Here is a 120516-nt window from a genome sequence, read left to right as displayed (position 1 = left end):
AATATTATTAACTTTTTATAATTTAATAATATTTTTAACCAATTGTATTTTATTTTAAATTAAAATTACAGCTATTAAAAATTTATTTTAACTACACAGAATTTATTTTAAATTAATTTTAACTAGTAAAATTTTATTTTATATTAATTTAATCATAAAGACATAATTATAATTTAAAATGTTATTTTATTGAAAAAAAAATTATCTAATACTCTAATCAAATTATTCACAAATATACATATAATTTTTTCCAAATTTTTTATTTTTACCTCTATTATTTGAAATAAACAACTATACTTTTCTCTTTATACCTTGATATCCATTTATAGCCTCTCCGTAAAATTCATATTCAAAAGCAAATAAAATATAAACTTCAAAAATAATTAGATATAATGTTAAATAACATTTTATATCGGCATTTGAGTTAAAATGTGATAACTCAAAACTTAAAACATGATTTAATATATAAAAAGTATAACATTTTTAAATTAGAAAAACTATATTTATTTGTATTTTTTTAAGTTTGAGAAACAAATTATAAAAATTTTTGAAACATGATGAAAGTCAATTTTACATTAAAGTTTAAGGAGTAAAATTATGTTTAAACTATTTTTCCATAACTCTCACAATCTTGTCAAAAATTTATATTTTTGTTTCTATTATTGATTCCTATCCATATTAGAGATTACTTTTTATTAATTTTAATTGGAGAAGAAACTTATAACAAATCAAAAAGTTATAAAAGAAAAAATTTAACCAACAAAATAGCAAACCGAAATGGAATTTTCAAACGGTCAAAGAAAATTATGATTTTTTAGACTAATCTTTCTAAAAAAATTTAATATTTGTATTTGTTTTTTTTCCATAGAATATTATTTCAATAATTTCTTTTAAGATTATTTTTATATTTTAACTCATTTTCATGAATGTAATTTTACCATCATAATTATATAAAAATATTTTATTTACTATAATATAATAATTTAGTGTTTACAAAATGAAATATTTTTAAATTTGAAATATGATTACTTTTATTTTGTTTCTATGTGTGGTTTTATTTAAGTAATGCATTACAATTTTTATTAGTGTAATTAAAAATATATTTCATTATAATTAGAGAAATGAAGTAAGAAGACATTTGAAATATTTTTGAAATTAAATATATGTTTTAATTTTTAAAATTTTAAAAAATATTTTTTAACTTTATCAATTTTATTTAATGTTTTCAAAATTAGTGGATGTTTTGGTTATTAAACAAATTTATTTATGTATAATTGTGTAATATTATATTTCCATCATTTTTACTCATTTGTTACTTGGTATTTTGCTTTAAAATTTATATAGTTACCAATTCTTTCTAAATAAGTGACGTCAAATATTTTCATATTTAACAGTATTATATTTTTTATAAAAATTAATTAATATTGAAAAAAAAAACATGTAAGGACACTAAGTATATCCTTTACTCAATGAAATTAAAATATGATAAAAATTATATACTTTGTTGGATATGAACAGATAAATGAAAAGGAGTATGAACATTTTATCCAATAATGAGTATGGAATAATGAAACATATCTCCATCCTATGGTACCCGTGCTTTTTACTCATTATTTACTCACTTTTTTTATTTTTGTAAACATTGCATTGGATTCTACTTTTGTATGGATATAAAATGGAGAATGCAACCAGTGTTCTAAGGATATTGGTTAAGGAATAATAAATATCATCATTTTTACATTGAAAACTGAAATAATTAAATACTGTAATTAAGATAGTATAAATGTAGATAATAAATTTTATAAAGACAAAATACTCTTTTAAATTTTTAGATAATAACTTACTGTTACAAAATAAGAACTTTGAAATTTTTAAGATGTCTACTAAAAAGAACAAAGATTCAATTAAGTCTCAAATTGACACTTTAATTGTTCTTTTCTTTAACATTTTTAAATGTTTAACACTAATTTTTTTGTTGATTTTTCTATTAATTTATACTTTCTTGTTTTTTTTTAGTTTTAGATGTTTAACATTATTTTTTTTGTTGATTTTTCTGTTAATTTAAACCTTATTATATTTAATTTTTAGCAACATTAAAATATAGTTATTTTATTATTTAATTAATTTTTAACTTTTATTTATAAACATTAAATAAAATATTAATACAAATAACACATGGACAAAGGATTAATACAAATAATATGAATAAATTAATATATGATTAAGATGTAAATACTATTTTTGTAAAGTTAAATTATATTTAAATTTGAATGAGCAATATAAAACTTAATATTTTTTTAAATTAAATGTTATAATACAATTTTTTACAATGAATTATATTTGAGATAAGTAAACATATTAACTTTAATCATTACTTTCACGAAAGAATCACATACACATTAAGTTTATTTGAGAAAAGATGTATTATAAATATTAAGATTGAGTTTACTTTAATCATGTCTTTCGCGAAAGAAAGAAAGAAATATATATATATATATATATATATATATATATATATATATATATATATATATATTATTTTCGAATGTAATGAACTTAAGCCAATTTATTATTATAGTAAATGACATGACATTTATAATAAATTATTTGAAATTGTAACTAACGGATCTTGTATTTAATGTTATTCTTTTGCTTTATAATTGCATGCCAGATATTGGTCACTTTAAATTTTAAAATAACTAAAAAACAAGTGATCTTAAAAATTATGCATTTAAGAGGTTACAACTAACCACCCACATCAAGGATCATATGCTCCCATTAAAAAACAAAAACTGATGTGAAAACAAAATAAACAATGGTATAACTAAACCCATAGGTTTTTAAGGAGCATCTAGTCAACACTCTTAAAGTAATTGCTACTAATTTCATATAAGTGAAATAAATAATTTTGTATTTACCAAATTATACATTTTCACATTATTTAAAATGTAGAAATACTTTTGACTTTTGTGGGCTGGGATTGATAAGTTTTATTTCCCTGTATAGTTTTTATCCCAATGAAATTGACATTCATCAAATCTACATATGATAATACACTTTCAATAAAATATCAATAAAATTATAATTGATTTTTCTTTACTCTGCTGTAATCATAATTATTCACTTATCATCTCTAAATAGTCAACATTTGTGACACTATAATATCTCGATGTCTCAATTACACAATATTATATATTTTAATTTTATATTATGGTCTTTTATAAAATAAGGATATATATTGAAAATTTGAAGTATAATATTAAAATGAGATAACAAAATATAAACGGTTATGGTAGGGTAACGCGAAGGCTTCACTAACCTTTTGTTATAGACTGCATAATCAGTTAAGTCTGTTAGGATAGGAAAAAATGAAACAGTATATTTTGTTTTAGATTGGGTAACAGAATCCTCTTCTTTTCTAAAGATCCCTAAATAATCGCTTATTTATTTATTTATTAAAATTAATATATTGACTTTCCTTTAATTAGTCTTTGTTCGACACTAACACTTTTGGACAAAACACGATGTATTTAATAATTTTTAGGTCACTTGGACTAAAGAAAATATTTACCATCCCGGGGTCGAATTTTTTTAATAATCTTAATCATTATAGACCATAAATATAACAACATTACAAATACTGAAACATTATTTCGTACATATATAATAATAATAATAGATAACACTTAGTTTTACTTTATGTTTGATGGAGTACATTTTAAATATATGCCTTCGCTTTTAATTACTTAACTAATTTATAAAACATCACAAGTCTTCTTCAATTATGAGAATACATAAAAAATAAGCAGATCTAGTAAGACCAAAAGAGCTTGAAATATAAAAAATATTGAAATAAACATTACTGATACATTAATTACAATTAAATTAAATCTACTAAATCTAAGAGATTATAATAATACTTTTCAGTCAATGCCTTCAAATGAGTAAAATATTTATTATAACGTGAAAAAAATATGGTTGTACTTGCAAGTATGCTTGGAAATATAAAAAATATTTTTTTTTTCTGGAAAAATAATAACAGCATTGTCAAAGAATGATATAGATCCGACTGGTATCACTATTTTATGATTTTTAAATATTTAGATAAAATATTAATCCCATAAAAATAATTTTAAAAAAATAAAATTAAAACTGAAATGGAACAAAATATTAGGTACACGAGAGAAAAATGGAGTGTGGGAAGGTGTACCGAGGTGACCCGAAGCAACCAAAGCAAAGGCATAAGTATAAAAGGATTGTGAAGCTGCAAAGTGCTCGCTTCGTCTTTCTGTGCTCACTTCGTCTTTCTGTGCTCACTCCCTCACTCAGTGTAACTACTTCTACACCTTGCCATTTTCGATTCACTCGTATTTCTAATATCTTACAATCAATATAAATACACCACAGAGAAAATCAGAAAAGAACAATCAAAACAACCTCTCGCCTCCCTTCAACGCAACGTTTAGGGTTTGCATTGCTATTTTCTGTCGAGGTTGCGGTTAGTTTATCTTGTTACGGACTCCGTGATTGCTGTGGTTTGCATAAGTTTTATTCTTTGCCATCTTGTTATTACTGGAAACGTGTGTTACGTGTGGAGCATTATCTCGCTGGTGCTTGGGTTTAGTGTTGATTTTGCACTGGCTTATTGAAATCTATGCGGTCTTAGTGTGTTTAGGGTTATCCTCGGAGTCTGCATTCGCGTGATGTCGATGTGCTCTGTGAAATTTCTACGCTAGAAAGTTGGTTTTTATGCTTTTTTGTGCTGGGTTGATTTTGTTCCAGTCTGAATGATGTTGTCATTTCTGCAGTCGCAATGGGGCGGAAGATCGTTGAATTTGACCAAGGTTGGAACTATATGCAGAAGGGAATTGACAAGGTGAAGAGAATCCTTGAAAGATTATCAGAAATTTCCTTCAGTGCCGAGGAATACATGCTTCTATACACGTATCCTTTTCTCCTGGGTTCTGTTTTTGTTCCTGACAATGTTCTCGTGGGCTACTCCATCCTCTTTTTAATGCATAGTTTTGAATACCGTGTTTTTTTTCTTAAGATAACCATCACAGAACCATTTATAATATGTGCATTCAGAAGCCGCCGTATGACTTTTCGCAACGGCTCTACAAAAAATACAAGGAGATATTTGATGAATACATTAAAACCACGGTAGGCAATATCCCCTGTTTATATTCTTTTTTGTGTAATTATGTTTTTAGCCATTGAGATTTTGTGTGTAATCTGTTATTTTCCTCTCCCAAAATAAATATCATTTTAATCTTTCCCATTTCAGAAAAGCTATTTTTAGCTTAAACTTTTACATTTGGGAACCAAAAATAAATTTACTACAAAAACATATTTAGCCGTGTTTTTTCACTTCACTTCTTTGGCCTTTTCCTCGGTGTTTGATTTAATTTTGTGATATAGTATATCATATGGAGTTTGATACTTTTTTTTTTTTTAAATCTTTCTTTTTAGGTTTTGCCATCTCTAAGAGAGAAACACGACGAATTCCTGCTGAGGGAACTGATAGAAAGATGGTTAAATCATAAGGTCATGGTTCGGTGGCTCTCACGCTTTTTCGATTATCTTGATCGCTATTTCATTGCTCGACTCTCCCTGCCTGGACTCGAGGAAGTAGGGATCACTTGCTTCCGTGATTCGGTCAGTTATCAATGTTTTTTAACTATCATAGGATGTTATCCATGACTATCTGCTGAAGGGAAACGCTACAGTTCAGTCTGCTCAAATGTGAAATGTAATTTCTTTATATATAGTTGGATTTATACTAGATGTACCTTTATTTTTGTAACAGGTTTATATGGACATTCGAGCCAATGCTACGAAAGTTATGATTGCACTTGTAAGTGTATAGATATTGTGATGCTATACTTAGTTGTTGCTAATGACTTCTGGAATAACCATGGCTGATGTTACAGATTGACAAGGAACGCGAGGGTGAACAAATTGATAGATCATTATTGAAAAATGTTCTTGGTATATTTATTGAGATTGATTTCGGCGAAACAAGTAAATATCAACAGGATTTTGAGGTACATCTGCTTGAGGATACTGCTGATTACTACAAAAGTAAGGCTACAAAGTGGATTGAGATTGATTCCTGTCCAGATTATATGCTTAAGGTAAGTCTGTGTATATTGTGCCTTGAGAGTTGAGATTTTTGTATCATTTTAAATGATACGTTGTAATAACTTTTTCCCTTGTTATTGTACAGGTGGAGGATTGCTTGAGAAGAGAGAGGGATAGAGTGGCTCATTACTTGCACTGTAGCACCGAGCCGAAATTGGTAGAGGTCAGTAAACTACATGTCTCTTCTTTGGTGTTTTTTGGATAATTAAAATCTCTCAATCTTTTTCCTGTTTTGTCTTATATCCATTTATTTGTACTTTTGGCAAATGTATTAAGTTCGTATTGATGATAATTATAAAACTTTGGGTGGGAGTGGGAAACTTATATGCTGATAATGCGCCATTGTAAATAATAGCTGCAAAAATTACGAAGTATTCAAAGCACATTTTATTATGCATGCATATTGCTTATCTAAGTTTGTTCAAGTTTTGATTTCAATATTGTAATTATGAAAACGTGATTAATTTATTCAAAATAATTGTATTCTAATTGAATGTTTTTTCTCTTTACAAAGTCCTCATTTATGTTAAAATTATCTCTTCAATGCTTAAGACATGTGTTACTTTGTGTACTTTTTTCATTTCTATAGAAAGTGCAACACGAGTTGCTAGTGACTCATGCAAATCAATTACTTGAGAAGGAGAACTCTGGCTGCCATGCTCTACTTAAAGATAACAAGGTACTTAATTGTTTTGCATTACTTTGTTTGATGATGTTTTCTCAGTTTATTTTGGTTAAATGTTCTACATCTGAAAGACAAGTTGTTTCTATCACCTAGCCTCTCCACGTGTTGGGTGTTATATGAGTTGGGGTCACTTCATCAAAATTAATGCCCAGCGAGCCACATGATATTTTTAGCAACCAGAACATTGTAAACTACCAATAATATTCCTGAATTGAAATGATATTATACTTTATAAATTACAATAGCCAGACAATCATAATTGCAAAATCAATTATTTAGCAATATTGTCCACATTGCACTTAATCATTTTCATATTTTTCTTAACTGTGTTCCCAATTTGTTTTTTGCCTAGGTGGATGATCTCTCTAGGATGTATAGACTTTACCATGAAATACCTAAAGGCTTAGATCCAGTTGCTAATGTATTTAAGCAGGTTGGTTTCTTTATATGTCGTATTGTGTTGTGACTAAGTTGAGTCTCTTCGGTTTTTAGTACTACCAATGTTGTATCGTGATGATTATCTATTTGCAGCATATTACAGGTGAGGGTACATCATTGATCCAACAAACTGAAGAAGCTGCTAGAAATCAGGTTCAGCATTTGTTGATGTTATTTGCTTCTTTACTCTTTCAGCTGAAAAAATTTTCCAGACTACAAGTGGTTCTGGCATTCAGGACCAAGCAAGTTTCCTCACTGTTGTTGTTATCGAATATATAGTTTTAGTAATAGCTGGAGAGGTTTGAAATTAATCATGTGTAATTGCAGGTGCTAGTCAGAAAATTCATAGAGCTCCATGATAAATATATGGCATATGTTAATGACTGCTTTATGAATCACGCATTGTTCCACAAGGTTTGTTGAGACTATTTAAGAATAACTTACTAAGTTATAGACTGATTTATAGTTATATAATTTTTTATATTTCTCTTTGGCTGATTTTCCAGGCATTAAAGGAAGCATTTGAGATATTCTGCAATAAAACTGTTGCGGGTAGTTCCAGTGCTGAACTGTTAGCTACATTCTGTGACAATATCCTTAAGAAAGGTGGAAGCGAAAAGCTAAGTGATGAAGGAATTGAAGAAACCCTTGAGAAGGTTGTTTTAGGTTTATTCATCAGTTTATGCTTCTCTATGATTGTTACCAAAATTATTTAATTCCTGCAGGTAATCAAGTTGCTCGCATATATCAGTGATAAGGACCTCTTTGCAGAATTTTACAGGCGAGACTTAGTTTCTTTAGTTGCAATATATTGTTCATACATTTTAGGCTCTGCAATTGTGCTAATTCTTTCTGAAGGCATTTTATATTTATAGGAAGAAGCTTGCCCGAAGATTACTTTTTGACAAGAGTGTCAATGACGATCATGAAAAGTGTATTTTGACAAAGTTAAAGCAGCAGTGTGGCGGTCAGTTCACATCAAAGATGGAGGGGATGGTAGTTTGCCTTTGTTTCTAGCATGCTGAGCTCTCTCTCTATTGTGTTTAAACAGGTAGTTTAACAATTTACTCAAAAATATGTGACTTTCAGGTGGTAGATTTGACACTGGCTAGGGATAATCAGATGAAATTTGAGAAATATCTTCAAGATAACTCACATGCAAACCCTGGAATTGACCTGACAGTAACTGTTCTTACTACAGGATGTTGGCCTAGTTATAAGTCTTTTGATCTCAACCTTCCCTCAGAGATGGTAAGGACACGACAGTTGTACAAGTTTCTATGATTGTAGAGAAGCATTCAGAGTCTCTTGGGATTTTATTTTTTATTTTTTGTTTCAGATCAGGTGCTTGGAAGTTTTTAAGGGATTCTATGAAACAAAGACAAAGCACAGAAAACTTAATTGGATTTATTCATTGGGAACATGTCATGTAATTGGCAAGTTTGAAGTGAAAAACATTGAAATAGTTGTGCCAACCTATCTAGTAAATTTCCCTTCGCTCATGATTGTTCCCTTTTTATGTTGAAAATTGTGCCACCGTGGTATTTAAAGATTTGTTTTAAGTGGTATCTGTTTTGCACTACAGGCTGCTGCCCTACTTCTATTTAACAACGCTGATAGGCTGAGCTATTCAGAGATTATGACTCAATTGAACTTGGCCCATGAAGATATTGTTAGATTGCTTCATTCCCTGTCATGTGCAAAATATAAGTTACTTATCAAGGAGCCAGACAATAAAGTTATATCTCAACATGACGTCTTTAAGTTCAACTACAATTTTACGGATAAAATGAGAAGGATCAAGGTCTGCTTACTTGTAGCCATAATAATATTCATCATTTTTTGTGTTAAACCATTGGATTTGGAAGTTTTTCTAGACAATAAATGTGACACTTGTTAATTATAGATCCCTCTACCACCAGCCGATGAAAGGAAAAAGGTAATTGAAGATGTTGACAAAGATAGGCGATATGCCATCGATGCATCAGTTGTGCGTGTTATGAAGAGTAGGAAACTTTTGGGCTATCAACAACTAGTTTCGGAGTGTGTCGAGCAGTTGAGCCGCCTGTTCAAGGTACAAAATGCCAGAATTTTGCTTTTGTCCATGCACAGCTTGTTTTGATGCAGAAAGTATTACACTTGCTATAATAGATTATGTTGGCTTGATGATTTTCTTAACCATTTCAATTGACATTTCTTTTATTTGTAGCCTGATATTAAAGCAATCAAGAAGAGGATCGAAGATCTCATCACTCGGGACTACTTGGAAAGGGACGAAGATAATCCAAACACCTTCAAGTATCTGGCGTGATGGAGGTTACAATTGTATACATAGAGTGACCTGTGTTTATGTTCTGCAAATGATCTCAGGGATTGCCTGGATTTGATTCTTATGGAAGTACAGTTGAAAATACTGAAGTTTAGGAAATGCTGTGTCAATGATTGTAGTCTCGATTACTTGACTCATTGGCACCAGGATCGAGATTTTTTTTTTCGGATAATTTTGACCTTTTAAGAGTTAGTTCAAAATATCATTTTATTTCGGCTATTCCTTCCTGCTCCCTCACAATTACAAACTGTATCCCCACAATACTAAGAAAGGATCCAAACATCCTTCACCACTGACCACACCACTGCTGCAGAGGGAAAAGAGAGAGAGAACACTACAGAAGAAGAAAAGAAAAGAAAAGAAAATACTAAAAAAAACTCATTCTAGAGAGTTTTTTCAGAACATATAAGGAAAACTTTTTTCGGAACATATTTCACGTACCGATTTTCCAGAAAATTCATTCCGGAAGGCGTTTTGTATGTTATGGAAAGTCTTTCTAGAAAATTCCCTTTCAAAATATATTTCATAATTCCAAAATTTCTGTTCCAGAAATTACATTTTTTGGAAATTTCGTTTCAAAAATTTTGTTCAAAACTTGTTCCAAAAAACTTTTGGAATGTATGGTCGGAAGGTAACTTTTTTTAAGGGCAAAATAGTCATTTCAAAAGTGAGCAGGTATGCAAAGAAATTATGAGTGCAGGAAGTAAAAGACATTTTATTTCTGTTATAAAGTGGGTTTATATATTCTTGGTAGGTACGAACAATAGCTTCTTGCACCTCATCAATTTCTACCTGCACCCCATACTTTTAAAATTTCGCTTTTGTCCTTGATTGTTTTATAGTGAAAGTTGGTGAATGCAGAAATTTGTTCTTCAATAAGCTTTGTTGGAAGTATGAAAAGTATCTTTCGTGATGCATAGTAGGTCAAATGTTAAAAATAAGGTTTTTATAAATCGAAATCTGGAAATAGGTTTTCGGAAAATTTGATCCAAAAATAGGTTTCTGGAAAATTTAATTCGGATTAGATGTGAGAAGTGAAAATTAATTTTCTGGATTTCTGTTTTTGAAAGAATAAAATATTATTCTGAGATTAATCCAGAAGTACGTAACCATGAATTTCGAAAAATAGATGTGGTTTTCGGAAAGACCATTCCGGAAAGGTGAGAATTGAGAACTGCAGGTTAATTTCATTCCTTTTTCCGTGTTTGTCGGAGCTGAAACAGAAGGTGAATTATACACTCGAAGTTGGTGGTTTCGAATAGTCTAAAACCTCGGGATCTAAAATCTTAAGCCAAGTTAAGTAACATATTTATTTATACTCTTCAACTACAAACATATTTAAGCTGCCATTAAAGAAGAATAAAATATATTTTCATGCTTAATAATAATTTTAAGAAATAGATGATGGACCTGCACACCCTCGTGTAGTTGGAGGAGCTTAAAGAAATATTTTGACTTTTATTTGATAAAAACTAGCAAACACCAGGGTTACCAGAGACCTAAGTAAATATTAATATTCTTTTCATTCAATTATGCAATTAGCTCATTATAAATTATGAACCTTTATCATTCCATTTTTCGTACACAATAAAATATCATTCACTTATCAAATATTATTTATGGAAATGTCAGGAACTGACGAATTCCTAAACCAACCAGACGGTATAATAATGAAAAAATAATTAGAAAAAAAAAGCTTAAGGCGTTGTTAGAACATTACAAAGTTGATTCCCAGAAGAATTTGAAGGCAAAGTGTGATAATTGTATAGGAATCAATAGGGAGAAGCATATGGGCATCACTCCTGCAATGGGATTGAAGATGGAAAATAGAGTCCCTTGTGTAGGATTTGTCATAGAATAGAGATTCTTCTGTTTCCTTTCTTGGAAGACAAGGAAGAATAGAAAACATTAACCAAGCATTCTTTGTTCTTGTAAAATATTTCAAGAATTTTTTACTTACTACCAGTAAGTGTTTCAATTGTGTATTTTTTTTTTTAATTCTGTAAGTGATAGACAAAACGATAACTTTAGCCTTAGAAAATGAAAGATGACATGAATTAAGAAAAAAAAAATGTATTTTTAAAAATTTGATAACTTTTTAGTTAATTAACATTGTCGAACATACCGTTTCCCTAATTAATATATATATACTGAAAAATTATTTATATTTTAAAATATTAGGTTGTTGAGTAAATAGTTGTAAGAATTATAGACATTTTGTTTTCAGTATAATAAATAAAATAAAGTATTAAAATTTAAATTTTGTTAATAATTTCGATAATTGTTTATATAACAAAAATTAATGTTAACATATAATTGATTTTAACAAATTATTTGCTTTTTTCTCTTTACAAGTTTAAAATTCTTAGTAATGATATATTAACGTTAATTTTATTTTCAATAAACAAATGTACCAATTACTATTAAATGTGTTCGAATAAATTTTTTTATAAATTTTTATAATGCGTTAAAATAAAATATATCTAAACTTATTGAACTGAACTAAATGTATAATATTAGAACTGGTTATGATTCCCCATAGATCAGAGATAGACTTTAAATACAGTATATTAATGAAAACAATTCTTAACATACAAACATGTTCTGTATAATTGAGATAAATCTAAATATATATAAATAAAATTTGTTAATATTTGATATAGTTTAAATATGAAGCATCCATTCACTCTTTTATTGATATTCATTTCTAATAAAAATTAATATAAATATTTATGATATAATCATAATTTAATAATTAGATTGAAATTTTATTATAATTCTGGAATTCATCTGTAATATATTTTAACAACTCTAAATAAATACTGCCACGACTACAAAAACCAAAATACAGCCTTAGTCTTCCACTAAACTATTTTCAATTCTATACTGCATGTAACTTACACACGACGCACCCAATGGCACTCGCCACTACACCAGAAGGGTGAAATATTAAGAGAGGTAGATGAATATAAAGCTATGTACATTATAAGAACAGGTAAGTTAGTCAAGTCAAAATTTAAAATTAAATGCTCAATACTAGCATCTGTTTTTTTTAAAAGAATACAGTAAAACTGACTAAGGGAAAAACAGGGAAAAAGATGAAGAAAAAATTCCACCAAGGCCAGTTACAGATTTGGCGAGCTAAACTGCAGGTCTATCTGCTATTTGCCTCAGTTGCTCAAACCTGCAACCACAAACACTGTTAAGTTGCCACCAAACACTCACAAAGTGCAATGATGGCACAATACAAGCCAAATAAATACCAGCATCATGCAAAGATAACAAAAAACCAGCAAGCAAGTTTTTTTTTATATGGGCAAATGTTAGTTGTTGATTTTTGGTTAATCGATAGAGTTGAACTCACAACCTCTTCTACACTCCCTTCTAAAAGCATTAAACTAACCTTATTTCTCCAAATTGTTAGCAGAGATCAAATTTACGATCTTTCCCTCCCTTACCTTCCATCTAACGGGTAGGCAAGTATAGGATGGGATATATTCCATAATGAGCAGATCCTTTGAGGAAGCCAAGTCTTAAGCTAGGTAATCAATAAATTGAATGACTTGTACAAACTAATCTATAGTTCTGGTAATTAGGTGGTGCGCTACACGTGTGAAACGACTCATAAAAAGTAAAATTTTAAAATTCTAGTGACTATATCCAAAGGTGCAATGTATTTTTTATCCAAGGTGCAGCCGAGTTAAAAAGTAGCAAGATATGCAGAAACCTCCTATTCTCTCACCACCTTATCTTGATTACGATCACTATAATCATCACCACCCTTTGCATCACCATTCTCAATAATCATCACCACCCTTGGCATCACCATTCTCATTGTCATTGCCATCATTTTAAACATTGCTTTAATCATTGTTAACACTCCTACTTCCATCACCTTTATTGTTGTCGCCACCACCCCCATGTACATCATCGTCGCCACAACAACCATCACTTCCATCATTCTTCTCAAAACTTTTGTTAACACTTTCACCATTGTAACTATCATTGTTACCAATATTATAATTTGTCATCATAATATTACCAATACACCGTCACCACTTATAGTGTCGTTACTGTTACTACCACCATCGTTATTACAACAACCACGACCACCACCATATTATTATCATTCCCATTACTACCACTATTATTATTACCATAACCATCAATTATTGTCGCAACCATCTCATTTCTATCATTATCATCACTACAACCATTGTTGTAATTAATTTCACCACCACTACCATTAGCTGCAACTTATTGTTATGTAGTCTTGATCGTGGTAAGCACAAAATTGACTATGATTAATATTTATTTTACTCTTATCCTATCACTTTCTTATCCTGACCATTAAACAAACCCTTAATGTTCATTAAGGAGATTTTACCTTTAAAATAGAGGCTAGTTAAAGAATTTATTTAAAATTTCCATCCTAATCATATCAAAATAGTTAAGCAAAATCCAGGTTTATATAAAAAATGGAACACTTTACATACAAATGTCTTAAGCAGTACACGTCAGCGACAGATCAATTGATCACAATGGAAAAATACCTGAATGTTCTGCATGAATGCAGCAACCAGCTTGCCCTGTCTCTAACTTGAATCTATATAATTTTTATTTACATCCACTGCGTCCCTTCAGGAAAAGAAGAAATGTAATGCAATCAAGTGTTAGGGATGCTTTGGCAATCACTTGGATAACAAACAAAACGAATTTTACAAGACATGGGTATTTGTATACCTCTAAGTTGACAATTCATTAGTAGTAAAATGCCTGCCACTTCAAAAAAAAAATTCTTGCTGTACATCTCTCCTTTTTTATTTTCTGCTTGGTCTCTATCAACAAAATGAGTAAAGAATATTGTTCTACCCCTAATCCCAACATTGTACAAGACAACCTGCATGAGACAAGATTCAAATCAGGAAAATAGTGCCCATTGAGAATTGAAATAAAAAGGACTCATGAACACGAATGTTCTCGTATTAGGAAGAAATGCTCACTTTAGCTTGGCTCTCTTTGACTTTACTTTCCGGGGAGAGATTGGAAAGGGGAAGAAAATGCAGAACCACTAGTAGAAGCATGATTGCAGTAATACAAAATCCACAACTTCCTCTTTCCAGAAGTTACAACTTTACACATGTACAGATTGACAAAATAATAAACCCTCCGGAATGAGAAAAGGACATAAGAGAGCGCAATTAGTTTCAAACTTCTAAATCTATCCATATCCACCTATTATATTATCAACTTATAATCTGGAAGTAGCATCGTTCTACATATCAATGTAGCTCAGAATCTGCATTACAGAACCTTGCTTCTAAGGGCCTCCACGTTGTCTCAAGGATTGCAAAGATTTTGTTTGTAAACAACAGAGCAACCGAATTCCTGACAATAAACTGAGACTTCCATTCCATTTCACTGTCCACGGCAGCCATATCTATAGAGACAGTACTAGCTTCACGTGTTGACAAGATTGAATCGAGAGCCAACTAAATAAACCTTGCCCTTCATAATTTCAGACTGTTTTTTGTCAGAGTGGAGATTTTATACATGACCAAGAAACACATGTTCATATCTGACTAGAATCATCCTCTCAATTAAAGGGATTCTTCAACGATTAATGGCCTCCACAGCAACCCGTACCAAACGAAGTAACCCCTCCACATCTTGAAAGCTAAAATCAAGAGCCTTTTTGATAGAGGAGATACCATCTGTATTCTTGCCCACACCTGGGCTTGAATTAGCTGCTGCAAAAGCATTCCGTGATTTCCTTGATGCTTCCATGGCAAAAGTAACATCCTGAGCCTGCAATTGGTAGATGTTTTTAATTCCACATATCACACAGCCTAAATAAGACACAGACAACATTTTAGCTAGCATTTTAGTTGTTAGTGCGGGCTTCCCGTTAGGCATATCAGAAACCAGGTCAGAAGACCATATATGATCTTATTTATAGCATGCCACAGCAGTCTGAAGTAGGAACAGAATTGGAATCAAATACATTGTATTGATCGCACACTGGATACCAGATTATTTATTAGGATGTCACAATAAAATACGGCCATAAAACCTATAAAAAAAGTCAACAATACCAAAAACTTAGAACAGATTCAGCCTTAAAAGTAAATCTCTGATGTCTCCTTGATGAACTCCTCCCTTCATATTTTAAGAGAGTTACACAACTTCAATTAATTTAATGGGAAAATACTAGGATGCTTTGAATTTGACCAATTTTCTTGTTTGCAGATTTCTTTGGCCATCCTTGTAATTATAGGTTAAGCTACAGTGATTTACTTGTTTTTACTGCACATATAATTGACTTCTATTTGTTAGTCTAGACATTAAAGGCTAAAATAAATGTACAAACATATATGATGTGTATGATTACATTGCTCCTTGTGATAGCTTGAAACAGATTTAAAAGGTATTTTGAGTCAAGTTCAAGGCTTACTGTGATTTATTATGCTGCATTTTTAATACTCTAATTTTATTAAGATTTTAGCACTCTTAAAATTTTGCAGGATGCTAGAATCCTCAATCAGAAAAATTCAATCTCGTAAACTGTCATAGATCCTAACTAGGAACCTTCTTTCAGAGCTCGCGTGAAAGCATTGCCTAATATGACAACCACCAAATTCACATAATCAACCATTCAAACGAATTCAGAATTCAATTATTCTACGTAAAATTTATGTATGCCTTATCCTTGACTATGTTTCCTGTAAGCTGTTTAAGGTAATCAATGTGAGGAAGTGAGAGACTTTTGCCAAGATCATACTTCTGTGAACAAGAACTATATACTCACAAAACCGAGCAATCGCACAAAATTAGGACGATGTCGTGCAGCAATAACATGGTTTCCAGCTACTTGGGGCGAATTGACACTCTTAGATATGGTGACAACCTTGTCAGCAGCTGTTGAGTTGTTGACATTGTCAACATCAGAGGCAGATGACGATGGAGACTCACCTAACAAAAGAAACAAGGTTCAAAACAATAGAGAGATCAGAAATTAATCTACTCAAATGTCATCATTACGATGCCAATGGCTGGCACTCCTGAGAAAGAGAAACAGTAGTTTATTAACAAGATGAAAGGAAAATAAAATTTAAACTTGTCTGTATCCACAAAATTAACCATATCTAACTTCTTCCTATTTTTCTTCTTCTGTTTTCCCTTCTATTTTTCATGGATTAAGGGTGTATTTAGTAAACAAAATAATTATTATCAAAAGTTAAGAACTCATCCCATGATAGCTTATCAGTAAATTTTGACTTTGAAGATTATTGGATAGAGCTTAATTTTACAAGTTTCTCCATGAAACTTGAAAAAAACTAAAAGCAGCTTATAATGCCATAAGCCATCCTCATAAAGTCCAAATAAGATCCATGTAAACTCTACAAAACGTGCCTCCCTACCCCCACCCCGAAATTACAAACCACCAGTCAAATGGATAATGTTCAGATAATCTATTATAATGAATGTGACATGATACTTTACAAAACTATCAGAATATTTTACACTTAATTGCCAAAGCATAAAAACGGAGATGGGATTTGGTATGATATAGGACAAATCCAAAGGAACTGAGGACTTCAGAAAGAAAGAAAATTCCATCATGCGGATACAGTGAAAATCAACTAATAAAATTCATTACCAAGAGGAATCATTTGCAGTGTGTTGTGCAACTCATGCCGATCTCTGCTTGCACTAGAGTGTGAAGAATATACTACCCTCATATATGCTACTTCCATGCATTTGTAGGCTAGTGCAGCTGAAGCCATGTCTTTTGATTTCTCATATTCGTGGGCACAAAACCTATATAAAGAATATATTGGATGACATTATAAAAAATATCAATTATTTAAGGCAATGATATACAACATATAATCAACTGAAAGATATAATCGAGCCAAGTACAGTAATGAGGTTTGAAGGCATGCTTGCAACCTAATAAAACAATAAATAAAGGAAAGAAGATTTCCATGGGTACTTTAAACAAAATATTATATTCAAAACATATATAACCATGATTATAAAGAAAATCATTGACTTACTCGCACAATTTTGCAGTGCTACTATACATTTGTTTTGATTGAATCATCTCACTGTGCTTAGAATTATCACTGTTGCCAGATTCTAACAGAGAGGCTCCGTGAAGAAATTTGAGGGCTGCCTGGAAGTATAGACTAGTGCTCTCACCAGTGGATCCAGAATGCTGTATGATCAAACCCAAAATTAGTAAAATAGGGATCAAGAAGAGCAAAAGCATAATAGTCTAAAAGGGACAGCTAAAAACCTTAAGACGATCAGCCAAATGCTTAAGATCTTTAGCTTCTTTCACAGCATTGTTAGCAGCATGGCTGTAAGAATCCCTTCTAACTGGGCTAGGGGCATCAAGCTCCTTCGACTTGTGACCATTAAGTACAGGATTTCTCGAACCAGTTTGCTGATTTCCATTTTGATGGTCAGTCTTTTTCGATTGCCTTTTTGGTAACTTTGACACATCATCAACTTTGGAAGGGTCAGCTTCGACATCACCATTTCCTTTATGTAAACCAACTGGTCGTGGGAATCGGCCCAATGTCTCAACTTGAGATCCTTCAGATGGCAATGATGACAACAACTTTCCTTTTCCATGTACTTCTTGATCAGTTCTTTCCAACAGAGACCTCTTTGTGGATCTATCAGAGTCTGGCAACTGAGTCTGCGGGGGAGCATGAAATGCATCCTGTTTGCAAAGGGCATCCACACTAACATCTTGAAAGTCATGACCTCGATTTAAGTGATTCTCTTTTTTCCTAGCCTCATTTTTCTCTGTGTAATCTTTCTTGACAGCATGTATATTCTCACTTTGGTCAGGCTTGATCCCAAACTTCTCCTGCAACTTATTTTTTCCATCCTTATGCTTTGCCTCACCTAGAGGAGACTGATTTTTCAGTTGACTTGAAGAACTAGCATTCTTGACCTTATCTGCATGGGATTCTGACTTACAGCCGTCATTGTTGTCCTCCAAACCTGATTCTATGCCATTCTTCCTTGTATGAGACATATTAGCATGATAAACATCGGTTTTGTCTTCACCTGGATGTTTATGCTCTTTGCCTGCATAGGTCCCATCTGGGACTATGGTGTCAACACCACCATTGGTACAATAGCTGGCTGTTTCAGCTTTAAGCTTTGTATCGGACACGTAATTAACACCCTTGTCCTGAAAATCTGGCCTGTTGGCAATGGTGAAAGATTTATCCTTCTTGGCCGTTCCGGATCGATCACTCCCACCATCATCATCACGATTTGAGCATCTTCTTGGACTATCCATAGCAGCAACATCACGTGAATCATCTTTCCCAATAATTTCCTTGTTTGAAAGCTTATCAGCATTTAAAACTCGAATGGGTGATGAAGACACTGATTCCACAGGTGAGCCCTTCACTTCCTGGAAGCTGGCTTTGGTTTTGTGAGAGCCAGAAACCTTAGAAGAGCTTGAAGTGGCAGCAACAGAAACCTGTAAAGACCCCAAGTCCCTTTTTGAACAGTCCATGCCATCTAAGCTCCGTTGTGACAGACTGCTCTCAGGGTTTTGCCTGAATTTCTGGTTCTTTGCATGACTAACTTTTTTGTCAGTCCTACCACTACCTTTACTGGTACTTGATTCTTTGCCTCCGGATTTTGAACTTTTTGCCTTCTTTTCCTTCCTTGAATCACTGAAATCATGCTCAGAAGTTTTGCTCTCCTGTATGCGAGGATTACCTGGGCTGTAAGTTATAGCATCCTGATATCCCTTAAGTTTTCTTTTTTTCACACTACCAATTGAATCACAATTCCCCAGATCCAGAGATCCCTCATCCAACGAACCCTGACCTTTATCTCTTGTGTTTTCAGCAGAAACTGGAATCCTGTCTTTTCTTGATTTGGAGTCCCTTGAAGAAGAGTGGGCTTTCTGTCTTGGTCGATCTTTGGCAACTGAAGTAGTTGGAAAAGTGCTAGTTGAACTTTGAACACCCACCTTCCTAGTAGTCCCACTCTGTTCTACCCAGTCTTCATTGGTAGAATGAGCCTTGTCAGTCTTAGATTTCTTGGATGGCCTAGGAAAATCTTGATCATGATCCCTCCTGCTTTTGACCTTCATATTCTTCGTATCACCTGAGAACAAAATTACAGAAATGAAGATAACAGAGAAATTTAACAGGTCTTTGAACATCAACACTTTAGTTAATACTGGTCAGACAAACAAAATGAATGTGCAGTTCAAGTTACCCCTATCAGAACTGTGTTCCTGCGTCCTGTGCTTATTTTTGTGTTTCTCTGATGGAACATCAGCCTCACTCATGACAGGAGATTTCACATCATTTAAACTCCTACTTTTCACCGCTGACAAGTTTTTCTTCGTAGGATATGAGGATTGAGAAAAGTCTTTATTTGTAGAATTTGGTATCTCCTTCACAAACTTTTTCTTCCCCCCAGGCACCGCATGCACATCATTATTTAGCTGGTGCTGGTTAGGAGGTTGGGATGTTGCCATGGCTCCTCCCACCATAACACTGCCAGAGGCATTTTGCAGGTTGCTTTGACCATCAAAAGGAGGCCCTTGGTATAATGCAATAAGTGCTTTAGTGGTTTCATCCTCACTAAAGCTACACCGATTCATGTCCGGCCTGCATAATTATGCATGCAATGTTAATTATCCATTATGACCATGTAAGCAGTTTCCATATAGGTTAACAAGCAATTTGGTTTCCCTAATACATTTTTTTCTGGATGGAGATGTTGGTTGTGCAAATACATGGTAGGGGAGGATAGGTGGCCTGATGGGGTATCAAACCTCCAAAATTCAAGACCACACCCCAACGTAAGTGCAGGGCTAGTTCCAACTGACAAACTCGTTAATATTAGGCCCTATTTGGAGAAACTTAAAATGAATGAAAGTTCTACACGAGTTAAAATCAACTTATGCCCTTCAGCTTTTGGGAGTTAGTTAAGAGAGTTTCTATAATAGCTAATGTTCATAAGCTGATATTCACTTGTGAGTATTTTACCTTCCTATTTTATTCTCCTATAAGTGCTAGTGGATAAGTTTGCCCATACAAGGCATTAATACTTTGATTATGGACAATAAAAGATTTAGCTACTGAACAGAACTTACAGCCAATTAAGCATACTACATAGCCACTTTTCGGGTAGGTTATCAGGATTTGTTCCAACAGGAAGAAGACGCCATTTATGACACCTGTCACATTGCACCCAATTATCTTCCATCTCAACAGGAGGTATCATTACAGGAATCCCTTTACCATTCTCAGCGTCAGTACCATTCGCATTTCCAGTGCACCAAATATTTGTGGCTGATTTAGGGTATATTTCAGCTGTTAACAGCTTATCAACTTTCTTAGCACCTGGTCTCTCCTTTGCTCCAAAACTAGTTGTAGGTGCACTCCTCTCAACCACCTCAGGTTCCTTCACTTTTTCTTCAAATGGGGTCTCTAGCACATCGATTCTGTCCTCCTCTTCTTCCAATTCTCCAAAGAAATCTCTGTATGTATCTCGAGTCTTTCCAAGACTCTTTTGTGCTCTAACATCTTCAGTCTCATTTTTTGATGCAGAACTATCATCAGAACTCCTTTTTGTTTTAGGAGCCGAAGAGGATCCAATCTTCAAGTTTTCTTTTTCCCTTTCCATAACCACGGTGTCATGACTTCCCTTTGCCTTCTTCTTACCAACCAGAACGGGATGTTCTGTCACGAGAGGTATTGCCATACTGTCTTGTTCACATAGGCTACCCCTCTGATTAGCCTTCTTAGGAGGCTCTTCAGTGTTTGATGCTGTCCTAACTTTGGAAACGTTAGATTCAGCCATTATTGAGTGGCAATTATTATCTCCTTGAGAATTTTCTTTCACTATATAGTCATCAAAAGGAACCTTATCTCCCACAACTTTTCTTCTTGAGCTTCCCTTTGTCCGTTCAGAAAAACCATTCACCTCAGTAGATGTTGGCTCCAGCCCTTCCTTTTGACCCTGGCCAGAGAAGGTTTTCTCCCTCACCACAACTTTGTGGGTTTCCTTCAAAGAATCACACGGCCCATCATCAGCCTTAACCAAGTCATCACCGAAAGAATATGAACTGGATAAAAGTGGAAGCTTCATAGTATTTGAAACTAGCTCCTCCATAGTTGATGCATCTGTACTTTGTTCCTTTCTTGACAACACTCCAGCATCAATCCGACCATTCTTCTTTGTAGAACCCTTGACTTCCATTGAGGATTCACAGCCCTCCAGAGATTTCATTTTCCTCCCACTCCCCCGTGACAATTTTCTATCTCCTTTCACATTATTAGATTCATTTAGTGACATGTCAAAACTTTCTGCATCATCCAGATGAACAAGACCAGGGATGCTATCTCTGGCACGCATTTCCTTTATAGTTAATTCAATGATACTTTCAGAAAGTGGTGACAATGGCTGAGGGAGGTCTGTCATGATCTGTTCCAAGACAATGTAAAATATTCAACTAAACTCATCAAGATCAATATGAATATAATAATGGATAATCAAAATGCCAAAAGATAATTCACCTGAAGGATAATGGTTGGAGATTCAAAAGGAGCTTCTTGAGGACCACGAGAAATCCCCTCACTTTCTGAGGGGCTGTCATCTAGCGATGATGATGGTGACACATCCAGACCAATTTCACTGTATATTGCAGCATTTTTCCGTGTTGATAAATTATCTGGACCCATTTTGATTCGAACCTTCAGTGTCTTCTGGTCCGATGTGCTAGTAAATTTCTTGTTTAGAGACTCGTGCTTAGAAGTGGATGTATCAACATTAGTGGTTACCAAGTACTTTTCTTGATGGGTTCCATCTTCTAGATAGAGACCCTTGTTTGAAGCCATCCTCGAAGAGTTACCAGAACCTGGGCCAAGTCTTGATGACTGAGTTCCAGTGGAACATTGTACAGCGTCACTCTGCCCACCCTGCAAGGTACAATGTTAATTTGAAATAAGTTGAAAGTGATAAATATACAAAGGTAAGTCATAAAACCTCAAATACAGTAATCAATTTAGTTAAAAATAAATGTATCACAGTCACATAATGATATGCCCCATGTAGTGTAAGAAATTTACCTCTGGCAGCAAATTATTCGGGGATTTTGGCGTATTTTGACTATGATTTTTTTGTGGAGTTCTTGGATGAGACCAGACAGGAGATCGCTGATAGGTGGGCAAAAATGATCCATAACCACCATATTTTGCCCCTGAAATGATCAATTATTTCTCAATATTATCCGGTAACTATTTAACGTTTAATCCTACATTAGATGAGTCTTGATTCTAACAAGACTTACCCAGACTCTCAGCAGACAGCCCACCCTCAAAATCCTTCTGAAAGTGTCCCAGAACATCTTGAATTTTTTCATCCTTTGAGAAAGAAAATTTGAAATGTAAAAATTCAATAAAGAAAGAACAGTTACCAAAACAGGAACAGAACTAAATCTAACTGAAAAAATCCAATAGATGTAGACATATTCCTGACATGGAAACACAGCAATTTATGAAAACAATGGAAAAATTCTAAATGTGCCAAGTAGCCATCTCACAGTTGCTTCAATTTCCAAACTATGTTCCTTCGATACACAACTTCCATTTTACGAGTTTTATGATCGAGAAACGGTAAAACACATAGTTCATGTTATCTTGTGGTTATGAATGACAATATAGACAAACGACTAGCCGGTCTTTGGCACGTAGTGGATGACACTATATAGAAGTCTATCCAAGGGTAAAGGGCACTCCTAAACTATAAACATCAATTTACAAACAAAAGCACATAAATATCTCAACATTTAATTCTTCATGAAAGGAAAAGGGCCATAAATCAAACAAAAAGCCAAAAAAAAGGGAAAGAAATCCTTCATATCACCAATCTAATTCAAACAATATTTCCACAGGCAGATCGAGCAGATTGTTAAAAAAAATTCCTCAACAACCCAATGCATCAAGTTGACATCACAAAGACCACAAAAATTCAACATTCCCAATAACACTCTCTATGCTAACCACATGTCAAGCCTATTCAACTCACAGCAAAGCACAATTCAGCAGTGCACACCCCCAACTAAACAACTTAAGCCAACCGCAGAAACAAAATTCAGGTCACGGATCTAACAAGGTAAAACAAGTGAACAGCAATAACTCATTACTTTAAAACCTACAAACTATACATGGAATACCAGAGCAAGCAAAATCAAGTTAAAGGAGCCTTACAATGTAAGAGAGGGCAACATCGGGATCAACGGTGGCATCATAATCCTCGTGGTTCTGAAAGGAGCACGCCTCACCCTCTTCGAGCTCAGACTCCACCATCTCTCTCCTCCCAGCACCCAACCCTAACCCTAACCCTAAACCCAGCCCCTTTATAGCATCCCTACCTCCTGCAGAAATCATCCAAAAAAATACCAAAAAATACAAAAATCAAACCTTTCAACTTAAACCTCCGCATTGAGAACCCTCCGTCCCAATCAAAATCCCACTTCCTCCTCGATCCATTCCTTGGAATCAAAATCCCACCCAAACGAATCGCCCCCGCAGGTAATTGACCAATTCTACACGATCGCGGGCTCGCGTAGAAATCACAGCCTCAAAATTTCACAAAAATTATTGCAAAATTGTTAGCACAACCTGCGACAATCGAAAAACCAATAAACCCGTGTTCGATTATTTGAAACGTTGAATCTTAGCTGGGATCGATCAACACAGAGTTTCTCTCTCTCTCTCTCCCTCTCACCGTGTCTCTGTTTTTGGTGAATACAGCAGCCGCGTTTTTTTTTTCTTATTTTTCTTATTTTTCCTAAATTCTTTATTTATTTTCGTTATAAACAATATTTTAATCCCACGGTGTGAGAGAGAGAGAAACTAGTTGATAAGGAAAAAAAATTAATAAAGTGCGAAAGAAACCATTTTACCCCTTCACTCCCTCGTTTTTATATTTCCCCTTCAAACCCTCCAACTCTGTCCCAAAAACTATCACTACTTACAAACCCAAACACTTTGCCCGGCGCGTGCTCCTACTTCCCCTTTTTATTTTCATTCTTTTTACTTAGATAAACACATTTTTAAGGATAAATATCCCATTTTTAAGTGGGATATTTATAAAAATGACATACTTAGAGTTTGAATTCGAATTTATAAAATAAATTAAATTAACTTCACACGATTTTGCATAATCATATTTTATATTAGATTCTATCTAAAAAATAAAATTGTGATCTTTGACCGTGGTGGACAGTTCAGACAATGAAGATTCCATTATTTTATTGTCAAATATTCCACATTCTAGCGTCTACTTTTCAAAATTTTACTACCCTGTTATATTAATGATCTCATGTGTTTTCTCTTTAAAGGACATTAATGCGAATTTTGGCGGCGTAAACAGAAATAAGCGAGTTTACGAATGAACGAAAACAAAACAAAAAAACACATTTTTACTGTTGTGGAAATGGTATCTCTAAAAATGATGAAGACGCCAAAGGCATAGATTTGGTGATGCTTTGGTTCGTTAATTTCGTGAAGTGTGGCATAGGTTTGAGAAGAACCATAAATGAGACTAACAAGGAAAAAGGATAAAGACATGTGATGCCAAATTGCCAAGATTAAATTGCTCAAAAATGTTGGGTCTCTTCCCAGTAATTTTTCTCTTTTTCCGAATGTTCCCAAAGTCTTTCAGAATCTGTTTCACAAGCTGCATAAACTTGTTCTTACATTTAAGTTTCCACTTTTGCAACAGAATCATTCATTTACTAGTGGTTTGGTTTTAATTTTTATTCCCTCCACCCTATTTACCAGTTATGACAAGATACACTTGAAAGTTACTCAAGACCAATATGTTTTCTTAATTGGAAATCTGTTTGCTCTCATTCATGAAGATAACAAAATCAAATTGTTTCTATGTATCCATAATAAATCTTATATCATTTAGGAGTCGAGATAAATAGAAATAAAACAGTTTAAATATTTTTTCTTTTGTCATCCTTAACGTCTTTTGAATTGGAACAGGAATGTTATTTTGCTGTATTTAATTTTCGTTAATTTTTTTACTATGTATTTTTAAAATATTGACTCTGATATTTTAAAATAAATTAACACAAAAAAAATATAGCAGAAAATCTTGGCTAATTTATTATATATGCGTTGTGCATATCACACGTCAAGCAACACATTCATCTAACAGTTTTTAATTATTGTTTTCTGCTAAAAAAAAACTAACTGTTCGAGTTTGTCCGTAGTTGAAGAAAGCTTCAGCTTGTAAGTTTAAGGGCAAAGAAAAGACATGGACAGAGTATGGTTTAACTGCCCAACTTCTTAACAACTTTTGAAAACATAGTCATTGGTTCAATAAAGAAAACTTTCCATTAATGTGTTTGTGTTTAAGTTCAATAATTAATTAGTAACTTGAGTTTTCTAATAAAGTTCAATAATTAGTAAATATAATAGGAATGATAAATATTTCAACTAAGCTAAATCGGGTTGGTTAAACTTACTTAAAGTACTTCTACATAGATTAATAAAAAAAAAACAAAATATTTCACAATTTGATTTTTTTTTTCTTTTTGCATAATTTTCAAAATTATTTGTAAAAATCAGACTTGTGATCTCGTTTAAAACTTATGAAAATACAGACTTTATGATTAAAAGAACAACAGTTATTTTTATTTGTAAATTTTACTATTTTTCATATACTTTTATTAATAGCATTACAATATATTTAATTTTTATTAATATATTCTTGATTTTAAAAAATCAACGTAATTTTTTTATGCAATTATTATGTTTAAAAAATATGAATTTATATGTGGTAACGCTGTTTAGAACTGAAGAAGAAAAACGTAATAGATGTCATGTCTCTTCATGTTTATAAACGAACCTAACACTGATCTAACATAAAAAAATATATTAATTTAAAAAAAACATATAAAACCACATTAACTATAAATAAATAAATAAATGAAATATTAAATTACTGCTATAAATACAGGAAAAAAAATGCTATTAAATTTTTATGAACTTCTAAGTGATTTTGTATTTCTTATATCAATATTTTGTTTTCTAGTTATTTTAGTAGATAGTTTGTTGTTTGTGATTGTAGTGAAAATCCCAATGCCACCACTTGGGCACTGAAAGTTCTCCATGTGTTGCTCAGATAAAATAATATTATCTCAAATTCATTAAACTAACATCAATAAATGTTCATCAGTTGCAGAGCCTCATGCAAATCAGTGGTGGAGATCTTCATAGAGTTTAGAGAGAAAACGTGTATTTCAAAGTATACCTTATAAAATTCCGGTTTAATTATAAATTTCCATATTTATTTGTATTTCAGTTTTCCAATATAAAGACATAATTTTATTCTTGCACTTAAATTATTTTTGTAAAAAAAAACACAAAAGCTGAACAGATTAAAACGATATTTTTAGACATCAAGCAAAGATAAGATCGTTTTAACACGTTTAAATTCATAAACAGTAACTGTCATATATGTCATTACGTGGTGTCATTACGTAGTTTTTTTAGTTTTTTTTATTTTTTTTTAATTTTTATTTTAGTTTTTAAAATATCCACGTGTCAACCCAGCTGCGTATTACGTGTCAAAGTCAATGTTCTATATCCAATTTGGTTTTTATATTTGTTATTTTTGTTCAATTTAGTCCCAACTTGTTTTAAAATTGACCAATTTTGTCCTTATTGAATATGTGACAAAATTTAATTTTTATATAAAAAATGTAATATATAAATTTTAATATATTATATAAAAATATTTAATAAAAATATGAATTTTAATATACAAATTAAATTTGATTTTAATTTGGAAATGAACAAAATTGGTTTATGTTAACAAAAATTAAAACTAAATTGAAAAAAATAACAAATATAGAAATCAAATTGAATATAGAACATTGACATTGACATATGACATGCTGGATTGACATGTAGACATTTAAAAAAAATTAAAAATTAAAAAAAAATCACGAAATAACATGTTATAATTACTGTTTATGACCGTTAATGATTTAAATAGTGTTAAAAAAAATATCAGTTAAATAAAATTGACAAAAATTAATATTTATTTGAACACAAAAACAAAATGAAAACCTATTTAACAAAACTTAACAAAAATTAGGACAAAAAATATTTTAACATTAATGTTATACAGATTTTTATATGAAAGTAAAAGCAAAAGTAAAATAAATTTAGAAATATCTGATGTCATAAAATTTATAAAAGTTAAATAAAAATTTGGCATCACTATAAGAATATAGATAAGCTAAAAGAGAGAAAAAAATAGAAAGATAAAAATAGTAAGAACAGAGGAATAAAGATGTTAGCCACATTGACCACATGATGAAAAAAAAAAAGAAAAGAAAAAAAAAAGGGAGAAGGGAAAGTATGTATGTATGACGTGAATGAAGAAACATTTAATGGTTGATTGATGTCATGGTTTTGACAATTGTTGGGCCCATTAAGGTGAAAGTGATGGAAACCATATCCATCATTCCATTCAATGACATATGGTGAGAATATGCCATCATCCATCCCATGTTATGCTACAATACAAATTCAGTAAACGGTCATAAATGGATAACCATTACCAAAAACCCACACTTTTATGTCACACGTGCATCTCAATACCCACCATATACCACACAATTTTCTTTCATGCTATAAAACCAATCATTAATTAACTAACACTCTCTCTTTTTCACACATTAAATCTCATTCAATACGATAAACTCTGCAATTTTATTACATTGATTTTTTAATGTAAAACACTTTTAATATAATAGCGAAACTTATGGCTATATTTTATTTTGTTTGTTTTTAAATGTCATTTAAAATATTATTTTATTTCAATAAAATATTATATTTTGTTTTTTTATTCTAAATCATGATAAACTAATTAATATGAAGTAAAAGGTAAGGGTTTAAGAACATCTTCACATGAGTTGCTTAAAAATATTACTTAAAGATGAAACTATCATAACATGTTCCACACTTATAGGTAGAGAGATGTTTACATAAAATCTTTATTAAAATTTAAGAGGAACTAGTGCTCCAAGCCATACAATTAATTCTCACTGACTCAGACTTCGAAGATGGAAACAAATATTTTAATAACATGACAATTAAATAAGTAATGTAAAAGAAGTCTAATAGTTAAAAATTATTGATTTTTTTTTAAATATCAACATATAAATTTATTTCAATTAGTTAAACAAACAAACTAATTACAAATATTGAAATATTTGTATTTATTGAAAAAAATTTTGAATTCTTAAAATAATTAGACATATAATATTTACATATGAAATTTAAACTGAAACTGAAATAATTTTAAAAGTCAAATAATCATTTTTTATAAAATTTTCTTGTAGAAAATACAATAAAATAATTTTTGTATAACAATTAAATAATCAAGAATAATAAACAACTATATTTATTAAATAAAAATTAAATGATTAAATTCACTATAAATATTAAATATTTATAGTTTTTGAAGAAGAATTAAATACTTAAATTAATACGAAATATTAAAATTTTAGTTCAATCTAAAATACTTATAAAAATGATAAATATCTAAAAATAAATTTAAAGAAAACAAGTTAAAAGTCAGTTACAGAAAAAACGACCTCATGCATAAAAATTGTAAACATACCAAGAAAATCAGTGAGAAATTGGTTTGGAATAGATAGTATAGTTAAACAAAAGATAGATACTTCAGTTTAATAAATAAAAAGAGAGATACGTTATTTCACTAAATAAAAATAGAAATAGTATCTTCCAAAAATATTTCTATAAATTATATTGAAGTTATAAAATTTGTGTACACAAAAATATTTTTTATTAGTTTTTATAAAACTATAACTATATATTAGGAACATTTGTCAGTTTCAATTAAAATAAAAAGTAAAATTATAATAAGACATGCATTAAAATAGTTATAAGAAATTGTATTTTTCATATTTATTATAATTACACAATAAAAATACTTTCAATTTTATGGATAGTTTTCTGATAATGAAAATAAAAAAGTTGGTTAATAAATACAATAATACCAAAAACAAAATTCAATCATATTTTTTATTATTATATACTAATGGAAAAATAAAATAAAATATATTTAAAAAGTAAAACTGAATTATATATAATATATCAGAATAGGAAGAAAAAATGAGGAGTTGGACAACAGAGGGACATTGTAGGGTCTGGCTAAGGGTGTAACAAAACAAAAAGAGAAAGTGAGTATGTGAATGATGGAAACCAATAGAAGAAGGAGCATTTGAATAAACTTATATTGTTAAATTAAAACATATATGATGTATCATCTTTATTTAAAAAATGATAGAGGAATGAGCTAGGTACATGTGGGTCACTGGTCTGTGCTTCAAAGTCTAATAGCCAGCTAATATACAGATAATAATACTCTGTACCCTTCACTGGAACCCTAATCAATGTTACTAATATAAAAAAGAAAACCAATGAACACTTTGTATTATAGTTCCTAAAACAGCAGCAGAAACAACATGGTAACCAAAATCATCTGCCTTCAAACTGATCTCTCAGTTGCTCGTACTTCTTAAGCTCAGCTATTGAGAGGGAAGGTGACAACTCTTCCAAGACCTGAACCAATTCATGGATAAGTTGGTAACTCTACAAGTGTTGAGATTTGAACCACAAATAACCAGATTTTTCAACACAATAGAAAGTTACCTCGACAAAGTCATCATACTGAACAACAACAGAATCTGCTTCATTATCTTTGCTGGAAGACTCTGGATTTGCACTCAAAACCTAAGAAAACAATGAAATTGAGTACCCTTCTTCTAATCAATCACATGATAGTTTATGCCTAGTCTTGTAGAGGTTTTTGAAATGTTAATGCTGGCATTTTGTTTGTGACAGTAAATACAGGCTGCAATTTCCTCTATAAATGGATACTACTCCACTATAATCTCAGAATCCTTAATGATCTAGTGTTCAAGCAAATTTCATGCAATGTAATAGCAGGTCCTGTGATCCTGGTCAAACTTACTTTACGTTTTGCAGCATGGAACCAAGCGTCTGCACACAACGCATACATGTCTGCACCAGTGAAGTTTGGTGGACATTTTTTTGCAACAGAGTAAAGTGAGACATCTTCATGCAATTTGAACTTTCGGGTAAGAGCTTTCAGCACCCTAGAAAAGATGGGATCAGAGGTTCACAATAGCATGTATGAGATATTTCACAAGATCAGAGAGCAGGAAAAGTACGCCAATTACCGTTCCCTGTAAGATGCATCAGAGTTAACTCCAACATACAATAGTTTATCAAATCGACCAGGGCGCAGAAGGGCTGGGTCTATCAAATCTGGTCTATTACTTGCACCTATAATAAACAGATCCTATTAAGAGTCCAGGAAAGAGACACATTTGTTAGAGTAGAATATGATAATATATTTGCCTAAGAATAAATATTCAAACAGATAAAAAGACCTGTGTTGAATCACTTAAGCCGTCAATCTCTGCAAGCATCTAATAAATAACAAGGGAATGTATTACATTAGGAAACCCAGGTAAGAAAACTGCAAACATCATTGTCTTGCTCAGAATAGGAAACCACCTGAGAAACCACTCTGTCCATAACACCCCCAGAATCTCCAGAAGCACCCCGAGCTGGTGCAAGTGAATCAAGCTCATCAAAGAAGATGACACATGGACGTGCCGATCTGGCCTGTGAATTATTTTGAACTTCAATTTATCAAATTCTGTTCAGAGAACCGTCTGGTTGACATTAAAGAGACACAGTATACTTACTCGGACACAATTCAAATTGAGAAACTATTTTTGATAAACTACCCTGAAATACTACTATACCTTCTGGAAAATGTCTCGAACATTCTTTTCAGACTCTCCAATGTACATGTTGATCAGTTCAGGACCTTTCACACTAAGAAAATTTAAGGAACATTCTGTAGCAACAGCTTTTGCCAATAATGTCTGTTGTTAGATAAAAGAGCAAGGCAGTGGTGTCAAAAATCTTTCGTAACTAAAATGAAAAGAATTGAAGTAAAAAATTGCCATTTACAAGTACATTACAACTTACTTTGCCAGTTCCAGGGGGACCGTACAAAAGAACACCGGATCGCTTGCGTAATCCAGATGAAAATAGATCTTTATGCAAGAGAGGTAACTACAACACGAAATACGGAATGAATTAGACATTAGCGAAAATCCCAGCTAAAATCAACTTAATGACCTAAATCTTTGGAGAAGCTAGACGAGAGAGCTTAAAAGTAGAGGTGAACAAGTTGATTTTAACTTGTAGGAGAGGTTTTATTCATTTTACCACTAAAAGTTCTTCTTGAGATGTTTATCCAGACTGACTCATTAAAGAGGGAAATTGTACCTTCAAATATGGGAAAGTAACAAGCAATATAGTTATATCATACAAGAAGCCCACCTGAACAGTGTCCAGAATTGATTTTTTGACATCTTCAAGCCCACCAACATCTTCCCATTTCACGTTTGGAACCTGCGAAAGAAAAATCCACACTTCAAAATTTCTGTGCATTGAGGAACATTTTTTCCCCAGAACACATGTTTTCCAAGATATACATTTGTTGGCATCAGTACAACAGAAAATTGTTTTGCTTAAATGCAGACAAGAAAACCATCATGAAGCCTAATCACTAAATTTACCTTTGGAGTACCCAATGCTGACGCATTTCTTTTCTTTGATCGCTCCAAAGCATTCAACAAGTCTTCTTTCCCAGGAATCTGATGTGAAACTTTCCCGTGACTGGTGTCTTCTGCCATCTTGGAATTAAAAAAACTATCTACATCATCAGACTCGTCTTTCTCTACTTTAGCATTATTTCTCGGAAATAAGTTGGCACCAGCATCAGCAATTAAAGCACGAATATCCCTGGGCATGTAACCAGATGTCTGTCCAACTATTTCTTTTACTAAAGCTTCTGAATCAGTCTGCAAGAGGCCACAATGTAATCAGTCAATTCTAACACGCCTAGGTAATGATTTAATCAGGGATTCAGGAGCACAAATTATAGCATTTCTTAATAATTTGAACAAATTTGGATGTATAATCTACATTATTATACAAAGCATGTTCTAACATTTGGTATCTCCGTTTTTTCACTTTCCTTGATATTTTTGGCTGAGAATTGAGAAGTAAATCAGAATTTCAAATTGATCCCATGGCACCACCTTTCTCCCATTCTCAACTTTAAAGGAAGTTCTTTACTGATATTGTTTTCTTTTACAATTAAGTTTTAAGTCAGTTTTTTTTTGTGTTCTAAAATTTATTGAGAGAAATGTCATGACTAGTTTGGTTACTAACTGGTCAATTAATTAACCCAACAAATGACAAAACTTAATATCGAGTTTCTATAAGACCTTTTCCATCAAATTCTCAAATCTAACAATGAAATGACAATGTATATTCTCAATATATGTTGTTTAAAGTCAAAAGTAACACACAGATGTTGTCGTTTAGCTTACGAACTTGATGGCATGTAAATAAAGAATTTGATCTAAGGTTTGTTCTAAAGAAAAAAGAATCAGAAGTAGACACAAACACAACATGAAGCTCCGTTCCAAAAACCCTTACATTAGAGAAGAGTTCAGAAAAACTTTGCAATGACTGCAATAGCATTTCAGCTCTTTGCTCTTCAGTCAAAGGCCCCATGCTTATTTCATGGCTAAAACAGCGTCTGATAGTTGATGGAAGACCTTCTGAACTGTCAGCAGCAGCAATCAATAGGACCTGGTGTTCACTTGCCTTTTCAGCACTCGTCTCCACCTTCACCAACATGCTGTAAAAGTAAATTTCTTTGAAATTCAAGATTCTAGTAAAAAGTAAAAGACAACTTTGGTTTCTGAGGTTTTTTCTGGTCCTGATTCGGATTTACCCTATGACAGCTAATTGATAATAGATGTAAGAAAGCTGTAATATAAGACAACATGTTTGGTATCACTTATTTTTCAGGAAATTATTGCTTTTCTTTGTCACAAGCTCCATAAGAGAGCTGAAAAAAAAAGTGATTATTTCTCCATTTCTTTCGATGTTAACTTGATTTACTTTTTCATCTGACTGGCAATAAAATAAGACACAGTATATGCCATGTACAGGAAAATTGATTGACAGAAAAGGTTGAAGTCCAAAGAACAATGATAGCAACAACAAAGTTCAAAGTTAGATCTTACAGATTCAACGTTTGATTTCCCCAGGGAATTACTATCACGTTGTTCACTGACAGGCTCAGTGAATTTCCTAATAACTGAAGCAACTTCAGACGTATTTCCTCTTTGATCATGTGGTGAACCCTCGGGTGATTGTGATTCTCGAAATACATCAAAATGACGAAGAAGAAGTATTGCTGGCGAGTATCTGTAATATTATCATCCGGTAAGACTAGAAGCTTAGAGAGACATCATATCCAAAAACAGTAAACTTCTCAGTGCCTAACATGATCGGTTATAAGGGGAGTGGTGGCCAAAGGAAAGCTTTATCTAATAACTGTTAGGTAGGGAGAAAAACCACTACGAAGAAAAAAGCAGGTTAATAAATTAATGGAACCGTGTCTTCCTGTCCCCATGGAAAAGTATGCAATTTTATCAACACCAAAACAAAAATAAGCAGGACCAAAGTTTCTTCCGCAATATGTTTTGTTATCATTGCTAGTATTCAAAATATAACCTTCGAGCTGTCTTGAAAGCTTGTGCTAGAGCAACAGATGTTCTATCAGACACCATAAGATCATGACAGTTATATTCCACCACATGCAGGCCAAGTCGACGAGCAACATATCTAACAACAGTCCTTTTCCCACAACCTGCATAATTACGTTATTTAGGAAAAACAACATGCATGGCCGATGCATTCCAAAACTACCATTTGACAATTTAAATGAACAAAAATTGAGGATGTCAAATGATGATCCAAAACACAATAATTTGAAGTATCAATAAGAAAATTACTTATTCCTTACAGAACAAAGCATCGGAACATAGGACATACCTGCCAAACCATACAATAGAACAGACACCCTAAACTTGGAAGAAAGCACTGATGGACAGAAAGTTGGTGTGAGTATCGAAGCCAAGATGTTCACAGTGTCCCCTCGCAAAGGCACCGGTCCTTCAGGTCCACCAATTAACAAATCTGGAGGGAGTGCGGATGGAGAACTCCCTACCAGCACAAGAGCAGTTAAGGTGTTATTGACACGAAAAAACTGTTCATCTGATGGTTCCATACCAACAACCTGAAGACACGAGTTACACTCTAGCAACCAACCCGACATGTTTCTCAAGGTTTAACAAAAGCATGGGAGAGTTCACAGTACCTTGAAACAGATAAGGTTGTCATTTTGATCTAATGATCTTTGGTTACAAGGAACGCAAATAGTGGAATTGCAATTCCAACTTATGCTAATCCCAAAAACATCTCCCTTGGACAAGTACCTATCGACTTCAAAGTACTTTTGCAATGACAAGTCGATCATGTCTTGCCGCAGTTCTGACTCAAAAGGTGAACTTGCTCTAATAGATTCAAGAATGCCACATTTTGGTATCTTCACAAAAGAAACCCTCAGAAGGGAGGCAAATTTTGGAGGCAGAGCAAGTGGTTCCAATTCTACGTTGATGACAGAATCCACAGTTCCTTTAGCAGCATCCTCATCACCCCTTTTATCTCGAGGTCCGAAATAAGAAGCCAAAGCCTCTTGCCCGTGGTAAAGAATGGATTTTAAGCACGCCACGTGCAAGTTAAGGTTAAAGGCTAAAAGTGGCGATACATAGGCTATTTGATCATCTAACACAGAACCATTGAAAGGGAAATGACAAGAAGGAAAAAGAATCATTATTCGAGAAGAAGAAGAAGAAAATAAAGAACTAGAAGACGGAGAGTCTGTGTTAGCCGTGGTGCCTGGTGTGTCCAAAGCAACAGCCACTGCAATTTTCTGAGTGTTGGTGTCAACATTCTTGACAAGAACCTGATAAAAATTGAAACTTAATAATATAGTATTGAAACAAAGGGAAATTGAGTTAAAGGGGTTTGAATTACCGGTGAGCCTGAAGTGATGGAGAGGGTTTTGAGAAGAGGGGTGGAGAGGGCAAGCAGGGAAGAGTGGTCGACGGAGAGATTCGTGAGGTCGGAGAACCGGAGGATTCCGACAGGAAAACTGAAGAAGGAGGGAGAAGAATCATGGTCGAAGAGATTGGTGGTTGGAGCAGTTGAATTGATGACATGTTTGGTGGAACACAGTATCAGAGGCTTTCTTCTTTCCACCATTTTCATTCAAAAACCTTTACTTCTCGTTCATGTCTTTCAATCTAAAACCAAATATTTGTGATATAACTATAGGCCATAATATAACAAGTTACAGGTATTAAATTGAGCACGGAATCAGAACTTCTATGATTTTTCTTTTTCAATCTTACAATTCAATAGCTAGAATGACAGCAAAAATCAGAGAAATAAATCTGGCTAAAGATTCTAATTTCCAAGTACAATTTTAAAATGTTAAGAAACCATTTTTAGCACTTCTTTCAGAAAAAAAAAAATCAATATCCATACTGTTATCTATATTTATATACCATTAATAAAAGAGATTATTTATTTAGTATACACTATTTTTAAAAATTTAAATAATTACTTATAATAAAATATTATTTTTCAATTTTATTCTTTTAATAATTACTTTTTTTAATTTAAATAGTTATTTATAATAAAAAATTAGTTACACAATAAAAAACATCTTTAATAAAATTATAAAATATATTTATTTTTATAGTTTCTTTTTTATCAAGACTTAATTTCTTAAGTCTTATGTGATATAGATCATAATATATTTATTTTTATAATTACATAATATCACATAATAAGACTTTACAGAAACTCCAATTTTGTACACACACAAGGTTAACAAGCTAAAGTGCTGGGCCCGTATGACAGTCCACAAACAACAAATGGTGTCTGTTCAGGCCCAGCCCAATCTTCATAATTTGGGCTTTACATATGGTATTTATATATACTCATAACCAAAAACATATCTAGGGTTTTGTTCTCCCCGTTGCAGCATCAGAGAAGGGGAAACATGGTTTCGCTGAAACTGCAGAAGCGGCTTGCAGCCAGTGTGCTGAAGTGCGGAAGAGGAAAGGTGTGGCTTGACCCCAATGAAGTCAACGAAATCTCCATGGCCAATTCTCGTAACTACGCTCACCCTTTCTTTCTATCAGCATCATATCTCTTTTCCTTGAATTTATCAGTATAATTGTCTTTATTTAATATTATTTTTTTCTTCTTACCTAAGCGTTGAAAATATAGGACTTTTTATTCGATCCGATGTTTACTGTTGTTTGCTGCATTAGTTTTTTCTTAACATTAGACTCTGTGCAATTTTCTATATGTAATCGGTATTTGAACTGTTCTTAAGTTAAATACTACGTTTGAAAGGGGATTTGTACATATGAGCATTTGCTAAGATATTTTCAAGCTCCTTAAGGTGTTTAATCGTGTAGGCTGAATCAAATGTTTTGTAATATGAATACATAATTTTTACTTAATACAGTAGGTTTCACTTTGCAGGGCAAAACATAAGGAAGTTGGTAAAGGATGGGTTTATCATTAGGAAGCCAACCAAGATTCACTCCCGATCACGTGCTCGTAGGATGAAGGAGGCGAAGAGGAAGGGTCGTCATTCTGGATATGGTAATTATTCCCGATAACTTGCTTAATGTAAAATAAAATTACAAACGAACTAGAATTAACAACTACATACAGAAGAAGAAAACTAGAAGATAAAATGAATTAAACTTTGTTCTGTTATTGAAATTAGTCTATGCATGAACTGATTGTTATAAGGTTTTCTTCCGAAAGATGATTTTAATTTATGAGTTAACTAGTTTTAACTTGTATGGGAAGTAACATTTGTTTACAAGGGTTTATTGAAAAATTTATCTATACAAAACGAAATTACAGACTGTTAGACATGTTTTATATAGGATTTATGGTTATGGTCTTATTGTCACTGGACATTCGACAAGATTTTCTAAGTTTGTAATTAAGGAATAACGCATTTGCTTATTATTTTGTGAAAGAAAGTCAGATTCTTATTTTGTGCTAATTATTGTTGGGTGGCATAGAAGGAGTTACTCTTTTGTCCTCTGGAGAGGGGGTTGGAAGGGTGTTAGTGGCTTCCTATAATGTTTTGTGAATACTATTAGGTAAGCGTAAGGGTACAAGGGAAGCTAGGCTTCCCACCAAGATACTCTGGATGAGAAGGATGCGTGTGCTCAGACGGTTGCTTCGCAAGTACAGGGAGTCAAAGAAAATTGACAAACACATGTACCATGATATGTACATGAAGGTGAAAGGTAATGTTTTCAAAAACAAGAGGGTCTTGATGGAAAGCATTCACAAGTCTAAGGCTGAGAAGGCAAGAGAGAAGACTTTGTCTGATCAGTTTGAGGCTAAGCGTGCAAAGAACAAGGCTAGCAGGGAACGGAAAATTGCACGGAGGGAGGAACGCTTAGCCCAAGTGAGTTTCATTGTCTTGGAATATATGTACTTGTGTTTTTATTAATATTTGCTGCACTATGAGTGTGTTCACTGAAGTTGGAAATGAAGATTTTTACATTTTTTTTTTTGTATTGTTAAATGTTTAGGGTCCCGTTGATAAGGCACCAACAGCACCCAGTGCCCCAGCACCCCAACCTGCACAGTGAGTCTTACTATTTTTGCTTATTATGCCATATATATAGTTTTTGGTTCTTTATGAACTTTGGCTTATTTGTATATCTTTTACGCAGAGCGCCAAAGAAATCCAAGAAATGAGTATTTTTGATGAATGTTTGATGGTGCCTGAAAATCTGTCTACAAAAGTAGTTACGAGGAGTATGTTTTTGTTGGTTCTAGTCTTTTTTTTTGTAAGTTTTGCATTGTACGAGAAAACATTTTATCTTGTATACTTTAAACTATATATTGTCAGTGTTTACTGTTTTTCGTATTAAGATTAACTAGTTTTGGAAGTTGTTGTGTTATTCTTCTACTCGCAATATAACTGCTATAGTGTGCTTAAAAAAACTTCAACCAATTCCGAATTTCATATTATTCGTGAAGTTTTGAAGTACTATTTTTATTTATCTTGTCTCGTATAGTAGACGTTTTGATATAATAATCAGTAACAGATTATAAAGTGCAGTTTTCAATTTGATTTATATTTATTTCATTCTACTTTTAGTTATTATTGAATTTGCGATCTCAATGTGGCGAAGGAGAATGTTTGTGCTGAGCGAAACTGTGTTTATGTTCTCTGAAGTTTGAAACAAATTTTGATAAAATTTATAATCAATAGTAGTATTAATGTTAGAGTAGAACTCAATATAAAATAGCTTTATAAAAATAAGTACACAAATACAACATATATTTGTTTCTGTTAGTTCATTTATAATCATAATTAAAACAAATTCTAACATATTTTGTGGGAAGGTTTTTATTGAATTGTCTCGGTATATACAACTAAACATGTATTATTTTTGATGATTTGAAACACTTGGAAGAATAAAAAGAAATATTGATTACTTCATAATTGGAATTAAACGGGTTGGACGGTATGTTGGTAAATTAACCCTGTGATTGAAATTGAGGCTGAAACCAAGAACAATCTGTAACAGCCTCAAATTTATGAATTTACGAATTATAAATTGTATGGGAAATTTTTATAAGAAACCAATGGTTTAAAATAAAATAAAAAGCAATTACAATGTTTTTAATATAAGTAAACTTTATAAACCAACGGATAGAATTAATTAAGAATGTGTTTGGTAAATCTCAAAACTAAAACATATTTAACTATTTTATTAATAGAAGTAAACTTTTTAAACCAATTTTAACCCATTCGGATAGAATTAATTAAATTATTTTTTAGTGCATATCATCCAACTTATTTCACTTCGATCTTTTTATTAATATTTGCAAGAGTGAAAAAATTGAATTTTGTATTTAATATTTGTTTTCAGAAACATTTACACAGTTGAAGTACTAATTTTTTATATTTGAAAATATTATCGAAACGAAAAAACAAAACTTATATAAATTATACATGTCAAAATACTAAACGATTTAACATAAAATCAATTCAAATTTAATATATTTCAAAAATCGAATCAACAAGATTATGCATTATTTGGTTTGGGCCATTCAGAATAAGAAGAAAAATTTAGAAGCTAAATTCTTGTCATTATATGGTGCTACGAATAAGAAGAAATTGTCACATATCACTATGTACACTACATTTTTTTTCAATCCCATAAAAATAATGCACATTCAATGACACAGAACAAGAAAACAGAAGAAACTCTCAGATTGGAAAGGTTTTTGAACTTACTATGACATGACACGAAAAGAAGACATGAAGGATTTAGTAGTGGCACTGTGACTTTATTGTGCATGTATGAGAAAAATAAAGTACACATGTGGACAGACCCCAGCTTTCGATAATTATTTCAACCCTTGTATACATATACAAACTTGCATCATTCTATGTCAAATTTGAGGAAAAATTGCGGCCCCTGAACACAGGCAATCGAAAAGGGTATGCATCAATCCCTGAACTCAACGAAGAATATTACCTACCTTTTTTTGAGAGAGAAATCAGAACCAACTAGTTCTGTATATGAAAAGGGGATCCAAGAGGGAGCTTTCACTGACGATCTTACCCAGATAACAACCACTAGCTTATGTGAACGAAGAGGAAGGTTTTTTGGAGAGTAAAGCTTCAAGTGAAGAATGATCAGTCAAGGGGGGGCTACAGGTGAAGTTTTGGCAAACAAGAGCTACAACCTTGTTGACGTCATAGTTATTTTTCGCCATGAGAGAGACATTACTGTTATTTATTTCCCAAAATTCCATCTCTTCTTTATTGTTGGGGTCTATATGAATAACCTGCGATCAACACCAATGTTATATTGACTACAATCAGAACGAGATGTAAAGATATAAGGAGTAACTGTACTTACTGTTCTGTTGGGGTCATATAATGCATGAGCTGCAGCAAGCATATTTTCAAATTCCTCAGACGTTCTTCCACCAACCACGACCACTTGTTTCCGAGAAGGTACGCGCAACATGTCTGCTGCACAACACATTAGAGGCACTGCCATAGCCATATCTTTCAATCTTTTCTCAAAAACTGCCTGCATTACCATTTGAAGAGAATTCTAGTCAGTTGCAACTGACCCAATGATCTAGAAACAGACCTCAAATAACCCCATCCAACCATTGTTAGCACATATATGAGAAGAAGCGACTTTTAGGAGGAAAAGGGTGGGGGGTGTTACGCACCAATAGATGTTCTGCATTTCGCTTATAATTCTCAGCCTTACTTCCAGAAACCATGGAAGCCAATCTTATAAGGTTTATAGCAGAAACCGAGTTTCCAGACGGTTCTGCCCCATCATGATCTTCCTTCACGCGGAGGAGAACTGAAGGATCTTCTCCTGTATTATTGAAATATCCACCTCCAGCCTTATCAAGAAACAAAGCATCCTACAAGCAACAAATATCATTAGCAATTCAATGCCTGGTATACAAGAAATAAAATTTCTATGGCGTCCAGACAATCAATATTTACCTGGGTTTCCTGCAATTCAATGGCCCATAGAAGCCAGCTAATTCCACCACCAAACTCATACAGATCCAGCAATCCTGAAATCAGAAAGGCATAGTCATCCAAGAAACCAGGAGCTTTAGATGGAGAACGTCTGAAACTATGGTATAGCCTGCGAGTCTCCACATCATAAAGATGCTTCCTAATAAAAAATGCTGCTTTTTCTGCAATGTTCATGTACTCCTTTGGCTGAAATATACATAATCAAAAGGAGGAGAAAGTTAAAAACAAAAGGAAAAATCAAGTTGGCTACATGTGTTCCTCCAACAACTTTACCCACTATTCCTTCATAACTTAAACAGTCAATGTCCTCTAATTCAAACTACTCATTATACAAGCATTAATTGTGCTCAACAGTTTAAAACTGTATATCTATATGATAATTTACAGATATCTTCCACAGACATCATAATATGAAGTAGGAGTGTTTCTCATCTTTTTAAATATTGGTAGCCATTCATCATCATCAATGCTATATTAGTACGAGGGAAACTTACTTCAGTGCCAACAACAGGAAAGTAGAATTTGGTCCCTTCCGCTTCGCCCTTGAGAATCTTAGAAGCCCTAGCAAAAGAAGAGATTGCCAATCCATTCCAAGATACAATAACCTAAGAGCATAAGAACCCTTGAGAGTTCACATAAACGTTGAAGTATATATCATCATAGGTGAATACTAAATAAATCAATACGATTATTCAAGGGAAATACCTTGTCATCCAAATGTGGCTTTGGACGCCTTGACCTTGCTTCAAACAACTTACGCCTACATTCCCCCAGAATTTCTTGATATGTCTGAACTGACATGCCATATTTTGGTGCCAGTTCTGAAGGTTCCTTTCTCTCAATTAGGACATTCTTTTCTTTGAATTCATTGTGAGGATCACTCATTTCAGACAGGTCACAGTTACCCGATTGTTTTATGTAATAGTGCTCCTCAAAAAGAGCAGCATGCTCTCCAAGTATGTCTTGAACCTACATACAACAAAACAAGTCGGAAGTCACCTCCAAAAATAATACACCAACCAATCATTAATTACAACAATTTTACTACAAAATGTCACGACCCCCGTAGATAGGATCGAGAATTACTCGAGGAAATCAGGACACTGATGTCTGATACCTAATTATTCTCAACTAGAAATATTCTATTTTTATTTGGATGTCCAATATAAAAATCTACAAGAATAAAAAACAATAAAGAAAATATTATCCACAGTTGTGCAATAAATATCAAGGAGAACCACTCAATGAAAAAAAAAAAGATATTAAACATATGTCAAAATTTAAAGGAATACCAACTCATGAGTTTAAACAAATATTTCCTGAACGACTTTTGTAATTAGAATGTCCTTATCAAATTATCAGTTAATGATTAACACATTTTACTCTTGAAAAATAGTTATTAATCCACACGATTGAACAACCAGTTGTGCATGATGTTTCAGAAACATTGAAAGTTTTTTATCCTTTTCCTTATTATGGTGAAGAAAACACTAACGACTTGGGGCGAATCTTAGGCAAAACTAGAAATAAAGTAAGTCTGTTTTTGGCTGTAGTTTTTCTGAGTAAATTTCTTTAGAAAATGTCATAAAAGAGAGGAGCTTTCTTAAGCATGTGAGGGTGGCGGGTGGAGGGAGCCTCACTTACCGAGAGGGATGAATTTGAGTAGTAGTTAGGGAAGGATGAAATCTGCTTATCTTAGCAAATTATCAGTTAATGATGAACACATTTTGCTCTTCAAAAATACAGTTACTAATTCACCCAACATAAATAAATTATTTAAATTGACTCCTTAAAGATTTTCATCTGACTGTCACATCAGTGGGTTGTTGTGTCCTGTCAGCAACTTGAAGGCCATGTCAAGTCCTTTTATGTCAGCCGAGCACAGATAGTTCTGAATGGTTTTGAAAGGCCAGATGCTGGATTTGGACCAAAAGAGGGCGCCATGATTTGGAAGGTTTATGAGAGAAAGCAAAACCAAAGTTTAGTGTTTTGCAATTTGACAGAACTAGTTATACATAATATAGATTCCAAGATAGGAAGGGGACATAGGGATGAGTGGTGAGAGGATAGTTGGCTATAGTTATTACTCTTCAGACATGATATTGGACAAACATTTTCTTCTCTGAGGAGCACATTCCACTACTTCTGTCTATTACTTCTCTTTCACATGGATTTAATTAGTGGTTAATACAATCAGTTTTCTGCATACTCAATTATGGTTCCTAACCTAAATAGACCCAACTAAAAGATATAAAGTTTTTAATGACTTGATCGAACCAATTTATTTTTGGGGTACCAAAATAAAAGACTTGTATATTTTTCAGGAACCTACAATGTAGTTATTCCTAAAGAAATAAAAGGAAAGTCCAATGGATGAAAGACCTCTTTGCTTTCCCATATGTAAAAGGCTCCTTCCTTTTTTCTTGCAGCTCCTTCAGTCTCTGCACTGTCAGCATCCTCTGCTGAAAAGATTTCACCCTCTGGACCAATCATATCTCTCTTTAAATAGTCAAGGATATCCCGTGATATATATGAATAGAAGGTATCTTTAGTGATAGAAAACGCATCTAGATAAACATTAGCAAGCTGCCCTTGATCATATAGCATCTTCTCAAAATGTGGAACTGCAAAGATATGAACAGCTCAACAATATAATCATAAGATTTCAAATCAAGGAGCATTGAATATAAAAGCACATCCTAATTAAAATGGCCCAATCAAATTGCACAGGAATAGCTCATATATACATGTAAAATATTTACTCAAAGTCTAAGGTAAACTTACCGTGCCAGCACTCATCCACGCTGTATCTGTGAAAGCCCCCTCCAACATGATCATGAATCCCGCCTTTTGCCATGCATTGCAAGCTAAACAAAACCATTTTCTGACTTCCATTAGCTCCATCCAATTTTCCCGTCTCCTCCAACTTTTTGGAGTGATAAAGCATCAAGTTTATCTCAACTGGTCTAGGAAACTTTGGTGCAGATCCAAACCCACCAAACTTTGAATCGTAGGACCCAGAGAGCTATAAAGAAACAGTAGATTGAATGATATTTAACATTTGAAACATTCAGCATAAATTAAGGATTTAAAACAAAACATCCAACAAATGCATGCAGATATAAGATCACTCTCACATTATTAAAAAACAAGAGAATAATATCTTTGATCTACGTCGTTACAATATAAAAATCTTACTATTCCGTTTGCTATCAGCCTCAAAATTTTGGGAGTAAGAAAGAAAAGAAGATTGCCATGTTTTTAATAATTTCTACATTTTCATACAGAAATAGCACAGAGGACAGCAATACTGTGTATAAGGAAGCTCTATTTTCTTTTCCCATTTTCCTTTTCCCCCCTTTAAACATGTCTAAGAAATGGAGGGGAAGGTTTCCTGATAAAATTGAAATGGTATACAAAAGCATATGCTCAAAGCCTCACCTGCTCTGAGCACAGGCGTAATGCATCAGCCGGAACCCCATCAGGCAGTTTCTCAGTATCTGCACTAGCAGACATTGCCTCAGAAAGCTGTTCAATTGCAAATGCTCCACTCTTAATCAGCATATCCCTCTTACTATCCCAAGCCTGTTTTACCTTTCTGGAGAAAGCGAACAGAAGAGAGTATACAAATAAGAGCCTCAAAAACCAGAATAGAAATTTTAAACAATTGACCTGAAGTTTTATACACAAACATTTTTTAATGCCATCCGTCAAATTTACTCAGAGAAGTGCCCAAGCAGGTTGACAATTCTAGTTAACATTTGCAATGTCTCTCACCTTAGTATAGTCTTAAATCCAGGTCGGCCGTACTTATCATCAGGGGGGAAGTAAGTTCCACCCATTAAAGGCTTCAAGTCCGGCGAAAGAAAGACACTCAGGGGCCAACCTCCTCCACCATACAAAGCCTGCACATACGTCATGTATACCTAAAGACGAAGACAAAAATATCCTTTAGTAAGCCCTGTTACCTGGTGAAAACCTCAAATTCCAAAGGAAATTTGGATAATTCCTAAACACCATTCTGGATATAATATCCTCTTAGGTACTCTTAGCTGCCATGCTTCAAAATATATAAATTAAATGAAAAGTTAACGTATCAATATTATATACCTTATCAACATCTGGTCGTTCCTCTCGATCCACCTGCAGTATTCACACATTAAAGTAAGACAGAACAAAACATAACTTCTTGCGAAGCAACATAGAGTAAAAACAGAGAGAACCTTTCGACAAACTAAAACTCAAACTAAAATAAAAGGAAAAATTAAACGACCTTAATGCTAACAAACCAATCGTTCAACAACTTGGCAACCGCTGCGTCTTCGAAAGACTCGACCTCCATAACGTGACACCTTACAAATAAACACTTCAGATTCCGAAAACGTCCAAACATGAGATTAAGGACAGCAATCGTGATTCACACACACGCGCGCGCGCGTACATACCAGTGACAAGTGCTGTAGCCAACTTCGAACAGAATCGCCGTCAAAAACACCACAGGCAAAGCTTGGCAGTCAATTACGCAAACGAAATTGGCAAAAGGAAAAACATAATACAGAAAGGGAGAGAATTACTGGACAAGAAGATAGGCACGTCGCGGGTGCGCGCTTCGGCGAAGGCTTCTTCGCCCCACGGATACCAATCAACCTTGAACGGGGAATTGCAGATAAATAAGTAAATAATTGTAATTATATAATAATGGAAGAAGCGAAGCAATTTTGCGTTGGAAACTCACAGGGTTGTGTGCGTGTTGGAGAAGGTAAGGGCTCTGTTCGGAAGCGAGTCGGTTTGTGTGGTTGTGGAGGGAATGAGAGGAAGCCATGGGGATGAGGTTGAGAGTGAGAGGTTTTGGTGAGAGTGAGAAAAGGAATTTGAAATTTGAAGAGGGGAAGGGTTGGTGAGAGAGAAGACGTGGTAGGAGGAGAAGAGAGGGAGAAGAGGAATGGGTGATGCGGTGAAGCATAGAAAAGATTGTGGGGAGTGAGAATGAATGCTATGTATGAATGAAGGAAAGAACGAGAGTAGTGTAGCGAGTAATACTGGGAAATGGAAACTGCGTATTGTAGAGGGACTAGGAGGTGAGTTGCCACGTGTAGCTCTTCCCTCATCAACACTTGCACCTGATTTTTTTGGTCCACATGCTTCGCGGTTATAAACTGGGAATTATATTCAAGAGTAGTTAGATAGATCTTCTAATGTTTTGTAATTATTAGTTACTTATACTTTTACCGACTCCATTACAATGATACAAAAAATGCAGCGTCAACAAAGTATAATTAAAATTTAACTAATACGCTGCCTTGTAAAAATCAATGTCTTATGTGTAACCCAAATGATCATGAATATTTACGATGTGTTTGTTTTTCTGATTGATGGTTCACTTGTATGTTTGTTTTTAGTGAGGAGAGCAGAAATGGAAGGAAAGAGAAACGTCGATAATTTGTTTTGATTCTCCAATGAAATAAGAAAAAAAAAAAACAGAAGTACACATATAATGTTTTTTTCTACAGACAAACTACAATAAATAAATAAAGATATATATATATATATAACGTTAATTATATATAATATAATTAATATGATATAGTAAAATAATAAAATAGTAATTAAAAATAATATATATAAATTAAATGTTAATAAAAAAATAAAAAATATTATTACTATTATTGATAATAAAATTATAATTTATAATAATAATAAAAATAATTAATTTATCTACTAAAAATATCATTTTTGTAATAGATTATTATATTTATCATTTGCAAATTTTTCCTTTATTTGTAACTTTCTTTTCTATAATAAAAAAAATCACTTTTAATTCTCTTCTCCTTGGTTTTATCATTTTTCACTTTCTGAAATCCTCACTGTTTCCTTTACCGAAACAAGTTCTTCATTTTCCACCCACGATAAAAAGAAACATATTATTCCAAATAAAATAAAATAAAAACTAATGATTTCCAAGTAGTGATTAGCGCCAAAAAGGCTGTCGTAAAACTTAAATAGCCACGAAGCTCGATCAGAAATTAATACTACTTTTTTATTTTATTTTATATCAGAAATGGAACCCTAAAAAACCGTGTTGTTTTTCAAGGCCGCTTCAACTTGAAGAGATATATATTTTGGCTACTTCCAAGTTTCACCTGTACGTGAGAGAAGGAAACACAAAATGCAAGAATTAACTGCACCATTTTACATTATGAAACAGATCTTTACTCATAACTATAGGATTAGATGTCCGTAAAAACCTATATAAGTAAATGTTACATGTAAAAGTGCTCCCTACACATTGAATCAATTTGATACTTCTACACCAACTTAGGATGATGACATATTCAGGGGAACAGCAATACGATAGATCGTCCATTGTGAAGTACTACAGCAAAAATTTTCAAATAACTTGGGCAAGATCTACTGCATATCAGCCAGCCGTAGCTCCTACAGATTCAGCAAGTTCTTCCAGAAGTTCCTTTTGCTCCATTGTAGCGCAAGACTGCAAGAAGAAAGAGTTTAAACAAAGCAGAGCAATGATATATGCAAAGCAATTTTATTCACCAAATCATATTAACTCATTAATGGCAAAGTGCGTAGCGTGGCATATCATTTGCATGTAGGTAAACAGTGCAATTTTTTTATGAGTCTACTGTTTATCCTTCTTTACGGTTTGTCAATTATGTTCTCACTATTTTTTATTCTTTCAAAGGTCCAAGCAGAGTGCAGGCCCATGGGTGAGTTGCTTGCCTTTTTTTTTGCTGCAGTTTCCATTCACTTGCAGTGTTTGAAGGTCTAAACAAGTTATTTTTTGGTTAACGTGACTGTGTGAATTTCGGTCAGAGAATCAATGTCGTTCAACAGCATCCACCATCCAGCCATATCCAACCCAAGAGTTTCAATGATTTTGGGGGGTCTCTGAAGCCTTTCAAATTTTCTTGTTGCAAGTCCTTGATTACCAGACCCATTTTCATCTTAATACAAACCTGCGTAATCTAATCATACCAAGAGGAGGAATACTAATAACATACTCTCGGTCTGTCACACTCTTTTGAATACAATTTCTATTATTAGTTGAAATCTATCGAAAATTAAACAATTTTATGGGTCCTAGTTTTTATTTAATGAGTTCTCCTCTGGTAGTTTCAAATGAATTTTAACCATTAATAGGAAGTGTGTTGCTATATCTCCCCTGGTACCTAAGCAAGTACAAGCCACCTCAACAAAGTGCACACGTGTCCGTAAATTAACATACACTACTTTCTAAGCATATTTTCTACACACAGCCAATACACTGGGAAACACAAGAAAAAGTCCATTCCATGTGTTATGTAATATACCTGAACAGCATCTTCTATGTCACCATCAAGAAAAGAGGTAAGCTCATAGTTTGTCTTCAATCTGTGGTCAGTAACCCTGTTGTCCTGATAGGAAAAATTTAAGTGTAAAAAATTGGCACTAAGCAACCTTAGTTTCCTAAAGACAAAATGAAAATTTAACAACACATAGCTATATTCTGTCAAGAAATGCATAATTCTAGTTCGCTGAATCTTATTCACTTCACTAAATGGATATGATGACTATCAAAGATCTTCAAAAATAACTTATTGTTTATTATGTCACGTTTCTCACATGTCTTCTATTTTTCTAACAAAAACTATCAGCATTGTTCAACTAACAATTTATAAAGGGAAAAATTGCCATGAATAAAATTATAAGGAATAGAAATTCATTAAATTTCGGAAGGGGATTGGAGAGACTAATAAGTGAGTGTAGCTATGTTAAAATATATTTAGACCGCAAAATAGAGTACCTTATAATTGTATGTCCGAATTTTTTCTGCTCGTGCACCTGTACCGACCTGTAATTGGAGATAGCGAGGCAAAAAAATTTAACTCAACCACAGTTTGCTCACCCGTGTAGCAAGTAAACCATATAAAATTTAATTCAATCAATATCCCACTTGGATTTAAAATATCAGCACAAGAAGGAGCATACCTGTGATTTCCTTTGATTTCGTAATGACTCTTGTTGTTCCCTTACCTTGATCTCATATCTGTTAAAGGGTATTGTATCATTTTACATGTAACATGCCAAAACAACAGGCTAAAGAGAACACTTGTAAAAATTACACTAGTCAACTCGAGTATTTGGTCAGTTTTTGGCTTCTTGATAATAATATCCTTTAGTTCCTCAAGAATAATTGAACAGAAAGATTGAGATATTTTATCATGTGAACATGTATATAAGAGGAAAAGGGGAATAAAGGTGGAAGACATTTCAGAGATAAACACGACTCTATTCTAAAACCAGACTTCTGAAGTTGGCAAGAAATCAAAAAGCTACATAACAATGTCGTTGCTTACAGTTTTGCTCGGAGCAACTGAAATGCACGATTCTTGTTTTTAAGCTGTGTTCTTTCTTCAGTACAAAAGATGCGGATTCCCGTTGGTTTATGGACGAGATCAATGGCTGTTTCAACCTTATTTACATTCTGACCTGCAACATATCTTTGCATGAGAATTCATGGAGGACTTTATTTCTTGCTCCAAGGAATATAAAGATTGATTACTTCACTAAAAAGGTCTAATGGTCCTAGATATTTACCTCCAGCACCCCCAGAACGTGCAGTTGTCAGTTCAATATCTTTGGGGTCAATTACGACTTCAACTTCATCAGCCTAAGTAGATATTCCAGGTCAATAGATTTAGATATTGTTTTTAAATCTTAAGGGAAGGCATGCATATACTTACTGAATTAGAACGCTAAAAATTAACCTGATTCAAGAACATGAGAATTTAGAGATAAAAAAATTCTGTAGAGCATCAACCTCTAATTACAAAATTAAAGATACTATCAACAATATAGGTAATAAATTCAGACAACACTAAATCTATCTCTATATCTATATTTATATCTATATCTATATCTATACCTATACCTATACCTATACCTATACCTATACCTATACCTATACACACACTTTAGACCTAATCTCGATCCTTATGATTAAGATAGACCGCTATACAGAAGTAATAACTTTTGGAATAAAATGTCAAATTAGAAATAGTCCAAATGCAAAAGACTTTAGACAATTTTTTATTGCTTTCCAACCTATACTTTAGTATCATGAATAATTGATTGCCAAAAGCCATAAATATGTACTCCACCTCTGGCATGATAGCCACTGTTGCAGTAGAAGTGTGTACCCGGCCCTGTGCTTCTGTTAGAGGAACACGTTGAACTCGATGGACGCCAGATTCATATTTCAATTTACTGTAAACACGATTTCCTTTTATCTCCATTACATAAGTTTTGTATCCTCCTTTTTCTGCCTAAAAAAGATCACAAAAAAAATTATACAAATTGCATAAGCAATGAGAAAGTGTTTCTGTTTGAGTTTTTATGAGGAATACCGCAGAGCTTGAGACGAGAGAATACTTCCAAGAATTCCTTTCACTATATCTTTCATACATTCGGACCTGATTCAACACAAAACATCATCAGAATATGCTTATAATTGAACTTCACGTTGATGGTTCCTTCATTTGAACCACAATAATAAAAAAGTCGCAGTGCCAGTTAAACAATTCATAAATTGTCCAATAATAGATTTGTCATTTGTTACATGTGTGAGCACTTTAAGCATTCCACATGGATTAAACTCGGAAAGGACAAATGTAACCATGTACCTACAAGATCACCAGCCCATATTCCAGCCTCGTCACCACCAGTGCCTGCTCTTACTGCAGAAGTGAATGAAGATAAAAAATCCTTAGAGCTAGAAAAGTACATGAAGAAAACAATGTATTGATATGTTAAGCTTCGCTATCCAGAATTGTGGAGTGCAACTTCAGTGTACATGATGGAAGAAGCCAAAATTAGGCACTATGTTATGCATATAAATCATTCAGAAAGATATAAATTATCTTTACGTCCTTGGCACATGTCTCTCCCATGATGCATGAAACACTCAACTAAGCGATAAAGTAAAATCATTGAGCTACAACAATATAAAGAAAGGGAGTATGTACCTTCAATCATTATGTTTCTAGCATCCAGAGGATCACTGGGAAGCAGTAACACCTATCATTATGTAGGAAAAAATTAAGAGGTTTCAAAATACCAAAAGTGAAGAAGTAGAAAGAGAAGTTCAAAAACTCAAGATAGCCAATGGCAAAAGTGGTTACAAATAATGAAAAATATTAAGAAGAGGAGATTCCTATCAATGTTTTGAAAATCAAGGAATCAAACTCATGAGTCACGATACCCAGTAACAAAAGATGAGTACACAGTATGGGAGTGATGAAAGCAAGTCACAATTACTGTCATTGTTTTGAAATTCCTACTAATTCAACGTTTTGGATTGATGATTGTTACCGCATTGGAATTGAACTAGAAGAAGCAAACAAAAACAAACTTTCAAGTGAAAATACTGTATCCCCCAAGACAATACATTACTAGAAGAAAATCTCACGATGAACATATAAAACAGACTTAGAATTTAGTAATTCAGACTTTGGACACTAAAACACAAGTCAAAAGCACGACAGAATATGACTTGAAAAAAGCTGCAGCTTGCAATGCAATTACAATGTTAAAAACAAAACAAACCTTAAGCTGGTCCTCAAGCTCAGCGAGTTGCTTGGACAACGAGTCGATTTCATAAGATATCATCTCCACCATATCCTCGTCATTTCCACCGTCCTTCGCTAAAGCTAAACAACAATAGTTCAAAAGAAAACAAAAATCGATATCATTCAGCCTTCAACTTCGAGTACCTAACCAAAGAGAGAAAAGTTCAGCAAACCTTTGGTTTCTTCTAGAAGCTTCTCACAGTCCTTAAATTTCCTATAGACGGAAACAACCTGCACAACAATTAACATTACACAGTTTCGTCAACACGTAAGGTTTAATTTCCATGCATATGTGTAAATAGTAATATAAATTGTACCACCTCATCAAGTTCCGACACTGATTGTGCTAGCTTCTGATACTCCTTTGGATCAGACACAATGTCTGGATCAGCAAGCTTGACCTGCAATTTCATCTATGCCATCAAGTCCATCACAGAAAATGGAAGCATAATAGCGCGTAGTGTCAGTCATACATACCGATAATTCTTTCCAGGTTTTCTCAGCAGAATCCAACTTCGTTATCAGATACGGTTCCTGCAGTTCAACGGTAATAAGAAAAAAAAAATACATATTCAATTCGACAAGTTGTTGTATTTCAATTATTTTAGCGACTTACCGCCATGCAAACGATTCTTGGATGTGTGAGTTTGGTAGCGACGCGGCTGAATGCTGAACGGCGTCGCATAGGGAGTAGGTCGCGGCGCGTGACGCATATTCGAGCTGTGAAACTCGCCGTTAAGCTATTCATGGCCACAGAGTGACTGGATAGAGAAGGGAAGGGCGCGTACATTAGTGCAGAGTGGTTATTGGCGTTGGTGTTTGGATGAGATGAGGCACTGATTCTGTTGGGTTCTTTTTGTTGGGCTCTGTAATCAAATTTATCAGGCCTAAAATGGATTGGGTTTAGCATTTGGTATATTGGCAGAAGAGTTTCTTCCTGCACCCCATTATTTTCTTCCTGCACCCCAATTTTTGCAAGGGTAAACCCAGATATTAAAAGCGGATAAACATATTAATTCACTTGTATCTTTTTTGGGTTAAATATGTTTTTAGTTTTTCAAAGTTCGGTGAAATTTAAAATTAGTCGCTCTTTAAAAATTTTGACCAATTTAGTCATTCACTTTTAAAAATGTACGAGTTTTGTCTTTTTAACCAAATTTTTTAAAGTTTATCTGACATTTTAAGCATATCTCATGATAGTATTTGAATTGTTTATACCATTTGATATATTTTCGTTCCAATGTTAACTCAAGTATTATCATAAAATGCATTTAAAATGTCAAATAAACTTAATAAAATTTGGTAAGAAAAACTAAATCCACGCATTTCTAATAATGAATGACTAAAGTTTCAAAATTCACTGAAACTTGTATTTTACGAGGAAAAAACATATTAACCCTATTTTTTCTGTATTTTATGTTCACCTAGTTAATTATTATCTTTTATGATAAAATGAACAACCATGTTACTTGTATTTTTTGGGGCTATTCCAATAAAAATATAATTAATTGAAATAAGACAGGTAACTAAACATTGTTTCCAGACTGAGAAACATAAGTGATTACTTATTTCATCAAGGATAAGGAGTCAAATACCTAAATTAACTTTGAACAAAACCCGACAAGTTTAATAATATTTTTAAATATGTCTCAAATTAGAAGGACATTAGAAGCTTCTCAATGAATTCAAATAGATGTTGGCATATTATACTATATGAATTTATAGGTTTTTTTTATGCAATTGATCCTATTTTGGGATGTTTAAACCCTAAACTATGGTTAACTTCTTTGAAACTAATTATTAGGTTACATTAGTTTTTGTTTGGTTTGCTTTTTTTACGGGTTAATGTTTTGTCATTACGTTTTCCCCTTCCCTTTTCAATTAAATGCTAAGTTTCTAATGATAGTGTTTTTATATATTGACTTTCCCATATACTCTTGACTTTAAGTTTGCCTTTGAAATGACTAAAAAAAGGTAGTTTTGTAGTGAAATTGTTATTATTAAAAAATCACTAATACTTTTAAATATCAGATATTTGAGTTGATGATGTTTTACTGATTCTGTTGCTATGATTCTCATTACTAAAGTGATGAGATTGCGAAAAAAAAAATGCCTAAAGAAACATGTATTTATTAATGTTTATTCTTCTAATTTATGTTATACTTTTTTGAGAATGATGACACTGATGTTAATGATTAATTAAATAATTGATGGAGGATCCGATTTGGTAAATTAGTTGAATGTTTAATTAGTCCCGTTGCGCATGCTTATATTACAATAATGATGTCGACTTCTTTATATTTGATTTTACAAAAAAAAAAAATATTTCACACTGATATTTTGCTATGTAGTTTTATTTCGATTTTAGTTTAAAATTGTTTTTTATTTTGAATTTATATTTTAAACAACATTACATAAAGGTGTTTTATATCAGAAAGCATAGCGATAAAAAACTTGAAAACATAAGCAATACTATTTTTCTTTTTTCTAGATAAATCATCTAAACTTTAATCTTTTAGTTAATTTGACATGATAAAATTCCAACAATAAATATATTGTCCCGTTTGAGTAAGAATTATGCAGTTAAATTATATAATTTTAAATTTTGATATAATGAATAAATTATAAAATAGAATAGAAAATTAAATAGTGATATATCCTAACTAAAAACGTTAAGAAAAAAAAGCATACAAAATTGCAACTACTCACCACTATATAAACTACTTATGCAATGATAATTAACATTAATTATGTTAACAATATTTTAGTTAAATTAGGTAACAGCAAACTTTACTATTTGCGTGTAGAATAAACTATATTTATTTTAAAATTTTAAATTAAAATATATGATATTATATAGGTTTAATTATATTTTGAGTGTATGATAAATTTAAGATTTTTTAATGAAATTTTATTAAATTTGTGTGGTCTATTGAATTCTCAAACTTAAAAAAAAAATGATATTATGTAAGTTTAATTATTTTTTGAGTATTTGATAAATTTAAGAATTTTTAATTGAGTTATATTAAATTTGTGTGGTTTATTGAGTTCTCAAACTTTAAAAAAATATGATATTATATAAGTTTAATTATGTTTTGAGTATTTGATAAATTTGAGAATTTTTAATTAAGTTCTATTAAATTTTTGTGATCTACTGAGTCCTCAAACTTTTAAAAAACGCGATATTATATAAGTTTAATTATGTTTTGAGAATTTGATAAATTTGAGAATTTTTAATTGAGTTCTATTAAATTTGTGTGGTCTATTAAGCCCTCAGACTTTTAAAACTTTTTAAGAGTTTGCGGTTAGATTTTATGGTTAATTGTTAGTTGTTGATGGATAGTTAAACTCATTTTGTAAGGGGTACCCATGCAAAGGGTATGAATTTTTATATGCATGAGAGTGAAGTAGGTGAAATATAATCCCAACAATATTATTTCATATCATATCTCATTTTTTTTTTCATCGTCTAAGCATTTTAACTACCAAAGTTCATATTTGCTTGTTTAAGCACACATTTATTTTATTGCATATAATCTCAAATTGTGGATTTATTCTTAAGCTAAAGTAGTTATTAATTGCACAATTATTTGATATTACACCAGTCTTTGGGGAAACGAAATCCTAGTCTTATCGATCACTACTTCCACGACTTGGTATGTTTGATGTTTGTCAGAGTTTTAACAACCCATGGGGGATGAGTACGGGTACTAGTATGTCAACGAGGCGAGTATGAATATCATAGTATCCATACTTGTTGATACCCGTACCCGATATACTCTTATTTAAATTTAAAGAAATTAAAAACAAAACATACTAAATATTAACACATTGATCTTGAATGGTTATTTGATATTAATTGGATTTAAAATACAATCTTTCTTTGTCTTGTTTGTAATCTTTTATTCAACATATTTAGATGAGTTATTTGAAATTTGTTTGAAAATTTATTAATGTCATGTATTGTATTTCATTTGAATTTATGGTTAAAATATACTCTTTTTGTAAATACTTGCGAGTACCCATGGATAGTCGTGAACATTAAAAAATATGCGAGTACTCATACCCGAATATGGGGATAGGTATGTGGCAGATATTTATTCAGTGGGTAAGGTACAAGAGAACAATTATCCGTACTCTAACTGCCCCATTGACATCCTTACTCGTGAGCCAACTCAATTCACCACGAATTCGAGTCAGACCGAGTTGAAAAATAAATAAAAAAAATTAGGCAAAAATGGACAGAAAACCCTTAACTCATGGATTATGGAGAATCGAGTCACGTTTGACTCACTTAATCCACAACCCACTTATTTTTTTAAAAACTTTTTTTGTTCTGAACATGAAAAAAAACTTTGATTTCATTCTATTTATCCGCGTTTTTTTATATCTTAGATCCTTCAAATATCTAAAAAATGACAAAATTATTTTTATCTTACAAATTTAAATATTTAAAAATATTTTTTATTTTTTAATAAATTAGTAAGTTAACCTACATAATCTACCAATTTCTAACGAATTAAATTAAATTATGAAATTTATCAAAAAAATGATACAAATTAAACTAAATCAGTTTAACTTAACTTGTGAACTGATCCTTATGAATCGGGTTGACTCACATCTTATATTATACCTTATATCGGTCGGATGAGTTTGAGCCTTCTGATAAGTTATTATAATGTATATGTTAATATTTTTGTTTACATATTGTACAGCAACCAGAAGGAAAGTTAAACGTATGTGAAGTATTTTGATTGTTCAGAGAGGCAAACGGAGGGTAGTGAGCTAATAATGGAAGCAAAAGGTGAATGGTAGAAGGTTACCTGCATATATGGAATGTGAAGTGTGTGTCCCCACTCCTCACAACTCTTGATTAAAAGGGTAGGCTCCAATACTGCTACTGCTCCTGCACATCATCATGTCTTCATCCTCTTTCCACACTCCACTCATGTCTAATCATACATACCCCTCTTTCAATATATTTTTTTGTTTTTTATCACTTTTTCCACTCATCTCTAACAATTTAATCTATGCATTTCTGCAGAGACAACCAAGTTTTTTATCCTCGTATCTTACAAAACTGACATATTCAGCTTGTTAGATCTATCTTAACACCACAGTTATAATCAATATTAATGTATAATTCTTTTTATTTAAGAGTATATTATAAGTTCAAACCACAATTCAGTTGTTATATGATTTATTTAGTTTTTATCATAAAACAATTGATGTTACATGTAATAATTTCTTTCTCAGACTGTGTTCATTTGGAGAAGAATAATTGAGAGAAAGTGAATAGATGGGTTTGAATTGATTTAAGAGTAAATTTTGTGTTGTTTTTTTTAAGGGATTTAAAAGTGACAGTGAGTAAATTTAGAAGTAATTTTTGTAAAAATTTGTGAAAGATTTGATTGATGTGATATATTAAAAAATATGCTTTAATAAAAGTAATAATGAGATTATCATTTTGTCCTTAGTTTAATAAGTATTATAAATTAATCTTTGTGTGAGTAAATTTATTTTCATATTTTTTTAAACACTACAAATGAAAATAAATAAATAAAATTTATACACAAAAAAAAAAATCAAAAACTGTTACGAAACCAAACAGGATTGGATCTGCATTATGTGGATCGAATCCTCAAAACTGCCTATCTAATCCATGCTAACGTGATCGAATCTCAACATCCCGTATCCGATCCATGCACATGAGAGAGAGGAGAGGATAAATTTATAATAGCGCAACTCAATCCTATCAAATCAGTTCATAATAGAGGAGATTGCTAACTAATCCTCTGAATCCCTCTATTCATCGTTATGTCATCTGCATAAAATCTCGTAAACGAATATCATATTAACTCTAATTTTTATCTTCGCAAATATACTCTCCTTAAAATGAACACAACATCAATAATTATTTTACTTGAAATCCTACTTGAATTCTCACCACATGCAACACAGCTCCAACTTTCTATGAATCAAATGAGTCTCACGAACTCATTGTTTAATTTTTCTCCACTTAATATTTTTGAAAAACCAATCCATTATGTTACATTTCGTATGTTTTCTAAACTATTTTATTAATTAAACAAGAGGACAAATTATAATATGGAAAACATAAGTAAAGGTACTTTTAAGTTTGGGAAAGGAAGAAGAAAAAGGTTTAGTTTGACAGGAGTGAGGAGTAATTTTATTGTTGGAGAAATCCAAAGACAGATGGATACGGGGTTTCCTATGTCTCACGTCTCGGTACAGGAATCAAATCAAATATGCGTAAATCATCAAATATCTCTTTTCATTAAATTAAATTTTCAGTAGAGGGAGAAAAAACTAAAAACAAATTATACTTTTTTTTAATTCATTTCACAAAAAGATAAAAAACCACTACATCATAATTGTGCTTTGCAGTGACGGAGCTTCTTGGGGCTAAGAGATGTCATGGTCCCCAAATTTTGAAATTATGTGTATTGTAATAATATGAAATCTAAAGTAATAAAGGAAAATGTAAAAATCGGATGTTTTAATTTCTCCTACTTACAACGTTTGTCTTCACCTTATTAAATTAAATCAGATGGATTTTCATTCTTTTACATATATATATATATAATTGTTTATAATTATAATTATCATTCAATTTTATATTATTTTGACTTTTCTAATATTATTCTTCAAGATCTACCACCAATACTTTGAAACTAACTATGAAGGTTCCATACACCATTGTCCACTTGATCGGTGGATTTTTTCGAGTTTATTGAGTATAAATAATTTTGTATTCACTTTTATTTATTTTTCAGGGGTGTAAGAAAAGTATTATTTTCATAAAAAGATAAAAATGTGAATATTTATTGCTTTCAATGTAATATTTATTACTTTTAAATATTCATAGATAAAATTTGTGACAAATAATAAGTACTCATAGGTATTTATTTCATGCGGGTAGTGTGGATAGCAAGTATTTTAATACATATTTATAAATGGGTTGAATATATATGTGATACTACTGGTACATGTGGATTTTCGTTACTTGTAAAAAATTAAAATTAAAATTATATTTTATTAAGTTAAATTAATTATAATTAAAATTAAAATTAAAATTTAATTTATATTATATTTTTTATTTAAAAATTTTATAATATATATTTTTTTTTCTAAATATTCATAAATATGCAAGTATTCATGAATATCCGTGGATTTTAAAAAGTTTTAAGATATTTTTTAAATGTATATTAGTCCATTAAAAGAACGGATGGATAACAGATAAACATCTTTTACTACAAGTCAGGTAACAAATAAACACTATTATTATCTTATCTCACTGTTGTTATACCTAAATATAGCCCTAAAGGATTAAATATGTTTTTGGTTTCTCAAGTTTCAGTGAAATTTGGAATTAGTACCTTTTCAAAACTTTTGACCAATTTAGTATTTTTAACTAAATTTTGTTAAGTTTATCTGATGTTTCAAGCGCATTTCATGATAGTATTTGAATTGTTTACACTATTTGACACATTTCCGCTTTAATGCTAACTCAAATATTATTATAAAAATGCGTTTAAAATGTCAAATCTTAACAAAATTTGATAAGAAGGATTAAATTCACGCATTTATATAAATGAGTGACTGAATTGATATAAAATTTTGAAAAATAACTAATTTTAAAATTCACTAAAATTTGAGAGAAAAAAAAAAACATATTTAGCCCGAAGAAAAACATATTTAGCCCATCCCTAAATGTGTTCCCTCAAAATAATACAAAATGTAATAACCTTCTCGGTCACGTATTAAAATACCTAAAAATCAAACTTTCTTTAAAAAATAAAAATGAAATGATCAAATCCAGACTGATCCCTAACACCGGTTCTTTCAATTTGCCATTAATTAGTTTTCAAAATTGTTAAAATTAAACACAAGCATACTATTCATGTAACACCTGAAACAGTTCCAACGAAGGAAACCGTGTCCTAATATTACAAAACAAATTAATAAAATATCATAAATTTAATATATTATTTTCTTCTGCTGATTACCACATGGAATGTATTCAGACATTGGACAAAATAAATGGATGGTTTCATGATGGCCACCAGATGTACGCAGCCAAAGATCATGATTCATCCAACACTTGTCGCTTCATATATATTTTTATTCAAACAACTTTTCAATAACTCTTCTTTTCATATATTTTTTTTAAACATATTCCACAATAAACCTTAAATAACTTTAATATTTTTAATGTGCTAAATCATTTTTCATTGATGATATAATAAATATTTTAATAAAGCTATTTTATTTTTTAGTACGATCTTCAATTGTTATTGCATTTAATAAGCTAGCTCCAATCATACACGTCTATTCACGTCAAATAACTATTCCTTTGCCTCCGAGTTAATCTTAATATATCGGACTTTTGATAAAAGAATTTTCTTCTACGAATTCTTATATACTTAATATATTTTCTTTTTGTGAATCGTGAGTCATAGATAAAGTTGTATGTACTACGAATTACACTTTATCTAATATCATTTTAAAAATAGTCTTTACTCACGATTCTACTTTCAAATTTGAATCTTAATATTAACTATATTTATAAATTAACAGTAAAATAATTTTGTTAATACAGTAGTATTAGATAAAAAAAGAAAAAAAAACTATAGATGCTAAGAAAATATTTTTAATGTATTTTTTTGTACTAATTTAATTGATCGAAAATTACTACCTTCATTCCTTTTTGTTTTTATTTAGTTATCGGTAAGACAATATTAATAACGGTTTTCTTATTATTTAGTTAATAGTTTATTGTGAAGTATATAATAAATAAAATCATATAATTACTTTATCACGATAAAAAACAATTAAAATGGGGATAGAATTTGTGTGGATTTTTCGTTCTTATTTCATGAGTTTCATTTGTTATTTTTTTTTGTTTTTAAAAAATTATAAACGAAAATAAAAATATATTAAAAGAAGGACAATTATATTTTGACTATTAAATCTTGACAACTTTATCTTATAACATGATGTATAATTTCTAAGTGGTTTTGAAATATTGAGAATGAGAAAATAAAAAAAATGAAAAAATACTTAGAAGATATCAGCTAAGGTGTAAGAGAAAATTGTCAAAATTTAATAGTTAAAATATATTTTCGATAAAAGAAATGTGTTAAAAGATTACATTACATTGATCAGTGTACTATAGTTAGCTACTACCAGGTATCGCATTATAACATGCAATCCTACTCAACCTTTTAATCCAACTTTAGCAAGCTTTACACATAATATACTTGGTTATTCTATGCCATTCTTTACGTGAATATCTTTAGCTACTATGTCATCATCATCACAATTCATAAAAGCATGTCACACTTGTGGATTCCTGCAATTTTCTTAAGCCAAAAACCATGTAAAGAAAAGCGAAGACCACTTATACCTTTCACCGAAAAGTGCAAGCACACTGCGTTTACCTTCATTTAAGATTATAAAGTATGTTTCCAAGTCATATTCTCCATCCTTTAGGCCTGCATGGCTTCATGTGACTTACACTTCACTTCAACTTTCTGCTCTCACACAAGATGAAATTAAGAGCCTCATGAAGTGGTCCTAACTCAACAAACACTCTGTCTCACCACACAGTTTCACTTCCTTTCTTTCGCTTCATCACTATTCCAAGAGTATCCCTCATGGGAGTGGTAACTGTTGCTGAATTGAAGCCCAGCATTTCAGGAAAAAGGACCTTTCGTCCAAGCTCAAGCATAAGACATGCCACCGAATGGTAATGTTTTAATTCACACCATGTTTTTGCTGCATCAGTGTTGATTGCAACCGTACATGCTCTAGCATTTAGATTCATTAATGAGGGCCTTCTGCATAATTCAGTGTCTCTTTCAAGTGGTTTCGAGTTCAACGATGAAAGTAGGTTCAGATGGAAAAAGTAGCTGATGCAAGTTTCAATCTTGTAAAATTTTCTTATCTAACAAAGTCACGGGGTTGTCCAAATTTATGGTAGAAAACAACACTTCTTGGATATGGTGGAATGGGTTAAAACATTGGTAGATAAAGATGTAACATTGACCATGATGTAGTGTTTCACCCACCTGACAGCGGTATGGCGCTGCATGGTGAATATTCAGATCTCATCTGCTGTCACCAATGTGAACGACAATTAATTTTGTCTGTCAATTATTCTCGTGCTTTTGTTATCTTTAGGCCCTAAGATGATGTAATTGGAGCTCACCGACTATGGGAAAAATGAAAACCCTTTTGGCTGCACATAGATCAGGACAGGTGTTAACATCACAAGCCCGTGGCTCCAAAATTGAGTTTCTACTTCTTATCTTAGATGTGTTCAATGATTTGCATTCATGGGTTCCACTACAGTGACACAACCATTTAACTCTTAAATATCAATTTGACTTTAAACTCTTGTAAACATGCTGTGTCTGCAGTGGTGTGTCTATTTATAGTCTTGCACAAATTCTGTATTTATTGAGTTGGGGCCATTCACGCCTAAAACTTTGACATTGGAAGATTAAGTTGTCTCTTGGGTTGTAGAGAGCACATGGCTTGAGTTCCAATTGTTACATTAAATTGCAAACAAACATTCTGGTGGAGGTTATTTCATGGTCTTTCATAATTTAACTTTGGTAATGTGTATGTATGCCTGCAGCTGCAGCTGTAGTTTTTGCTTTATGTTGAATTTTCCAGGTTCTATGTTATGTAGTGATTCAGCCAGATTTGATTTTTATAGGCCAATATCTGACGTCTCTAGTGATCTCACCATCGAAGTAGGAGCATCAGCTTTCGCACTTCACAAGGTAAAGAAAACTATCTGCTATTCTGATAAGAGGTTTAGTATTCTTCATGGTCTTCTTTGGTTGAGAATCTTAAGAGTTCATGAATGTTTGACAATTTTATGGGTTGATTATTACTTTTATTTTCATTTTGCTATCAAACATACATAACCAATCTCATGTTCGAATGTTTTTAATGTATGCATTGTAAGCATCATGCCCAACCTTAGTGCACTAGCACACTACGGCTGGTAAGTGGTAACAGAATCATGAACATAATGCTGCATGGATTTGTTGGGCTGATATGGTATGGTTTCTTCATTGTCTCTTTGCATGACTTAGTCTAAAAAGAGAAGAAGAAAAAGAAAGAAAAATAACAAAAGTGTAATTTTTCTGTACCATGAGAAACAGAAGAATTAAGATTTTCCGTTCCACTGTGTACTGAGTGTACCAACTTTTCCACTAGTTTCCTCTTGTTTCTCGAAGTGGAAGAATTCGGAAGCTGCTGTTAGAAGCAAAAGATTCAAAAGTTTTACGCATAAGTCTCCCAAGTGTGCCAGGTGGAGCAGAGGCATTTGAGCTAGCTGCCAAATTTTGCTATGGAATCAATGTTGAGTTCACTCTCTCAAATGTTGCCTTGCTACGTTGCACGGCTCATTTTCTCGAAATGACCGAAGAATTCGCAGAAAAAAACTTAGAATCCAGAGTTGAAGCATACCTTAGGGATACAGTTCTACCTAACATATCAAGCACAGTGTATGTTCTTCACAGTTGTGAGGCCCTTCTTCCAATGTCAGAGGAAATAAACCTAGTTAATAAACTAATCAATGCAATTGCGAACAACGCGTGCAAAGAGCAGCTTACATCTGGTTTACTAAAACTTGATCACACTTTCCCATCCAAAACCACACCATCCATGGAGCCAGAAACACCCGCAGATTGGTGGGGGAAGTCTTTCAATGTTCTCAGTCTTGAGTTCTTCCAAAGAGTTGTATCTGTTGTGAAGTCAAAGGGACTGAAACAGGACATGATCAGCAAGATCTTGATGAACTATGCACATGGTTCTCTTCAGGGGGTTGGTGTTAGAGATCCCCAAGTGGTGAAAGGAAGTCTTCATGACATGGAATTGCAAAAGAAACAAAGGGTCGTCGTTGAAACCATTGTTGGCTTACTCCCAACTCACTCAAGGAAAAACCCTGTTCCAATGGGATTCCTCTCAAGTTTGTTGAAAGCTGCAATAGCAGCACCTGCATCAACTCATTGCAAATCTGATTTGGAGAGGCGAATTAGTCTTCAACTAGACCAGGCAATTCTCGAAGACATCTTAATCCCAACAAACTCACCTCAAAACACCCACAACACCATGTATGACACTGACTCAATTCTGAGGATCTTTTCTATTTATCTAAACATGGACCAAGAGGATGGAGAAGATAGTGATAACTACATTGACGAAAGCCAAATGGTGTATGATTACGACAGCCCTGGATCTCCAAAACAAAGCTCAATTATAAAGGTATCGAAATTGCTGGACAATTATCTCGCTGAAGTAGCTCTAGACTCAAACTTGTCGCCTTCAAAATTCACAGCACTTGCAGAACTACTTCCAGATCATGCCCGTGTTGCAAGTGACGGACTCTATAGAGCTGTTGACATCTTCCTTAAGGTGAAAATAACTCCCATCCTGTTTAAGCTTTCAAAAAAGACTTAAATTTATGCAATATATGATATGTTATTGTTGGTTGTGATCACCAATTTTGTTTGGTTATGATGTAGGTTCATCCAAACATGAAGGACTCAGAGAGATACCGGTTATGCAAAACCATTGATTGTCAGAAACTGTCTCAAGAAGCATGCAGCCATGCAGCACAGAATGAAAGGCTACCAGTGCAGATGGTGGTTCAAGTGCTTTACTTTGAGCAAATGAGGCTTCGCAACGCCATGAATGGAGGGCACAACCAATTCTTCTTTGGCCAGTTTCCTCACCGTTCAGGAAGCGGTGCAGGGAGTGGAGCCATTTCCCCGAGAGATAACTATGCATCAGTGAGAAGAGAGAACAGAGAACTGAAGCTTGAAGTAGCAAGAATGAGAATGAGGCTCACTGACTTGGAGAAAGACCACGTGTCTATGAAGCAGGAGCTCGTTAAGTCTCACCCTGCCAACAAGTTGTTCAAATCATTCACCAGAAAGCTGAGCAAGCTCAATGCTCTATTCAGGATAAATAGCATTAAGCCAATTGGTGGCAAGGCTAGTTCAGAAACTCGCTTCCCTTTTCCAAAGCGAAGACGCCACTCTGTTTCATAACTTTATTCAAACACGTAATATGCCATATATGCAACAATTCATGTACAGTATGCGTAAAAACATTGTAGTAATGCGTAATGCACGGAGTGATTGAGTCTATTTTCCAGTCAACAGGTTTTTGAGTTATGTTGCTGACTATCTACTGTGTTCAGTACTATCATTACCCTTCTGAGAAACTCAATATCAGAATTTTAGTATACAAACGCTTTCTGAGAACTGAAATGTTACTGAGACATCAATTTTTTTGGGTAGTAATTAGCAAGCAAAAGAAATTGTTATCACTTGAGTAAGTGTGATGGCATAGGATACCATAATTATTAGGATGAACCAAGGAATGAAAAAAGGAACGAAAAGTAATAAACAGGAAACAGACAAGCGAAGATTCATTTTACTGTCGGGTATAATTGGCTAGGGTGAAAAACATGTAAACTGTAATAATTATTTCCAACTTCATTTTTACACGCAACAATGTTACAAAAAGGACCATTTTTTTTATTTATGATATTTGGTACGGAACTTCTATACAAAATTACTTTATTTATTCTCTTCTACTTGCCTTTCTTCTAAATTTATATTGTTACAGATAATTCTCCAAATTTATTTCAACGTGTTCCATTTATTTTTTTTAAGTTTCAAATTCTCTATTCTCTCAAATCTCATTTATTTCTCTCTTTACCGGATTACTTAACTCATTTCTTAAATTTATATTTCTTAAAAAATATCTTAACTTTAAACAAAATAAATATGTATTAAAAAACATATTAAATTAGAATTAATATACTATAATTATTACAATAGTTAAATTACAACTCAATAAAATACACTAATAGGAAGACACTAGTAACCATTTTTCTTATTTTAACTGCTAAGTCCATATCCTATTGGGCCATCGTGTTGCGCGTTGGAAGCCCAATAGGGGTCAGGCCCTGTCTGTGCAAAGCCGATACGACGCCGTTCTTATCCAAACAGTCTTGGATTTGGATCCTGCACCGTCTTCTGGTGCAGTGTGTGAACGATGACTGTGAGGTTGTCTATGGCAGGGGTTCGGAGCTCGTTGCCCTTTTCGGCGCTAATACGGTGACTAACCCATCTTCTTCTCCGCTATTCTTCGCTTTCTAGTGATATAAAATATCATCACTTGCCTTTTTTCCCCTTAAAAAAATTATTAGGGTTCCTCTCCATTAACGTCGATTTATTCCTCTGTGTTTGTGACAGACAAGTTGAGCAAGAAATGGAAACTGTTATTAAGGTGCTGCAGCCTGGACCCTTGGGAATCATAGAGCACAAGTTTTCTGCTGACGAAATTCGTAAGGCTAATGCCACGGTTTCAAAAGCAGTGATCAATTGGCGAAGGAATGCAAGCCTCGAAGACAATAATCACATTTTGAAAGACTACATTCACAAGTGAAGTAAATTTTAGTTTCTTTGGTGGCTATTTCTGTTTAGATATGTGATCTTTATTTAGATGTTTGATGTTGTAAATGCTGGTTACTTGATTATAAATTATATGAAATTATTTAATTATGTTTACGATAATATTCTTTTTATCATCATGTTTACGATGATATGATGATGTGGAGTGTGGATTGACTTGCATTATTTTGTTGTTGGAGATGCTACACATTGCAACTTTGCAAGTGATTCCATTTCATCTGCGTAGGCGACGAAAATGATTTATCTTGCTTTTTGACAATCTGCTCAGGTTGGGTGTCAGCGTTGTCTTTTCATGTCACTTTTTTACATAATCTCTTCTACGAAGATTAAAAATGTGTATATTTGAGGTACTTTAATTAGTTATGAAAGCTATGTTTCTTGAATAATAGAGAAATAAATAAATAAGTTGGATTTGATTCATCTGCAATGAGCAAGTGTAAAGTAAGAAATAGTAGCTGATGAGGCGATCAATAATTGATTTTCTTTTATGTTGGAAAGGTATGAAGTATTAACAGTTAGTTTTCTTATTAACGACTGGAATTATTTTGTTTCTTTTTTAAGTGTGCTGTCAGTTCCTTCGAGAGAAACTAAATACAAGTAAGTTATGTCTCAATATCCCTTTTCTGGTGATCCCTATCTTTTGCAAATTCATTTATTGGTTGCCCAGTTTCTGAATTGTATTTACTATTTGTTAAGGATAAAGATAAGATGCAAGAGAAAGTTTTGTTTGTTTGTGTTTTTGGCCCTCATACTTTTCTATGTACTCTAACTAACACTCTCCTCCCTTTTTACCGAATTGATAAGTACTGACCTTTTACACGGAATGGGCTATGAGTCAATTATGGGTAGGCCTTGAACCTTACTTGAGTTTGATTTTGGCCATTGTGTCAAAATTTAAGTGTTTAGGTATTTTACATTTGACTGGAAAGAAGTTCCACTTAGGTGATAGGGCACTAACCAGTCAAACCTCTGATAAGAAACGATGTCATAAAACACGTCAAAAGGGCACTAAAATTGCTTAAAGAAGGCGAACTTTTTAGAAAATCTATTATCTTGTGTTATCTTGTTTTTCATATGGATTTTCCCTAGCCCACTTTTGAAACATGCATGCGTCAAGCTTTCGGTCGTTTTGTGAGCTAAAGAAACCATACACTGGCATTCTGAAGAACACTTCTTTTGAAACCCAATATTCTGGTTTTTCTTTAGTAACTCTCGTCTAAAATGCTGGGACACTATTTAGCACATCTTTATTTAACATTTTTTTTCATACTAACATAATTTGTGTCTTTTTGTCCCCGGAGACTTGTTCTAGAGTACATATCTCGAACCATTTCTTAACACATTCTATCATTGGTAAAAGTTTGAGTTTTCCTAAAAAACAAAGTTGTCGCAGTTTTTTTATAACAAAATGTGTTTTAAAATAATTTGTTCGTGTTGTGGTGTATGATGCTAAAAATCGGTAGTACCACAAAAATAGGTGCATTACTGGGTTTTCTAGATCCTCTAGTATTTTTTTTTTCGATTTGAGTGTTAAAATGCCTTCTATAAGCACCTACACCAGTTATTGCATTGTAGTGAGAGAAGAATATATTCTTCAAGGTTTAAAAACATACATGCAAAAAATAAATTGCTTTTCCACAATTGGATGCTACTCAATCAAATCAATCTAAAACATTCAATTTTTAGTATTTTCCTTTGGCCACCTTTTTTATTATTTCATAGATAATATATTTTGTAATAAAAGCACACAAATATAAGAATAAAAACTCGATTTTAGCCTTTAAAAAGTATGTGTATCCTATTAATTTACTCACATAAAACTAGTTTATAGTGTACATGTACATGTCTAACCTATTTCTGCTTAATAAATAATATACATGTATGCCAAAACAAGGTTATATTCTAAATATAAACAACCACAAAGATACTTTACAGAGCATAATTTTTGAAGTTAAATTATTTGTTGGCATATACCAACCGGTGTAAAACAAAAATAAAAAGGACCTTGGCATATGCGGTTCGAGAACTAGTATAGAACACAAAACCAGTGCAAGGCCAGTTCTTGGCATCGCAGTGGGGACTCTGGATTCCTCGACAACAGCTTCTGCTTCAAAATTGACAAGCATTTTTTTATTATTACTTATCTCTCACCCTGTCTCTCATATTTTAAGGATATCCTATGCATAAACATGGAATATGTATTTCTAAAAAGTTGTGGCTATATCGTCTCCTCTATGACATCTGTGTACAAACTGCTCATTAATCTTTCTTCCTATAACGTATTTTTAGATATTTTCTTCCTACATTAAAACCAACTTTTACACTTAAGCTTTATATAAACTTCGTAATTTAACTTCTTCCAAAGCTAAAATACTTAACTTAATTTGAAGTTATGGGAAGATTGTTAAAAGTATTCCGATTTAAGAAATTTGATGATGAAGTTTCCAATTGAACAATTTAAGCACAAATATAATGTTTTTAATAATCTATAACTGGTTTTTATTGCTATTTTGAACATTATATCGCTTGTCGAATTAAGAGATGCTGTGATTTGATTACGTGAAAGGGGTGTGAACATTTGTTTAGTTTCTTAATTCATGTAACTCGAACAACTGTGCACTGCTCTGTATATTCACACTCAGAATACTTTAATCGAACTGCCGATATAAATGTTACATCCTTAATCTATATAGTAATGTTAAAGTTTGTTTGAGTAGCCTTGATCAATGATGTGTGAATATTTCATGATATCTCATACATTAGGAGAAAATCAGAGCTGTGATAAGAAAGGAGAAATAAAAAAATAATGAAGAGAATCAACCGACTGTTTCTGATATTCCACATATCATTACCCGATTACTGCTATTTGCTATGTTTACGTTATAAATCTCTCATATTTCACAGATAGAATCTCCGAATTTGAGATAATATTACATGTAACTTTTCTTTTGTTTACTAATCTCTCTTAAGAAACATCTGTCCACAGAACTGAAAATGAGATTATTAACGGGTGAGAATTACACGATGAAATGGCCAAACCATGTCTGGTTAAAGCCTGGTCTGCAATAATATACAAAAGAAAGAGTAGTGCTGTTCTGCTGCACAAAAGAACACAAAGGAAAAATGGAGAATACAAGAGCATGGCCAGAACTAGAAGAAGACTCTCTATACTAAACTGCCTCGCAGAGCTAGTTCTCATAGCTTAGAAAAAACTAATTAGAACCTCTTATTTGATCATATGGGGTGCTCGGGTTTGCAACTTCAGAGAAATATGGCTTTAGCCTTGAGCAGCAATTGGGAAAGCCTGTTTTGAACATTTAGTTTGAATACTTCATCAGCACCACCTATGAATTCTTGTCCTATGAACACTGCAGGCACACTGGGGCGGCAACCTAGCTGGAGAAGTGCACTCTCTACTTGTTGGCCACTTACCATTTTGTCAATCTCAATAACTGCATGGTTGGCACCAAAGCTGCATATCAGAGCCTTCACTGTGTGGCTCATGCAGCAATTGCTCTTGCTGAAGATCACCACTGGCTTGTCTGCAATCAATGGTTTCAAGTCCATTGCTGTGCTGCAATTGGAATTTTGGTTGGAGGGTTTCTAGAGTGACTGCTAAGTGACTATGTGAGTTTGTTTGGTTGGTTTGATCTGCTGCTAAAACTTGAGATTAAGTGGCCTATTTATACATGGCTTATTCTGGGAGGATAGTTTCGTATAGGGAAGAATAAACACCTATCTCATAAAAGAATAATAAACATTAAAGTTGTGGGCGTCATAAATGGATTCCCAAAACCTACACAGTTAATGCAGCAGAAGTGAATTGCATTTGAATTGATGAGAAAGAATACAGAGATATTATTATGCATCAAGTCAAATAATGGGGCAATGACATGTTGGCAAATGTACATGATAATTTCTCAGGTTCAGAAATTACTTGTTGATTAAGTCATTTTTTTATTATCAGAGATCTCATGACCTCTCTTTTTCTTTATAAAATACACAGATATTGTTATAGATTAAACACTTAACACTTTAATCCTTTCTCTCTCTTTTCATCACACTCTATGATTTACTATACCTATATTTCTTTAGTTTCTATCTGTTTCCCTTTCTCAATTTTTATTAGTATATAGGTGTCCCCAAAATATTATTCTCCTGCATATGATATATTATTTTAAACAATGGGAAAATGATAACTTTATTCTATTCTATTCTATTCCTTTTTACTCCATTCTGGTTCATCCAATTTCACTATCGTTATATATCTATGTAGGAGAGTAAATATAATGGCCTAGTTTATATGAACTTTTGACTTATGAAAACTTTTTAATTAGAATTAGTGTTTAATTGAAGAATTATACATGTTCAGAACATAAGGAGATTAAATGAAAAAGATTCCAATACATATTTCCTAATTAATTTTTTAATTGTCATAAATATTTATTTAAAATCACCCTTCTTTCATATCACAATAAGATATCTTAATTTTTAATAAACTTTTCTCATAAGACATCTTAATTTTTAATAAACTTTATTAATATAACGTACTTTTAACACAAGATACATATCTGAATATGATACAGAAAAGTTCATCCAAATCAACTGTAATCATTATCAGACACATTTATCATCAAATTTTAATTTAATCAGTGATCGAATTTGAGTTATGACATATAGATACACGAACACAATAACTTGGGAAACCTTGAGAAACAAAATACTGATTCCCAAATTGTTGTTCCAAAGTAAGAAAATTGAGTGATATATAAGAAAAACAAGACCCATACTCTTATATAAGCATTTCATATTTCAGAAGTGTTTATGTTTGATGCAGAAAAACAGAGACAGGAACAGAGGATGTATCCACCCAAGTTCAAGGGTATGTGAAGTGTGAGAGAGGTACCTGGACATGGAATTTAGTTAATAAGTAGGACGTTAAAAAGTTAACATAATTTGACTACCCTCCTCTGCTTTTGACACGACAGAGGAGTGGAGTTTATCCAATCGACAAGTAGCAACTTGTTATGTTTTCACAAGATTCGCACCAAAAACCGAAAGCTGAGTTGAAACTTGAAAGATTGGGAGAGAAATAAGTTTTATTTATTTGTTTATTTTGGGACTATAGATGGCCTTTGATTTCATGAAACTCTACAACCCTACAGGAATTGGAGAAAAGAAAACGCACCGAATTTTCCCTTTTTGCAATTTGTAATGCCATAAAAGGGTGAAGGAATATACTACCAAGATGTTCTTTAATCCTATGCACAAAAGAAATCTTCTAAATCTTTTATTCATTTAAATTGTTGTAACATTTCGACACCCTTATTCTTACCACGTAGGCTTTTTAATTAGCAGCTTACTATTTTTAGTGCTGCATCAAATCTTAGTCAACTCAAAGGTGTCGACATTGTTAGGTGTGAAATTTTTATATGGTTTTATTTTTAACAAATTTCTTAAAAGACTAAACAAAGTATACTTCTTCACTATAAGACTATTATACATATCAGAATAGCAAAAGATATTCTAACATGGAAATCATTAGTCCTTTACATTGTAAATCAATTAATGTATGTTATTTGTATGTTAATAAATATTGTATATATTATACTTTATAATAACATTTGAAACATTGATTATAATTATCATAGTGTAATGTGATGAAATTTACCTTCTGATAATTTAGTTATGTTTTGTATGGGTACTTAAAGTAAATCTAATCAATAATGGATCTGAGCAAAAGAGAGTTAGGTTTCTATCAATTTGTAGGGTTCTTTACTCAAAGGAATTGTGAATTTTTACTTGATGCGATCTATTACTAAGCTTCATTCAACCTATTATCACGTAGATGTAACGTGTGGAAAATGAAATTGTGTTACCAAAAGTTAATTTAATTCATTATGTTAGAAATCTCCCATCGATTAGAGATAAGGTTAATTCACAATATATATAAATGGATAAGGTTAATTCACAATATATATAAATGGATGTAATTCTCATTTTACAAGTCGGACGATTTTACCGTAGTAATAATGTGTGAAACTTTGGAGGTCATCTACAGATGTCAGCAAATGTTGTCATTATTTGAGCAACAGTGTGAAGGGGTTGGAAATATTAGGATAGAAACAAGAGTGATGATTCCTTGGTAATTTGATTGCAGAAAATAAAAAAGACGTAACATGGGTGAATGTGATATCGATTGAGCTTTGCATCAATGGGGATCTTACTTTTGTTGAGACTTTATCATGGGCAGATAAGATTGAAAATAAGACTTTGGTATATAGAGATTATTATTCCTAATCTTTTAGCACCAGAATTTTCCACGTGCCTTCAACTCCTACAAACAGCTCTTGCTTTCGTTTTTTCTTGTTTCGAATTGTGTAGCGTCAACTAAGGATGTTGCATGGTTTTCAATAAACGGCTCAAGGGGAACTCAAAGGGTCACTTGGTTTGTTTTCAAGTACTCGGAATATGATTATCTGCATCTGAAATCTGGACACAACAAAAAAATACATTTAGAAGATACCGATTCAAGTTATAAGAGAAAGTTGTCAAAATTTCATTGTCTTTTAATTTTGTAAATTTCTTTTATAAAGTTACGACAATTTCAGTACTGAAAAAATTAAAGTCGTCAGAAATAATGAAGATTTCGATTAAAAATAGTAACATCATCTACGTAATTTATGGGCAAATTTGTTCCACTCATATGAAAAAACCTATCTTATTTTGCCCATGCATCTTCATAGTGTTTATGCAAGAAACAAAAACGAGTGATCATGTTTTCACACCTTGCCTTCTTCATAATGTTCCATATGATTCATTGAGATCAAGTAGAAAGAATGACAAGAACAAACTTGTTAATGAGTTGCATGATTTATTGAACCAAAGTTTGAATTATTGAGAAGAATGCTTATTTTAATTATATTTTTTCTTGGTTGGGATACTATTTTTATTTATTACATTCTTTAATTATATTTTTCTTCCCTTTTTTTATGAAATTTTTTACAAGGGCTGAGCTTAAACAACCACTTTTTAAGATTTTGTTCTCTGACAAAATTCTATAAGCAATAGTAACGAATCGATCGACATGAATTGATGTTTGAAAACCCTAAGAAAAGAACATGTAAAAATATATGCTTGGACTAAAACTCTCACCCTCCCTATGATCTATATAGAGATATATAGTATAGTGTAAATAAAATAAAATAAAGAGTTAAAGTATGTTGATTCAAGCTTTGTGACTCCATTGCAACAGTCATGGGAAGAGTTCTTGTAAAAATCTCCAAAATTAGCAAATATCTGACTCAGATATATACTGTGAAATCAAACCTACCTCATACAAGTTGTGTTCATGAGTTTAGAATAATAAATGCTTTGATTCTTAACGTGGGACCTAAAGCCCCTCAAAGGTAATATTCTCTAATCCAGAACAATATCTGAATTAAGCTTCCTTATCTTCAGATATTCATTTTACCATTTATTAATGCAAGCCTTTTAGTATTTCTTTGCGTTATAACGTCTCTTTAAATATTTACCTAATCTAAACCCTCGCATATAATTACTATTTTTCTAAATTATCTTGTTCACTGTATTTGAACATATCTTGTCTCTTTAATCGTAGAGGGTACACATGATTTTTTATGACAGTATAGTTTAACTATAGTCTGTATGATTATGCAGAAAAACAAAATTACTTCATTTATCTTCTTTATTCTTCTGCTGTCTGTTAATAAGTAAAATTTGGATTCTTCGCTAGATTTTCATTTTTTTTTCTGAGTCTTCAAGATACACCGATAAATACATACTTTAATCTGAATTCTTACTCATTTTTCACTATTCGTATATCAAGAAAAGCAAAGAAATGGGAACAAGAAAACGTTTAGGGCTTATATGTATGTATATATATATATATATATATATATATATATATATATATATATATATATATATATACTTTAGTAAAGCAACGTAATTAACCACGTACATAATCATGACTACAAAACCATCTTATCGAGCTCTAAAACGTAATAAAGCATTGATCTTGGATGTGTGATGAAATCAAATCCATATAGCACCAGCATTCTTGAGAAGTGGTATGAGTTCATTGCTGAGATGCAGACTCATGATTTTCTTAGAACCACCAATGAGTCGTTTTCCTATGAACACAGCAGGAACACTTGGTTGGCACCCCATTTGAAGCAATGCACTTTCAATCTGCTGGCCATTCGCCATCTCATCAAGCTCATGAACAGTAAGGTTTGCCCCAAAGCTACGTATCAGTGATGTCATGGAATGGCTCAAGCAACATGTGCTCTTGCTGAATATCACCACAGGCTTTTCAGCTACCAAGCTTGTGATTATTTCCATGCTTCAAAACACTGAAACTCAACACAATGCAATATACAGAAAAGAGAGAAAAAAGGAAGATGTTGGAAAATGTGGTTCATTGAAGGGTTATTTATAAGCTAATTGAATGTAGTGGTGGGCAATGTTGTTTTTGTCGCTTCATATGGAAGAATAAGATCGTGTAGAAGAGAATTCGGAGGATTCTCCATAACTGTCCTTTACCACTGTACTGCATGTGTTGTAGATAACAAGTTGGCTACCTAGCTGTTAAGGTCAATCTAATGAATCCAGAACTTTCTTCGAGAATAAGATTCATGCTCGATCGTGCATGAAGCATATTTTTTTTTTTAATTTTTTTTTACTATTTATTCTGCAACATGAATGAGTGATCATGTTACCACCATTATTTATAGAAACACTGAACAAAACTCAATTTCCTCTTGCTGTATGTGTCTGTTCATTTTGGAGCATCTGCTATAAGCCTAAGGATGAAAGAAAACAATATCAGCAACTTTTTTGATTGCAAGATTCGTGACTCTTTTTCAATTCAGAAAATTTGAAAGGTTGGAAGTGATTAGGAATACGATTAAATGGTTAAAAGCGCAAGAGGCCCAACTTCTATTAACGAGAAAATCAGCATCATACATAGTGTGGCCATGCACTACTGTACAATATGTTTATGTCGGTCATATCTATATATATATAACACTGCACTGTACAAATTGCACATCTTTAGCAGTTATATTATATCCACACATATGCTAAATTTTTGTTTCTGTCATCTCCTTGATTACACTGAAATTTGTGTGTTTAAACAAAAACATATCATTTCCTGGCACTTGTGTTTATGACTATTCAAGAACAAGCAATGCAGCTGTGAATATACTCGTTTGGGTGATGACCAACTTGCATTAGCAACAATCCTACCTTACCTTAAAACTAACTATGGTTAAAAACTGTTGGTCATTTAAGTCTGTAAGTGTTTTTTAGGATGGATTTCTTGTGACAGTTCAATATGTTATGGTCACACAGTAAAAGGGTTATGCACTTGTAATCATCTTGGTTCTTGAAAACTTTACCATAAGATGATCACTGAGTTAAAAACTGACACTTGTGTATCAAAATCTTGCTTCTTGAAATGGGAGGAACAAACAAAGATCACTAATGCTTGAGGAGTCACAAACATGAAATGATATTATGTTGGTCCATTTAATTTATTAATTGAGAAACCAGAAAGGCTCATAATAATGCATGATTTTTGATGGGTTATTCCGGCAACTGAAACCTGACACCTCTATTCAAATATATCCTTTGTACCTCAACCATATTTTATTGTGAGTCTACATGTGGATGGTTTGATAAGACGAATATATGGCAAAAGTGGTTGAGAAAGAGACAAAGATATAAAAGGAATAAGAATATAATAGTTGTGGACGAAGTCGGTTTTCAGCATACACAGAGTCATGGATTATAGATTAAGGAACTCAGATATTATCTCTCTCCACTTCTTCTAACCACGATGTGTATGCTTCAACTTTAACCCTTTTTCTAGATGCCAAGAGCTTATATTCCTTTGGTTAATTGTTTCAACATATTATAAATATGGTGATTAGTTCTATATGGCAATCTAAAACCATCTATGATCGGTAAAATCAAAATTTGCACTGATAACAACGGTACAATGTGCATGTCAACTTCATAGGATTCTGTAAGTGGAATCTTTATCTGAGTACAATCTGCGTTTTATTTTCTTTCACGTGGTGAACTTCTGTCTAGATAATATTTCACTTATTGCTCTGAAGATTTGTTTCTTATACACCTACGAATTAACAACATTTCCTTCCATTACAGTGTTGACACATCAACAATGTTTTTTTCTTTAAATTCTTTTGCCACTTCTGCATTTTTACTATAGTGCCAACTTCTAATCTAATTCTTCAGTTCCAATCACAGAGAAGGCGAAATTCCTTTCAACAGTTTTGATCGCATTCCGTTCGTAATCATGTAATTTGCTTAGATTTATGTTTCAAATTAGTGAGAATTAACAGTTAATTCTTCATAACATTAATTAATTAATTATACTCAAAACAATGTTCAATCATTCATTCAGTGGTAAACAGTTTTAAACTCATGTTACCTTTAATATCACATATCTTTATCTCTCAAAAATTACCAAAGCTTCTCCAGAGTAAAGAAAACCCACCAACATTAAAAATGATTGATTTACAATTTTGACTCAGTTCAACATGCCTAGTCAATCGGTCAATCAGCACTAACAGAGACGATAACATAATATATACAACGGATTTAAGACAGTTATTGAATAGAATCTGTTATATAATACAACTTAGATTTCAAACCCGCAATCAAGATTTTGTAAAATAATTCAAGTTTCTAAATTTCTCTCATTATTACTTATTACTAGCCCCGTTTCTAGGTGAATTCATTCAGCACAACAAAAGTGCCAGTTCAGACAAGTTGACCATGTTATTCAAACCTCGTAACACTTGAAAATATTACTAAAACGCTCCAAATTAAGTAGATGCCGCAGAAGATCATTTACATGATCATCAACATAAATAATCATCCAGAAAATATGAATTACAGTTGTGAAATGTACAGTTATAGCCATTTCAAAACCAAAAACTAGGGTTTCAAGAGACCTAAAGCCAAATGCCTGGCTGTAAAGAAAAATGATACAAGGCAACATGATAAGCAAGCATCCCTATGATTATATTATATGCCCCCATTTGATCATGTTGGGACCACGGAATTATAATGCTCTCCTAGCCCAAAAGCATGCTTATGATAAGAAAGCATGATACTCGAATTAGACAAGCCAGTGCCACCATCAGATTTATACTCTTTGCCCATCTCCACATCTGGGAAGGATCCTGAAAATATCATAATATGCTTCTTCAAGCAGTGAGTCAAGGCACCAAGCTCTAGTTGCCCTCCCCATATAGCTGTGGACTCCACTTCTTTACAGTAATTTTCAAACTTCTGAGCAAGTGATTCATCAGAATCATCCTCAATTAAATTCTCTGACAGGAAAAATGGAAGGAAATCAGATGTATGCTTTCTCATGTAAGCAGCCACCATTTCCCGAAGTTCTTGGTATGTATAAGGAGATCTACCACCAGAGAGGACAGCCAGCTGATCTTCAACAGCTCTATAGAGGCAGTGCCCATCAGGCTTTATTTCACAAACAGTCAAACCTAGAGGCTTCAACTTCCTTTCCAACTTCTCGTTTTCAATCATTCGATCACTTACAATGTCAGTCTGCTCTGCTTGGATTCTCTGTTCCCTTTCTGCTTCTTGTTGAGCTCTTTTGTCTCGCCTCTGTTTGGCCTTGCTGACCTTTGAATGTTCAGGTTGACTAGCAACAGATACTCCAGCAATGGCCTTAACCAAAGTGTCCAAATTGCTCTTTTCATTCCCATTACCGCTGCTACTATAGCCTAATGTAGCCAATTCCTGGGCATGCTTCTCCTTCAGCTTCGTAGAAAGTTGAGAAACCTCTTCCTCCACTTGCTTCTTCTTAGCTTTCTGCTCAGCCTTGCTACCTCTAGCTGCAGCCTTTTTCATCTCAACTTCCTTTTTCTGCAGCTGCGATATCTCTTTCCTGAAAATAAGCAAGTAATTAGGGAAGAATTCACATTGCACGAGAACCCAAAAGAACACAACATAAGTAACACGTACCTTGACATTCAAGTTGCTATATTGAAACATGAATCAATAATAAATAAGAAATTAAGGAAAACTAATAAACCACGTACTTGGAAAATAAAGCATACTTAATTGTGACATTCATTATAAAGTAGCTGCTTTCAACCATGCAAACCAAATATAGCTAGCCATAGTGATTCAAACAGTTTATTCAAACTGAGTATAGCCATGCTGATACATTAGTTTCAATTACAAGCATTTTCTCAACTAATACAACATAAAGTCTTTCACCAAATAACTCCTATTTTATTTACTTCATTAGCTTTTGCCAATGGAAAGTGACAATTGGCACAAGTTTTCGAGAAGCCTAATGCTAACCTGAGTGAATGAAGTGACCCGTGTTATTTTATTTGTCTCCAAAGAAAAGGAAAAAAAAAAGAAATTCGAACTATTTTAAAAACTAAAGAACCTGACTAAAACTTTTGATCACTTTGTTTTCTTTGATATGTTACATAAACAAGAAACTTTTTTTAGCATTTTGCACTAAAGTAATACTGGAAGATGTTTCAAACAGTTCAGTCAGTATAAAATGGTAAAACAAGTAACATGAGAAATCTCTAAGTATTGGCTCAGAACAGAGACAAAGTACCACAGCAAACTCCATATCAACGAAGCACACCTTAAATGTTATTATAGAAACAAATTTTCATAGGTACGGTATTCTAGGGTTGAGGGTTAAGAATCATGCAAAGGAACGTTTTCTAAAGGGGAAATGCCATGCCAGTGATGCCAGTCACAATTCTTATGTCCTGTATGGTGAGTCCACTAATCATGCTCGTTTGCAATTCTGAGCACAGACAAACTCGCCCAGGAATGGCAGGGATGCAGAATCGTGCAATTCTTCAAGTTGACAGTGATTTTGAATACCATAGCATGATAAAACTCCTTTTATCTTGCGAAGTAATTCAGATTGACTGAGTAATTCAGATTCCAGAATGAGTAAAATTCATCTGTGCTGAGCTTTAGAGTCAATCTCTATGAGTAAGAGAGCATCTAAGTAAGACTCAATACATTCACAAAAAAGGTGAGAGCTGAAGATGTTGATCTTATGAAGAGTGAATCACCTATGGCGGGAAAGAATTTCATCACGAGTCTCCGGCTTCATCTCAGATGTTTTGTCTGAAATCACTTCTTCATGAGCCTGCTCCTTAATTTCTTGCGTATCCTCCATTGGAGCAGCCCTAAAATAAAAATAAAAAAAATAAAAAGTAGAAACATTTTACAGTGATAAGATATCATAACCAAGCCAATAATCATTAGTTAGAAATAAAATAACAAGGCTATACAATGACACCAATGAGATCTCCAAAACCCTAATGCATTATTAAAGTCTAATTTGCCAATATCTAATCTATGCAAACATGGATCTTTCGGTGCAAGTTATTAAGCCGCAACAACAATTTCCCAAAACTAAAAAACAAATCATTTATTAACAACTCAAAGTAGATATGAGTCAATTAGTTAATCTAGTAATGCATGCATTGTTACCACAGCCTTAAACGAGTTTAGACACCAAATACCAACCCAAAATTGTTTATTACAAGACTTCTGATTTTCATGAATCAAACTTCATAACAATAAAGGGTAAGGGAGTTTGTGTCCTCGAAAAACAAATTTTAAACCCAAAAAAATAAAATCTGTGAACACACAATCAGGATTTCCAACTACAAATGGCGCGGCCACTCTTGGAGAAATCCACCTCAATCAAAAGAATTTTACAAATCCTGGATTAAGGCACAGATACATCCGATTAATGAATCATAATCAATCTCAAAGACCAATCCAATAAAAAGGAAAAATTGAGTTTCACATTCAAGGCTAGTACAACTAAAAAACGCAATTAAACCCAATAGTTTCTTTACAGACAGGGGACGTGATTAAAGTTGAAATTAAAATCCAATCACAAAGTTATTCTATACATCCTCACTTCGAAAAAAAATTAGAGCTTCAATAAAATTTTGAAAAAGGGGTAGTTCATGGCGGCCTTTGCAAACATTTAGGGAGTACTGTGTAAATTTGCTAACTGATATGAGAAAAATTATGAGTGGCATGGGTTGATAACAGTAATAATATTAATAATTAAAACAATGAAAAAAGAAAAAAGAGTAATTGAGTGCAGAAGTGGAAGAGAACTAGGTTGGAAGAGAAGATGCTTACCTAGCTAGCGCCTACGGCGGAGACGACGATGTTTGTGTCTCACAAATGCAAACAAAACAAAAACCAGAAGCGAAGATTGTGGGCTTGGTCCATTTTGCCTCACTTGGACTTTTTAGGGTTAGCATGGCCCATCATCATTAATTTGGATAAAATATAAAATATTATGTTTTCATTTTACTTCCTTTTCTTAATTTATTAAATAGTGATCAATAATTTTGTAGATAAAAATAATATATTTAAATTAAGATAATTTTAATATAGAGTTGTCGTGCAAATTTATTAAAATGTATTTTCTATCCGTTTGTAAGATAACGTGAACAATATTTTTTTGTATCATTTTTATTTTAAACGTAAATAAATAATATAAAATAATTACATATTTCTTAATAATTAATAATACTGATTCTTAGTGCTACTTTTGTAAAGAAAAACAAAAATAATTGACATAATAGTAGGATTGGAAGATCGAGACTTCCTCGTCCACTCAAACACTTCATAGTCAAATGTTATGTTTTTAGTAATTTCAATTGCAAAATATTTAGTGCATTCAGAGTAATAATGATATATATGGAAGTGAGTAATAGTGAAACAAAAAACAACCTATATGGCTTAAATACATTTTTGTCCTCATTTTCGTAATGTTTGTTGCGGATGGTCTTCATTTTGACAGAATGTTTAAAATGGTCCTCATTTTTACCGAATGTTTAAAATGATCCTCATTTTCGCAATTCGTGTTTTATTTGGTTATTTTCTGTAACGCCGTTTAAATCATTAACGGAGCATTGTATAGGTGACCCACATTTTGTATTAGGTGTGCTACGTGTATTGTACATGTGTGGTAATTAGATATTTGGGGATAAATAAGTGAGTTAGGGTTTTGGTAAAGAATGTTTGGGCAGTTGGTGAGTTTTGGTAAGGAATGTTTGATGATGAATTAATGTTTTGAATTTAACTTCTTCCAGACTTAGATCAATCTAATTTTTCTCAATCTTAGATCAATATCACTTACTTCAATGCTCAAATTAAGATGTCATTTTGAACATGTTGGGACTAATATCGAGATAATCAAACTAATTCATTTATTCATTTAACAATAGTACAAAACATATTGGACTTTAAAAGATTACACACAATAACAGTATGAATAATACAATAACAACACAAGTGAACTCTATTACTAATTGCAGCATCTTATCTTTTCAGCAACTTTCAATGACTTCTCCAAATCATTAGGTCTGCCTCATTTGTGTCATGATGATGACATTCTTTTCATCAACACACCACCATTTGAAAAAGTTGCAGCCCACATTATTGGAACCACCACTTTATAAATCAATAAACCAAAAATTAAAACCAATTTATTATTAACACAAAAATAAAAACAGATTGTACCAAAAATTTTCTACCAATATTCTTTGGAGTTCTTGTCATCCTCAAAGCTATCATCTCTCCGCAGTTACAAATCAGGGTTAATCCATTTCTCGTTGAACCACCAACAGTGCATGAAGTGATACAACACGGTTGCCTCCAACGATTAAAACCAGACGTAAAGGAAGAAGATTGAGACCGTAACATACCTATATAATGGGATTGCAGGAAGAAGAAGATTGCAGCAACACCAATTAGTAATGGATGAACAAGATTGTTAAACCTCACCAACTACCCAAACATTCTTTACCAAAATCCTAACTCACTTATTTATCCCCAAATATCTAATTACCACACATGTACAATACACGTAACACACCCTAATATAAAATTGTGCCCCATGTACAATGCTCTGTTAATGATTTAAACGGCGTTACAAAAAATGACCAAATAAAACACGAATTGCGAAAATGATGATCATTTAAAACATTCGGTAAAAATGAGGACCATTTTAAACATTCTGTCAAAATGAGGACCATCCGCATCAAACACTACGAAAATGAGGACCAAAAAGGTATTTAAGCATATATATATATATATATATATATATAGGTAATAGTTTGAAGGCTAATTACATTTGCTGTGGAACCTGTCGAGGTTGGTCAAGATCAATAGGCCAAGTTACTTTGAAAGCATTCCAATTTGAGTTCCCTTTGTAAGCCCTGCTCTCGGAAAGTTCCCTGCCGAGCAATCCTCTCTTTACCTGCTACTGTGCTAAGGATTCCCTTCGCCCGGTACTTGTGAGGCAAAAGAATCCTTGAATAGAAGATCGAGCTTGTGGAAAGTCTTTTTTTAGTACTTGTTAGCGTCCCTTCCCCCTGAGTTCAAGATGTCCCTTTCCCTTGAAATGAAAAATTGTCTTAACCTCCTCCAAGCCCCTTTATCAATACAAGAGGGCGTCGGAATCGGGGCAAGCTATAAATCAAAAAAAGTATGGTTGTTGGTAAAGTTCCGGAAGATAGGAAGCAGGCAATTGTTCTCCCCCTGACCCGCCTCCCAACCTCAAGATCATCAGCGGACGACGCCTTCTTCCGAAAGTCCTCCCTCTTTGCCCCAGCGAAAGATACTTAAAAAGATCTGTATCTGATTCCTCGGGTCTTGCTGCGTCAGCTACCGTAGATAGGAATAAAGCTTAGTAGTAGGAAGCAAATAAAAGAAAGTATGCCCTACATATACTTTCAAAAGTTGCAATTGTACGAACGGTTTTGTAAGAAGTGTCATAAATGCACTGGTTAGAGATAATTAATATACATTGAATCCTATAAAAAATACATAGGTAAGTGTAATATTAAATTAAATTTGACCTAATAATTATTAATGCAATTTTATTTTATTTAAAAGATAAAACTCTCCATAAGTGTTGTACATGTGTGTTTCATATTTTATTTAATATTTACCGATAAAAGTTAAAAAATAATTAAACAATAAAATAATTATGTTTTAATGTTGTTAAAAATTAAATATAATTAAACATAAGAAAGTTTAAATTGACATAACAACCAACAAAAAGAAATAGTATTAAACATCTAAAGAAATTATAAAAAACAACAACTAAAGTATCAATTTGAGACCTTATCAAATTTCTTTTCGTTGACTTCTCAATAATCTTTTCTCACAAAAAAAGAAAATTAATTTGAAGGAATAGTAAAAAGACAAAAAATTTCCACAAAAAAGTATAATAATTTCATAATTAAAGATTTTTTTTTTTTTTTGCAAAACTTAAAAACCATATCTTTCAAAGATTTATCATCTTCACATTTAAAACTTTCACTCTGAGAGATAGTTGAAATACCACCAGAGATTTTTTTTTCTTTTTAACATAGACTTAAAAATTTAAAAGTTATTATTTTGTATTAGTAAGTTATTGTCTAAAAATTTAAAAGGATATATTTATCTTTATAAAATTTGTTATATGCATTTATACTATCTTCATTAATACATTTAATTATTTCAACTTTTAATATAAAAATAAAAAAACTAATACAAATTAATTTTTCTTAACTAGTTTCCTTGTATCACTGATTAGCCTTCTCCTTATATGAATTTGTACACCAATGTATTTTTATCTTAAAAATATAACATCAAGTTCCATAAATTATATTGCATCTTTTACTATCATCATGAATATACTAATAACCGTTGGGATTTTTTTATTTATGGATTACTAATCATTGAGATTATATATATATATATATATATATAATATAAGTTTTATATATATAAAATATTTAACACTATTCTTTATCTAAAATTTTAAATTTATATTTTTTATTTTTATATAATATTTAATTTTATTTATTATATCAAATGTCTTGACTCACATTTAAACTATTTACGGCTATAACTAAATCTACTGTTAGATTTCTTTTTAGAACCAAAGAATTTTGGACTAATATATTTAATTGTTTTGGTTTTCGAATAAGAAAACGTGAATATATTATAACCATTTCCCCGTGCAGGATCATAACGCCTGTACCCTAATTCCTATGTTATTGACAATATTACTTTTTACTGATTACGATTTTACTTGAATTTCAAGTTGGCACAAGAAATAAAGTAGTTCCAAGTATCCATTTAAACTAAGATTTTACTTACTTTGTATAAATGATATTAATTTAAATAAGACTTTACTTAAATTAATTTTAAGTTTCTATAAGAAAAAACAAACTCATAATATCAATAAAAGTTTTTCTTCAATTATGGATAAGATATCATAAAAAGAATAATTTCAACTTTCCATTTGAAAAAACAAATGCTTGTTATGATATCAGTTAATGCCTTACTTTAATTAAATGGATTAAAAAAAACTGCAAGTTATTACATTAATTAAAACTTTATTTCAACTTTTTAGGTAATCCTCTCAGAGAAATAATTTGATTGAATAATTTTATCATAGTTTAAAGAAAACGTGGGAGAGGTGCCCACCACTAACATTTGGGAGGTTGATTTGAAAAAATTGGAAGAAAAAGTAGAAGAGATTTTAAGTTTAACTTTATTAACAATTAACATTTGTAGATAATTTTTTTTATAACAATGACTTCATTTATTATCAATTCAAATATTATTTATATTACTTTTATTATCATAAAAAATAATCCAAATCGAAACTTCCAAACTTAATTATATACAATAAAATTAAATTTTAGTAAGTTCTGAAAAATTTAATCTTAATTAAACACCACCTTAAAATATTTTTGATATCGATATTTTATTTTACTTTTTAAATTCCCTTTACCTTTTTATATGAAGTTTCGGTAAAAGAAATTTTATGAAAAATATTTTTAAACATTATTGGTGACCGGTAGAGTTAAATGATATTACATGAAGGATATATATGACAGAATAATATAAGTTTTATCATAAAATATACTTTTTTTAAACGGATTTATAATATGATAAACCCATCATAAATTGATTTGCAGACACCTTGTTCTCTACACGTGATATTTATTAAATTTACTTTTATACTGAAAATTATAATATACGATTTTAAAAATTACTCTTTACTCTCTTAATAATATTTTTTATTGTGTTATTTATTTCCTCGCTAAACAATTCTTCCCCGACTAGTTAAATGTTTTCTTCTTTTAAGTGTTTCACACTTCCCTTTCTTACGTTTTTCTCAATACTTTCAAAATACAAATAATTAAAAATAGCCTTATATCCTATTTAAATTACTAACAAAGAATCTAAAATATAATTTATATATAAAAAATACCTTTCTTGATTTTTTTTTTCAATCTCATCATTCATTTTATTATATAGATTTATTACTGTGAAAGATATGAGAAAAATTATTTATTTTCTCCTTAAAACCACACTCCTGTTTATTGGATAAAGACAAAAATGGAAATGATATAGTCAAATATACAGTTCATTATTAAATTAATTTGAAATAAATCGTGATCAATCAATTAAAAGTTAAGAATATGTGCTCCCTTATTTGTTAATTTTTTTTTAACACAAGTTCACTTTATTGGGGTTTCTATCACCATCTTTTGCGTAGTAGCTCATATCGTGTAGAAGCTTCTACATAAATCTTGAGCTACAAGAATCGATCGAGACATTTACCACAAATTATTATTTTAATTCCAATTCACTTATATATATAAAAACTGTCAAATTATCGTTTTCACAATTATTTAAAAAACACATTTAAAATAATTGTAGTTAATTAATTAATCAATTATCAGTATATAATCTTGGAACGAATTATACTAATAATTTTCTAAACTATAGAGGTTTTTTGTGTCTAACCTTTTCAGAAAGATTTTTGATGTATATTACTAAAAATTTTTATATTACATCTTGTAAAAATATTTTATACAGAATATTTTATAAGAAAATTGATAATAATTTTTTATAATTTTTTTTTCACAACAAAAATTATAAGTATTTTATACGAAAAAATTTTTAAAATAAAATTGATAGGAAATATAAATTTTTTTATTAGTATTTTTTTTTCAACTTTTAATCGATGTGGTTTTAGATGATAGAAACACCATATATGTAAAATTTGAAAAATACTTAAAAATTGAGTAATTTAATTTAGTTAAATATCTTTGGGTCAATAGTGCAAGAAATAGAATAATTTAGTGTTTTGTTGAAACAGTTAAAGAATATTGGATAACCGATTTGGTCGGTTTTATATTATAGTTACCTAACTACCCAGCATAAGATATCTAAATTCAGAGCAATCTTTAACCCACTTCACTCTAAGCGATGACACACAAATTATACCTTATCCTTCTCCCAATTCTTACTTTCAAGTTGACATTCTCTCTCTCCTTCACTACTTGATACTAAAATTTCGATGTGCAAGAATCTAAAATTCTTTGGATTTGTTTTCATGGATATGTATCCCAAAGTTAACATGATTGCTTCAAGCCACGTAATTTATACCAAATGAAGCCGAATCATATTGAAGAAATCAAATATCAAAATATATCCACATTTGTGAAGAATCCCTTCCCATGCTCAAGGGCCAAATACAAATAACATTACACTGTCTTCTGCATTGCATGATTCTGATGCCAAAAAGTGGAAACCAATTGGATAAACTCTTATCTTTCCCCAGTCACAACTTAACTCAATGCAGAAACAGAACCAAACCAAGAGATATAACAAACACTACATCATAAACATAGTATTTGGTTAAATTAAAACGTAAGACTGAATTATGAACATCATAAACATACCCTTTGAATGTTTTTTTATACCTTAATAACTGTATAGCTTTTAGTTTAACTTAAACCATTCAGATGAGAGTTGGAACTGGTTTCCTCTTCTGGGTTCCGACTTTGCATATTACTAATTCTATTTGATTCTGTTTTTTTGATAGATTTTGTGACAACGCAGCATTGGTTTTGTTCATATATTATAAACATTAGGGTGTAGTGTAGAGTTTTTAGGGCTTTATAAACTATACATTGTTCTTATTCGTGCATTGATTGCTGGTACGATTAGGCACTCTAGATATTTGAATTATCGTTTACAGTTTGATGCTAAATGCAAGTTGTTCATGGCACTGGCAGCGTCACCATCGCCCAAATGATCAGGGGCACCTCCCTTATCCAAACAAATATCTGAAGGAACTTTCTCTCTTTCTCTGTCCTATCCAATTTAACTATAATTAATTTGCTTCTATGCTTTTCTAGCTTATACAATTCAATCCACTATCCTCACCAGCTACTATAAATAAGAGCTGATGAAATCTCAAGCTTCACCAGGGTACAACAACAACAACAACACTACCTTAATTAGTTCCCACACTCATCTTCTATATCTTTCAATACTATATTCTCCCTAGTTCTTATAATGGATAGAGTTAAGGACTTGGCATCAAAGAAAGCTGCTGTTATATTCACCAAGAGTTCATGCTGCATGTGTCACAGCATCAAGCAACTGTTCTATGAGCTTGGAGCAAGCCCAGCAGTTCATGAGCTTGACAATGATTCCTATGGGAGGGAAATGGAGTGGGCTTTGAGGGGTATGGGTTGCAACCCTTCAGTCCCAGCAGTGTTCATAGGTGGAAAATTTGTGGGCTCTTCCAAAGATATCATATCCCTCCATGTTGATGGCTCTCTCAAACAATTGCTCATGGATGCAAAAGCCATCTGGTTTTAGCTACACCAAGGAGACACTGTTTACTTGGGGACACTTCTGCTTTTTCTTCAGTGTCCTCTTTAAATTGTAGTACCAAAAAAAAGTCTGTAAAAAAATAGTTTTCTTTTCTTTTGGTGTTTTGTAAAAGGCTTACTAACTCTATGCCTACTACTGAAGTAGTATGAAACTTCGTGCGGCTGAAAGTGACCGAACATGGTTTATGCAAACTGTAATGTTTCTGGGATTCACTTTCTATTTGAAATGCCTTGTGAAAGAAAAAGGGTGTTTCAATTCAGTACATTCATCTAGTTTCACCGTAAAATGTTCCTCTCGCATACATAGCTGATTAGTTATCAATTTAATCCATGGTGAACAAATTTGCTGTGGGATAATGAAGTCCGCAGACAGTTATATTTTTAATGAAAAACAAAAGTACGTATTCCGGTGAGAAAAGGAATACGGAACACACCCTCATCTCATGGTTGTTATTCCAAGTCTTTGATGCGAAAAAATTGTTTACAAAAGGATATCATTGACACCAACTGAGAAAAAAGATAACAGAAAGATATGATAAGAAGTGTATAGTTTTTTGTTTAGTGGAAAACAAGAGAGAAAGCTTAAGAAAGGTATATGATAAGAAATTGTCAAAATAAGAACATGCCTATAACAGAAAATCAGAGAGAAGAGTTAGAGACAGTAATAAAAAAGATAAATTGTATGATCTGTAAGAAAGAGAGCATGAGAGAAAGATGTAAAGAAGCCTTGGAAAGTACCATTCGAGAGAGGATCATCAGAGACATACTAAACCAATGAGATATAACTCAACCCACATATAAAGGATTGATACCGGTCTTAATCCAAAACTTTGAGACAATGAGATTATGGGTCTTTATTTTTATATGGTGTTCAACTTTCTCATTTTTATTAATCAATGTGGGACTTAGACTTACAGTTGAATTTTCAAGAGTAAATAACATAAGTAAAAGTTAAATCTTGAATAAAACGGAATAATAATATAGTGTGATTTATATTAGTATATTATTCCAAGTGTTGAGACATTAGTAGGAGTTGATTCGTGACCGCTGAATTTGGGCACCAGGTGCGAGGGACAATGATAAAGTTGAGACATCACTTGGTGATATGTTGGTTTTTTGGTTTGGCTGAAGAGATATTCAAAGTTTGAAGCAAGGAACGTGCATGGCGAGCCTTCCTACCCTCGAGACAAAAAGGTAATGCAACCACTTTTTGTGTCTCCTTTATTATTCCTCCCTATCCACAACGCAACATATTTTATTTTTCCTCTATGATTTTCATGCGTGTGAAGACTATACATAAAAGGGCATCATTTAATTTCTAAAATAATTTATCCGTAGGAGCACGACGTGACACTCAAGCAACATGCGCAATCATAAATTACTTGTGTTTTTATTTCTTAGTTATTACATTTCGCTAACTCATTCATCGAACCAAAACTCTTGCGCCTCGGACACATGGATAAGAAATTGGATGGTTCAGTTATGATGCATAGATTCTTCTGTGGATTGAATGGTCGCTAATTCTTCTCAAAAAAGGAACTGTTTTTTGCTCTGATTTTGTAAGCTTACAATGTATTAATTAATTCGTGTGATCATCCACACACGTGAGAAACCATGTTAGTGCTGCATCTACGTAGAGTCTCCCAATTCCCAAAACTGAACCTCTAGTGTGAGAGAGAATCGCACACGAGTTAGTGGGTGCAACACGAAGAATCTTGCAGCCACCGAAAAAGTGATATAAGTCTCTCATTCTTTTGGCATAAGGATTCAAAGTTGTTGATTGTGAGAATCAGAGATAAATTGACCACCCTTCAGTGTATTTCCACTTTTATTTACAACAGAGAACCGTTTTAACGTTCGCAAGCTCTTTAGTAGTTTAGCAAATGGGTAATAACGCAAGACACGTACGTTTGACATAGGCAAATTGCATTATTGCATCAACATAGTCGCAGGAAGATACTGTTTTCATTTGTTTTTGTTGATGAAAATGTTGGTACTACATAATTTGGTCTCAGAGGTAGTATACCAATTGAAGCATATACGTGTAATATGTCTTCCAACTTGCACAACCGAATAAGATCACACAATAAATTGGGTATCTAAAAAGCACAACCTCTTTAGAACGTGCTTTGCTCTTGATCAAACAAAGCGGTCCCTAAGCTGTCCCTATAAATAGTCTAGTGTATCAGCTCATTTGAAATAACCTCAAGCTTCATATAATTTTCTATTCCCCAAATCCCCTCCTTAGACTTCCAACCCAATATAGCCACTGGATCGAATTCAGTTTGGATTCGGTCTGATGGTTTGGGAGTTCTGATAAGTCTAAGGTAATCTAAAGACACATCTTAAAAATTAGGCCTTTTATTTGTTTCCTGTGTAACATGATGTCTTTTTTTGCTGTGTCAGGAACAGAATTGTGTACATATATTTTTAGCAGACCAGGTGCTTGATCAGTGTATCAGGATGGACAAGGTGAAGAGGTTGGCCTCTGAAAATGGTGTGGTGATTTTCACGAAGAGCTCTTGTTGCCTCTGCTACGCAGTTAACATTCTGTTTCAAGAACTTGGGGCGAATCCTCTGGTTTATGAGATTGATCATGACCCTGAAGGCAGAGAAATAGAGAAAGCTTTATTAAAGCTAGGGTGCAATGCTCCAGTCCCAGCTGTGTTCATCGCAGGGAAGCTAATTGGATCCACCAATGAAATCATGTCCCTCCACCTAAGCGGTTCACTCACTCGAATGCTGAAAGGCCAGCCTTTGTCTTGAAAAGAATCACAAATCACAGTTCCTGATACCTGCTGGAAGAATAAGCTGGCTTGAATCATTAGAGTAGTGAGCATAGTATTGATGATAATATTCTAGTGTTTTATGTCTCAAGTGGTTCCTAGCATTTGATTAACCTTAAAGTAATCACATAAATATTCTTAATGAAGTTTGATTTATATACTTGTACTACAGTCCCAGCTATCTGATTATGATTTTGACACTCTCTTCTCTCCACCACGCACTGTTAATTAAGGCTAATAATCTCACTAGTTTAGAAAAGAACATACCCTGAAAGTTTCTTCCTTAATGCATCTCAGAAAATGCTCTCTCCTGTGTTTGTGCCTCTTTCTCTAATTTGTTTCAAACAACCACCAGTAATATTCAATCACCTTCAACTTCAAATCGTCATAGTAAAATGAGAAGTATCTGCAGTCACTTGCTTTGAATATGTGTGACTGTTTCCTTCTGCATCTTGGGAAGAAAATATTCTCTGAAAGATATGTAAGCTGCATGGTAATTGACCAAACACTAACAGCCAAAGAACCCATTATGGTTTTTGCCTGTCTCAGTCTGTCCAACCACTACATAGGTCAAACTCAATCTTCCTGTCATATTTTTCCCATCCTTCTCATGATACTTAACTTCATGTATTCTATAGTGAAGAAGAATAAATAATAAAGACAACCATATAATGTCATCCAATTACAAATTATCAAATATAGTAAGTTTGTAATCTTATATGATGACTACTTTAGTCAAACTAAACATGATTTCTGATCTGTTAAACGTAAAAAACTTTTACCATCAGAGTTTTATAACTGTTACACTCAAGTAAAGAAACATTTGAAACTTTGAAAGTTGTTTTTGAGGGGGAGAATAGAATATTGAGGCAACATGTTGAAAAAGAAAAAAAAATATTGTGCTGGCATTAACTTTTCCATCTCTTGGCGTTGTCCACAAAATTAAAAGTTAACAGGGAAATTCTCGTCTTTTTCTGATCTAGTGCTATATGGATTCTTCAACTTTATCCCACAATAAAGAAAGGTATTACATTCCTCACCTTTTATTTATCTTGTGTTTATTTTTATTCCCTTCTTTTTCCCCCCACAAACATCACTCAATATTGAATTATGGGAAACCATACTCTAGGCTTAGTTACCAAAACTTGACCAAGGTCACAGCAAGAGGTAGTGCTGTGAAATTAATCCTGCATTTATGCAGAAAAAGTCCTTAGTTATAGTTTAATTAGGCATACACGCGCAGCTTAGTATCTTGTTCAGGAAACTTATGTTTATCAATTCCAAATATATTATAAAAGATATCTTTCTATAACATCTATTTCTTATAACGTGCCTTAGATGTTCAAGATGGAATCTTTTGCTGCATAAAGAAAATAAATACATTGTAATAAATTTGAAGGCATGGTATTGTAATGGCATATTCCAATGCAATGATGATTGTAAAGTAGTGCCTTAAAGAGCTAAACCATACTAAAAATGTATACACAGCCTCAAAAAGGCAAGAACTGAACGCATGGAATACACAGTACATTTAGCAAGCCCACTTTACTTTCATAATAACAAAACAACAATCCACAACCATTTACTTTAATTGGACAATAATTGTGTTATACAACATAAAACAAAGATCTTCTCGCTTGGTTTAGATAAGGAAGAGTTCCATCATAAAGCCCAAATGGCGAGGATAAAGGATTTTTTTCCATTCATATTTCTAAATCTATTACTAACCTGTTGTAGAAGAAATCATGTGACAAAACCATATATGTTCCTTTATCATCTACTAATTTAATAGAAAAATGATTTTTTTGACAATTTTATCTTACAATATACTGTGTTAACTTTTAAGTGACTTTTTATTTATTTTTTATATTCTAACACCACTTAAAATATGTTACATAATCAGATTATAAGAGAAATTTGTCAAAATATCATTGTTTAGTGTAAGTCGTTAGGTCATAGACACAACATTGCTTAGAAATTTATCATTGTTGTGGTTAAGTATAAGGTTAGTTGTTCTCATTCCAAAACTTTACCTTGTGTTTGGATAGAGCATTTCAACAATGCTTAGAAATTGAAATGCTTTGTATTTGAATTGCTTGTAATTAAATTCCATTCATTTTTTAAATAACTTGTTTGGATAAGGAAATTAAAATACCTTACATTTCAATTTCTTGTTTGGAAAAAAATTTTGAATTTATTGTGAGATAAAATTTAATTTTAACAATATTTATTTTACGCTTAATTATGTTTTGAGTTCTTGATAAATTTGGAAACATGCTCGATAACCCAGATGGGTCGGGCAGACCCAACTACGCAACTGAATTGTTAGACCCGACGACCCACCCGAGCTGGACCGACTGGGAAGCCCAGACAGGCAGGGTGGCCCGATGATCTAGAGGCCTGACGGCCCATACTGCACGATTGTGCCGTCAAGTTCGTCAATATGGCCCGGTCAAACCCGTCTAGATCATTGGCCCAATGCTCCAGACGGGTCCGACGACCCGAACGAGCCCGACGAGCTGGATGGGCCCAACGAGTTGAACGAGCCCGAAAATCCGGATGGGGCCGAATACCCGGACGGGTTCGACGACTCGAACAGGCTCGTACACCCAGATGGGCCCAAAGACCAAGACGGGTCCGACGACTAGGATGGGCCCGACGACTTGGACATGTCCGACGACCCAGACAGACCTGACGACCTAGACGAGCCCGAGACTCGAATGGGCCCGACAACTCATACGGGCCCTTTCAAACCGTCGGGTCCGTCCAGATAGTCTGGCCTGTACGAGTCATCGTTCTCGTCCGGGTCATCGGGCCCGTCCGGATCATCGGGCCTGTTTGGGTCGTTAGACGTGTCTAAGTCGTCGGAGCCATCCGCCGCCCGTCCGGGTCCTTGGGCCCATCCTAGTTGTCGGACCTATCCGGGTCTTCGGGCCCATATGGGTGTACGAACCCAATGATTTGGAAGGGCACGTCTGAGTCGTCGGGCCCGTCCAGGTCGTCGGGCTAGTCCGGGTTGTCTGGCTTGTCTGGATCATCGGGCTCGTCTGAGTCGTCAGGCCCCTTTGGGTCATCAGACCTGTTTGGGTCATCGAGCCCGTTTGGGTTGTCAGGCTCGTCTGGTTCGTCGGACCCGTCCGGGTTGTCGGGCCTATCCGGGTTGTCAGGCCCGTCTGGATCGTCGGGCATGCTCGGGTCGTTCGGGTCGTTCGGGTCGTCGGGCACGTCCGGGTCGTCGGGCACGTCCGGATCGTCTAGAATGTGAGGTTGAGTGAGAAGAATTTCAAATTCCACCTATTTTGAGTGTATTTGAATTTCTACTAATTTAGCTAATTGAAGTCCTTCAAAAAAATGTTTGCATTTGAAATGCTTTTTAATTTCTCTATCCAAACAAAGCATTTCATTACAAAGAAATCTAAATTCTTCAAAAAAATGAATTACTTCATTAAAATACTCTAGCCAAACACACTCTTAGTATTTAGTATTTTTTTCAATTTGTATTTTCATTTTTACTTATCACATCATGAGTGTTTTATTATTATGTCAATTTGCATAATGATATTTTGATATAATTTTTTTACATTCATTTTATTTTCTTTATATTATAGGTATTATTGCACCTTGATCATATTATAAAAGCAAAAATAAACTCAAGATATGCAAAACGATACACTCTAATAGGGTTGACGTGGCAAAACAAAAAGAGGTGGATAAGCAATGTATCTAGAGATTTGGTCGTACAAAATAAAAATAGATGACTTTTGTTTCGTGATTTCTCCGATAATCGTTTAGGAGTTGTTAAATCCTCTTCTAATCATAAGACACAAATATTTAATCGATCCAAGACTCAGAAAAAAAAAAAAAAAAACATGTACTAAAGAACCAAAACAAAATGCACAAATCTCTCTCCCTTTTAAATACACTATCACTTGTCACTCATCTTTCAATGATGGTTTCTTGATCTGGTATTATCAATTCCTTAAACTCTCTCTTTCTTCTTCTTTTCTCCGAATTGCAATTTCAAGAAACCGCTACATCGAAATTGAGTTAGTTCTATGTTCTTATTCGATTCTTGTTGTCCCTCACTTTAGCGTTTAATTTGTGTTAATTATAATATAATCGCACTCTGTTGGCCCAAATTTTGAGGAAATTAAACAATTATGTATGCATGAATCACTCAGTTTTTTTTTTTTTTTTTTTTTTTAATTTCTATAGTTTTGCTTATCAAATTTGACGTGAATCATGATCGATCTATATGAATTTCATCTCTTTCTTCTTTACCTTAAAATTTCGTATATGAATACAGATGCATGCCTCGTATACGTTGTTTGGAGAATTAATTGGATCATATGACGTGCTCACTTGGTTTTATTGGTACTCTAATTGTCAAATCTCACGTGCAATTTTTGCAAGCTTGCTATAAGAAGAAAATTTTCATCAAAGTTCAGAGGTTGGTTTCAATTTCATTTTGTGTTTTTATGTTTTAGAATTTGAATTTTTTGGTCACTAAAAACCTATTATACCCATCTTTCCTTCAAAGAGATATAATTCTTTAATTTGTTTTCCCTGCCATTTTTTAAATATAAAAACAAGTTTTCATGTGAATGAAAGTGAAATTAAATTGTGTGTAGGTTAAAAAAGCAAGAGTGATAGAGGTGAACACAGGTTGTGATGGCTGAAGGGGAACATATTGAGCTTAAATTTCGCATATATGATGGAACTGATATAGCACACAACACCTATTCATCATCAACAACCATTGCTACCCTTAAGCAGAAGCTAATTGCTGAGTGGCCTCAAGGTTTGTCATTTTATATTAATAAAAACATATTTAACAATGTTTTATCACTTACAATATTTTGTGGGGTTAAACTATGAACATAAAAATGGTTCAAATGTTTTTACCTTTCAGTGGAATATTTTTGTGTACAGGTAAAACAATTACACCAAAGGTAGTAAGTGACCTAAAACTCATACATGCCGGAAAAATCTTGGAAAACAACAAAACTCTGGCCGATTCCAGAATAACATTTAGTGACATCCCTGGAGGTTTTGTTACGATGCATGTTGTAGTACAACCTCGACCGACTAAAAAGAAATCAGGTTTGTTCAATCTTTCGATTCGTTCATAGTAGTGTATAAATGTTTCACATGATGGTTTGCTCAATCTTTTCACATATATTTGTTTAAACATTTAATATCGAAAGTTATACCTCAATTAAACATAAGACAATTTCATAATATATAAGTGAGTGCAAATCTTATCTTATAAATCGATTTTGTGGAATTGAGTTAGACACGACATGTATATACTTCGGCGTGAGAGAATATGTTAGAATTCCCACATTGACTAGAGATAAAACAATTTCATAATATATAAGTGATTGTGAATTTTATTTTATAAGTTTGTTGTGTGAAGTTGAGTTAAACTTAAAGTTTACCTCTTGATACTTAAGGATAATTTTTGTTTTCTATTCATGTGTTAGTGTGTTTCTTTATTAATGTGATTTTTCCTGGTGATTACCCTGCAGAAAAGAACCAAGATGAGAAACAAAAGACAAATTCATGTTCATGCAGTGTTCTTTAGTTCACAGTTCCTATATATTTACAACTCATGGGATGATGGGTATCCAATACCTTGTGGTGGTTATATCTTTACAAGACATGTGTGTGGCTTTGTCAAATTTGCTTATTTTAATGTTGAGTTCATTTACGGTGGAATCAAATATTAACCTTGTAAAAGTGTAACCTTGGTTACAACTACAATAAAAGTGTTGTAGGGTACAAAGCTGGCCAAGGAGTCCAAATTACGTGTCCAATATTCCATGAATATGCATATTACAAATTTTATATTATCAATACATTAATTATTTTCCATATGTTTGGACTAAGTTGATGAAAACAAAAAGTATCTCTCTCCAAAAGGAACTTTATATATTTATAATATATAACATTATGAGTTGTGCTTTTATTTATCTCATTATTTTAAGTGTCAAAATAATCGGACTATTGTTGATAAATATGAATTGCTGATGAATGCGGAAATCAAATGTAACAAACTTCAAATGTTATTTGTTTAGTTGTTCGTTTTCTAGTACCTGAGTTACCTTATCTAAGCAAGAATTAAAAATCTAAAAAGACACACTGAAACATTGACTAAGAATCTCTTGAACTTTAAACCAGAACATTCTTAATATCCAAAGTATACTTACAAATTTTAATTAAATATATATATATATATATATATATATATTAATACTTAGATTTAAATTTCAATAAAAACATAATGGTATTAATTAACGATAACATGTATACACTTAGAATAAAAAATAACAAATCGATATAGCATGAAACCGTAAAAGTTCGAGATTTGAAAATTAATCAATTAATATAAATAACTATATTTTACATTACTATAATAAATAAATTAATAAAATATTTTAAAATTGATTTAGATATTTATTTTTCATTCATTTCAAATTATTTGAAATAAAAAAATAAATAATTTAATTAAACCCAAAAAGAACATATTGGTTGAAATAGTTTTTTTACATTGATTTTTGGGTAGTTTTGAACTAGTTTAACCTATTAGAAAGTGAACCACTTTTTTTTTATCTAATTAATACCTATTGGTGCTTTTGTGTAATTCTTTTTAAAAGTTATTCAAATATGTGAATTTGAAAAAAAATTACGACTAAGATAATTCATGTTACTTGACACAGTTTTATTGAAAATAAGTCGTGATACAATTTTAATGTAAACTTTGTTGCATTTGAAACTAAAGTTATAATAGAATGACACCACTTTAGTTTAGTTTTATTAGGGTAATATAACTTTAATTTAAAATATTCTAAATTAAAATTATATCCTTGACACAGCTTTTATTTTAAAAATATTTTGAACTCAAGTCAAGACATATTAACGTTAACGTTACTTTTTTACAGTAAAATTGTTTCACCTTAATACCATTTACTTAATTTATTCTTTAAAAATCTATTTATTTAGGTTTTTTTTTTCTAAAAAGTTGTACCAAAATGATGTTTTGGTCACTTATCATTCAATATTGGTAAATAGAGTTTGTTACCGTTTTAATAACTATGTTTATGTAAATGATTTTGCATAGAAATATTTGTAGTTAATCAAATTAACTTTGTGAATAAAATTTTAACATCCCGTTTTCATAGTTTTTAAACTATTAAAAAAACATTTAAATTTTAATAGTTCAGAAGCAGATGATGACATAGACCAGTATAATATATAATACAGTCATCCTAAAAAATAACCATACATACGCTGATCAACATATACAGCCCATACACCACTAAAGGGTTACAAAACATCCTAAGCATCTACTAAAGAAACATGTAACTACTACTGCTGGAAAACGTCCTGGAAACCCCTTCAACGCTTGTCTAAGAAGGGTGTACCTTCGCCTGCACTTTTATCTGCTCACGCCATTCAATAAGGACGATCATTGCAAAAGTAGAAGACACACAAAACACAATAGAAACTAGAAGGGTAAGCTAACTTGAACAAAGAGTAAATCATGCAATTTTCATACTAAGACAGAAAACAGACTTTTATTACACAATCTATTAAATCATCCAAATAATCCTGACCATAACACCACACCTCATTCTAGACTCGATATCCGGATTATGTAAGTGGCATTGGAGCTCTTGGTGACTTGCACTTGGGATGGTTCCTAAAATCTGCAGAGTTTTAGGCACAAGGGGTATTCACCCAATCACTCTTAAGATAAATCCCATCATCTCTATGATGGATCGGAATCATAGACCAGGACCTCCTGCTACTCCCCCCGACGTAATCCATCATACTCTACTTGAGTCTTAATGGTTACTAGGAGCGTCAGGATGCCACCAATTTGAGTCCTCATGCTCTTACATTCACTAAAACCACATTCCTTAGAATTTCCCTTGAAATCCTAACTCCAACATATTCTCATTCACATCAAATTCGCACTTAAATCCATCACACAGTCTAACATGCATAAAGATCACATACAAGACCAACTATCATCATTTTAAAGCAATCAATATAGCATCATGTAAGCCAAACAATGAGAAAGCTAACTTCTGCAGGGAATCTCGCTTAGGCTAGAGAGTCTCGCCTAAGCTAGAGAGCTTATCTCGCTTAGGCGAGTTGATCTCGCCTGGGCGAGACATCATACAATGGCGAATTACAAATCCTGGACGAACTCTCGCTCAGGCTAAACTGGCTCGCCTAGGCGAGATGTTATCTCGCTCAGACGACTCCAGCTCGCCTAGGCGAGGTTTCGCGCAGTGACAGAGGTGATCCTTTGGTATTTTCGCTCAGGCGAGAGCGGCTCGCCTAGGCGAAACTACCAGGAAATCCACTCTGTTCTTCACATGCAAGCTCGCTCAGGATCATCCAACACTCAATATCACGCAAAGGCAGTTTCAAACACGAATTAAACATACAATCAAGCAATTCAATCACTCCCAAAAACAATTCATGCGAAATCTAGATTAAAGTCAGCTTCCCTTACCTATTTGTCAAGAATTCACTTGGTGGAGTCAAGAAAATGGCAAGACAGCAGAATTTTCAGTTTGACCTATGAGAACCCATCACCACAACAGGGAGAAGGAAGAATTACATGATCAGATTCGAAATTCAGATATTAATTTGTGAATTCTAGCTGGATTTGAACCCAAATTGGAGATATAACTTACCTAAGAGGATGGAGGCTGAGAGAGGAACTGCGGAGGGTCCTGTTGGCTGATTCTTCCAGAGTCTGAGTATGAAAAAGTTGAAACAGTGAGATGGCAGCACAGAGATGAGAGAGTGGAAGAAGATTGGATTGCAGAGAAAATTGAGAGATGGAGAAAGAAGGGAGAGTGTTGCTGTTTTTAGAGAGAAAGAAAAAGGAAGTAAAAGAGAGGGGTATCACAAAAATTATCTCTGAAATAACAAATTTAAAACACCACAAGGCTATATAAAAATATAAAATTATATTCCAAATAATTATTCAATTGTTAATTTTTTTTATATTGTTTGAATGAATGCATTCTTAAAAAAAATTTAAATAAAAGTACTGTAAAATACTTTTATAAATTACATATCTACTCACTCACTGATAAGTGGATAACTGAAATACGTGTTCGGTATTACAATTTTTTTTATTCTTATTCTTATTCTCAACCTTTACCTATGTTATGTTGGCTTATTATTACTTTTTCCTCTTCCATGAAAAACCACGTGAACGATGTTGGTAGTGTGTGACACCAATTTATGATAGATCTGAAATCTCTAGTAACTTCCTAAAATTTTGAAAAGTAATTTATTATTTTTAAAATATCCAAAAATGAGTTTCGTTAGGTTAAAAATGTAAGAAGATGGATTTTGGAAAATAGAAACCAAGAAAAAAAAAACATTATGTTAGTTATATGTCACATCAGCGAATCTTTCCAAAATTTTATAATCTCGTTTCATCTATATCTATATATATATATATATATATATATATATATATATAAAATTTATAGACGGTAAAATCTAATTCGAGCTCTTTAACATTCGAATTAATTCGTTTTATTTTTTATAAATTGTGAGAAAGTATATACGGTAAGTAAACTTAAAATTAGAATCTCAGAATATATCTATCATACATTAAAAAAATATTATATCTAATGATCATAATTTTTATTTTCCAGAATATTTTAAAAAAATCGGTTTGTGTTTTTTACTACTTTGACTTCGTCCGTTCTTTAACAACTGTTATTAGTCCAAATCCAACTTTCAATCACAAAATTATATTAATACCGATGATTAACGTATATATATATATATATATATATATATATATAACTGGGTACAACCACAGTAACAAGAATCTGTGATGAACAACACAAAAGATCTTTTGATTTTTATGTTAACACTTTTTGTGAATCATGACCGTGCGTGCTAGAAGGATTGAAATATTAATACGTGTGGGTCCCATTCTCTTTGGCAACGTATCTCTATCAAATAAATTTTTAATTAATTAATAAATTAACAATCAGCCTCTTTAGATGGAAACTGGCAATTAATTATTCTTATAAATCAAACAAAAATAATATAGTTCAACGGTGACTACGACTGAGTAACCAGCTTAATTGAATAATTATTACTTAATTTAAGGAGATAACACAAATTGTTTAAATGAAATCCAAAAAGATGAGTTTAGTCACAATCACAGAATTTCATTCCATCCATTTCAAAAGGACAAATTTTGTATAAAAAATAAATAAAAAAAGTGAATTATCAAGTAGTTCTTGATCTCCAAGGAAACCAACAATGAATATCCACCCATCCATTCAACCGTTCTACAAAGGCTTCACTTTTCTCAAATCTTCCAACACCTAATCCCAAATTCTTCACTAAACCCTCACTCACAAACCTCATCAGCCATGAGCGCTGAAGCGCCGAAACCAGCGCGACCCTGTGACTACTGTGGCCACTCCACGGCGGTTCTCTACTGCAGAGCCGATTCGGCCAAGCTCTGTTTCTCGTGCGACCGCGAGGTTCACTCCACCAACCAGCTCTTCTCCAAGCACACGCGGACGCTGCTCTGCGACGCATGCGATGATTCCCCTGCAACCATACTCTGTTCCACCGACACCTCTGTTCTCTGTCAGAACTGCGACTGGGAGAAGCACAACCCGGCGCTCTCCGATTCCCTTCACCAACGGAGGCCCCTCGAAGGCTTCACCGGTTGCCCTTCGGTCTCCGAACTCTTATCCGTTGTGGGGTTTGGAGATCTCAGCAAAAAATCGCTGCTTTCTTCGCCTCAGGGAAGTGCCGCTGATGGGTTCCTCGGGTGTGAGATTGAAGGGCTGTCGGATTTCTTTGTTTGGGATGCGCCTTCTGTTGTTACGCTTGATGATTTGATTTGTTCTTCCGCTTCTTCTCATAGCTTTCAGGCCATGGAGGTTCCTCCCCTGCCTAAGGTACATACATGTATGAATTATGGAGGCAGAATTGCTGTAAAAAAAAGAGACTTTTTCTTAGAATTTCGATCTCGTGAAGTTCACAGGACTGAAGATCTGCAACTAGTTTGATAATTGCCTAATAATGGAAGAAAACTCAATAATAAATACTATGCTTCTACCATTTTAGAGTTTGAGTTTTGAGGGCTGAGTAGTTGCTGCTAGTCCAACATACAATAGACTCGACAGCTATTATCAACATATTGTCTGATGTCGTCTAAGAATTTGGATTTAAAAGTTACCTACACAACATTTTGGACTTATTACATGTCAATGTGAGATCTTTTGTTCCCTTGTTTGGTGCTGAAAACATAGAAAATGCAGTGGAGAGTAAAAAATGTATTTGTTTCGGAAGATGGTAGGATCTTGTTTTCTGAACTTGGGATTGGTTGGTGAAGAGTGAAAAATGTTAACATTTTTTTTTTTTAATTTAGTTGTGGTTGTTTATGAGAGAGTGGATGATTCGGATGTCAAAGTAGACATTGAAAAGCTGTGTCTATTGCTACTACAATTTTTGACTTGTTCAGGGTATTGTTATTGATTCAGAATCGGAAGGCTGCTTGTGGGCGACACAGAGAAGAGATTCTTAGTCAGCTTCGGGAATTGGCCAAGTCTGAGCCACTGGATCTTGAACAATATGTGCAACCAGGAAACCTGTCCTCGGCTTTTGAACGTGACGTGGAGGTTGATATCTATCCTTATCATGAGGTAAAGCTTTTACTTCACTTGTTCTGTACTTGTGTTTTCTAGTCAATGCTGTATGTTTTTGAACGAGGGATGGCCTTTTGTGTTTCTAGATTAGGTTTACTTGTTTTAACCTTTTGATTTTTCATATTGAAGTTATATGCAAATTTTGTGGAGACTATATTTGAATTTGTTAAATAGTAGAGTTAACTGCGATTGTGATTGTGATTGTTAAACAATAAATTATTCAAATAAAATTTTGACATCTACTGGCATAAAATTTTCATATAAGATTAACTTGGGTAGTACGATATTGGCAATTATATTTCCTGTAGCACGATAATTCAGTTGATCCGATGAAAATAGTAGTTATACTGGGTGAAATCTAGATGAATTATTGCTGAAAGGGTTTCATTAGCGGATTCTCCAACTTCTTGTAAGATTTCTTGGAGGGAACATGACTGATGGCTTGATTTAGTCAAACATTTGACTGGGTCTGGTACGAGGATTTTGCTCTTGTAAAATGAGAATAATAGCGAAATATGACTTTTCAGGTAGTTAGGTTGCATGTGATGTAATGATGGATCATGAATCATACTCTGAAAACACTTTAATTTGACTTTGACTGGAAAAAATCTCACATCATACCTTTTTACTTTGAAATTGAGCTCTGTTTCCCCTAGAGAAACTTATTTAAAAGTCTAGCATTCTTTTAATTTTGAATTCCGATTTGCTGTTATGATAAATCTTGCTAAACTAATCGCCAGCAACATATATCTTGCTTTCTTATTTCCTGTGCCTGGCCTTGTTCTCTTGTATTATGGACTAGCTAGGTCATTAGGTTGCTCTTTTGAACCATTCAACTATGCCTTCTTCATTGGGCATGGTGTATGACATACCTTCTGAAATGATTTAACTGAAAAAATCGTTGTGCTATCATATTGACTGTGTATTTCAGTGGCATAGAGAAAGGAGTGAGCCTATGTATCAAGTTGTTCCTCCTGACCCATCATTGAGAACTTGTACTGAAGAAGTTCCAGTTAAACAATCCACTTCTGTTGGGGAAACTCACACCTTTGGCGACAAGGGAGGGAATCCATCTATTTCTCTCAACTCTGAAACCCTACCAACTACTCCCAAAGCTGGTGCATGTGAGTTAACTAGCCAAGAAAGAGATTCTGCATTGTTACGGTATAAACAGAAGAAGAAAACAAGAAGGTATTACTATTACAGCATCTTTTGCTTGCTCTCTGTGTATCTTAGAGGTATCTATTTCTTAATTTGTGATGCTTGCCGAGCTGCCCAATTTCTCATGTTAAATTCTCACTAGACCTTATCCCAAGTCTTTACCCCTGACATGTATAAGTTATTTTCATTTCCGTTTTTGCACAATACAAGCTTTAAATCCTCTTAGACAAATCTTCTATAACAGTGGCCACAAGTATAATTGTTGGATATAGCTTTGATAGATATCAAGAATGAGTCATTATTATCTGACCGTTTCCACCAATATGTTGATTTATTGACTGAAAAAGTTCAGCTCAGACTTTTCTGGAAGAGTGCTCTTATTATTTGTTTTGTTATCGTCATCTACTGTGAAGTGTACTGTGCTTCTGTAATTAGCTAGGCCTTGAAATCTCCTTGCTATATAATGGTTGTTGGATTGTTGATTAATATGAATTATGAATTGCTAGCATTTGTGAGTTCTGATCTTGTTGATTGGTATATGAATTTGTAGAATCTTAGATTATTAAATTGGCATACTTTTATGGAAAACAACAGATATGACAAGCACATAAGGTATGAATCACGAAAAGTTCGTGCAGAAAGCAGGGTGAGAGTCAAGGGTCGATTTGCCAAGATGGAGCGGGAACACTAAAATCATGGTAGGCTGGTATGACACCATAACTATAATTCCCAGCTCAAATCACATACATAATGTAACACGTCTCTTGTATTTTGCAAGTGATGCATCCTTGGATCCAGAGCTAGGATATTATTATATACAGACATTTTCTTGCAATATAGTTGACACTAGTCTTTTTACTATTCCCTTTGCACCATAATGATTGCACCTGAGGTAGACGAATAGGTGCAGTCTGCTGTAAATCAAAATCTAATTCACCGGGGTCTTTGTCTTTGGCCTTGGATCGTGTTTGGAGAGTCTCTTGTGGACTTCCATTTTGTCATGTTGATTATTAAATAATAGTGTTGATGAAAAGCCTGAAGGTAAATTGCGGACTCCTTAAATTGGTATGAACAGGTGTTGAACATTCCATGGGAGCAAGTGAAAGCAAGTTATACTTGTCTTAATGTTTGAATATTCTGAGAATGTGAAAGTTGAGGTATAACACAGCTGAGAAAGTGCTACCTAAGGATTTGTGACAAAATAACACATTGTATCTTCTGCAATTTCATTGTTCCTTGTTTTGTCTAGAGGGATGGATATGTTACTGTATCTGAACTCAGCCGAGACTGCATGTGTTTTTCCCACTTTTAAATTTCTTTTAACAAAATGTGCTTTCAAGTAGTTCTAGAACAATAAGTACTGCTAAGTACTGATTCAGCAAAAAGTGTGCTAATAGAAGTGTTAAGTGCACATGCAAAGGACACAAACTGTCTAATTCATCAGACTAATTGTCTAGTAAATACTGAAGTATGTGTTGCTCACAGCATTGAGCTCTAATAATCTAGGTAAGCGATAGAGTCTGTTCTGTCTTCATGCATATTGCCAGGTTATGTATGCAACTTTCAGTCATAATTTAGTCCATTGGCATTTGATTGAATGCAATGCATGGGAGGCACTTCTTGTCTTCAAGGAACCTCGCAATATTAAAAAAATTATGTGTTTTGATCTCATCTTATAAATCTGATAATGTACTATCGTCTCTTAATTTCCATATCATGTCTACTTAAAGCATTGATATCGTGTTGGACAGATATCTTTAGCATTTGAAGTATATATGGAGCAGAAAAGATACATGGAGAAGGAGTCATTTTGCTGGCTAACGCATTCTTCTGTGGTTTTAGAAACACAGTAGCTTGGATGATGTTAACGTTCCAGCAAAATGTAAGCTTGTACAAATGTTTTTCCTTGTTACTCATTAGAGAAATGCTAAAAACACACTCTCTGACGCATTCTTTGTCCTTGTAGAGAGGTGTTTCTAGCACTTTTCTAACTCTTTATGAATGCTAAAATAGGATGTAGAATATTAATTGCTGACATTTCTCAGATATTTATGATAGTGTGAGGTGTATATACCAAAATAAAATAAATAAAATTGCGAGAAGAAAGAATACTACACATCAGTGAATACCTTGGAATATATGTCGGAATGCTATTGCTTTGACGATCAATCATTTGTTTCTCTTTCGTTTCCTTTGACATAAAAGAAAAAAAAAAAATCTTGCTATGTTGTAGTTTTCACTGATATGGTGATCTCACATCTAATCCATCTTGGTATGTCCGAAGCTTGAGCATCATTGAAGAAAGAGGTGACACTATTGTGCTATATTGGTTTTAAATCTTTGAACTAGCTAGCTAAGCATAACAAAGAAAAAAAGGAATACAAGGTTGTCCCAGGAGCTGCTACTACTTACTTACTGCTATCAAACAATTTGTACGCACTAACAAACAGGTAATTGTAGAATGTATTGGTAAGTAGGATATGTGTCTTTCTGCAACAAGGGTCTTGATTACTCAAAATTCTGAAGGTATTAGCATGCAGAGCAGATAGATTATTACCCAGTGTAAAATCAGAAATAATACTAAGGAACATAAATAATGGTGATAAATATGCATAAGCTATAAGGGAGACAATAGTTGCAGATGGATTGGTTGAGTAATGATTGAATTCATGCATGAACTGTGCATCGTCGTGGTGGGTGCCACTCTTCCCAGAGTGAAGAAAATTGTTGGTCCCCGCACGCTTTGGTCCCCCTGGCAACTACTGTCTTCTTCCTCTCTGAAATATCCTACGAAATTAGCAGAGCCAGTGAGGTCTCTTTCTGACGTTTCTCGAATATCGCAATGCCTTCTTTTCACCTAAAAATTCACATTCAATAATGGAGCCACCATTCAGGCACAGATTTCCCATTGACATGAAAAAGAAAGCAAAGGATTTTTGTTTTCCCTGTTTTTTAGTCTAGTTAAATTAGATTCTTCAAGTTGACCTGTAGTACCAAATTTAAATCGCATTAAAAGTTAAAAAAGTTAGGTTTTTCTTTAAACAAAAGAATAGTTTCATTATTCAATTACGTAATGATGTAAAATGAATGTTCTTTTTATCTTCCAAAATAACGGTGGTTCTTGTTGAAGGTGTTGTTATTTAAAAAGATAAGAGAGTAGTTGTTTTAAAAAAATACTTACTAATAAGAACTATAAATTTATGAAAAAACTATTTTATCAATAATTGATTGATATAAAAAAATAATCTTCACAACAATTTTTCAAAACTGAAACTAAAATTAGAAAGTGATTTTGGTTTCTCGAAATTAAAAACCATCCTGAATGGGCCTAATTAAATTCTGTCAAATATTAAAAATAAAATAAAATGGCATGAGATTCGGAGGCTTTATTGTTGTCAATACTTTTTGGTCGGTGGAGAGCATTATTAGGACGTGTTCTTTCTATTAACGATGAGTGATATGAAAATCGTGCATTTAATGTATTTTATATATATACATTTTCTAAAATTTTAAAACATATTAACTTCTTCATACTTCATACGAAAGTTGCTTGAGTTGATACAATTAACGCTTGAGTAAAAATTCAACAATAAAATCACCAAGTTCATAATACACTAATTAATAAAATCATATGTTGCAAGCATTTCAACCTAAATGACCATTCACACTACATTTAAAGTTTCAAAAGAAATTATAAAAATAAATATTTTCTCCAATTCCAATTTAACTTTATTCAAAATTTAATTATAATTCTCGTATAAAAAATTAAACCTCAACATAGAATTTTACTCCACTCTACTCTTACGTGCAATTCTACTGGTTCAACAATTGATTATAAAATATTTAAATTTCTTCTTTAAACTTAAAATTTAAATTCCAACTCATGCATGACTTTATTTAATTTAATCTGATCTTAACAATATATTATTCCACTGGTTATCCAATTTCTAAACAAATATAAAGTACAACAATATTTCAAAACAATTTCATTTAAGATAATTGTTGTATTGTATAAGGAATTACTCCAAACATTTAGAAAAGTTATATAAATTAGATAAAATTTAACTTACTTTAAAATAGTATATAACTATAAACCTAGTTTAGTGAAAATTCAATTCTCTTATCAGATGTGGTAACGAAATTCTTCTATACAATCAATACAAGAAAAAAATGATTAAAATCATGATATTTTAGAATCCATCTTCACTTTATTAATATCTCATCAAGAAGACTAGTTTCATAATCTTATAATATTATAGAAGTGAAAAAGAAGAAAATAGTGAAAAAATAAATACTTTTTGGAAAAAGAAAAAAAAAATTGACACTGAATGGAATTTTAGACTTACTTGAATTTTTAAATATAATTAAAAAGGTGAAAAATATATGGAAAACATGAATGTTTTTTTTTTAATGTCAGTCCGATTGCATTGATATCTTTTTAAGTGAAGTGGTACTCCAGTTATGACGACTCTATATTCGATAAAATAGGAAATAATTTTCATATTAATATCACTTTCCACTTTAGAGAATTTACATTAATAGGTTGATTTTGAAATTTTATGTTTTAATTCAGTTGTATGCTATTTTAAGATTAACTTTTATCTATATATTTTTTGTGCGTAAAAGATTGTAATTGTAATTGGAAGTAACAAGTCAATTCCCTTATTACACATTCATTTAGTCTCTTTACGTTGTATTTAACCCTTATAAAAATATAAAAAGTAATCAAATCAACCGTATCCATTTAATTTGATTGATAATGGATCGAAACTGATCCAACTAGTTTTTTTATTATTATATATATTTTAAACTTATATATTTAAAAAAAATATAATCCTACAATTTTTATTCCAATTTTTTAAAATCATATTTTAATGACTAAAATCGAAATTAATCAGATTAGATAAGATCTATAATTAAATTACAGGAAAATCATACACAAAATACAATGAATGATTATTTGATAGCCAGCTGAAAATGATATTCCTGATAACATAATTTGGGCTTTCTAGTTGCAGTTTGCGAGAATTATAATTTGGGCTTCAACCCATTATAAGTTGGAGAAGCATTGGTTTGACCAAAACTACAAATGCATCCTGAAATTAGTTTATTATTTTTAAATTAGTTGAAATAAATTATAGATTATAATTATCGTGTACGGTGGCAAACACAGTGAACAGAGACTACCTTGGAAACTGTAAATGAATCATGTTTCAGACAATTTCTTAGTATTATAGTGTCATATTGATTGTGCCATGTGCCCTCACTCAATAAGACCCATCCTTCTGGGAATTCCAGTAATAACAAGTCTGCATTTCACTCCTTTTCTATTTTATTTTAATAATGTCCTCTCATAATTGTTACGAAGCTACTCATAGTCGATTTAAAAAAACAAAAACAAAAATATTAAACATTGATACTTTATCACATCTAAATGTTCACTCGATTTGTACAAAAACTATAATTATTCTCTTAAAGTAATCAAACACTCAAATCATGGCCAAGTATGGTTAAATAAAGTTGGAGTACATATTTTCTATTGATTTTTTTTTTGTCAAAATTTTTAATGGTATTGATATATTAAAAGTATTTTATAATATATTTTAAAATATCAAAATTAATGTTAACTAATGTATTTTAAAAATTCAACAAAATAATAATAACAAAAACTCAGTAAAAAGTTTAAATTAATCGTAAGCAAACACCTGTAATTATTATCTTGGACACCTTTTAGTTTTCACTCCATCCGTTTTGAAATATAAGAAAAACTTATGATTATATTCGTATATTTTATCAAAAATATTTAAAAATGATCCGGTGACTGTCAATTTTATTTTTTATTTAAATATGTTTGCAAAAAATAATAATAATAATACTTCCTAAAACAATGAATGTTGTCCCATCGAATGTTGTTTTAAATAAATATTAAATGTTATAATAATAGAAAAACTAAAAAATAACTCATGATTCATTTATCATTTTTAATTCTAAACAAGCCAAATATTAAGTTATATTCATCCAAATTTTCTCGTAGAGTTTTGTAGCATTTTCTAGTAAACTTAAAATTACAAGACAACGCATATATGCTGCGGTTGTTAATAACTCTATACAAAAATTAATCATCTTTTCATCTAATCATGAAATTGTATTTTTCTATTAATTTGATTATTTATGTTAATTTTTTAAATTAAATAATTGACGTTTTACTATAATTTAGAAAATATACATTACAATATACCGAATTTAGTTATGTAATCCACGAGTCAAATATTAGTGTAAAATGAAGTTTAAAGTGGATTTAAGCGTAACTCAAATCCACAAAATCGGCTTGTAAGGTGAGGATTGTCTTATCTCTGGTCAATGTGGAATTATCTCGTACAGGACTAGAAATTAGTAGGTGGTTCGTTAGCAGTCCGATAGTGCGGATGAAACAAAATATTCAAGAAAGTTTGTTAGGATAGGCTCTAACTTAACTCTAATATCATGTTAGAATTGGGTTTTAAGCTTAACTCAATTCCACAAAACCAGCTTGTAAGGTAAGGTTTCCGTCTCAATCATATATTATGAAATTTTCTTATACTTCCAACAGAAAATATTTAACTGTATAATATTTGGTAGCCAGTGTAGTTAGTATATTTTATTATTCGTAAGAAATTAATGTCCGTTGAAGAAGGAAGGTGGAGAAGGTTGCATAATGATCTTGGTAGCTAGACTCGTTACTGCATTTACTTACTTTTCAAAGCGAAATAGCTTTGTCATGCATTCAGAAACAAAGTAATAAAGTAATAGCTACCTATATTTACTGTTACTGCTATTAAATAAATCCACCTACCATCTCTGCTAAAGTGTATCACTACAAACACACGAACCACATTCAATTTAACCACTAACACACCCATCATAAATTAAATATACCACACTACAATCTCAATCTCTAGCTTCTTGATCTGCAATGGAGTTTCACAACAGAATGCAGCACCAGCAACAGAAACACCGACGACCCAATAATGGAGAGCACCAATGCAGCTGTCATGTGGCGGCAATACGCGTCAAACACATCGCACACTTTCATCCACTGCACGTGCGTGTTACCCTTCTGTGCTATCACTCCCACTGCACATGCTGCACCATTCGCCGAGAACAACACTGCCATCAGCACAAGGTCCAAACCTGTTATCACCAAATCTGTCAAATCGCTTTTCCTTCTTCCACCGCTTCTCGCCATCACTGTTATCACCAATGATGCAGCTGCATACGAGCATGCTATTGCGTTTGACACCACGAAAAACCTGTTCCAGATATATTCCAGTTATTAATGAATACATTCTCCCATCACAGTGGAAACAAAATGAAAAGGAAAGGAAGTTATTATTATTATTGGTTGCTGAAACTTACACCATGGCAGACATATATTCCCACTTAGCAGAGGCTCTGAAATTCATTTCAGCGTAGGAGATGACTTTGGTCTGATTGTCTACACCAACAACGATGGTTGCAACAAGAGTGAGAGAGAGGGCAAGAAAGCGCATCAAGAGATGGTAGGGAATTTCTTTGGTTGGGGTTTCCACGACCTTGACATCGGTGTGCACCCCATCGACGACGTTGGTTTTGGTGTGTGTGCTCATAACTGGATCTGGTTATGGTGGTGCTGTGAGAAAGCAAAATGGTGTGAGAATGTGTAATTTAAATGAAGGTTTGTGTTGTAGGAATGTTATGAGATAATATTAATAAGGCGAAGGTGTATGAATGAGAAAGGTGGGGAGGTTGGAGATGCATTCAAAGCAGCGTGTACGGGCTCTGCGTATTTAATGTCATCAACTATACTCATATGTGGTTTTATATTTGGAGACTCCTAACATTAATGCTGCACTTTCTTTCATTCATAACCTTCTTCTTACGTTAATGCTGGCCATTGCATCTCTAATGTTCGTGTCAAAATTTATGTCCAAACCATGTATATAATAAATCTCCTGTATGTAATTGTTTGTTCTACCGGAAGTTGAGTTTCGGTAATATATAGTTTGATTTTCGAAAATTGATTTATGGTAATATATTTTGATTTTTTGAAATAGACTTGTGATAATATATTTTAATTTTTGGAAGTTAATTTTCAGAAGTCGAATTCTGATTATATATTTTTTTCAAAAGTTGAATAATTTTGGGATGTCCATAATTTTAATTAAATGGTCAAAGGGTAGTTTAGAAATTTAAAATTTGATTGGGGGTGTAGAAAAAATTGTGGAGTTGCAGGAAGACAGACCATTATTTTAGGGGGCTCTTATTTTATTGGGCCCAGCCCATATATTTTTTGGGCCAGAAGTAAAGTCCACAAAGAAAACTTCTTCTCTCCGTTCTGCAAATTGTTAGGGCTGGCTATTTAGTCATTGTTGTTCCCCCAATCTGTTCTGAAGAACCTCCACCTTCCTACGATGAAGAAGAATGAGGAACGCAGTGATAATCGCAAGAAGCACTCGATGAAGAGGAACATTTCGAGGTTGGGCGGAAGTGGCCTTTCGCTCGAAGCTTTCGCCAATGCAAAGTCCAAGAACAAGCAATATAATCCAGCTCTCATAAGTACGTTACTTTCTCGATTTTATTACCTCAACTTCTTCCTCATACTTTCAATTCTTGCATCGTTTTATGTGTGTACTAGAATAGCTGTAAATTTTCAGGAATATTCTGCTCTTAGCAGAACGAATTAGAAAAAAAGGAATCAAATGTATCCGTCAATTCCTAGTCTCTGTTGCGTTTAAGTTATTATAAACCCCTTTTTTCCCTGTGGCTGGAATTGTGAGTGATTGGGTGCATTTGTATGATGTAGTGGATGCCGTTATAGGGAAGGTTAGATAACAATTGAAATATGTTATAAATCATTTACACATGTATATAAAAAATGAATTGTACGTAATAAAAACAACTGTAGATCAAATTTGGCATTGTATTCAATCAATTCAATTGGCTGGTACTTGTAAAAAACGAAAAGAAGAGGCAAGACACAGGTAGCAACCACAAGAATGATACTAGCCCCAGTATAGGACGGAATTGAAATCTTGTATTTGAGAAATTTCACCATGCCATAATGGCGGCTATTTAAGAGTGCTGTCTGTTGGCAGTTTTTGTTAACGTCACCAAATATTATGGGTTTTTTCTTGTTGGAAATGTCAAAGGTTGTTAATCAAAGGTCCCAACATATTTTATGTTGAATGAAATAAAGTGGATGTGAATTGAGATTGAATAATAATGTTACCATTAATTCTTTGGATATTTTTATAATGAATTGGAAAGATATGGTAGTTTTATTTCATATCCCAGATCAGAGCAAAAATATGAGTGTTAGATGGAATGTGATGAAATACACTCCTTTGAGGTCCAGTTCCATCCTATTTTAAACAATGTGATGAAATTGATTTTATCTCTGCTCTCTATTGCCAGGATATGTATGTCTCTAATTGTGCGCTTATATAAATTATTTCATTTGTAACTAAAATTTTGCAATACCTACAATCTTGCTATTGTGGTTTTGGGGTCGGCTGTTCCATGCCTCTATCTGGTATTGCCAACTATGATATTGTTCTTACCCGTCGTAGTCTCTTCCCTGATACTCTCTCTACTCTTCCTTTTACCGGAAACAGATGCAAGAGAGAAAAGAGAGAGAGGGGTTGAGAAATTTGCTTTCCATCGTTTTTGTTGGGCTGGACCACAATTACAGCAACTTTCCATCACACTTAAACATTTCCATACTATTTGCTCCATAAGAATTTTTGTGCTAAGATCTCTAAAGACATAGCAAGTGTCAATTTTTTTTTTTGGCACGTCTGCCTGTGAATGATTGTGGGGAGCTGGGGAAAGGTTCAAATACAACGTGCAAATAACAGTGGTAATTTAGGTAAATAGCTTTTCCCACAAGGGGTTTGTCCGAAATCCTGTGGAGCTAGTACGAATTGTTTTGTTTATTAAATTGAACATTTTGGTGATGATCAAACCTTAAAGTCTTGTCACAATTTTTTCAGATTATGTGATTCATAAAACATATGAAAGTTATTTCTTCTGTATTTTCCGATAATAATGTGTTCTGAAATTTTCCGTTCTATGTGGTCTTTAAGACATGTTCCAGTCTCTTACCTTCGCTTGAATTCTTATTATATCCTCTATCATACAGAATTATGAATTGAGTTGAGAATGTTGAGTATTACCATATCTAACTTCCTTCGTGATGACCATTACAGTCTTCTAACAGTTGTTGTCTCTTTGTTGTCAGAGAAGCAAAGGGAGTTCTATAAAAATGCTAAGAATGTGAATAAGTTTAAGAAGTTGGTAAAGCAGCAAAACCAGCATAATGGTCGTTCCTTGGCTCAGGAACATGACAAGGTCTGATATCTCATTAGCTGTTTGCTTTTGAGGTTATTAACATGATTGCGAAATCTTGAGGCATACTGTGGCTTAATTTCATGAATTACTACTCTTCAGTGTGTGTATATTTTTTTGGTGTGCATATCCATTTAGTTTTTGTTTGCTGTTACAGAGTGTAAATGAAACTGACGAGTACAAGGACAAGAGTGAGAGGAGGATGAGGAAGAACAGTGCTTTTAGTTTGGAAGAACTGTACAGAAAGCAGCATGAAGAGAAAGAGAAAGAAAGAATAGAGAGAGAGGCAGTGCTGAGGGTAAGGAGGGAAGAGAGAGAACAAGCTGAAACTCGGAGAAAGGCTATGCGGGAAAAAATGCTTAAGAAGACCCGAAGAGGGCAACCTGTTATGAAATACAGAATTGAGCATCTTTTGGAGACTATTCAAGGTTCAACTAAAAATGCAGCTGGCAGTAAATCATAAGTAGTGGAACGAATGTTGGAGAACATCTTCTGTTAAATTTTACCAGCATCGTAATGTTTTTGGTCGAAAGAACACGACTGAGGAACGACGCACTACATTTATTATGATTATAGTATATTATATTGGTCACTATACTGTTGATCACAATTTTGTGGCAGACTAAATCTCCTGCTTTTCATTTATGTCGTGTCGTGGTTGTATCAAAGGTTGTAATCAAAATTCATTCTTGTAATTGCTCTGTAGAAACAATGATAATCGATGCTCCTTTTTCTTCCCTTGCATACTTCGTCCCCCTTATGTCATTAACCAATTACTCATGTATCTTTCTTTCTGTCTTATTCTCTTCTTTATCTCAATCTCAGAACGGTTTTCGTTTGAACATGTGTACGTACCACAATTGACGATGACAGGTTTACAATGTTGTTTGAGGAAAATAATTAGTAAGAACACCAATATTGCAGTGTTTTTTTGACATATTAGACAAAAATTTCAAACTCTAATCATAAAAGAACATAATTAGTGAAAGAGAATTTCTTCCTGGACTCATATTTTCTAACTGCACACCCATAAGCAAAGTGAAAAGGTCAGATTTGACATCTGCTTCAGTTTTCAAAGTAGTATCCAACACTCCTAAAATATCATGAATATCCAATAGTTGAGGCATGCCTCCAAATTGCAATGACAGTTTTTATTATCAAAATGTATGTATCAAGTTAAGTTGACACACTGATCAATTGTTCTTCTCTAACGTAAATGAAGTCGGAAATGCAAAATAACAACAACAAATTAAATTTGTATAGCAGAAATATTATTGATGTTCATCTTCTATCATTGTGCAGGTTTCCTAATATAAGATCATTTCAAGAAACAAAATGGTTTTAAAAAGGTATTCCACTAAGAATGCAGGTAGGCAACTCTAGGAAGTTTCAGTGGTATTCATGCCGAAATGAGTGTCTAATGTTACAACTAATTCTTTCAGGTAATTCAAAAGAAAAAATATTATAATAATTAACTATCTAATAAATTTGTCTCTATTTCTCATATGTTTTTTTTTTCATTAGAATTTTTTGTTAAAAACTTTAGATACAATAATTTGATTGTCATTCTGCATTCTTAATTAACAATAATAAATCATATAGAAAATTTTTAAAAATTTTTGCCTTAGTAGTAGTATCTAAAGCAATAATATTTGGTTTCATGATAGATGACAAAACAATAGTTTATTTAGCATATTTCAGGATACTACACCTCTAACCAAAGTAAAACAAATAGTTTTGTGTCAATCAAAATCAAAAATCCAATTTGCATCCCTATAACCTTAAATAAGAGTAGAAAATTTTGTATAATGAATTTCATATAATTAATGTTTCTTTCAATATTGTCAACAAAATTCACATAATAAATGTCATAACTAGAAACATCACAAATAATATTATGACTAGAAGACAAAACATTGTAAGAGGTATCACAAACAGTTTTAATGAATTTATCCTTAAAAAAAAAACATCTTTATATTTCATAATAATATTATGGTAAGAAATTTTATTAATTTGAGAATAAATAATCTAGAATGCATTAGTGTAATGTAAGTGTAATAGAAAGAAATATAATCAAATATTTAATTTCTAGATTCACATTTAGATGTATATTAACTTTTGCAAGATAGCCACACTTTCTTGTTGGAAATGCCAAAGGTTGTTAATCAAAGGAACCAACATAGTCTGTATTAAATGAAGTAAAATGGATGTGAATTGAAATTGAATAATAATGTTACCACTATTCTTTGGATATTCTTATAATGAATTGGAAAGATCTCTAAACACATAGCAAACGTTTTAAATGTAATTGATTGAACATTTTGGTGATGATCAAACCTTAAATTCTTGTCACAATTTTTACAGATTATGAGATTCATAAAACATATGAAAGTTATAGCGCCATGCGTCTTAACTTTTCTATATAAACCCCAAGTTATAGCACAAAGAAAAACATGACATTGCTGAAGATGAGTAAGAAAAAATGATGCTGCTGTGGTTTACGATGATATGCATTGTTCTGCTGGTGCTTCCACCTCAAGGTTTACTTCTTTAATCACTTTATATTTTTAAACTTAATTCAAACTTATATGATTTAGGTATTGGTTTTATAGGTTATGCACAAAATTGTCCACCTTCTGCACGAGTGTTTAAAGATGCATTGATCATGAAGACCCTCTTAGCTGTCATATTTGTGACCATCATATTATGACCCCTTTATGTGGTGGTAATGGTTAAATATATATATTATATAATGTATATGTGGAAAGTGAAAACAATAAATAAACAAAGTACTATGGTGGTTGAAAATATTTATAATTTCTGTGTCTATGTGATGTTTTGGGGTGTATTGAATATCATGTGAGTTATTTAAAATATTACTATGGTTCAATTGTAATTTAATAAAATATAAAGATCTATTGGTTATTATGGGAAGTCATAATAAAATAAAATAAATCTCAGCACAACTCGATGGACGTTGGCTTATAAAAGGATATTAGAGTTCTGTTTCTGGTCATAAGGTTATCTGATCATAAGGTTCTCTCATAATAAGCCATCAAGAAAGAGAGTATGAGAGGAGTAACAGAGATAGATTGGAAAAAAAAAGTTGAAAAACAGAGATTGAAGAACGCATTATTATTATATCTTTCATGGATCAAGGTTAGTATCCTATTGTGATTTATATTATGTTTATGTACATGAATGTGCGTTTATGTGCGTAAATGTGTGATTATGTGCATGAAGATGTGAGAACCATAAAGCTTAAGATTCTATAGTAGTTTTCTATAATAAATTAGTAAGTAGTATCGCATGGAAACTACCAAATTAATTTACATGTGGTATCAAAGCAAGTGTTATTAGATTTATGATTCTCTAATTATGATATTTTTTTCCAAATTGTGTTATCCTGAATATTATGAACCCTAATTATGAATTTAGAAATTTTATGAAAGTATTAATTTTAATTATGAATTTAGGAATTTTATGCTATAATAAACCCTAATTATGATTTAGGGATTTTATGATATTATAAACCCTAATTATGTTTTTAGGAATTTTTGTTGAAATTAAGATAAACTCTAATTATGGATTTAGGGATTTTGAAATTTATATTTTTTCCCAATTGTATGAACCCTAATTATAAGTTTTAGGTATATATTGTTAATTGAAGAATTACACTGTTATTTTTCTTCAATGTTTTTCTTTTATGCTTTAATTGCACTGTTATGATGATGAAAGTATTTCTTGGTTACTTGTTTGTCTTTAATACAATCTACACACACATTCCTATCAGTATAATTTAAATTCGGAAGGATTTCATTCTTTAGTAATCTATGTATTCTTTCTTCATCATCATGTCATTGAATTCAATTAAAGCATAAAAGAAAAACATTGAAGAGATATAACAGTGCAGTTCTTCAATTAACAATATATCTCTAAAACTTATAATTAGGGTTCATACAATTGGGAAAAATATAAATTGCAAAATTCCTAAATCCATAATTAGGGTTTATCTTAATTTCAACAAAAATCCCTAAAAACATAATTAGGGTTTATAATATCATAAAATCCCTAAATCATAATTAGGGTTTATTATAGCATAAAATTCCTAAATTCATAATTAGAATTAATACTTTCATAAAATCCCTAAATTCATAATTAGGGTTCATAATAATTTCAAAATGAAAAAAAACATCATAATTAGAGAATCATAAATCTAATAACACTTACTCTGATACTACATGTAAATTAATTTAGTAGTTTCCATGCAATACTACTTCATTATAGAGAACTACTATTGGATCTTAAGATTCATGATTCTCACATCTTCATGCACATAATCACACATTTACGCACATAAACGCACATTCATGTACATAAACATAATAACATATTAACCTTGATCCATAAGAGATCCAATAATAATACGTTCTTCAATCTCTATTCTTCAACCTTTTTTTTTATCTATCTCTTTGTCTCTCACACTCTCTTTCTTGATGGCTTATTATGAGAGAACCTTATGACCAGAGACAAAACCCTAATATCCTTTTATAGGCCAACGTGAATCGAGTTGTGCTGAGATTTATTTTATTTTATTATGACTTCCCATAATAATCAATAGGTCTTTATATTTTATTAAATCACAATTGGGTCATCATAATATTTCAAATAAGTCACATAATAAAATTAATTCGTCAATTAATTCTAACAGAATATTCAATACACCCCCAAAACATTACAGGGACACAGAAATTAAAAATATTTTCAACCATCATAGTACTTTGTTTATTTATTTTTTTCACTTTCCACGTATACATTATAATATATATATATATATATATATATATATATATATATATATATATATATATATATATATATATATATATTTAACCATTATCAGCCACATAAAGGGGTCATAAAATGATGGTCACAAATATGACAGCTAAGAGGGTCTTCATGATCAATGCATCTTTAAACACTCGTGCAGAAGGTGGATAATTTTGTGCATAACCTATAAAACCAATACCTAAATCATATAAGTTTGAATTAAGTTTAAAAATGTAAAGTGATTAAAGAAGTAAACCTTGAGGTGGAAGCACCAGCAGAACAATGCATATCATCGTAAAGTTGATACATCTTTTAAGTATTTTAGTCTTTTACCAATACTACATTGATTAACTCCCTCGTTAGAATTTGTGTATTGTTGTGTTTTCTTCTATATCATTATCACATATTGTATTTTCTGTTCTTATCATATTTTGTTTTTTTGTTTGTTTCCATCTCACTCAGTATTTATTTTCTAGCATCTGTGTGTTTAAATAATTTTTTCTAGAGTTTTATTTTATGCAAATCCATATTATTTATTTTCTTTTGTTTTTCTGAGTTTTTTATTGTTTTTTTGTTCTATGTGTTTGCAAGTATTTTTTTTAATTGAATCAGAACATCGAAACACATTTATTTCAAAACTAAATCAAATTAAGAAAATAGAAAAAAAAAATTAATTAGAAATATTTGTAAAGGTTATAAATATACTTATCTTTTATATTGAACAATAATTTATTATTGGGACAAGCACTACGAAAAACATTGGGTAACTTATATAGATTAAATTTACGATTCTCTATAGTTAAAAACCGCTAATAAAGATATTTGTGACGATAAAAAAACGTGACATTTTGTATGTCAAAAACTCATTGTGACAATATTTTATTAAACACGGCTATTTTTGCTACAAAATCAAATACATTTTATTCCACTTAATACTTTTTTTAGCAATTATAATCTCACGAAAAAAAATTTATTATCAATTTGTTTGTTTTTAACACCTATTCAACAATTTTTTCTCCAACAATATAAAATATTTTAAAATTTTCACTAGCCATTTTCTTCTATTTTGAAAATATTTAAACATTTTCACTATTATTTTTGTTGATTAAATTTATTCTTTATTAGTCTTTCCAATTTAGTTGCAGTCATAATTATGTAAGAATTAAATTGAAGTAAAACCTTCACTCCTAAGAATAAGAACATCTTTAACAGTAATTGGAATAAGTGTCATGATCTCTAGTCTAAAATTTTAAATGAATTTATGGTAATTGAAGAAAGGTTCATTGTAACATATAAATGACCATACAAGCATATTATATAAATGGTTTCAAAACACTCAAAATCAATTTTTAAAATTAATTGAAAATGACAAATTCACAT

General features: G+C 32.4%; 16 protein-coding genes, 1 long non-coding RNA gene and 2 pseudogenes across 25 annotated transcripts; 10 read left to right on the top strand and 9 right to left on the bottom strand.

Moving 5' to 3' along the window:
- Window positions 1–4211: 4211 nt before the first annotated feature.
- LOC114195188 (cullin-1-like) lies at window positions 4212–9815 on the top strand. 2 transcript variants are annotated; one of them, XM_028085581.2, is made up of 19 exons: window positions 4212–4330; window positions 4809–4944; window positions 5064–5163; window positions 5473–5658; window positions 5810–5857; window positions 5934–6137; window positions 6230–6307; window positions 6734–6823; window positions 7182–7262; window positions 7361–7420; window positions 7595–7681; window positions 7774–7923; window positions 7993–8048; window positions 8143–8263; window positions 8357–8518; window positions 8607–8750; window positions 8853–9071; window positions 9174–9341; window positions 9477–9815. In XM_028085581.2, the coding sequence occupies exons 2-19, from the start codon at window positions 4814–4816 to the stop codon at window positions 9576–9578; spliced, it is 2187 nt and encodes a 728-aa protein (XP_027941382.1). In that variant the 5' UTR covers window positions 4212–4330; window positions 4809–4813; the 3' UTR covers window positions 9579–9815. The 2 variants fall into 2 exon arrangements, with proteins under 2 accessions (XP_027941382.1, XP_085530229.1); XM_085674103.1 differs by lacking the exon at window positions 4212–4330 and adding an exon at window positions 4359–4498.
- Window positions 9816–12559: 2744 nt separating this feature from the next.
- LOC114182216 (cysteine-tryptophan domain-containing zinc finger protein 3-like) lies at window positions 12560–24485 on the bottom strand. Of its 2 annotated transcripts, XM_085674095.1 has the most exons (14): window positions 23864–24480; window positions 22945–23017; window positions 22724–22854; window positions 22172–22573; window positions 20746–22079; window positions 19860–20257; window positions 17899–19745; window positions 17657–17817; window positions 17257–17417; window positions 16405–16568; window positions 14600–15404; window positions 14340–14496; window positions 14150–14234; window positions 12560–12780 (listed from the first exon to the last, which is right to left on the bottom strand). In XM_085674095.1, exons 1-11 carry the CDS (start codon window positions 24041–24043, stop codon window positions 15210–15212), a joined length of 5046 nt encoding a protein of 1681 aa, XP_085530221.1. In that variant the 5' UTR covers window positions 24044–24480; the 3' UTR covers window positions 12560–12780; window positions 14150–14234; window positions 14340–14496; window positions 14600–15209. The 2 variants fall into 2 exon arrangements, with proteins under 2 accessions (XP_085530221.1, XP_085530224.1); XM_085674098.1 differs by lacking the exons at window positions 12560–12780; window positions 14150–14234; window positions 14340–14496 and having other exon boundaries at window positions 15265–15404; window positions 16378–16568; window positions 23864–24485.
- On the top strand, window positions 14368–14774 carry LOC114191018 (uncharacterized; annotated as a pseudogene).
- Window positions 24486–29915: 5430 nt separating the features above from the next.
- Window positions 29916–36087, bottom strand: PEX6 (peroxin 6). Of its 3 annotated transcripts, XM_028083297.2 has the most exons (16): window positions 35714–36080; window positions 34995–35642; window positions 34670–34913; window positions 34349–34484; window positions 33856–34039; window positions 33260–33451; window positions 32332–32616; window positions 32093–32164; window positions 31736–31822; window positions 31507–31629; window positions 31253–31363; window positions 31126–31164; window positions 30913–31034; window positions 30684–30828; window positions 30362–30442; window positions 29916–30271 (listed from the first exon to the last, which is right to left on the bottom strand). In XM_028083297.2, exons 1-16 carry the CDS (start codon window positions 35945–35947, stop codon window positions 30188–30190), a joined length of 2787 nt encoding a protein of 928 aa, XP_027939098.1. In that variant the 5' UTR covers window positions 35948–36080; the 3' UTR covers window positions 29916–30187. The 3 variants fall into 3 exon arrangements, 2 of the variants coding, with proteins under 2 accessions (XP_027939098.1, XP_085530219.1); XR_003606271.2 differs by lacking the exons at window positions 29916–30271; window positions 30362–30442 and having other exon boundaries at window positions 30687–30828; window positions 30913–31018; window positions 35714–36087; XM_085674093.1 differs by lacking the exons at window positions 29916–30271; window positions 30362–30442 and having other exon boundaries at window positions 30728–31018; window positions 35714–36087.
- Window positions 36088–36686: 599 nt separating this feature from the next.
- Window positions 36687–38679, top strand: LOC114165200 (large ribosomal subunit protein eL19z-like). Its single transcript, XM_028049863.2, has 5 exons — window positions 36687–36858; window positions 37238–37360; window positions 37876–38189; window positions 38317–38372; window positions 38461–38679. Exons 1-5 carry the CDS (start codon window positions 36747–36749, stop codon window positions 38483–38485), a joined length of 630 nt encoding a protein of 209 aa, XP_027905664.1. The 5' UTR covers window positions 36687–36746; the 3' UTR covers window positions 38486–38679.
- A 1315-nt stretch (window positions 38680–39994) lies between these two features.
- LOC114184543 (catalytics) lies at window positions 39995–46361 on the bottom strand. Its single transcript, XM_028071854.2, has 15 exons — window positions 46057–46361; window positions 45896–45968; window positions 45767–45788; window positions 45595–45673; window positions 45432–45464; window positions 45099–45247; window positions 44763–44919; window positions 44106–44346; window positions 43704–43945; window positions 42027–42290; window positions 41816–41926; window positions 41283–41507; window positions 40994–41197; window positions 40669–40845; window positions 39995–40594 (listed from the first exon to the last, which is right to left on the bottom strand). The coding sequence occupies exons 1-15, from the start codon at window positions 46282–46284 to the stop codon at window positions 40388–40390; spliced, it is 2412 nt and encodes an 803-aa protein (XP_027927655.2). The 5' UTR covers window positions 46285–46361; the 3' UTR covers window positions 39995–40387.
- A 1127-nt stretch (window positions 46362–47488) lies between these two features.
- Window positions 47489–52797, bottom strand: APG3 (Peptide chain release factor 1). Its single transcript, XM_028059824.2, has 15 exons — window positions 52563–52797; window positions 52424–52480; window positions 52267–52347; window positions 52120–52177; window positions 51924–52027; window positions 51344–51395; window positions 51006–51055; window positions 50726–50791; window positions 50480–50644; window positions 49917–49989; window positions 49676–49808; window positions 49308–49365; window positions 49123–49170; window positions 48650–48733; window positions 47489–47811 (listed from the first exon to the last, which is right to left on the bottom strand). Exons 1-15 carry the CDS (start codon window positions 52734–52736, stop codon window positions 47740–47742), a joined length of 1275 nt encoding a protein of 424 aa, XP_027915625.1. The 5' UTR covers window positions 52737–52797; the 3' UTR covers window positions 47489–47739.
- Window positions 52798–61437: 8640 nt separating this feature from the next.
- On the top strand, window positions 61438–65178 carry LOC114175973 (BTB/POZ domain-containing protein At1g03010-like). Of its 4 annotated transcripts, none has more exons than XM_028060844.2 (4): window positions 61438–61718; window positions 62694–62760; window positions 63203–64402; window positions 64513–65178. In XM_028060844.2, exons 1-4 carry the CDS (start codon window positions 61627–61629, stop codon window positions 65038–65040), a joined length of 1887 nt encoding a protein of 628 aa, XP_027916645.1. In that variant the 5' UTR covers window positions 61438–61626; the 3' UTR covers window positions 65041–65178. The 4 variants fall into 4 exon arrangements, with proteins under 4 accessions (XP_027916645.1, XP_027916668.1, XP_027916653.1 ...); XM_028060867.2 differs by lacking the exon at window positions 61438–61718 and adding an exon at window positions 61897–62557; XM_028060852.2 differs by lacking the exon at window positions 61438–61718 and adding an exon at window positions 61897–62589.
- Window positions 65179–65963: 785 nt separating this feature from the next.
- Window positions 65964–66576, top strand: LOC114192162 (zinc metalloproteinase aureolysin). The gene is made up of 2 exons (XM_028081823.2): window positions 65964–66117; window positions 66256–66576. Exons 1-2 carry the CDS (start codon window positions 66056–66058, stop codon window positions 66446–66448), a joined length of 255 nt encoding a protein of 84 aa, XP_027937624.1. The 5' UTR covers window positions 65964–66055; the 3' UTR covers window positions 66449–66576.
- A 2875-nt stretch (window positions 66577–69451) lies between these two features.
- Window positions 69452–70188, bottom strand: LOC114192084 (monothiol glutaredoxin-S6 pseudogene; annotated as a pseudogene).
- A 4091-nt stretch (window positions 70189–74279) lies between these two features.
- Window positions 74280–74919, bottom strand: LOC114167450 (Thioredoxin superfamily protein). Its single transcript, XM_028055771.2, has one exon. The coding sequence runs from the start codon at window positions 74839–74841 to the stop codon at window positions 74533–74535; it is 309 nt and encodes a 102-aa protein (XP_027911572.1). The 5' UTR covers window positions 74842–74919; the 3' UTR covers window positions 74280–74532.
- A 2444-nt stretch (window positions 74920–77363) lies between these two features.
- LOC114186904 (Cysteine proteinases superfamily protein) lies at window positions 77364–80820 on the bottom strand. Its single transcript, XM_028074978.2, has 3 exons — window positions 80707–80820; window positions 79614–79730; window positions 77364–78445 (listed from the first exon to the last, which is right to left on the bottom strand). Exons 2-3 carry the CDS (start codon window positions 79718–79720, stop codon window positions 77575–77577), a joined length of 978 nt encoding a protein of 325 aa, XP_027930779.1. The 5' UTR covers window positions 79721–79730; window positions 80707–80820; the 3' UTR covers window positions 77364–77574.
- A 6767-nt stretch (window positions 80821–87587) lies between these two features.
- On the top strand, window positions 87588–91226 carry LOC114173606 (Thioredoxin superfamily protein). Its single transcript, XM_028058096.2, has 2 exons — window positions 87588–90601; window positions 90681–91226. Exon 1 carries the CDS (start codon window positions 87952–87954, stop codon window positions 88258–88260), a length of 309 nt encoding a protein of 102 aa, XP_027913897.2. The 5' UTR covers window positions 87588–87951; the 3' UTR covers window positions 88261–90601; window positions 90681–91226.
- On the top strand, window positions 90738–91226 carry LOC146888998 (Thioredoxin superfamily protein). The gene has a single exon (XM_028058101.2). It carries the CDS (start codon window positions 90738–90740, stop codon window positions 91038–91040), a length of 303 nt encoding a protein of 100 aa, XP_027913902.1. The 3' UTR covers window positions 91041–91226.
- Window positions 91227–94900: 3674 nt separating this feature from the next.
- On the top strand, window positions 94901–96884 carry LOC114174323 (membrane-anchored ubiquitin-fold protein 3-like). The gene is made up of 5 exons (XM_085669684.1): window positions 94901–95025; window positions 95367–95510; window positions 95692–95861; window positions 95993–96163; window positions 96592–96884. The coding sequence occupies exons 3-5, from the start codon at window positions 95732–95734 to the stop codon at window positions 96645–96647; spliced, it is 357 nt and encodes a 118-aa protein (XP_085525810.1). The 5' UTR covers window positions 94901–95025; window positions 95367–95510; window positions 95692–95731; the 3' UTR covers window positions 96648–96884.
- Window positions 96885–98217: 1333 nt separating this feature from the next.
- On the bottom strand, window positions 98218–99980 carry LOC114189908 (uncharacterized). Its single transcript, XR_003605747.2, has 3 exons — window positions 99775–99980; window positions 99591–99656; window positions 98218–98505 (listed from the first exon to the last, which is right to left on the bottom strand). It is a non-coding gene; the product is annotated as an uncharacterized LOC114189908 (long non-coding RNA).
- Window positions 99981–101357: 1377 nt separating this feature from the next.
- LOC114185325 (zinc finger protein CONSTANS-LIKE 13-like) lies at window positions 101358–106057 on the top strand. Of its 2 annotated transcripts, none has more exons than XM_028073000.2 (5): window positions 101358–102030; window positions 102616–102777; window positions 103712–103971; window positions 104536–104639; window positions 105693–106057. In XM_028073000.2, the coding sequence occupies exons 1-4, from the start codon at window positions 101491–101493 to the stop codon at window positions 104630–104632; spliced, it is 1059 nt and encodes a 352-aa protein (XP_027928801.1). In that variant the 5' UTR covers window positions 101358–101490; the 3' UTR covers window positions 104633–104639; window positions 105693–106057. The 2 variants fall into 2 exon arrangements, with proteins under 2 accessions (XP_027928801.1, XP_027928792.1); XM_028072991.2 differs by having other exon boundaries at window positions 104536–104647.
- A 4584-nt stretch (window positions 106058–110641) lies between these two features.
- On the bottom strand, window positions 110642–111655 carry LOC114162955 (CASP-like protein 1E1). The gene is made up of 2 exons (XM_028046976.2): window positions 111337–111655; window positions 110642–111230 (listed from the first exon to the last, which is right to left on the bottom strand). Exons 1-2 carry the CDS (start codon window positions 111564–111566, stop codon window positions 110876–110878), a joined length of 585 nt encoding a protein of 194 aa, XP_027902777.1. The 5' UTR covers window positions 111567–111655; the 3' UTR covers window positions 110642–110875.
- A 641-nt stretch (window positions 111656–112296) lies between these two features.
- On the top strand, window positions 112297–115050 carry LOC114174511 (rRNA-processing protein). The gene is made up of 3 exons (XM_028059350.2): window positions 112297–112515; window positions 114200–114309; window positions 114464–115050. The coding sequence occupies exons 1-3, from the start codon at window positions 112371–112373 to the stop codon at window positions 114767–114769; spliced, it is 561 nt and encodes a 186-aa protein (XP_027915151.1). The 5' UTR covers window positions 112297–112370; the 3' UTR covers window positions 114770–115050.
- Window positions 115051–120516: the final 5466 nt, after the last annotated feature.

The sequence above is a fragment of the Vigna unguiculata genome, chromosome 1 (assembly GCF_037176805.1).
Source record: "Vigna unguiculata cultivar grain cowpea cultivar isolate G323 ecotype 2 chromosome 1, ASM3717680v1, whole genome shotgun sequence".
In the NCBI taxonomy this organism is placed as follows: Eukaryota; Viridiplantae; Streptophyta; class Magnoliopsida; order Fabales; family Fabaceae; genus Vigna; species Vigna unguiculata.
This window is presented reverse-complemented; position numbering and strand designations above follow the sequence as displayed.

Excerpts from the sequence above, each read along its gene's own strand:
- LOC114195188 (XM_028085581.2), top strand. The coding sequence starts at position 4,814 with ATGGGGCGGAAGATCGTTGAATTTGACCAAGGTTGGAACTATATGCAG. Across the intron at positions 5,858-5,933 it reads CGAAAGTTATGATTGCACTT|ATTGACAAGGAACGCGAGGG; the intron begins GTAAGTGTATAG and ends CTGATGTTACAG. Across the intron at positions 7,682-7,773 it reads ATCACGCATTGTTCCACAAG|GCATTAAAGGAAGCATTTGA; the intron begins GTTTGTTGAGAC and ends CTGATTTTCCAG.
- APG3 (XM_028059824.2), bottom strand. The coding sequence starts at position 52,736 with ATGTACGCGCCCTTCCCTTCTCTATCCAGTCACTCTGTGGCCATGAAT. Across the intron at positions 52,481-52,562 it reads CAAGAATCGTTTGCATGGCG|GAACCGTATCTGATAACGAA; the intron begins GTAAGTCGCTAA and ends GTTGAACTGCAG. Across the intron at positions 52,178-52,266 it reads CAGTGTCGGAACTTGATGAG|GTTGTTTCCGTCTATAGGAA; the intron begins GTGGTACAATTT and ends ATTGTTGTGCAG.
- LOC114173606 (XM_028058096.2), top strand. The coding sequence starts at position 87,952 with ATGGATAGAGTTAAGGACTTGGCATCAAAGAAAGCTGCTGTTATATTC.
- LOC114184543 (XM_028071854.2), bottom strand. The coding sequence starts at position 46,284 with ATGCTTCACCGCATCACCCATTCCTCTTCTCCCTCTCTTCTCCTCCTA. Across the intron at positions 45,465-45,594 it reads ATTGGTTTGTTAGCATTAAG|GTGGATCGAGAGGAACGACC; the intron begins GTCGTTTAATTT and ends TGAATACTGCAG. Across the intron at positions 40,595-40,668 it reads TATATGACCCCAACAGAACA|GTTATTCATATAGACCCCAA; the intron begins GTAAGTACAGTT and ends TGTTGATCGCAG.
- LOC114162955 (XM_028046976.2), bottom strand. The coding sequence starts at position 111,566 with ATGAGCACACACACCAAAACCAACGTCGTCGATGGGGTGCACACCGAT. Across the intron at positions 111,231-111,336 it reads GAATATATGTCTGCCATGGT|GTTTTTCGTGGTGTCAAACG; the intron begins GTAAGTTTCAGC and ends TATCTGGAACAG.
- LOC114192162 (XM_028081823.2), top strand. The coding sequence starts at position 66,056 with ATGACTGTGAGGTTGTCTATGGCAGGGGTTCGGAGCTCGTTGCCCTTT. Across the intron at positions 66,118-66,255 it reads CCCTTTTCGGCGCTAATACG|ACAAGTTGAGCAAGAAATGG; the intron begins GTGACTAACCCA and ends TGTTTGTGACAG.
- LOC146888998 (XM_028058101.2), top strand. The coding sequence starts at position 90,738 with ATGGACAAGGTGAAGAGGTTGGCCTCTGAAAATGGTGTGGTGATTTTC.
- LOC114174323 (XM_085669684.1), top strand. The coding sequence starts at position 95,732 with ATGGCTGAAGGGGAACATATTGAGCTTAAATTTCGCATATATGATGGA. Across the intron at positions 95,862-95,992 it reads AATTGCTGAGTGGCCTCAAG|GTAAAACAATTACACCAAAG; the intron begins GTTTGTCATTTT and ends TTTTGTGTACAG. Across the intron at positions 96,164-96,591 it reads ACCGACTAAAAAGAAATCAG|AAAAGAACCAAGATGAGAAA; the intron begins GTTTGTTCAATC and ends ATTACCCTGCAG.
- LOC114186904 (XM_028074978.2), bottom strand. The coding sequence starts at position 79,720 with ATGGAGGATACGCAAGAAATTAAGGAGCAGGCTCATGAAGAAGTGATT. Across the intron at positions 78,446-79,613 it reads GAAATTCTTTCCCGCCATAG|GAAAGAGATATCGCAGCTGC; the intron begins GTGATTCACTCT and ends GCTTATTTTCAG.
- LOC114175973 (XM_028060844.2), top strand. The coding sequence starts at position 61,627 with ATGGGAGTGGTAACTGTTGCTGAATTGAAGCCCAGCATTTCAGGAAAA. Across the intron at positions 61,719-62,693 it reads ATAAGACATGCCACCGAATG|GCCAATATCTGACGTCTCTA; the intron begins GTAATGTTTTAA and ends TGATTTTTATAG. Across the intron at positions 62,761-63,202 it reads CAGCTTTCGCACTTCACAAG|TTTCCTCTTGTTTCTCGAAG; the intron begins GTAAAGAAAACT and ends CTTTTCCACTAG.
- LOC114167450 (XM_028055771.2), bottom strand. The coding sequence starts at position 74,841 with ATGGAAATAATCACAAGCTTGGTAGCTGAAAAGCCTGTGGTGATATTC.
- PEX6 (XM_028083297.2), bottom strand. The coding sequence starts at position 35,947 with ATGAAAATGGTGGAAAGAAGAAAGCCTCTGATACTGTGTTCCACCAAA. Across the intron at positions 31,630-31,735 it reads GTCCCCCTGGAACTGGCAAA|ACATTATTGGCAAAAGCTGT; the intron begins GTAAGTTGTAAT and ends ATCTAACAACAG. Across the intron at positions 31,035-31,125 it reads GCTTAAGTGATTCAACACAG|GATCTGTTTATTATAGGTGC; the intron begins GTCTTTTTATCT and ends GACTCTTAATAG.
- LOC114174511 (XM_028059350.2), top strand. The coding sequence starts at position 112,371 with ATGAAGAAGAATGAGGAACGCAGTGATAATCGCAAGAAGCACTCGATG. Across the intron at positions 112,516-114,199 it reads ATATAATCCAGCTCTCATAA|AGAAGCAAAGGGAGTTCTAT; the intron begins GTACGTTACTTT and ends CTTTGTTGTCAG. Across the intron at positions 114,310-114,463 it reads TGGCTCAGGAACATGACAAG|AGTGTAAATGAAACTGACGA; the intron begins GTCTGATATCTC and ends TTGCTGTTACAG.
- LOC114165200 (XM_028049863.2), top strand. The coding sequence starts at position 36,747 with ATGGTTTCGCTGAAACTGCAGAAGCGGCTTGCAGCCAGTGTGCTGAAG. Across the intron at positions 38,190-38,316 it reads GGGAGGAACGCTTAGCCCAA|GGTCCCGTTGATAAGGCACC; the intron begins GTGAGTTTCATT and ends TTAAATGTTTAG. Across the intron at positions 38,373-38,460 it reads CCAGCACCCCAACCTGCACA|AGCGCCAAAGAAATCCAAGA; the intron begins GTGAGTCTTACT and ends TCTTTTACGCAG.
- LOC114185325 (XM_028073000.2), top strand. The coding sequence starts at position 101,491 with ATGAGCGCTGAAGCGCCGAAACCAGCGCGACCCTGTGACTACTGTGGC. Across the intron at positions 102,778-103,711 it reads ATATCTATCCTTATCATGAG|TGGCATAGAGAAAGGAGTGA; the intron begins GTAAAGCTTTTA and ends TGTGTATTTCAG. Across the intron at positions 103,972-104,535 it reads CAGAAGAAGAAAACAAGAAG|ATATGACAAGCACATAAGGT; the intron begins GTATTACTATTA and ends GGAAAACAACAG.
- LOC114182216 (XM_085674095.1), bottom strand. The coding sequence starts at position 24,043 with ATGATTTCTGCAGGAGGTAGGGATGCTATAAAGGGGCTGGGTTTAGGG. Across the intron at positions 20,258-20,745 it reads TGTAGTATGCTTAATTGGCT|GCCGGACATGAATCGGTGTA; the intron begins GTAAGTTCTGTT and ends ATAATTATGCAG. Across the intron at positions 17,818-17,898 it reads ATTTGGCTGATCGTCTTAAG|CATTCTGGATCCACTGGTGA; the intron begins GTTTTTAGCTGT and ends TTGATCATACAG.